Source organism: Pseudophryne corroboree, chromosome 9 (assembly GCF_028390025.1).
Source record: "Pseudophryne corroboree isolate aPseCor3 chromosome 9, aPseCor3.hap2, whole genome shotgun sequence".
Taxonomy (NCBI): Eukaryota; Metazoa; Chordata; class Amphibia; order Anura; family Myobatrachidae; genus Pseudophryne; species Pseudophryne corroboree.
In genome coordinates, this window is record NC_086452.1 from 91054607 (window position 1) to 91198785 (window position 144179).

General features: G+C 46.0%; 1 protein-coding gene across 1 annotated transcript; it reads right to left on the reverse strand.

The window, feature by feature from the left end:
- Positions 1–244: 244 nt before the first annotated feature.
- On the reverse strand, positions 245–64267 carry LOC134957595 (cytochrome P450 4B1-like). Its single transcript, XM_063939608.1, has 12 exons — positions 63968–64267; positions 63734–63878; positions 52093–52137; positions 47966–48093; positions 45558–45682; positions 44056–44207; positions 40177–40283; positions 36200–36390; positions 26759–26892; positions 25487–25551; positions 2479–2561; positions 245–1637 (listed from the first exon to the last, which is right to left on the reverse strand). The coding sequence occupies exons 1-12, from the start codon at positions 64163–64165 to the stop codon at positions 1466–1468; spliced, it is 1545 nt and encodes a 514-aa protein (XP_063795678.1). The 5' UTR covers positions 64166–64267; the 3' UTR covers positions 245–1465.
- Positions 64268–144179: the final 79912 nt, after the last annotated feature.

Genomic DNA, 144179 nt, shown 5'->3' on the forward strand with positions numbered 1-144179 from the left:
ATTAATCTGATTATTTTCTTAAAGTGCAATCGCAACAGGTATGCCATAATGGATAATATATCTAATTCTCTACACAGCCAACCGTACAGTCTAAAACACGGAAAGTTGCATTTATGGCGGGCTTACAGCAAGACATCTGAGGTAGTGTAAAGTATTTGCTGCCTCCTACTGGTGGAATCCAGTAACACAGTCTTTACATACAGTGTAACGGTTCAGCAAACATTAACACAGAACAACACATCCATAAAGTTACATTGTTTATTACACTAACAGGTAGGTAATAAACATTCAATTATTTAAAAAAATAAACATGATATTTGCTTTATAAAGGCTCAATTTTTCATATTATAATGTATTTTAGAGATCTTTTAATCTCAGTTGAATTGGAGTTATGTGGCCCATTGCACAGACTGTGACATCAAAGAGTGTTGGAGTTGTGGCTTGTACATAGTCAGCGGTTGGGTGATGTTCTCCAAAATGTTTATTGTTAGAAACAACAATAAAATAAAATACTATTCTACAAGAAAAAGGGGACAAAAATATTATCCACTCAAGAAAATGTATTTTATTTTCTCAAGAACTGTAAAAAGTTCAAATGAATTGAGAACTGTTTCCCACCCCTTACACTGGCCCCAACAGGCCTGATTTTGCCGTTCGGAAGCTGAGAAGCATTATCAATGCACAATTTGGGCACACACTTAAGTGGACAATTTGGACGAGCACTTACTTATGGCCAAATAACTTCCAGCATTTCTAGTGGTATGGGTCGTTGGGTCGGCACAACTTAGGTTGACAGTCATTAGATCGACCACTAGTGGTTGACATGCATTAGGTCGACAGGATCACTAGGTCGACATGTACTAAGTCGACAGGTCAAAAGGACGACATTTTTTTTTTTTTACTTTTTTTGGTATCGTTTTCTTCGTAAAGTGACGGGGAACCCCAATTAGTGCACCGTGTTCGCTCGCCATGCTTCGGGCAAGGTGCCTCGCTCTGCTACCGTTGCGCTCGGCACAGGTTACCGTTCCCAACTGTAGTCCACGTGGATCGTAAAGTATGAAAAAGTCCAAAAATTGTATTTAAAAAAAATTTCATGTCGACCTTTTGACCTGTCGACCTAGTACATGTTGATCTAATGACCATGTTGACCTAATGAATGTCGACCTACGTGGTGTCGACCTAATGACCGAATCCCCATTTCGAGGGTGATTAGTGTGATTGGAAGCCGGGTTTGTTCATTATTGCTTGAATCGAGACATGGGTATAAAATGTCTACTAGGTCCATAAAAAGCATTCGGGACACTAGGACTCTAGAAAGTAGGGTGAATCAGAGAACTGCTAGATTTCCATTCTTTATCCTTGTTTCATTCATCCCATACCGTCGTTCGGCAAATGTATCAGGATTGTTATCTCTACAATGTCCCATGCACTCTCAGCTGTACATTCCGTATTCACACTTCCACTCCTAGTCCCCGCGCTTCTTCAGGTTCACATAAATCCCATTCAGGGAGCTGAGAACTACTTGGGAAACGATCTCTGGTTCATGGTCAGGGGCTGGAAGTATCTGAAACCTCTGTAATGTCAGAGCCAGAGCGGTTTTCAGCTCATTCATAGCAAAGTTCTGCCCAATGCAATTTCTGCAAAGCAAAATATTATTTAGCAGACAAGGAGTGACGGCAGGTCAGATTCAGTTCCTATGTTTTCTGTAAACTTGTTTATTTCAAACAGTTTTGCAATAATAATAATAATAATAATAATAATAATAATAGTAATAATAACAATAACAATTTTATAGGTTATGCATTTTAACTCTTAATGGATGTCGACTATTACTAGTAGACCTATTGACTGTCAACCTTTTTACTGTCGACCTAAAGACCAGATACCATTTATATATATACACACATCCCTCTTTGTGAAATAAAGTCTGTACACCAGAACTATACAGCGGTCACTCATAGACCATAATGAGATTGCTGTCCTCTTATAGACCTTCACTGGCTGCCTGTAAAATGGCGAATCATCTTCAAGATTGGCTTACTGAATTTCAAAGCACTACATGACCAGGGCCCAAGGTACCTGCAGCAACTTCTGACCCCACACTGCCCCACTCGATTACTGTGATCTGTAGATGAAGGACTTTTAGCAGTACCTAGAATCTCCCATAATTCATCTGGGGGTCCAGCTTTTAGTCATGCGGCTCTGACTCTATGGAACTCACTTCCCCGCACAGTGCGAGAGGCCCCAACTATAGAATCCTTCAAAAGTAGACTCAAGACTTTCCTGTTTACTCAAGCATTCCCATAATGTCCCTTTAGTATATCTACATGTTTCTGTATTTTATGAAAAGCTTTTCTGTACTTCATTATTTTCTGTACTATTTTATGCTATGTATCTGTTAAGCGCCTTGAGTCCTATTGGAGAAAGAGCGCTATATAAATACAATTATTATTATTATTATTATTATTATAGACCTACCTGGGCCCGGCTGAGAAGGGAATAAAGGCGTGAGGGTGTCTGTTCGCTGAACTGTCTGCTGAAAACCGTGATGGGTCAAACACCTAATATAATATATAAAGAAAGTCTACAGATTACGTTCTTGTAATAAATAGCAGTTTTGTAAAAATAAGTATATATATTAGAGATGAGCGCCTGAAATTTTTCGGGTTTTGTGTTTTGGTTTTGGGTTCGGTTCCGCGGCCGTGTTTTGGGTTCGACCGCGTTTTGGCAAAACCTCACCGAATTTTTTTTGTCGGATTCGGGTGTGTTTTGGATTCGGGTGTTTTTTTTAAAAAACACTAAAAAACAGCTTAAATCATAGAATTTGGGGGTAATTTTGATCCCATATTATTATTAACCTCAAAAACCATAATTTCCACTCATTTTCAGTCTATTCTGAATACCTCACACCTCACAATATTATTTTTAGTCCTAAAATTTGCACCAAGGTCGCTGGATGACTAAGCTAAGCGACACTAGTGGCCGACACAAACACCTGGCCCATCTAGGAGTGGCACTGCAGTGTCACGCAGGATGTCCCTTCCAAAAAACCCTCCCCAATCAGCACATGACGCAAAGAAAAAAAGAGGCGCAATGAGGTAGCTGACTGTGTGAGTAAGATAAGCGACCCTAGTGGCCGACACAAACACCGGGCCCATTTAGGAGTGGCACTGCAGTGTCACGCAGGATGTCCCTTCCAAAAAACCCTCCCCAATCAGCACATGACGCAAAGAAAAAAAGAGGCGCAATGAGGTAGCTGACTGTGTGAGTAAGATTAGCGACCCTAGTGGCCGACACAAACACCGGGCCCATTTAGGAGTGGCACTGCAGTGTCACGCAGGATGTCACTTCCAAAAAACCCTCCCCAATCAGCACATGACGCAAAGAAAAAAAGAGGCGCAATGAGGTAGCTGACTGTGTGAGTAAGATTAGCGACCCTAGTGGCCGACACAAACACCGGGCCCATTTAGGAGTGGCACTGCAGTGTCACGCAGGATGTCCCTTCCAAAAAACCCTCCCCAATCAGCACATGACGCAAAGAAAAAAAGAGGCGCAATGAGGTAGCTGACTGTGTGAGTAAGATAAGCGACCCTAGTGGCCGACACAAACACCGGGCCCATTTAGGAGTGGCACTGCAGTGTCACGCAGGATGTCCCTTCCAAAAAACCCTCCCCAATCAGCACATGACGCAAAGAAAAAAAGAGGCGCAATGAGGTAGCTGACTGTGTGAGTAAGATTAGCGACCCTAGTGGCCGACACAAACACCGGGCCCATTTAGGAGTGGCACTGCAGTGTCACGCAGGATGTCACTTCCAAAAAACCCTCCCCAATCAGCACATGACGCAAAGAAAAAAAGAGGCGCAATGAGGTAGCTGACTGTGTGAGTAAGATTAGCGACCCTAGTGGCCGACACAAACACCGGGCCCATTTAGGAGTGGCACTGCAGTGTCACGCAGGATGTCCCTTCCAAAAAACCCTCCCCAATCAGCACATGACGCAAAGAAAAAAAGAGGCGCAATGAGGTAGCTGACTGTGTGAGTAAGATTAGCGACCCTAGTGGCCGACACAAACACCGGGCCCATTTATGAGTGGCACTGCAGTGTCACGCAGGATGTCCCTTCCAAAAAACCCTCCCCAATCAGCACATGACGCAAAGAAAAAAAGAGGCGCAATGAGGTAGCTGACTGTGTGAGTAAGATTAGCGACCCTAGTGGCCGACACAAACACCGGGCCCATTTAGGAGTGGCACTGCAGTGTCACGCAGGATGTCCCTTCCAAAAAACCCTCCCCAATCAGCACATGACGCAAAGAAAAAAAGAGGCGCAATGAGGTAGCTGACTGTGTGAGTAAGATTAGCGACCCTAGTGGCCGACACAAACACCGGGCCCATTTAGGAGTGGCACTGCAGTGTCACGCAGGATGTCCCTTCCAAAAAACCCTCCCCAAACAGCACATGACGCAAAGAAAAATAAAAGAAAAAAGAGGTGCAAGATGGAATTGTCCTTGGGCCCTCCCACCCACCCTTATGTTGTATAAACAAAACAGGACATGCACACTTTAACCAACCCATCATTTCAGTGACAGGGTCTGCCACACGACTGTGACTGATATGACGGGTTGGTTTGGACCCCCCCCCAAAAAGAAGCAATTAATCTTTCCTTGCACAAACTGGCTCTACAGAGGCAAGATGTCCACCTCATCATCACCCTCCGATATATCACCGTGTACATCCCCCTCCTCACAGATTATCAATTCGTCCCCACTGGAATCCACCATCTCAGCTCCCTGTGTACTTTGTGGAGGCAATTGCTGCTGGTCAATGTCTCCGCGGAGGAATTGATTATAATTCATTTTAATGAACATCATCTTCTCCACATTTTCTGGATGTAACCTCGTACGCCGATTGCTGACAAGGTGAGCGGCGGCACTAAACACTCTTTCGGAGTACACACTTGTGGGAGGGCAACTTAGGTAGAATAAAGCCAGTTTGTGCAATGGCCTCCAAATTGCCTCTTTTTCCTGCCAGTATAAGTATGGACTGTGTGACGTGCCTACTTGGATGCGGTCACTCATATAATCCTCCACCATTCTTTCAATGGTGAGAGAATCATATGCAGTGACAGTAGACGACATGTCCGTAATCGTTGTCAGGTCCTTCAGTCCGGACCAGATGTCAGCATCAGCAGTCGCTCCAGACTGCCCTGCATCACCGCCAGCGGGTGGGCTCGGAATTCTGAGCCTTTTCCTCGCACCCCCAGTTGCGGGAGAATGTGAAGGAGGAGATGTTGACAGGTCGCGTTCCGCTTGACTTGACAATTTTCTCACCAGCAGGTCTTTCAACCCCAGCAGACTTGTGTCTGCCGGAAAGAGAGATCCAAGGTAGGCTTTAAATCTAGGATCGAGCACGGTGGCCAAAATGTAGTGCTCTGATTTCAACAGATTGACCACCCGTGAATCCTTGTTAAGCGAATTAAGGGCTCCATCCACAAGTCCCACATGCCTAGCGGAATCGCTCCGTGTTAGCTCCTCCTTCAATGTCTCCAGCTTCTTCTGCAAAAGCCTGATGAGGGGAATGACCTGACTCAGGCTGGCAGTGTCTGAACTGACTTCACGTGTGGCAAGTTCAAAGGGCATCAGAACCTTGCACAACGTTGAAATCATTCTCCACTGCGCTTGAGACAGGTGCATTCCACCTCCTATATCGTGCTCAATTGTATAGGCTTGAATGGCCTTTTGCTGCTCCTCCAACCTCTGAAGCATATAGAGGGTTGAATTCCACCTCGTTACCACTTCTTGCTTCATATGATGGCAGGGCAGGTTCAGTAGTTTTTGGTGGTGCTCCAGTCTTCTGTACGTGGTGCCTGTACGCCGAAAGTGTCCCGCAATTTTTCTGGCCACCGACAGCATCTCTTGCACGCCCCTGTAGTTTTTTAAATAATTCTGCACCACCAAATTCAAGGTATGTGCAAAACATGGGACGTGCTGGAATTTGCCCATATTTAATGCACACACAATATTGCTGGCGTTGTCCGATGCCACAAATCCACAGGAGAGTCCAATTGGGGTAAGCCATTCCGCGATGATCTTCCTCAGTTGCCGTAAGAGGTTTTCAGCTGTGTGCGTATTCTGGAAACCGGTGATACAAAGCGTAGCCTGCCTAGGAAAGAGTTGGCGTTTGCGAGATGCTGCTACTGGTGCCGCCGCTGCTGTTCTTGCGGCGGGAGTCCATACATCTACCCAGTGGGCTGTCACAGTCATATAGTCCTGACCCTGCCCTGCTCCACTTGTCCACTTGTCCACATGTCCGTGGTTAAGTGGACATTGGGTACAACTGCATTTTTTAGGACACTGGTGAGTCTTTTTCTGAGGTCCGTGTACATTCTCGGTATCGCCTGCCTAGAGAAGTGGAACCTAGATGGTATTTGGTAACGGGGGCACACTGCCTCAATAAATTGTCTAGTTCCCTGTGAACTAACGGCGGATACCGGACGCACGTCTAACACCAACATAGTTGTCAAGGCCTCAGTTATCCGCTTTGCAGCAGGATGACTGCAGTGATATTTCATCTTCCTCGCAAAGGACTGTTGAACAGTCAATTGCTTACTGGAAGTAGTACAAGTGGGCTTACGACTTCCCCTCTGGGATGACCATCGACTCCCAGCAGCAACAACAGCAGCGCCAGCAGCAGTAGGCGTTACACGCAAGGATGCATCGGAGGAATCCCAGGCAGGAGAGGACTCATCAGAATTGCCAGTGACATTGCCTGCAGGACTATTGGCATTCCTGGGGAAGGAGGAAATTGACACTGAGGGAGTTGGTGGGGTGGTTTGCGTGAGCTTGGTTACAAGAGGAAGGGATTTACTGGTCAGTGGACTGCTTCCGCTGTCACCCAAAGTTTTTGAACTTGTCACTGACTTATTATGAATGCGCTGCAGGTGACGTATAAGGGAGGATGTTCCGAGGTGGTTAACGTCCTTACCCCTACTTATTACAGCTTGACAAAGGGAACACACGGCTTGACACCTGTTGTCCGCATTTCTGTTGAAATAGTTCCACACCGAAGAGCTGATTTTTTTGGTATTTTCACCAGGCATGTCAACGGCCATATTCCTCCCACGGACAACAGGTGTCTCCCCGGGTGCCTGACTTAAACAAACCACCTCACCATCAGAATCCTCCTGGTCAATTTCCTCCCCAGCACCAGCAACACCCATATCCTCCTCATCCTGGTGTACTTCAACACTGACATCTTCAATCTGACTATCAGGAACTGGACTGCGGGTGCTCCTTCCAGCACTTGCAGGGGGCGTGCAAATGGTGGAAGGCGCATGCTCTTCACGTCCAGTGTTGGGAAGGTCAGGCATCGCAACCGACACAATTGGACTCTCCTTGTGGATTTGGGATTTCGAAGAACGCACAGTTCTTTGCGGTGCTACTGCTTTTGCCAGCTTGAGTCTTTTCATTTTTCTAGCGAGAGGCTGAGTGCCTCCATCCTCATGTGAAGCTGAACCACTAGCCATGAACATAGGCCAGGGCCTCAGCCGTTCCTTGCCACTCCGTGTGGTAAATGGCATATTGGCAAGTTTACGCTTCTCCTCCGACAATTTTATTTTAGGTTTTGGAGTCCTTTTTTTACTGATATTTGGTGTTTTGGATTTGACATGCTCTGTACTATGACATTGGGCATCGGCCTTGGCAGACGACGTTGCTGGCATTTCATCGTCTCGGCCATGACTAGTGGCAGCAGCTTCAGCACGAGGTGGAAGTGGATCTTGATCTTTCCCTAATTTTGGAACCTCAACATTTTTGTTCTCCATATTTTAATAGGCACAACTAAAAGGCACCTCAGGTAAACAATGGAGATGGATGGATACTAGTATACAATTATGGACGGACTGCCGAGTGCCGACACAGAGGTAGCTACAGCCGTGAACTACCGTACTGTGTCTGCTGCTAATATAGACTGGTTGATAAAGAGATGTTGTAGTATGTATGTATGAAGAAGAAAGAAAAAAAAACCACGGTTAGGTGGTATACAATTATGGACGGACTGCCGAGTGCCGACACAGAGGTAGCCACAGCCGTGAACTACCGTACTGTACTGTGTCTGCTGCTAATATAGACTGGTTGATAAAGAGATGTCGTAGTATGTATGTATGAAGAAGAAAGAAAAAAAAACCACGGGTAGGTGGTATACAATTATGGACGGACTGCCGAGTGCCGACACAGAGGTAGCCACAGCCGTGAACTACCGTACTGTACTGTGTCTGCTGCTAATATAGACTGGTTGATAAAGAGATGTAGTAGTATGTATGTATGAAGAAGAAAGAAAAAAAAACCACGGGTAGGTGGTATACAATTATGGACGGACTGCCGAGTGCCGACACAGAGGTAGCCACAGCCGTGAACTACCGTACTGTACTGTGTCTGCTGCTAATATAGACTGGTTGATAAAGAGATGTCGTAGTATGTATGTATGAAGAAGAAAGAAAAAAAAACCACGGTTAGGTGGTATACAATTATGGACGGACTGCCGAGTGCCGACACAGAGGTAGCCACAGCCGTGAACTACCGTACTGTACTGTGTCTGCTGCTAATATAGACTGGTTGATAAAGAGATGTCGTAGTTTGTATGTATAAAGAAGAAAGAAAAAAAAACCACGGTTAGGTGGTATACAATAATGGACGGACTGCCGAGTGCCGACACAGAGGTAGCCACAGCCGTGAACTACCGTACTGTATTGTGTCTGCTGCTAATATAGACTGGTTGATAAAGAGATGTAGTAGTATGTATGTATAAAGAAGAAAGAAAAAAAAACCACGGGTAGGTGGTATACAATTATGGATGGACTGCCGAGTGCCGACACAGAGGTAGCTACAGCCGTGAACTACCGTACTGTGTCTGCTGCGACTGGATGATAAATAATGATATAAAAAATATATATATATCACTACTGCAGCCGGACAGGTATATATATTATATAATGACGGACCTGCTGGACACTGTCTGTCAGCAGAATGAGTTTTTTATAGAATAAAAAAAAAAACACCACACAAGTGAAGTCACACGACGAGTGTTTAACTTTTTCAGGCAATCACAATATAGTATACTACTAACTATACTGGTGGTCAGTGTGGTCAGGTCACTGGTCAGTCACACTGGCAGTGGCACTCCTGCAGCAAAAGTGTGCACTGTTTAATTTTAATATAATATGTACTCCTGGCTCCTGCTATAACCTATAACTGGCACTGCAGTGCTCCCCAGTCTCCCCCACAATTATAAGCTGTGTGAGCTGAGCACAGTCAGATATATAATATATACATAGATGATGCAGGCATGCAGCACACTGGGCTGAGCAGTGCACACAGATATGGTATGTGACTGAGTCACTGTGTGTACCGTTTTTTTCAGGCAGAGAACGGATATATTAAATAAAACAACTGCACTGCTGGTGGTCACTGTGGTCAGTCACTAAACTCTGCACTCTCTTCTACAGTATCAGCCTCAGGTCAATCTCTCTCTCTCTCTCTCTCTCCTAATCTAAATGGAGAGGACGCCAGCCACGTCCTCTCCCTATCAATCTCAATGCACGTGTGAAAATGGCGGCGACGCGCGGCTCCTTATATAGAATCCGAGTCTCGCGAGAATCCGACAGCGTCATGATGACGTTCGGGCGCGCTCGGGTTAACCGAGCAAGGCGGGAAGATCCGAGTCGCTCGGACCCGTGAAAAAAAACATGAAGTTCGTGCGGGTTCGGATTCAGAGAAACCGAACCCGCTCATCTCTAATATATATCAGACACAAGCACATAAGTAAATAAAATGGCTACATTACTCCTATAGTCAAACAACACTGTAATACTGTGGATTTTTATAAATAAGGTTTATTTCAATTTTATATAAAATGTTCGGTAAAACACATGGACATCCGCATCCCATCCTGCATAACAACCCAATGTATCTGCGTAGTTGCATTAATGTGTAAGCTCATTTGGGCAGGGCTAGGTTTACTTTAAGTTTCATGTTGGTGTATGTACAGTAATCTGTGTCATGCTCCCAGGTGCGCAGAGAGACGGAAGGAGGCTCCAAGTAACACATATCTGGGCCTCTGTAGGTGCGCAAGAGTGCACTGGTGATGTAGCCATGATTACACCAACCCAGCAACAGCATAAGGATGTACACCTGGACTAGCATGTAGCCACGCCCCCTCTAGTGGCCACGCCTACCCAGAACCTGGCGCTACCAGATGTCTCAGCAGCCTTAATGATTTCCCCGAACCACAGCACTAATAAAGAGGATTAGGGGTCTATTAATGTAATAATGTAATGTTTAGATTTTACTTATCACCAAACATCGCATTTTTATCGTTTTTCGGGGGGGGGGTCTTCATTTTTTATCGCACTTCATTATTACTTACCTTTTCCATGATGCAATCTGATAACCAGTGCTTTGACGATGCGGCTCCGTCCTTATCGCGGCTGTCTTCATTTCTTCTCTACTGCGCATGCACTGGAGAAAGCACCGCAGCAGCAGCAGTGGCGGCAGAGTACAGGTGACGGGGGGAGGTGAGGCAATGGGCAGTCAGCAAAGGTGATCTGGCATATGCATGTTGGGTCACCTTGCTATAGTACTGGGGAGGGGGGGGGGGGGGGGGGGGGTTAGGAGCAGAACAAGAGGTCACTGGGGCAGTAAGGAAGAGGTAACCTGGCATATGCCTATATCGGGTCACCTTACTATAGCAGCTGCGGGGTTAGGGGCAAAAGAAGGGGGAGAAGAAGCTGGAGCAGCCAGGAGGAGGTGACCCAGCATATGAATATGTTGGGTCACCTTATAGCAGCAGTGAGTGTAGGTGCACAGTGAGGGGGCACTGGGGCAGCAGGGAGGGCAGTCAGGGGGAGGAGCCCCGACATATACATAATTGGCCGGCAGCAGATAAGGGGGTGGGAAGAGCAGGGAGGAGGTGGGGAGACTGTTGTCTCCGCTGCTCTTCTCCCCTCAGCAGGCTGCCTATGCCATTCTGAGATGGCGAATGGATTTTGAGACACGATACGGAAAGCTGGGCTTCTATGAATCACTCTCCCTATACTACTGTATGGGGAAGTGGTCCTGACACAGAGCTGGGGCACCGCTGGAGAAATCTCAGATTTCCCCACGGTCACACCTTCTGTGACTAGGAGGTAGCAGTGAAAAGGGGATCAATATGAAATGCCTACAAAGTCCAGACGTTGAAAATACCGACAGCAAATAGCCGATGGTCAAAATACCGACAAGGTCAAAATACCGACATTTAAAATGTCGAAGGGTCAAAAAGTCGACACAAGTTTTCATTGGGTTTTTGAGTGTATGTCGACATAGGTCGACATGGGCACCGTATCAGTGTACAGCGTCCCCTCACACTCTGCACACTATTATATTCCCCCACCCCCCCTCCAGGTCCACTGGGATGGTAAAGTATGAACAAGTCGGTTTCAATGAAAAAATCATGTCGACTTTTTGACATGTCGCCATTTTAAATGTCTGTATTTTGAACTTGTCCGTATTTTAAATGTCGGTATTTTGACCATGTCGTTATTTTGACCTTGTCAGTATTTTGACCATCGGTCAATGGTTGTCGATATTTGACGTTTGGGATTTTGATTGTAGGTAAATTGACTGCATCCCGTGAAAAGCCCTGTTATCACTGATAAAAGACTTTCCACTGCTACATGAATAGACTCCTTAAGACAATTAAGTAAATGTTTCTGTTTGCCCAGTCAAGGTAAAAGTATGTGCACCGGAAATTTTTCGGGTTTTGTGTTTTGGTTTTGGGTTCGGTTCCGTGGCCGTGTTTTGGGTTCGAACGCGTTTTGGCAAAACCTCACCGAATTTTTTTTGTCGGATTCGGGTGTGTTTTGGATTCGGGTGTTTTTTTTTCAAAAAACTCTAAAAAACAGCTTAAATCATAGAATTTGGGGGTCATTTTGATCCCAAAGTATTATTAACCTCAATAACCATAATTTCCACTCATTTTCAGTCTATTCTGAACACCTCACACCTCACAATATTATTTTTAGTCCTAAAATTTGCACCGAGGTCGCTGGATGACTAAGCTCAGCGACCCAAGTGGCCGACACAAACACCTGGCCCATCTAGGAGTGGCACTGCAGTGTCACGCAGGATGGCCCTTCCAAAAAACACTCCCCAAACAGCACATGACGCAAAGAAAAATGAAAGAAAAAAGAGGTGCAAGATGGAATTGTCCTTGGGCCCTCCCACCCACCCTTATGTTGTATAAACAGGACATGCACACTTTAACCAACCCATCATTTCAGTGACAGGGTCTGCCACACGACTGTGACTGAAATGACGGGTTGGTTTGGACCCCCACCAAAAAAGAAGCAATTAATCTCTCCTTGCACAAACTGGCTCTACAGAGGCAAGATGTCCACCTCATCATCATCCTCCGATTCATCACCGTGTACATCCCCCTCCTCACAGATTATCAATTCGTCCCCACTGGAATCCACCATCACAGCTCCCTGTGTACTTTGTGGAGGCAATTGCTGCTGGTGAATGTCTCCATGGAGGAATTGATTATAATTAATTTTAATGAACATCATCTTCTCCACATTTTCTGGAAGTAACCTCGTACGCCGATTGCTGACAAGGTGAGCGGCGGCACTAAACACTCTTTCGGAGTACACACTTGTGGGAGGGCAACTTAGGTAGAATAAAGCCAGTTTGTGCAAGGTCCTCCAAATTGCCTCTTTTTCCTGCCAGTATACGTACGGACTGTCTGACGTGCCTACTTGGATGCGGTCACTCATATAATCCTCCACCATTCTTTCAATGGAGAGAGAATCATATGCAGTGCCAGTAGACGAAATGTCCGTAATCGTTGGCAGGTCCTTCAGTCCGGACCAGATGTCAGCATCAGCAGTCGCTCCAGACTGCCCTGCATCACCGCCAGCGGGTGGGCTCGGAATTCTGAGCCTTTTCCTCGCACCCCCAGTTGCGGGAGAATGTGAAGGAGGAGATGTTGACAGGTCGCGTTCCGCTTGACTTGACAATTTTCTCACCAGCAGTTCTTTGAACCCCTGCAGACTTGTGTCTGCCGGAAAGAGAGATCCAAGGTAGGTTTTAAATCTAGGATCGAGCACGGTGGCCAAAATGTAGTGCTCTGATTTCAACTGATTGACCACCCGTGAATCCTTGTTAAGCGAATTAAGGGCTCCATCCACAAGTCCCACATGCCAAAAGGTTGCAGAACCTTGCACAACGTTGAAATCATTCTCCACTGCGCTTGAGACAGGTGCATTCCACCTCCTATATCGTGGTCAGTTGTATAGGCTTGAATGGCCTTTTGCTGCTCCTCCAACCTCTGAAGCATATAGAGGGTTGAATTCCACCTCGTTACCACTTCTTGCTTCAGATGATGGCAGGGCAGGTTCAGGCGTTTTTGGTGTTGCTCCAGTCTTCTGTACGTGGTGCCTGTACGCCGAAAGTGTCCCGCAATTCTTCTGGCCACCGACAGCATCTCTTGCACGCCCCTGTCGTTTTTTAAATAATTCTGCACCACCAAATTCAAGGTATGTGCAAAACATGGGACGTGCTGGAATTTGCCCAGATTTAATGCACACACAATATTGCTGGCGTTGTCCGATGCCACAAATCCACAGGAGAGTCCAATTGGGGTAAGCCATTCTGCGATGATCTTCCTCAGTTGCCGTAAGAGGTTTTCAGCTGTGTGCGTATTCTGGAAAGCGGTGATACAAAGCGTAGCCTGCCTAGGAAAGAGTTGGCGTTTGCGAGATGCTGCTCCTGGTGCCGCCGCTGCTGTTCTTGCGGCGGGAGTCAATACATCTACCCAGTGGGCTGTCACAGTCATATAGTCCTGAGTCTGCCCTGCTCCACTTGTCCACATGTCCGTGGTTAAGTGGACATTGGGTACAACTGCATTTTTTAGGACACTGGTGAGTCTTTTTCTGAGGTCTGTGTACATTTTCGGTATCGCCTGCCTAGAGAAATGGAACCTAGATGGTATTTGGTACCGGGGACACAGTACCTCAAACAAGTCTATTGTTGGCTCTGCAGTAATGATGGATACCGGAACCACGTTTCTCACCGCCCAGGATGCCAAGGCCTCAGTTATCCGCTTTGCAGCAGGATGACTGCTGTGATATTTCATCTTCCTCGCAAAGGACTGTTGGACAGTCAATTGCTTGGTGGAAGTAGTAAAAGTCGTCTTACGACTTCCCCTCTGGGATGACCATCGACTCCCAGCAGCAACAACAGCAGCGCCAGCAGCAGTAGGCGTTACACGCAAGGATGCATCGGAGGAATCCCAGGCAGGAGAGGACTCGTCAGAATTGCCAGTGACATGGCCTGCAGGACTATTGGCATTCCTGGGGAAGGAGGAAATTGACACTGAGGGAGTTGGTGGGGTGGTTTGCGTGAGCTTGGTTACAAGAGGAAGGGATTTACTGGTCAGTGGACTGCTTCCGCTGTCGCCCAAAGTTTTTGAACTTGTCACTGACTTATGATGAATGCGCTGCAGGTGACGTATAAGGGAGGATGTTCCGAGGTGGTTAACGTCCTTACCCCTACTTATTACAGCTTGACAAAGGCAACACACGGCTTGACACCTGTTGTCCGCATTTCTGTTGAAATACTTCCACACCGAAGAGCTGATTTTTTTGGTATTTTCACCAGGCATGTCAACGGCCATATTCCTCCCACGGACAACAGGTGTCTCCCCGGGTGCCTGACTTAAACAAACCACCTCACCATCAGAATCCTCCTTGTCAATTTCCTCCCCAGCGCCAGCAACACCCATATCCTCCTCATCCTGGTGTACTTCAACACTGACATCTTCAATCTGACTATCAGGAACTGGACTGCGGGTGCTCCTTCCAGCACTTGCAGGGGGCGCGCAAATGGTGGAAGGCGCATGCTCTTCACGTCCAGTGTTGGGAAGGTCAGGCATCGCAACCGACACAATTGGACTCTCCTTGTGGATTTGTGATTTCGAAGAACGCACAGTTCTTTGCTGTGCTTTTGCCAGCTTAAGTCTTTTCATTTATCTAGCGAGAGGCTGAGTGCTTCCATCCTCATGTGAAGCTGAACCACTAGCCATGAACATAGGCCAGGGCCTCAGCCGTTCCTTGCCACTCCGTGTGGTAAATGGCATATTGGCAAGTTTACGCTTCTCCTCCGACAATTTTATTTTAGATTTTTGAGTCCTTTTTTTACTGATATTTTGTGTTTTGGATTTTACATGCTCTGTACTATTACATTGGGCATCGGCCTTGGCAGACGACGTTGATGGAATTTCATCGTCTCGGCCATGACTAGTGGCAGCAGCTTCAGCACGAGGTGGAAGTGGATCTTGATCTTTCCCTATTTTTGGAACCTCAACATTTTTGTTCTCCATTTTTAATAGGCACAACTAAAAGGCACCTCAGGTAAACAATGGAGATGGATGGATACTAGTATACTTATGGATGACGAGTGACTGACGACACAGAGGTAGCTACAGCCGTGGACTACCGTACTGCGTCTGCTAGTATAGAGATGATAATGATATAAAAAATATATATATATCACTACTGCAGGTATATATAATATAATGACGGACCTGCTGGACACTGTCAGCAGATTTCTAAACTACTAGTATGAAGAAGATAGAAAAAAAAAACCCACCACAGGTAGGTATACAATTATGGACGAGCACTGACGACACAGAGGTAGCTACAGCCATGGACTACCGTACTGCGTCTGCTAGTATAGAGATGATAATGATATAAAAAATATATATATATATATCACTACTGCAGGTATATATAATATAATGACGGACCTGCTGGACACTGTCAGCAGACTCCTAAACTACTAGTATGAAGAAGATAAAAAAAAAACCCCACCACAGGTAGGTATACAATTATGGACGAGCACTGACGACACAGAGGTAGCTACAGCCGTGGACTACCGTACTGCGTCTGCTAATATAGAGATGATAAAGATGATAGAGATGAACAAAAAAAATATAACACTATGTTAGGGTCTCCTGCCCTGTGCTGCCACGTCGTCATGGCAACCGGGAGACAAGTGCTAGTGGAGTAACCTGAGCGCAGCTGATACTCCGGTTCGGGTCTTTTGCTGTGCAGTGGTTATAGGCTCTGTGCACGGCAGGGGATCCGGTGCTGGTTTTTGTGCTCACAGTCTGTGAGGTCTGAGTGGGGCGTGGACAGCACCTGCTTTATAAGGCCTCTTTTCAGGGTAAGCAGATGCTGCTGAATCTTTGTTGGTTAGTCAGTTCATGAAAGTTAGCCAGTACTGTGTAGCTTTGTATTTGTTTGTTGCTTACTGCAAATAGGCCTGGGGATTTGGTATTACACTCTGCCAATCCAGACCTAGCAGTAAGACTGGAGTCAGTCGTTTAGCTTGCTGGGGTTCTGTTACCACTCTGTGAACTTAGCAAGTTTGCGGCTGTATTCTAAGACTTGCCTGTCTAATCCTGTCTCACTGTGCTAGGTGTCAGGGGTCAGTTTAGTGGCAGTAAGCTAAAACCTGTGCACTGCAAGTGAGAAATAGGATTGTGGAGACTCTCCTTGTGTCTATCATTCCATCTCTGACCAAGGAGTTTACTGCCACACCCGTTGGTAACCCTTTAGGGTTTTGCTGTTGCCCTTAGCAACAGCATTTCGGGTTTTCTATGTATTAAAACACAACATCTTGCTTTTTCCATCTGTGCAGTTCTAATACAAAGGAGATACCCAGTTCCTTAGCCTCTGGGCTTCTCTGTTCACTTTGTGTGTATTTTGTTACCCTATTACCTTCTGTGTACGTTATGTCATATTCCCCAGTTTGTCTGTGAGTCCATTTGTTTTGCATAACAGTTCAAACACCAGTACATTCCTGCAGACACTGGAGTGCATAACAGTTCTGACACCAGTACTTTCCTGCAGGCACTGGTGTGCATAACATATTCAGCAGCCTAATACTCCTGTTGAAATTTTGTGGGAATATGGAGCATACCCCTCAAAATACGTTGCAACAGGTGGTCGATCAGGTGCAGGTCCTGACTCGACAATTTAATGATTTGTCCATTAAAATGCACACCTCCCAGGCTGCTGGTGGAGCTCCCGCAGCAGCAGCACCTGCAGGGGTTAAGGAGCCGAAAGTAAATCTCCCGGATCGTTTTTCTGGAGATCGCTCGCAGTTCTTTTGTTTCAAGGAGAGCTGCAAGCTATACTTCCGGCTTAGGCCTCAGTCTTCTGGGTCGGAGATTCAGCGGGTGGGCATAGTGATTTCCTTGCTACAAGGAGACCCACAGGTCTGGGCATATGGGTTGCAGCCTGACTGTCCGTCGCTTAAAAGTGTTGATGCTTTTTTTACGGCACTGGGCATGTTGTATGATGACCCTGACAAGACGGCCTCAGCCGAGGCTCAGATTTCGATCCTTAAGCAAGGGCGAAGGCCAGTTGAGGTTTACTGTACGGAGTTTCGGAGGTTGGCCCATGATACCCAGTGGAATGACCCAGCCCTGAGACACCAGTACCGAAGAGGTCTTTCTAACCAGATAAAGGACCAACTGGTACAATATCCCTTGCCTGATAGCTTGGATCAGCTCATGCAGTTATCCATCCGGGTGGATAGACGGCTGAGAGAGCGTAGGCTTGAAAGGGAGACTGAGATTTCCTTCCTTCCCAAGGGAACCTCAGACTCTGAGGAATTTTCTGAGGAGCCTATGCAGATTGGGGCTACCCGCCTCTCCTCGCGTGAGAAGACGCGGAGGAGACAGCAGGGGTTGTGTTTGTACTGTGGGAATAAAGGTCATGTGGTAGTATCATGCCCAGAAAAGCCGGAAAACTTCAGGGCCTGAGGGTGATGGGAAATATCCTGTCAGGCCAGAAGTCAGAATTTCCCAAGAAGACTTTTATCATTCCGGTGACCTTGAAGATCCTCGGTCAAACTGTCAAGACTGAGGCCTTTGTGGACAGTGGGGCCGACGGGGTTTTTATGGACCGCCAATTCGCCCTGAAACACTCTGTTCCCTTAGTACCCTTGGCATCGGAAATTGAGATTTGTGGGTTAAACGGGGAACCATTATCCCAAGGTAAAATTACCTCTTGCACTAGCCAGATTTCTTTGTTTATTGGAGCCACACACTCTGAAAAATTGTCCTTTTATGTGACTGTCTGTACTTTTGCCCCATTGGTGTTGGGGTTACCCTGGTTAAGGGCCCACAATCCTCAATTTGACTGGGTCTCTAGGGAGATTCTTAGTTGGGGTACTGATTGTTTCAGGAGATGCTTGAGCCTTCCAGTCAGGCTCTCGCAGCTAAGTTTGCCAGGATTGCCAGGGTGTTATGCAGATTTTGCGGACGTGTTCTCCAAAAAAGTTGCAGAGGTACTACCTCCCCATCGCCCCTATGACTGTGCCATTGATTTGTTGCCAAATGCTAAGCTTCCCAAGAGTAGGTTGTACTCCCTGTCACGTCCTGAGACTCAGGCTATGGCAGAGTACATTCAGGAGAACTTGGCTAAGGGATTTATCAGACCTTCACAGTCTCCAGTTGGGTCGGGGTTCTTCTTCGTGGGTAAAAAGGACGGTTCGTTGCGACCCTGCATCGACTTCAGGGAATTGAACCGTATCACGATTAAAAACTCATACCCACTGCCTCTCATTTCGGTCTTGTTTGACCAGCTTCGTACTGCCACCATTTTTTCTAAGATTGACCTACGCGGTGCGTACAATCTAATCCGAATAAGAGAGGGGGATGAATGGAAGACTGCCTTTAATACCCACTCAGGGCATTATGAATATTTGGTGATGCCTTTTGGGCTCTGTAATGCCCCGGCAGTCTTCCAGGATTTCATGAATGATGTGCTCAGGGAATATTTGGATAGATTCTTAGTTGTATACTTAGATGACATCCTAATCTTCTCCCATTCCCTGGAGGAACATCGGAAGCATGTACGCTTAGTCCTCCAGAAACTCAGAGACCACCGGCTTGGGGCGAAGCTGGAGAAGTGCGAATTTGAAGTTCAGCAAATCGCATTTCTAGGATATATTATCTCCCCAGAAGGTTTCCAAATGGAGGGTTCCAAGGTACAGGCAGTCCTGGATTGGGTGCAGCCCACTAGTTTGAAGGCGCTTCGGCGTTTCCTGGGCTTTGCAAATTTTTATAGACGATTTATCGCTGGGTTTTCGTCTATAGTGGCGCCCTTGGTGGCACTCACTAAGAAAGGGGCGGATGTTGCTCACTGGTCTTGTGAGGCTAAAGCGGCTTTTGCCCGTCTCAAAAGGGCATTTGTTTCGGCCAAGGTGCTGCGACACCCAGATCCAGAGCGTCCTTTTGTGGTGGAGGTGGATGCCTCTGAGATGGGTATTGGGGCAGTGCTTTCTCAGATGGGAGTGTCTGATAATCGCCTTCATCCCTGTGCTTACTTTTCCCGTAAATTTTCGCCTGCCGAGATGAATTATGACGTGGGTAACCGGGAATTGTTGGCTATTAAGGATGCACTCGAGGAGTGGAGACACTGGCTTGAGGGGGCTAAGTTTGTGGTCTCAATTCTCACTGACCATAAGAATCTGGCATATTTAGAGTCAGCGAAGCGTCTCAATGCCAGGCAGGCACGATGGGCTTTGTTTTTTGCTCGCTTTAATTTTTTGATAACATATCGCCCTGGGTCAAAAAACATCAAGGCTGATGCGCTCTCGCGGAGTTTTGCTCCAATCAAGGAGACCACCGAGGAGCCGTTGCCCATTGTTTCCCCATCATGTATTAAAGTGGGCATTACCCAGGACCTCTTATCATTAGTCCTTAGAGCACAGGAGCAGGCTCCTCCAGACCTTCCGGTAGGTCTTTTGTTTGTGCCTCCTAGGTTAAGACAGCGAGTGTTCCTGGAATTCCATGCCAAGAAGTCGGCAGGTCACCCGGGTATTGCCAGAACTCGGGAGTTGCTATCTAGGGCGGTGTGGTGGCCCTCGGTGGCTAAGGATGTGGATCAGTGGGTTCGGGCATGTGACATCTGTGCCCGAAATAAGACTCCTAGAGGGGTTCCTGTTGGCCCATTACATCCACTCTCTATCCCATCTAAGCCATGGACCCACATTTCAATGGATTTTGTGGTGGACTTGCCCAAATCCTCGGGGATGACAGCCATCTGGGTTGTCGTTGACAGGTTTTCGAAGATGGCGCACTTCGTTCCACTGGTTGGGCTGTCATCAGCCAGACGCCTGTCTGAATTATTTATGCTGCATGTTGTGCGTCTCCACGGGTTGCCACTTGATGTGGTCTCTGACCGCGGATCCCAGTTTGTGGCCAAATTCTGGAGGGCATTTTGTTCCGATCTCCAGATTTCTGTCAGCTTGTCGTCAGGCTACCATCCGCAGTCTAATGGGCAGACTGAAAGGGTGAACCAGTCCTTGGAGCAGTTCCTCAGGTGTTATGTCTCCAAGTGTCAGACTGACTGGGTTGCTCATCTGTCCATGGCGGAGTTTGCCTATAACAACGCGGCTCACTCTGCTACAGGGATCTCTCCCTTCCTTTGTGTGTATGGGCATCATCCTAAGGCCAATTCTTTTGACCCCCTGGACTCCACGCCTGGTGGTTCCTCTGTGGTTTCGGTCCTTAGAGGTATTTGGCGGAAAGTGAAGAAAGCCCTTGTGTCTGTGTCATTAGTGACCAAAAGGGTTTTTGATAAGCGGAAAAGACCCTGCAGCTTCAAATTAGGAGACTTCGTCTGGTTGTCTACCAAGAATTTGAAGTTGAGACAGCCATCTCATAAGTTAGGGCCCCGGTTCATCGGCCCTTATAAGATCACCAGGGTTATCAATCCGGTGGCATTTCAGTTAGATCTGCCCCGTTCTTTGGGTATCAATAAAACATTTCATTGTTCCCTTTTAAAACGGGCGATTAGTAATCCTTCTTCCAGTGGAAGACCTTCCCCTCTTCTGATACGTGGCCAGAGGGAGTTTGTTGTTGAAAGGATTCTTGACTCCAAGGTGGTTCGGGGTCGGCTGTCATTTTTGGTGCACTGGAAGGGGTATGGCCAGGAGGAGCGGTCGTGGGTGCGCAGTTGTGATCTTCATGCCCCCAGACTGATACGCTCTTTCTTCTCGCAGTTCCCCGATAAACCCGGTGGTAGGGGTTCTTTGACCCCTCGTCAGAGGGGGGGTACTGTTAGGGTCTCCTGCCCTGTGCTGCCACGTCGTCATGGCAACCGGGAGACAAGTGCTAGTGGAGTAACCTGAGCGCAGCTGATACTCCGGTTCGGGTCTTTTGCTGTGCAGTGGTTATAGGCTCTGTGCACGGCAGGGGATCCGGTGCTGGTTTTTGTGCTCACAGTCTGTGAGGTCTGAGTGGGGCGTGGACAGCACCTGCTTTATATGGCCTCTTTTCAGGGTAAGCAGATGCTGCTGAATCTTTGTTGGTTAGTCAGTTCATGAAAGTTAGCCAGTACTGTGTAGCTTTGTATTTGTTTGTTGCTTACTGCAAATAGGCCTGGGGATTTGGTATTACACTCTGCCAATCCAGACCTAGCAGTAAGACTGGAGTCAGTCGTTTAGCTTGCTGGGGTTCTGTTACCACTCTGTGAACTTAGCAAGTTTGCGGCTGTATTCTAAGACTTGCCTGTCTAATCCTGTCTCACTGTGCTAGGTGTCAGGGGTCAGTTTAGTGGCAGTAAGCTAAAACCTGTGCACTGCAAGTGAGAAATAGGATTGTGGAGACTCTCCTTGTGTCTATCATTCCATCTCTGACCAAGGAGTTTACTGCCACACCCGTTGGTAACCCTTTAGGGTTTTGCTGTTGCCCTTAGCAACAGCATTTCGGGTTCTCTATGTATTAAAACACAACATCTTGCTTTTTCCATCTGTGCAGTTCTAATACAAAGGAGATACCCAGTTCCTTAGCCTCTGGGCTTCTCTGTTCACTTTGTGTGTATTTTGTTACCCTATTACCTTCTGTGTACGTTATGTCATATTCCCCAGTTTGTCTGTGAGTCCATTTGTTTTGCATAACAGTTCAAACACCAGTACATTCCTGCAGACACTGGAGTGCATAACAGTTCTGACACCAGTACTTTCCTGCAGGCACTGGTGTGCATAACACACTACTGCAGGTAAATATTTATATAATATAATGAATGACGGACCTGCTGGACACTGTCAGCAGAATGCGTTTATAGAATAAAAAAAAAAAACACCACAGGAGTGTTTAACTTTTTCAGGCAGACAATATACTGGTGGTCACTGGTCAGTCACACTGGCAGCAAAAGTGTGCACTGTACTCCTGCTATAACTGCACCCCAGTCTCCCCCACAATTCAGCTGTGTGAGCAGTGAGCACTCAGCACAGTCAGATATACATAGATGATATTATCATGCAGCACACTGAGGCTGAGCACAGATATGGTATGTGACTGTGTATCGTTTTTTTTCAGGCAGAGAACGGATTATATTAAATAATAAATAAAACTGGTGGTGGTCACTAGTAACTATCAGCAAAACTCTGCACTCTGAGTACTCCTAATGCTCCCCAAAATTACTAAGTTAGTAGTAAATCAACTCAAGTGTCTCTATCTATTCTAACGGAGAGGACGCCAGCCACGTCCTCTCCCTATCAATCTCAATGCACGTGTGAAAATGGCGGCGACGCGCGCCTCCTTATATAGAATCCGAGTCTCGCGATAGAATACGAGCCTCGCGAGAATCCGACAGCGGGATGATGACGTTCGGGCGCGCTCGGGTTAACCGAGCAAGGCGGGAAGATCCGAGTCTGCCTCGGACCCGTGTAAAAAGGCTGAAGTTCGGGGGGGTTCGGATTCCGAGGAACCGAACCCACTCATCTCTAGGTAAAACTATTTACTGTTCTCTTTTCAAGTATATATCAAGGTGTGTACACAAGGTGAGATCCTTGCTATGCCCAATTTTGACTATGCGATTTCCCTTGAACTCCCCCAGAGCCCAGATAGTACAGATTTTGACTATCTGTACTTTCCATTTTGTCTATGTACGATTTTGACTATACTTTGTACTAGATAGTACACTAGATAGTCAAGACTGACTTGCCTGCACAGTCTCTCTAGTCCTGCGATACCGACCCTGCGGGAGCGCACATCAGGATCGAAACGGTATCGCAAGCTGCCTAACACCTTGAATCAGTAGCTGATCTTGCCACGGGCAAGCAGGACTTTTGGCCGGGGCGCCGTCTTCCGGAGGGCGCCGGCGCCATCCGGGGGGCGCCGCACCATGGTAAGATCCGCCGCAGCTGTGCCCCCCGCTGCCGCTGCCTGCTGTGAAGGTTTCCCTTCGTGGAGAGGACCTTTACGGTAATGATGTGCGGTGCGCGTTGACGTCATCGCGCACCGCACACCAAAGGTCCTCTCCACGAAGGGAACTAGACGCTTAGAGTCTAGTTTTCCTTCGTGGAGAGGACCTTTGCTGTGCGGTGCGCAAATTAACGTCATCGCTCACCGCACATCCTTTCAGCGGCGCTACTACAGTACAGGAGGCGTGACTGACCACGCCCCCTGTATGAAGCCACAACCCCTATTGCCGCCCGGGGTGCAAAAAGCCCCTAAACCGGCCCTGCCTTGAATGTGCACTAACTTTCCGTAAGATATTGACTATGTAGTCAAAATCTTACAGATTTATCTCACCGTGTATGCACACCTTTAGGCAGCTTGTGATACCGATTTGATCTCGATGCGCGTTCCCGTGGGGTCGGTATCGTAAGGCTAGATAGACTGCACAGGCAAGTCAATCTTGACTATCTAGTGTACTATGTAGTACAAAGTATAGGCAAATTTGGCACTTAGTCAAAATCTGTACTATGTGGGCTCTGGGGGCGTTCAAGGGAAATCGCATAGTCAAAATCGGGCAAAGCAAGGATCTCACCGTGTGTACGCATCTTAACACCTTGAGATATGCACTAACTTTCCTTAAGATTTTGGCTATATAGTCAAAATCTTACCAATTTATCTCACCGTGTGTACACACCATATACCCTATGTAATTTATTATGATAAACTAGAATAAATTAACAAACAAACAAACAAAAAACAAACAAAGAACAGCCATAGATTCCAATGCAAAATTTCCCCAGTACTCTATTTTTAAGGAACATTGTAGGGTACTTACTGTATTTAGTGATTCTATCCTTTTAAACCCACAAATTCTCAGGCATACTGTAACTAACCCTTAGGCCTCATTTAGAGTTGGGCAAACGTCAGTCCCTCCATGTACGATGCACTTCTTCTTACTGTGCGTGTGCACCATAAGTGACAATGGGGGTGATTCAGACCTGATCGCTGCTCCGCGTTTTCACACAGCTGGGATCAGCCATTAACTGCGCACGCGTATGCATCGCAATGCGCACGCACGTCGGCAAACAACAGGCATCGCCGAACAGCGACAGGTTGGTGTGAGAATTAGAATCGCACAGCCATTGGACGCTGACTGACAGGAAGAGGCCATTTGTGGGTGGCAACTGACCCTTTTCTGGGAGTGTCAGGAAAAAATGCAGGTGTTCCCAAGCGGTTTCAGGGAGCGTATGCAGTGGCGCCGAGAGGGGGGGGGGGGTACAAATTACCTGGGCCCAGGTCTGATGGAGGGGCCCAGGCCCATGCCTCCTTTGATTTGGCCATGCCCCCTGAAAAGTACCTGGGCCCAGCCAGGCTCTCTACTGCCCTAGCTGGGAGGCATGCCATATTCCTGGGAGTGGGTGCTGCTCATGTGCTAGAGACGCCACATAAGAAGTGTGGCCATGCCTCCTGCATGCTGTGATCACACCCCCTCCAGGGGGGTGGGGGGACCAGAAAGTTGTTGTACTGGGGCCCAGGATTTCTCTTGGAAGCCCTGAGCGTATGTGGTTCTCATCGCACTGGAGGAGTAAGTCCTGGTCTGCGCACAGACTGGGCACACTGATAAAAACCATTCACTGGTGAGTGAGGATTTGCAGCTGTCCGCTGACTGAAGGATTTTTTAGCAGCTCGGCGTACACATTCGCATACCGTCCAACATGACCCATTCCATTAGGTACAAAATGCTCTGTTCCTGGACTTCCCTGTTCATTTCTTATTTGCCATCACCTGTGAAGAAACAGCTTTCTTCTTATTTAGCTAGTTCAACACAGGTGATGGAAATCATAAATTAATAGGGAAGTCCAGGAACAGAGCATTGTGTACCTAGTGGGGCGGGTCATGTTGGAGGGTCTGCATGCGATTGGACACTTGCACAATGAAAATACACTCCCCTTGGGCGGCAACTATCTGATCACAGTACAACAATTTTATTAGCCCAGCAATCAGGTCTGAATTAGGCTCTATGTGTACATCTGTGTTACAGATTTGCTTATCCCTGACCTGTATCTCCTCACACTGGGAGAGCCTTGCTCTACCCCCTGCCTCTGCAGTTCCATGATCACTTGGGACTAGGTCCCCACATATATGGTCAGGATGGGTGCTCTACACAGTGATTACTATTGCACATTACATCACCTCTGGATCCTTCCAGGTACTGGGGCATCTATTTACACAGTAAAGGCTCAGGATAACCATGGAACCTGCCGGAAATAAGGAGACAATGCAAGTTTTCTTCATGTCCATCAAAGATAAGGAAACGATAAAACAGTGGATACACTTTTAACATCTTATTGTTATCTTATATATCTTATATATCCTTTACCACTTTCTATATGATGTGTCGGGTATCTAATCTCGGATCCGGTCTGAAGATCGACAGTGTCTAGGTCGACAATGTTTAGGTCGACCACTATAGGTCGACAGTCACTAGGTCGACATGGATGGAAGGTCGACAGGGTTTCTAGTAGTGATGAGGAACCCGCTCATCACTAGTTTCTAGGTCGACATGTGCTAGGTCGACAGGTCTAAAGGTCGACATGAGTTTTTAAAAAAAAAAAAAAATCTTTTTTTTAATTTTTTCATACTTAACGATCCACGTGGACTACGATTGGAACGGTAAAGTGTGCCGAGCGAAGCGGTAGCGGAGCGAAGGCACCATGCCCGAAGCATGGCGAGCGAAGCGAGCCATGCGAGGGGACGCGTGCACTAATTTGGGATCCCGGTCACTCTACGAAGAAAACGACAAAAATAAAATCAAATCCTCATGTCGACCTTTAGACCTGTCGACCTAGCACATGTCGACCTAGAAACCCATTCGACCTTCCATCCATGTCGACCTAGTGACTGTCGACCTATAGTGGTCGACCTAAACATTGTCGACCTAGACACTGTCGATTTGATGAACCACACCCATCTAATCTTTAGATAATAAAAATTCCACTAATATAACACTCTCTCAAACTATAGCGGCTATGGCATATTTCATCTAATAGTACAAGACACATAACTGATATTCAGTATATGTACTGTATATGCCCCAGGAGAATTACATAAGCAGGGACCGGACCTATACCCATTGTTTATGGGCAATGGGTGAGGAAAGTCTGACAGTGAATTCATGAAAATAGATGTTTAAGTTCCACAATCAAAATGCTTTAAGTTTATTATTTAGGATATTTTTATGATTAGCAAAGTATGGATTTGAAGAGCATGATAAAAGTAAGGCCCATACGGTTATTATTCATTTTGGCATCATCATGTAATTATGAACCAACTTTAAAACCCAGAGGTGCGATCAAATGCAGTGTCTCTTATTGTTTTCTAATTAGATTTACAACATTGATCATTTACGAGCTTGCTTGTACTAAGTGTTGCTACTATCATGGCTTGGAAGAAATGTGCGCTAACCTTCAGGAAGACTCCGCCCATCGCAGAAAGTGATTGGTTTGCTGAGCTTTCTGGCGACTCCAGGAACCGGAGGATAAAGCCGCAAGGTCTCCTTTATAAACGTTGCGGTGTACGTCATTTTTCCAAGGTCTTCCCTAGTAACATATATAGAGCAACAACACTTATGAGGGCTGTTACCGTCAATGCAAAACAGAACTGCTAAACGTTTCACAATGTAATATTATTAGAGATGAGCGCCTGAAATTTTTCGGGTTTTGTGTTTTGGTTTTGGGTTCGGTTCCGCGGCCGTGTTTTGGGTTCGAACGCGTTTTGGCAAAACCTCACCGAATTTTTTTTGTCGGATTCGGGTGTGTTTTGGATTCGGGTGTTTTTTTTCAAAAAACACTAAAAAACAGCTTAAATCATAGAATTTGGGGGTCATTTTGATCCCAAAGTATTATTAACCTCAAAAACCATAATTTCCACTCATTTTCAGTCTATTCTGAATACCTCACACCTCACAATATTATTTTTAGTCCTAAAATTTGCACCAAGGTCGCTGTGTGAGTAAGATAAGCGACCCTAGTGGCCGACACAAACACCGGGCCCATCTAGGAGTGGCACTGCAGTGTCACGCAGGATGTCCCTTCCAAAAAACCCTCCCCAAACAGCACATGACGCAAAGAAAAAAAGAGGCGCAATGAGGTAGCTGTGTGAGTAAGATTAGCGACCCTAGTGGCCGACACAAACACCGGGCCCATCTAGGAGTGGCACTGCAGTGTCACGCAGGATGGCCCTTCCAAAAAACCCTCCCCAAACAGCACATGACGCAAAGAAAAAAAGAGGCGCAATGAGGTAGCTGTGTGAGTAAGATTAGCGACCCTAGTGGCCGACACAAACACCGGGCCCATCTAGGAGTGGCACTGCAGTGTCACGCAGGATGTCCCTTCCAAAAAACCCTCCCCAAACAGCACATGACGCAAAGAAAAAAAGAGGCGCAATGAGGTAGCTGACTGTGTGAGTAAGATTAGCGACCCTAGTGGCCGACACAAACACCGGGCCCATCTAGGAGTGGCACTGCAGTGTCACGCAGGATGTCCCTTCCAAAAAACCCTCCCCAATCAGCACATGATGCAAAGAAAAAGAAAAGAAAAAAGAGGTGCAAGATGGAATTGTCCTTGGGCCCTCCCACCCACCCTTATGTTGTATAAACAAAACAGGACATGCACACTTTAACCAACCCATCATTTCAGTGACAGGGTCTGCCACACGACTGTGACTGATATGACGGGTTGGTTTGGACCCCCACCAAAAAAGAAGCAATTAATCTCTCCTTGCACAAACTGGCTCTACAGAGGCAAGATGTCCACCTCATCTTCACCCTCCGATATATCACCGTGTACATCCCCCTCCTCACAGATTATCAATTCGTCCCCACTGGAATCCACCATCTCAGCTCCCTGTGTACTTTGTGGAGGCAATTGCTGCTGGTCAATGTCTCCGCGGAGGAATTGATTATAATTCATTTTAATGAACATCATCTTCTCCACATTTTCTGGATGTAACCTCGTACGCCGATTGCTGACAAGGTGAGCGGCGGCACTAAACACTCTTTCGGAGTACACACTTGTGGGAGGGCAACTTAGGTAGAATAAAGCCAGTTTGTGCAAGGGCCTCCAAATTGCCTCTTTTTCCTGCCAGTATAAGTACGGACTGTGTGACGTGCCTACTTGGATGCGGTCACTCATATAATCCTCCACCATTCTATCAATGTTGAGAGAATCATATGCAGTGACAGTAGACGACATGTCCGTAATCGTTGTCAGGTCCTTCAGTCCGGACCAGATGTCAGCATCAGCAGTCGCTCCAGACTGCCCTGCATCACCGCCAGCGGGTGGGCTCGGAATTCTGAGCCTTTTCCTCGCACCCCCAGTTGCGGGAGAATGTGAAGGAGGAGATGTTGACAGGTCGCGTTCCGCTTGACTTGACAATTTTGTCACCAGCAGGTCTTTCAACCCCAGCAGACTTGTGTCTGCCGGAAAGAGAGATCCAAGGTAGGCTTTAAATCTAGGATCGAGCACAGTGGCCAAAATGTAGTGCTCTGATTTCAACAGATTGACCACCCGTGAATCCTTGTTAAGCGAATTAAGGGCTGCATCCACAAGTCCCACATGCCTAGCGGAATCGCTCCCTTTTAGCTCCTTCTTCAATGCCTCCAGCTTCTTCTGCAAAAGCCTGATGAGGGGAATGACCTGACTCAGGCTGGCAGTGTCTGAACTGACTTCACGTGTGGCAAGTTCAAAGGGCATCAGAACCTTGCACAACGTTGAAATCATTCTCCACTGCACTTGAGACAGGTGCATTCCACCTCCTATATCGTGCTCAATTGTATAGGCTTGAATGGCCTTTTGCTGCTCCTCCAACCTCTGAAGCATATAGAGGGTTGAATTCCACCTCGTTACCACTTCTTGCTTCAGATGATGGCAGGGCAGGTTCAGTAGTTTTTGGTGGTGCTCCAGTCTTCTGTACGTGGTGCCTGTACGCCGAAAGTGTCCCGCAATTTTTCTGGCCACCGACAGCATCTCTTGCACGCCCCTGTCGTTTTTTAAAAAATTCTGCACCACCAAATTCAAGGTATGTGCAAAACATGGGACGTGCTGGAATTTGCCCATATTTAATGCACACACAATATTGCTGGCGTTGTCCGATGCCACAAATCCACCGGAGAGTCCAATTGGGGTAAGCCATTCCGCGATGATCTTCCTCAGTTGCCGTAAGAGGTTTTCAGCTGTGTGCGTATTCTGGAAACCGGTGATACAAAGCGTAGCCTGCCTAGGAAAGAGTTGGCGTTTGCGAGATGCTGCTACTGGTGCCGCCGCTGCTGTTCTTGCGGCGGGAGTCCATACATCTACCCAGTGGGCTGTCACAGTCATATAGTCCTGACCCTGCCCTGCTCCACTTGTCCACATGTCCGTGGTTAAGTGGACATTGGGTACAGCTGCATTTTTTAGGACACTGGTGACTCTTTTTCTGAGGTCTGTGTACATTTTCGGTATCGCCTGCCTAGAGAAATGGAACCTAGATGGTATTTGGTACCGGGGACACAGTACCTCCAACAAGTCTCTAGTTGGCTCTGCAGTAATGATGGATACCGGAACCACGTTTCTCACCACCCAGGATGCCAAGGCCTCAGTTATCCGCTTTGCAGTAGGATGACTGCTGTGATATTTCATCTTCCTCGCAAAGGACTGTTGAACAGTCAATTGCTTACTGGAAGTAGTACAAGTGGGCTTACGACTTCCCCTCTGGGATGACCATCGACTCCCAGCGGCAACAACAGCAGCGCCAGCAGCAGTAGGCGTTACACGCAAGGATGCATCGGAGGAATCCCAGGCAGGAGAGGACTCGTCAGAATTGCCAGTGACATGGCCTGCAGGACTATTGGCATTCCTGGGGAAGGAGGAAATTGACACTGAGGGAGTTGGTGGGGTGGTTTGCGTGAGCTTGGTTACAAGAGGAAGGGATTTACTGGTCAGTGGACTGCTTCCGCTGTCACCCAAAGTTTTTGAACTTGTCACTGACTTATTATGAATGCGCTGCAGGTGACGTATAAGGGAGGATGTTCCGAGGTGGTTAACGTCCTTACCCCTACTTATTACAGCTTGACAAAGGGAACACACGGCTTGACACCTGTTGTCCGCATTTCTGGTGAAATACCTCCACACCGAAGAGCTGATTTTTTTGGTATTTTCACCTGGCATGTCAACGGCCATATTCCTCCCACGGACAACAGGTGTCTCCCCGGGTGCCTGACTTAAACAAACCACCTCACCATCAGAATCCTCCTGGTCAATTTCCTCCCCAGCGCCAGCAACACCCATATCCTCCTCATCCTGGTGTACTTCAACACTGACATCTTCAATCTGACTATCAGGAACTGGACTGCGGGTGCTCCTTCCAGCACTTGCAGGGGGCGTGCAAATGGTGGAAGGCGCATGCTCTTCACGTCCAGTGTTGGGAAGGTCAGGCATCGCAACCGACACAATTGGACTCTCCTTGTGGATTTGGGATTTCGAAGAATGCACAGTTCTTTGCTGTGCTGCTTTTGCCAGCTTGAGTCTTTTCATTTTTCTAGCGAGAGGCTGAGTGCTTCCATCCTCATGTGAAGCTGAACCACTAGCCATGAACATAGGCCAGGGCCTCAGCCGTTCCTTGCCACTCCGTGTGGTAAATGGCATATTGGCAAGTTTACGCTTCTCCTCCGACAATTTTATTTTAGGTTTTGGAGTCCTTTTTTTTCTGATATTTGGTGTTTTGGATTTGACATGCTCTGTACTATGACATTGGGCATCGGCCTTGGCAGACGACGTTGCTGGCATTTCATCGTCTCGGCCATGACTAGTGGCAGCAGCTTCAGCACGAGGTGGAAGTGGATCTTGATCTTTCCCTAATTTTGGAACCTCAACATTTTTGTTCTCCATATTTTAATAGGCACAACTAAAAGGCACCTCAGGTAAACAATGGAGATGGATACTAGTATACAATTATGGACTAACTGCCGACTGCAGACACAGAGGTAGCCACAGCCGTGAACTACCGTACTGTACTGTGTCTGCAGCTAATATAGACTGGTTGATAAAGAGAAGATGTCTATGTAACTATGTATGTATAAAGAAGACTGAAAAAAATCCACGGTTAGGTGGTATACAATTATGGACGGACTGCCTGCCGAGTGCAGACACAGAGGTAGCCACAGCCGTGAACTACCGTACTGTACTGTGTCTGCAGCTAATATAGACTGGTTGATAAAGAGAAGATGTCTATGTAACTATGTATGTATAAAGAAGAATGAAAAAAAACCACGGTTAGGTGGTATACAATTATGGACGGACTGCCTGCCGAGTGCAGACACAGAGGTAGCCACAGCCGTGAACTACCGTACTGTACTGTGTCTGCAGCTAATATAGACTGGTTGATAAAGAGAAGATGTCTATGTAACTATGTATGTATAAAGAAGAATGAAAAAAATCCACGGTTAGGTGGTATTACAATTATGGACGGACTGCCTGCCGAGTGCAGAGACACAGAGGTAGCCACAGCCGTGAACTACCGTACTGTGTCTGCTGCGACTGGATGATAAATGATATAAAAAATATATATATATCACTACTGCAGCCGGACAGGTATATATTATATATTATATAATGACGGACCTGCTGGACACTGTCTGTCAGCAGAATGAGTTTTATTTTTATAGAATAAAAAAAAAAAAAAACACACAAGTGAAGTCACACGACGAGTGTTTATCTTTTTCAGGCAATCACAATATAAGTATACTACTAACTATACTGGTGGTCAGTGTGGTCAGGTCACTGGTCAGTCACACTGGCAGTGGCACTCCTGCAGCAAAAGTGTGCACTGTTTAATTTTAATATAATATGTACTCCTGGCTCCTGCTATAACCTATAACTGGCACTGCAGTAGTGCTCCCCAGTCTCCCCCACAATTATAAGCTGTGTGAGCTGAGCAGTCAGACAGATATATAATATATATAGATGATGCAGCACACTGGCCTGAGCCTGAGCAGTGCACACAGATATGGTATGTGACTGACTGAGTCACTGTGTGTATCGCTTTTTTCAGGCAGAGAACGGATATATTAAATAAACTGCACTGTGTGTCTGGTGGTCACTCACTATATAATATATTATGTACTCCTGGCTCCTGCTATAACCTATAACTGGCACTGCAGTAGTGCTCCCCAGTCTCCCCCACAATTATAAGCTGTGTGAGCTGAGCAGTCAGACAGATATATAATATATATAGATGATGCAGCACACTGGCCTGAGCCTGAGCAGTGCACACAGATATGGTATGTGACTGACTGAGTCACTGTGTGTATCGCTTTTTTCAGGCAGAGAACGGATATATTAAATAAACTGCACTGTGTGTCTGGTGGTCACTCACTATATAATATATTATGTACTCCTGGCTCCTGCTATAACCTATAACTGGCACTGCAGTAGTGCTCCCCAGTCTCCCCCACAATTATAAGCTGTGTGAGCTGAGCAGTCAGACAGATATATATAATATTATATATAGATAATAGATGATGCAGCACACTGGCCTGAGCCTGAGCAGTGCACACAGATATGGTATGTGACTGAGTCACTGTGTGCTGTGTATCGCTTTTTTCAGGCAGAGAACGGATTATAAAGTAAACTGCACTGTCCTCACTAGTAAACTCTCTCCACTCAGTCTCTACACTTCTACAGTAACAGTACTCCTCCTAGTCAGCTCCAGTAAATCTCTCTCAGTCTCTTATAATCTAAATGGAGAGGACGCCAGCCACGTCCTCTCCCTATCAATCTCAATGCACGTGTGAAAATGGCGGCGACGCGCGGCTCCTTATATAGAATCCGAGTCTCGCGATAGAATCCGAGCCTCGCGAGAATCCGACAGCGTCATGATGACGTTCGGGCGCGCTCGGGTTAACCGAGCAAGGCGGGAAGATCCGAGTCGCTCGGACCCGTGAAAAAAAACATGAAGTTCTGGCGGGTTCGGATTCAGAGAAACCGAACCCGCTCATCTCTAAATATTATACTGTATTACTATATCAGTGAGGGGCATTTATGGAAACTTATGCATGGAAAAATATCATGTAACCCATAGTACTCCATAGTAATTATTACAGCTTTCCAGTTTAGGAAATGAAGGCAGTAGTGTTGTGGGCATGTTTGCAGCCATATTTGCTATGTACCATTTTTTATAAATACCTCACTTACTCTACACATTTAAATTATTAAAATTTAATAATCTGACAAAATTTTATAATCAGTCAGATTATTAAAATGTAATAATCTGACTGACAGGCAGCATCGTTGAGGGGGCTGGGAGGGAGCGGGGGGAGGCACACGTTTCTAGAAACGGGGGCGTGTCGCCCTGTTTTCTGGGAGGGAAGAGCCACACAGACTTCCTGGCCTTGCAGCCCCAGGCTTACTCAGCTGGCTGTCTGGTCGTGATGTTGGAACCCAGCTTGTGACGCCGGTTGCAGTGCAGGGATAGCAGTTACATGCAGGAGGCGTCTCTTCTACTGAGACGTCTGCTGCATGCCCCTCCTAGAAACCCGACGGAAATTCAATGCTGCTTAAATGTAACTGAATACATAAACCCAACGCTCAAATACATCTCTGATGTTTTTGGATCTACGCATGCGCAGAAGCCGGCTTGCACACACGTAGATCATGTGCAGTGCCCCAAACACCAGCATAATTTACATGGTGCTGGCGTTTGGGGGCACCCACAGGCAGCGTTACAGAAAAAATGGCGTGCATACCCTGTTTTCTGGGTGTTCTAAAGCCAGTGGCTGTGCCCTCGGATGCAATATCTAGACTTTAGTAAGGCATTTGACACTGTCCCACATCGCAGACTGCTAAATAAACTTGAAAGTGTGGGGGTGGATTATAGAATAGTTAAATGGATAAGAACCTGGTTGCAGGATAGTAAACAGACAGTTGTAGTAAAGGGAGTGCAATCTATGGAGGGAAATGTTACCAGTGGAGTACCCCAGGGATCTGTACTCGGACCAGTTCTCTTTAATATCTTTGTGGGTGACATTGCAAATGGTATTGAGGGGAAGGTATGCCTTTTTGCAGATGATACAAAGATATGCAACAGGGTAGACACACCAGGAGGGGTAAAACAAATGATTGATGACCTAGCTAGGCTTGAAAAATGGTCAAGAACGTGGCAACTACAGTTTAATGCTAAATAATGCAAAATCATGCACTTGGGTCTCAAAAACCCAAAGACTAAATATAGTATCAAGGGTACTATAATGGAAACTACTGAGGAGGAAAGGGATTTAGGAGTCACTATTTCAAGTGACTTAAAGGCAGGAAAGCAATGCAACAAAGCAATGAGAAAGGCAAGTCAGATGCTTGGTTGCATAGGGAGAGGAATCAGTAGCAGGAAAAGAGAAGTAATAATAATGCCACTGTATAGGTCATTGGTGCGGCCCCATCTGGAATACTGTGTCCAGTTCTGGAGACCATATCTCCAGAAGGATATAAATACATTAGAGAGTGTACAAAGAAGGGCAACTAAAATGGTGCATGGCCTACATCACAAAACTTACCCGGAAAGGCTAAAAGATCTTAACATGTATAGTATGGAGGAGAGAAGGGAAAGGGGAGACATGATAGAAACTTTCAAATATACCAAAGGTTTTAACAAAGTTCAGGAGGGAAACATTTTTCAAAGGAAGAGAAGTATTAGAACTCGAGGACATACACTGAGACTGGAGGGAGGCAGGTTCAGGGGAAATTTAAGGAAAAATTATTTCACAGAAAGGGTAGTGGATAAGTGGAATAGCCTCCCATCAGAGGTGGTAGAGGCTAAGACTGTAGAGCAATTTAAACATGCTTGGGATAGGCATATGAATATCCTTACAAAGAATTAAGGTTCAAAAAGGGTTGCGATTACCTAAAGGATAAAAAAAAATGGGCAGACTAGATGGGCCAAGTGGTTCTTATCTGCCGTCAAATTCTATGTTTCTATGTAATATCTCTGGCTTCAGGAGCGTGATTCCATGGTCATCTTGAGTTACTCAGATGATCAATGCTCAAGCTGATAATGCTGCGTATTCGGATGCAGCAGCAGATCACAGAAGCCGGCAGTGGGCGTCTTTCTACTACAGACTCCTCCAGCTGCTTTTGCGTATTTTAGCACAGCCGCTGCATACTAAGACTCAGTAACTGTAGCTATAGCGCTTATCTCTGAATCAGGCCCTCAGTGATCTTAAATACAGGTATAAAAGCTTTTCTCTAGAACCAAAAACACTGGAAAACGGACAAAAATGGTTGTTCAGACAAACTGGTTAAGCCCATTTATCTGAATGACAATTTTCCAGTGTTTAGGAGCAAATGGTCAATTGTCATTTGCTCTCATCCATTATCAGATTTTCATTCCAATCAGCCAGATCTGGCAGATGATCTGCCAGATAATTGAAGAGTGTATGCAGAGCTTTCATTTCAGTGTAAAATCAAAGCTGTCCAGTATTTGCCGTATGCAAAAGCAGCTCCAGGATTATCTCTGCATGCAAACATAAATAAATAAACAAATAAACAAATAAAACAAATGTATCTATCTGCACCCCTGGCACGGTTTCTCCTAGAAGTACAAAGTTCTCTTTTGTGCCTTACTTATTTGCTCCTAATGCTGCATATGCTGCACTGTGATGAGCACTGCTACATAACCTAATAAGGACTGAAATGCCCAGGGCAGTGTGGGGTAAGTAAAGTGTTATTTTCAAATGTATTTGGGCATCATTTAGGCAAATTATGGGAAAAAAATCATATACTCAATTATTGTGGGAATAGATGCCATGCCTGTATACACTCTACATATTAATATTTGAATTGTGTAAACTGAATAGAGATATCTGTTACAGCTGATTCCCACCATTCCACTGTGTCCCGATCTCCCAGGACCTCTCTGATCTCCTCGTAACACCTCTCCTGATACTCGGGGTACTTGGACATACAGTATATTATCCAGGAGATTGCAGAGGCTGTCGTATGATGTCCCGCAAACATGAATGCGTCCACCTCTGATCGCATTTCTTTATCACTCAGATGTGTGCCATTTTCATCCTAACAAAACATAATATATGTCAAATAGAGTTATAATCTGAGTCCTGCTTGTGGAACCATGAGCTTCAGAGGACTAGTTATTCCAGCAGAGGGGGTGAACCATGTGGCTCCTACTGCAGGCATAGGACTGCCCCAGTTAGCGATTTGGGAGAGATGGATTTATTAAAGATAGTGAAGAATTCTTCCCACTTCTAACACCATCAGAACATAATAGATGACTGCTAAGAAAACTCTGGGGTATAATGTAGTATTCTTCAAGTGGTCCATATAAAGGTATTTTTAACATCATTAATTTTTTTACATTAGTATGTTTTTGTTTCAAATTGCCTTATTTCCAAACAAGTGTAAATTACAATTACAATAAAATACAACATACAAAGTAATACATATAGGGCCTGATTCATAGGCGTGCAGGGGCGCAGAAAGAGGACGTCTCAGGGCTTGCACAATGAGCTGAATGCTAGTGCTTAAGGGGGATGCTGAAACAAGTATTTGCATATTATCGTACCCGCTACTCCGGCAACAGGCGCTAGAGCAGACGCAGTAGTAGTTCTCCATCATGTCACTCTGGAACAGTCATGGGGGCACTCCCTTTAAATGTAGGGGTGGGTGGGAAAATGAGTGGAGATTCCTTACTGCAATAAGTGGTAATGTGAGCGGGCAGACATTGGGCTGGGGAGAAAAGGGCATATTGCGGATAATTAAATTGCCCTCTTTAATAAGTGCAATTAACCCAATGCTTGGGTTTTGATCTTACAAAACAACAACATGAGTCAGGCTCCTCCCCTAGAGCCAAAGCCCCTTTTTCAGATGGGCGCGATGCATGTCTGCCGCTCAATATGATATATAATGTTCTATCTGGTGCCATAATCAGTATCTTGAGTCTTACTCCAGGCTTATGCTCGGTGTATGATGCCCAGTCTTATATCTGGACCTACTGTACATCTGGTGTTCAGTTTAATATGCAAGCACAGTCCAATACTTAGACCCATATCTGTGTCAAGTATAACACATAGGGGCATATGCATCAATGCATGGAGAGTGATAAAGTGGAGAGAGATACAGTACCAACCAATCAGCACCTGTCACTTTACAGGCTGTGTTTAAAATGACCATTGGTAGCTGATTGGTTGGTAGTTTATCTCTCTCCCCATAGAGTCATATCTGGTACAAATTGTAATACAGATCTGTATCTAGTGCAGTGGTTCCCAAACTGTGTGCCGTGGCTCCCTGGGGTGCCTCGGGACACTTGCAGGGGTGCCCTGGGTTGGTGGTCCAGGGCCAATTCAAATGCTGGTGGCTGTCAGTCATAAAATATGGGGACAAACAGAAGCACATCTTGTCCCTCACCACAAAATTGAGCCTAAGGATGACATATAAACACAATCTACTTAAATTAATATTTCTTATTAAATCTCTCATTAAGAAATTATTGGCCTAGGGGTGCCGTAAAAAAAATTCTGATACTCTAGGGCACCATGATTCAAAAAAGTTTGGGAACCACTGATCTAGTGTCAAGTTTGGTATGCTGACCATTATCTGGCACTATCTGAAATAAGATTGATATGCAGATCTATAGTGTCAAATATGATTTGTAAATATATTAGTGCCTACACTAAAGCTATATATACAATTCTCGGGCCAACATGTCAGATATCGGGGCCACTGTCCCAAGAATTGCTTAAATAAAGAATTGAAATTTTATATGCCAACTTTGTAAGCTGGGACTTGGGTCCTAACAAACGGACAATCTTTCCACTATTGACTATTGTTATCACTGCTGCGAAGAAAATTCTCCTACGACAATGGGTTCCTGCATCGCCACCTTTGGTGGGGAAGTGAGAGCTTTTCTACTGCAGCTGTTATATATTTTGACAGACAATGCGTAATTCCTCTTGAATCAGGGGTTCAACAATTTTATAAGAGGTGGGGGCAATTTATTGAGTATTTACCTCCTCAGGAGCAGACCCATATTTTGAAAGTATTCAAACAGACTACCTGTTTCTACACCACCAATTAACTTAATGTTTGACTAAAGGGGGGTACTCACGGAGCGATCGCTGCTTAAAATCTAAGCAATCTAACTAGATTGCTTAGATTTTAAGCACGATCGCTCCGTGTGTACCCCTACAGAGATAGCGATCGCTGCTGCTAGATTGGCACAAATCTCTCTCACATCGGCCAGTGAGTACTGGCATCCTATTTGGCCTAATTTGGCCTAATTAGCTTATGATTCGACCCTTGGACCCTTTATAGTGTCTATTAGGTTTTTTCTTTGCTTTTTATTTGATGCTCCACCGGACTTTTCTTCTCTCTTTTTTTTATTTCTTCTTACTTTCTTTTCCCTTGAATATTTTTTTGACATTTGCTGTTGCTGTTACTATTTATGAACTGTTAGTATTTCTACTTTTATTCTCCTCTGGATGGTGGTGGTGGTGGTGGTGGTGGTGGTGGTGGGGGTGGTGGTGGTGGCGGAGGGAATATATTGGTAATTATCCATAACGGCTGATCTCATAACAGTTCAGTTGGTTTACTATATCTGTTACATTCTCAGCGATTACTGCATTTGTGTGGGTTTATAGAAACTTCTTATTTCATTGGTGTATACGATGTTCCTTGGCAATGGAAGATAAGTATGATTTGTGATAGATGTTTTGTCTGTTTCTTGATTATCTTTATCAATAAAAATAATTTTCAAATACCTGTCAGTTGTGTACCTAGCTTAATTTGTAGAACAAAGGCCCCCATTTATCAAGCCTTGGAGACTGATAAATAGCACAGTCAACGCCTAACTGACAAGTTACATGCTGTGGGGTAGATGTATTAAGCCTGGAGAAGTGATAAAGCAGTGATAAGTGCAAGGTGATAACGCAACAGCCAATCAGCTTCTGTCAATTTACATATTGGAGCTGATTGGCTGGTGCGTTATCACCTTGGGCTTATCACTGCTTTATCACTTCTCCAGGCTTAATACATCTGTGTTTGAAAAATGACAGTTAGGAGCTGATTGGTTGGTACTTTATCAACGTGCTATTTATCACTCTCCAAGGCTTGATAAATCTGGGCCTTTATCTGATACCAGGTATAAAGAATGATACGTGATACCAAAAAAACACTTAATGGCTCTCAGCCGAGTCTCTCACTAATACCCCTTTTCCACTAGCTCCTTAAAACACGGGTAAATGCATGGGCGCGCGCATTTACCCGTGTTTTTCCCTAATGGAAAAGGGTCAACCTGCAAATTCCCGGATCAAGTGATCCGGGAATCTTACCCGGGTAGCTTGCCGGGTTGAACAAGCTGTCTAGTGTGAACGGGAGCCATGTCGAGGCGACAAGGCTCCCGTTCACAGTGTATGGGAGGGCGGCGCTGGGAGATCATGTGATCTCCCAGCTCCGCTGCTGCCGCGTCACTAGCAGCGTCACCAACCCGGCAATTTGCAGGGTTGGTGAGCGCTGTGGGAAAGGGGGGCTGTAGCACGGGTTGCAGCCATGTCAGGTGACACGGCTGCGACCCGTGCTACAGTGGAAAAGGGGTATTAGCTTCCTCTGAATCAGGGCATTGTGTAATGGATGGAAGGGGGCACACTGTAAGGTCTGGGTATGAATTGTAAATCATTTTGAGGATGGTTTCTCCTTTTTTGTTACAGTAGTTAATCTAAAGTAAGTTAGTATGCATGCGGTATGCAGACCAGAAGCTAGCATTGGCGCATGTTGGAATATACTGTACACATTTATAGGAAACAGCAGTATACAATATAGTAGCACAGAACACTGGAGGCCTCTCACCTTTGTGCATAGAAGTATATCAAGAAAATCCAAATGTCTCTTTTGCCTGATTTTGTCCAACTCTCTCTCACTTTTCAGAGCTTCTTTTCTCTGTTTTATTACTCTGTCTAGCTCAGCAAAGAAAACACGAATGTTATGTTCATTATTGGGCTGAACCAGTATTCATCATAATGCAGTAAATGAATCCACACAATAAGGAATTATTTAATATGTAGTATACAGCCTCTCAGTCACTAGAAGCCGATGCTTCATGTATATTTGGCTATAAGCTGCCTCACTTATGGACGCTTATTCAGGCATATATACCCCAACTGTCCTGGTTTCAGTGGAACAACCCCAATTTGCTCACTTTGAAAAGGGTTCCGCCCCAATATCTTGGAGACTGCACTGCCCAATCCTGCCAATCATGGCATCCTGCAGGGGTGTAGTATGATATGCCGGCGGTCAGGCTCCCGGCGACCAGCATACTGGCGCCGGGATCCCGACAGCCGGCATACTGAAGACGACCCTCCTGCAGGGGCAGTAACACATATTGGCAAATGTGGGGGATATTTCTACTTAAGTAGGCAGAAAATCTGTAAAAGTGGGAGTGACTGGGTAGAAAGTGGGTGTATTTGGGTGATTATGGTGCAGAGGTTGGACGGTTGTGGTGGGGTTTACATTTTGCTTCATAATTGTTGCGGGGTATGTATTTGGGATAACACTGTGGGGGGATTTAATTGTTTTGAGCACAGCATTAATAAATGTCACAATTAAATTGTTTTAGGAGTCCATTAATTATCGAGGCTTTTCGCGCAAAAAGCACAGGGTTTAGCCGCGTCTAAAGTCTGGTCAGACCGCCCGTACCACAGACTTTTTGCACATTTTTGCCCACCACCCGAGGAGGCTGCAAGCAAAACTGTGGGCACCTGCAACACTTGCACCCAGTCGGAGCAACAATTGAATTGCTACATCGGAGGCAAAAAACAATTGAATACACACGCTGTAAAAAAATATATAAAAACCAACTTTCCAATCTGAAGTTAATTAGTGACCCGCAAACAGGAATCATAACTGTCATTTATGAGATGTTAATGGCATTGACTGTACTTAACGCTTCCTTCCAATTTCCTCCTCCATGGTGATTGAAGTGGCACAAACAACTTACAGAAGCTGCTACTTTTAAAGGTTAATTTAATATTTTAATAATATCTATAATAAAAGTAATGCATAACTTCCAACTGTTCGATTTGTGCTCAGAATGTTTGTCCCCCTCATGACAGCGGGGAGGTTTTTAGACACCATGGTGAATGGTGCCTGACGCATCTGAGGCAGGTGTCTCTAGGAGCACAGTAAACAGTGAAGGAACTTTGAGCCTATATCAGATTTGTAAGTAAAGCAAAAAAAGCAAGCAACTTTCTGTCAGGAAAAAAGCATGTTACCATGCACGGTGAGCAAATACATTTATATTTTTTCTGTGCAGAGTAAATAATGGCTGCTTTTGCATGTAGCCCACAAATATTAATGCAAGGTTCACACTAGATGACATGCTCCATGAGCAATATCGTTAAAAATTTCCCCTTGAACTTCCCAGAATCCCAGAACAAATTATATTGAGCGCACACACTGAGCGATTTTTACAAACGATTAATGATATACAGGAGTCATCCGATACTAGGATTTTTCAGCAACTGGGTAGGAATTACAGGGGGGTCGATTGTCATTTGTTTGTAGCGCGCACATTGAACGATATGTACCTTATCGTTAACAACATAGGGGGCCATTCCGAGTTGTTCGCTCGTTATATTTTTCTCGCAACGGAGCGATTAGTCGCTAATGCGCATGCGCAATGTCCGCAGTGCGACTGCGCCAAGTAAATTTGCTATGCAGTTAGGTATTTTACTCACGGCATTACAAGGTTTTTTCTTCGTTCTGGTGATCGTAATGTGATTGACAGGAAGTGGGTGTTTCTGGGCGGAAACTGGCCGTTTTATGGGTGTGTGCGAAAAAACGCTACCGTTTCTGGGAAAAACGCGGGAGTGGCTGGAGAAACGGAGGAGTGTCTGGGCGAACGCTGGGAGTGTTTGTGACGTCAAACCAGGAACGAAACTGACTGAACTGATCGCAGATGCCGAGTAAGTGTGGAGCTACTCAGAAACTGCTAAGAAATGTCTATTCGCAATTTTGCTAATCTTTCGTTCGCAATTTTGCTAAGCTAAGATTCACTCCCAGTAGGCGGCTTAGCGTGTGCAAAGCTGCTAAAAGCAGCTTGCGAGCGAACAACTCGGAATGAGGGCCATAGCCAAAATTGACCTGCATGTACTGACGACAGAAGACCTCGCTAGCGACTAGCAGGAGCGAGCATTGGTGGTCATTCCGAGTTGATCGCTCGTTATTTTTTTTCCGCAACGGAGCGATTAGTCGCTAATGCGCATGCGCAATGTCCGCAGTGCGACTGCGCCAAGTAAATTTGCTATGCAGTTAGGTATTTTACTCACGGCATTACGAGGTTTTTTCTTCGTTCTGGTGATCGTAGTGTGATTGACAGGAAGTGGGTGTTTCTGGGCGGAAACTGGCCGTTTTATGGGTGTGTGCGAAAAAACGCTGCCGTTTCTGGGAAAAACGCGGGAGTGGCTGGAGAAATGGGGGAGTGTCTGGATGAACGCTGGGTGTGTTTGTGACGTCAAACCAGGAACGAAACTGACTGAACTGATCGCAGTGGCAGAGTAAGTCTCGAGCTACTCAGAAACTGCTAAGAAGTGTCTATTCGCAATTTTGAGAATCTTTCGTTCGCAATTCTACTATGCTAAGATTCACTCCCAGTAGGCGGCGGATTAGCGTGTGCAAAGCTGCTAAAAGCAGCTTGCGAGCGAACAACTCGGAATGAGGGCCATTGTTCACTACACAATGCGTACACACTGGACAATAGGGCAAAATGAGCGATATCGTTTAAAACATCACCTAGTGTGTACCAAACTTTAACACAGCTTTGTTTTTCCACTGCAATTTAGATTTCAGTTTGGACACACCACACCCAAATCTAAATCTCTCTGCACATGTTACATCTGCCCCACCTGCAGTGCAACATGATTTTGCTAGAAAACAGGCCCTTTCACAAGCAGTTGCAGGCCAGGGAAGGCCATATCTTTGTGACTGCCTATATACTGCAGCAGACATTAAGTTCATTTGCAATCAATGCATATGTAAGATTTTCTATATTGTCTTTTTAAAAGTAGCCTCACCCTGAATGAAAACACACCTACTATTAAGCAGTTACACTTCTTATTTTGCATAAGCAATCAAACTACTGCTTTGTGTACCACATTATCATTACTTTAGCGACTAGTGTAGTCTTCTTATAATTATACCATTGCATGTAAGGGTGTGCAAGCAGTGCCGCCACTTAGGGCCCTGAGGGCAGTGTCATCGCTGTCTAAAACGGCACCCTACATCCAGTACAGCCGCCAATATTGTCTGACTCTCCAGGCAGTGTTCTATTTCCTAGTGCTGTTGAACCTTCCCCCCTTGGCGTGACGTCATCAAATCACTGGTTCAGGGGGCAGAGTGGCACAGCCCTGCTCTGGCCCGACACCCAAATGTCTTGGTCTCAGTAAGCTGCAATTTGAGGGCTATGTAATGCTTCCATATCGGGACTGTATTGTCTTGATCAGCACGGCAGTTGGGGAGGGGTGAACCATTCACGGCTGCCCTGCATAGCATACTAGTGGTAGGTGCGTGTGACAGTAATATGCGGTTGGAGGTGAGCAGAGGAAAATAAGGTGCAATTTAGTACGGCCTCTGTAGACATGACCACATTTATTATTTATTATGTGGACACACCTTCTGTTCTGCTAACCGGATCTGGCATGTTGGGAGCGGTGTTTATGACATATAGATTACCTGTATGGTCATGCGCTATTTTCAGTGCTCTCCGGAAACGTAATCCATGTGGGCTCAGGTAGTAAATAAGGTCATTATGATAGATAAAATTACGGAACCTGTGGTCTACCAAGTAAGAGATGTCATATACAGCTTTAACATAGGGATTTTCACTGGAAAAAAAAAAAAGACAATATGGAAGGTGAAACAGCTAATAGATGCATATTACTCTGCAAATAAACATATTATAATTATATGAACCATAATGCATCTAAATATTGGGTCTGTTTATTCCAAAAATGACAATAATAAGTCTCATATGCCAACATATAGTCAATATACCCCACATGAGACTGTGAGGTCTATTTATTAAAATATGTGATTTGGACAACGTTTTACCACTGGCGGGAAGAGAAAATCACCTATCACTGCAAACTATCATTAAAATCTGGGTAAGAGCTGATTTAATGCTTCACAAGGCCTGTCTAGGAGTATAGGCATATGTGCCAAGTAGCTGGTTCTCCCATGCACAGTGGTACTGAAAGCCCAGACATGATCCACAAAAAAGAGGAATAAAATAAACTGTTAAAAAAAATCAGTACAAATATAAGAAAACATAAAAAAATATTCCCTAATGAAATAATGTTTAATTCAACAATAAATAATTTTTCATTCAGTTCATTCATTGTTTTTATATTAATGCCACACACAGATCTTTGTTAAATAGGCTTCCACATGCTCTCCAAAAAACCTGGTAAAACTTTTCACTGGTGGGAATAACTGCTATCACCGAAATTGGAAAAAAACGATTTATGGTGTGGAAACAACCGTTAAATAGACCTCTTAGAGGTCAAAGTTGCCAGCAGATTGTCAAAGCCGCCAACCATCGGTGAATTGACGGTGATATTTAAAATGACAACAGGAGTAGACGCTATGCAAGTCTGATTTAGCATTTATTCCTATTGCCAATTTAAAGCTATCGTCCAAACCCACCGATAATCAATGGCTTTGACAATCCATTGGTCAGTAACTATACCCCCTAGTCTTAGAAATAAATCCTATTTTTCTTTAAGGGGTCTATTTATCAATAATTTGATACTCAATGCGATCTGTGCGCTTTAATAGCTCATAGAATCGCAGATGACTTTAGCTGCGGGGGCCAATCTTGGGAATGCTTTGCATTCCGGAGTTTGGTAAATCTGGTAGCATTGCATACCCCCCATAGAAACCTATGGGAATTGCGGCTGCTGGCGGAAATGGAGGTGCCGCAGCGGTTATCAGAGATATACCCAAATATTTATACTAAATATTTGCAGTGTCATCCTGGAAACCGGCGTTTTTAGGGAATAAGCCGCACATTTTTAATAATTAATTGGCTCCTAAACGTGTAGCATATGCTAGTTTGCAATACCTAGAATTTACTAATGTGTTAATAGAAATGGCAGCACCCCCCCACCCTCCCCCTACTATGTCAGAAAATCCAGGACACATTGGTAATGCTGACCAAACCTATCACAGTTTACCTGTCCATCTGGCAGTTGCTATGGTAACTGAAGGCGCATCTCATGATGCTGTCCACGGTCATGGAGCTGGCATCATTGGAAATCTCCACTGGCTTCTTATCTACGAGGCGACGTTCCCATTTGTCCTGAAACAGGATATTCATTAAAGGGGTAACCCACTTCTGGACAACACTCCTAGCTAGGGAGTTTATCTCCTCCCCAAATATGGGGTCCCTTAAGCCGACACACCCACATTACATACTTGCCTACCTTCCCGGAATGGGTGGGAGGCTCCCGAAATTCGGGTGACCATCCCGGCCCCTCGGAAGAGCAGGCAAGTCTCCCGATTTCAGGGGTCACCCCCTGCCCGGCCGCCCACTTAGCGAGTAAAGTGGGCGGTCCGGGCAGGCGATGACGCAATTCTTGTTGAATCGCGTCATCACAGCCACGCCCCCTGTATAATGCCACGTCTGGCACACCCCCGTTCCGCCTCTGGCCCGCCCCCCTCAGCACGTCATCACACTGCCCGCCTTCCCTGCTGAGCCGACCGGCTGCTCTCTCCCGAAGAGAGTAGCCCAAAAGTCGGTAAGTATGCCACATTAACCTGTAGAGAGCTGCGTGTTCTACTGTGCTAACGAGGGGCCTAATTCAGATCTGACCGCAGTTCTGCTGCAGCATGCAGAATCCCGATTATCTCCCTCATTTTCCCTCTGCCACTGCCTGATTGACAGGCAGTTGTGATGAGGGGGTAGGAAGGGGGTGGGGAAGGCATACATTCCCAGAAACTACAGCGTGCCATCCCTGTTTTCTGGGAGGGGAAAGCTAGGGGTGTGCGTGTCAGCTTGGCCATCTGTGTGGAAAATCGCGACCACTGACGACCTCTTCTGCTGAGACATCTCCTGCATGCCCCTCCTGGAGATCGGATGGAAATGCAATGCATTGCATGCAGCACTGCATTATGTCTATCTCTGAATCAAGGGCCTTATTCAGACCTGATCACAGCAGCAAAATTGTTCTCTAATGGGCAAAACCATGTGCACTGCAGGGGAGGGGGGGGGGGTTAGATTTGGGTGGGGTGTGTTCAAACTGAAATCTAATTGCAGTGTAAAAATAAAGCAGCCAGTATTTACCCTGCACAGAAACAATATAACCCACTCAAATCTAACTCTCTCTTCACATGTTATATCTGCCCCCCCTTGCAGTGCATGGGGCCTAAATCAGACCTGATCGCAGCAGCAAAATTGTTTTCTAATGGGCAAAACCATATGCACTGCAGGTGGGGCAGATGTAACATGTGCAGAGAGAGTTAGATTTGGGTGGGTTATTTTGTTTTTGTGCAGGGTAAATACTGGCTGCTTTATTTTTACACTGCAATTTAGATTTCAGTTTAAACACACCCCACCCAAATCTAAACTCTCTCTGCACATGTTATATCTGCCCCACCTGCAGTGCACATGGGCCCTCATTCCGAGTTGTTCGCTCGCTAGCTGCTTTTAGCAGCATTGCACACGCTGGGCCGCCGCCCTCTGGGAGTGTATCTTAGCTTAGCAGAATTGCAGACGAAAGATTAGCAGAATTGCTACTAAATAATTATTTGCAGTTTCTGAGTAGCTCCAGACCTACTCACAGATTGCGATCAGCTCGGTCCGTTTAGTTCCTGGTTTGACATCACAAACACGCCCTGCGTTCGGCCAGCCACTCCCCCGTTTCTCCAGACACTCCGGCGTTTTTCCCCGACACGCCTGCGTTTTTTAGCACACTCCCGGAAAACGCTCAGTTACCACCCAGAAACGCCCCTTTCCTGTCAATCATTCACCGATCAGCAATGCGACTGAAAAGCGCCGCAGGACCCACAGCAAATCTACTAAGTTTTGTGTTAAATAACTTAGCGCATGTGCTCTGCGTACCATGCGCATGCGCATTTAGCAACAAATCGCAGCATAGCGAAAATTGTCAACGAGCGAACAACTCGGAATGACCACCAAGGTTTTGCCCATTAGAGAACAATTTTGCTACTGCGATCAGGTCTTGAATATGGGGAACGCTATCAGTGCTAGTGTACTGAACCTATCCTAGCTATTCCTAGCCATTTCGTGCAGCTTTGCATTTGTGTTCCCTCCCTCTTTGAGCAGGAACCACACCCAGTGGCAGGATTGACCATCGATGGCTCACACCACTGATGTATTGAACCAAAGGGTTCAATCTATCAATCTGCTGACGCCTGCATCCATAATGCATCCAACAACGCAGGACCCTTACTGTACATGCACAGTACGGGTCCAATGCATGCACAAAGAACCAAACATCTGTACTTTGCTGCATGAGCCGCAGATCCTTCAGGACATGAATTAGACCCTGTGTGCTGTATGCGCTGAATCTGTGCTTTCCACGGCATCGCGCTGTCTGACAATTGCAGAACAAGTCCTTACCAGCATGGTTTTAGTGGCGTCGCCCATTAGTTTCACATACGGCTTTAGGATTTCATAGTGAAAGGCAGGAGTCAGCAATTTCCGGAGATGAAACCACTTTTCCCCAGAGGTGATCAATAATCCTTCACCTAATGACATTAACATAAATATTACTATCAAGACAAGAAAGTTAGTAAGAAAGTTAAACCAGTGGTCACATTGGTATGTGTGATTAGGAATGTGTTACATTGTGAGTGTGAGCAATACCCCTCCCTCCCCTCCCCACTGACCGCGACACTAAGGCGGCAATTTTGCATTGCTGCCTTAAACCCGCATACACACGTTGCGACTATATAGTTCATATTGGTAGAAAACAAAGTGCATATCGCACCGTGTGCTTGGTTGGCATTGCAAGAAAAAATAGAGTGTGCAGGCTAGCCAATATTGACTATATCAGAGGTTCATGTCTTTGGCTACAATATAGTTAATATCGGCCGTTAGCCTGCATCGCACCATGTCTATGCAGCTTTAGGCCCTCCAAATGCCTACATTTGAGAACCCCCCGCCCCTCTACTGTTATTCTGTCACCATAGTATTATCACCATCTGTCATAATCTGTCAATATTATCACCATCTGTATTACCGACAACTGTCACCATCACTTACACACACCCTATGCTGGGAGCAAAAGATTGGTCTGAAATAGGAAATCCGTTTAGGGATATGCCCATGAGGTTCCCCAAAATGAATCTGTTCCATGCCCACTACCTACACAGATAACCAAGCGGTAGCTGCCCAGTAACACCCGCTTCAGAGACGGAGAGAGGCGACCACACACAGAGGGAACTGTCTGCTCTCGTATCCTACATCAGCTCATGCACGGGGCAGTGCATGCGCAGTCTGCGATTGCTTTCTCAGCCGCATGCGCAGTCTGCCGCTAATCACGTGGTGCGTCTGCTTTTTGACATAGGTTTGGTTCAAAATCGAATTGGGCGCGATGGTGATCCGATGGTAGTCCGAGGCTGTGTCTCCAGGCGCAGCACTCGGATCTCACTAATGCTAACAGGATGCATTTATTTCCTATAGACTCCTTCTGTCGCATTTGAATGTTAATGACATAGAATTGCACAGTCACTTCCGTGCAGCTTTTCAATTCCTTCCAAACATGAATTAGCCCCATTGTGCAAGACATCAAGTTACACTGAAGGAAGACATTGAATAAGTGAAAGTGACAGGACTTGGACAGTGGGTAGATGTGAGGTGAGAATCCTGGAGTGACCCCCAGAACCCAAATTAGGAAGGGGTTAGAATGACTGTTGCTGACAGTGATGGGCAATTTGGGAACATTAGGAGCTTGGAAATATCACCACTTCTTCTGAAGATGGTGGAGGGACATCCAAGCTGAAATTCCAGATAGAGACTTCAGAAATATGAGGTGGTAACAGAGGGAGTTGTGTCGTACAGCAATGCACTTCAGTATCATCATTGCTAGTTCTGAGACTCTTACCATGTCCTCAGACATACTTTTAGTGAAGTAGAGTGTCTACGAGGAGATTCTGGTGCACTTGTATTAAGGCTGGAGACGGCATAAGGAAGTGATAAACCTGTGATAAGTGCAAGGTGATTAACACAGCAACCAAACAGCTTCTAACTGTTCATTTACATATTGGAGGTGATTGGCTAGAACGTTTATCACCTTGCACTTATCACTGGTTTATCACTTCCTTATGCCTTCTCCAGGTTAATATATCTTCCCCTCTGTATCTTGCTTTCCAAGAATCAGTGAGTCTGAGTCTATTCTATTCCTGTCATATTGCACCAGGTCACAAAGCACAGATCCCAGAGTAAGGAAAACTACAACATAACCTATGAGTATGACCCACAGCAAACAAAGGAAACATTATCTCTCCTGCTTGTGTAATTGTATCAACAGATAACACAGCGTACAAAGTCCGACAGTGGGACAAGATACAAGAGTAACTATAGGGCAGGCTGCTTGCTGGAGCCTTGTACTATATGACATGTGGCTGAAAACATAAGTAAACATTACGGCTAACTTTGGGACATCTTCATTTCCCAGAATCTAATGCCAGAATGACACTGGATGTTACCATTTGTGAGAGTGAATCATTATTATTTTTCAGAGCCAAATAATACCCCTTTTACACTCGCAGAAAAATCCCGGGATATTGCACGTGAACGCGCATCATCCCAGGATTTTTCTCAGTGTGAATGGGTACAGGGACAATTTCCCGGGACGAGCATCCCGGGATTTCATCCCAGGTCTTGACCAGGGTTGAACCCGGGACCGTCCCGGGAAGCTGGCAGTGTAAACGGGTATACCGGGTCAAGGCGACCCGGCACCCGTTCTCTTCATAGGAGGAGGCGTGCTTGGAGAAGATTATCTCCAAGCACCGCCTCTGGGAGACTCAGCGGTGACGTCACTGACCCGGCAATATGCCGGGTCAGCCCGCTAATGTGAAAGGGTCATTCCCGGGAATGTGTCCCGGCAAATATACCGGGACACATTCCCGGGAATGAACTTTCCTGCGAGTGTAAAAGGGGTATAAGTGAGAGGAGACTACACTGACATCTTATCATGTCATGTTTCACCTTTTGATTTTTGAATAAAAATGCAGCGTAAAACCAGATGCTTATACAGAGAATATTTAATCATTCACATCATTCCCTGACCCACTGGATCTTACACTGCAATACTCTCTCGCATTCTGCCTACGTCCTAGTGCTGTGGGCAGGATGGGGAGTGAAATTAAAGGAACTAAGGATCTGTGGGCACGGAGCGGGGCAAATTTGCTGGGATTCAGTGCCCTGTCCTGTTATACCTGCATTTCATGGGATTATGATGCAATGAGGGTGGGGCTTAATGACACAAAGCACCTGGCCACAACCCCTCAGTGATCAACTGCAACTCCTCTCCCAGAGAGGAGGATAAAAAACTTATCAAGTATGACATGTTGCAGGATGAAGCTCATGATTGGCCACTAGAGGGCAGTGCTATACTACAATATATAGGGCCAGAATCAATTGAACATGAGCTGCCGTCAGCTCATGATTTTTCTGCCCATCACGGTAGGCTGATTCTGCTTGCACCTCCATAGGCTACGAGGAGAGTAAGTCTTCCGAAGTAAATACTCAGGAGCCGCCGGAACAGGTCACGGCAGCTTCCGTGCTTGTTAACTGAATCTGAGCCATAGTAGAGGGTGAAAAAGTAATATGTAACTCTCAGCAGGAAAGCAGCATCCTCTATATAACTGGCAATTTAAGTTTGCAATCATCAAGTGAATTGTAAAACATCATGTAACAAAGGCACACTTGTCTGATGATGATGATGATGATGATAATGATGATGATGATGATGATGATGATGATGATGATGATGATGATGATGATGAAGACAAATGATGTCGCAAAATGTACTGCTAAAACATTAAGTGCCTGATTCTAAGGTGGGAGTAAAGCTATATAAGAGCATGTAACCAACCATGCTGCAATGCCAGGCGCACAAATACATTTATTATTTTTGCATGCAGGGTTAATACTGGCTTCTTATGCATGTAGCCCACAAATGTGTACAAAAATGTAACTTTTTACACAGCAGTTTACATCTGAGTTTGGACACGTGCCTCTCACATCTAAATCTCCCTGAGGCTCTTAATCGGCCCGGGCAGTGTATAGTGAGGGGGGTGGTCACATTTTAAGGGGGCATGCTATACATCAAGTGAGCCTTGATCGCGGCATGCCCCCGTGTCTCTGTATGCGGCCAGCCGAGCAGAGCGCCGGGAGGCTGCACTGCTCAGCCAGCCCAGGTTTATCTGTGTAGCCAGACCGCACCATCAGGCCATTGTTAGAAGTGCCAGATTGGCAGTCCAGCCCCTGTAAAGTTTAAGTAGTGTTTTAAAAAAATTCCCTTTAAACAAACAAAGATACAAATAGGGGCAAGATATTGGAGGAAGAACATTAAAAGGAAGACATCTAAGGCATTTGATTTGTACAGTACAGGTATATCCCCACACACACAGCAAGCTATTCAGTCAAACAGGGCTCATACAATATAATTTTATATATATATATATATATATATATATATATATAAATTGATTGTCCTAAAATGTAAATTAAATACATACCAATCCAAGGGATTACAAATCTGTAGGTCACATCATCCTTGGGATCTGTAAAATTGCAAGAGAAAATAAACTGAGCCTGGGAAACATTATAAAAGAAGGCACGGTTAAATTTTAACAAATACAATTCATGTTGGGCAATGCAACCTGCAGGACAAGAACGGATGAACAAACAAAAAGGCAATTACATATTTAGCAACCTGTCGGTAATCAATTCAAACCTTCCTGCTGTCCCGATCTCTGGGTGAGAGTTCCAATGAAGGCGCTCTGTCTTGCCATACTGATTGGCAAGTAGCCTTATCTGATGTGAAGTGGGGGCATTTTAGTGTGCAGGATGGGGGCATGTTGTTGTTGTTGTTGTGCAGGACTGGGCACGGGCAAAGTCTGAGAAAAAGCTGGTACCACTCAGGGTCACTACTATGAGTGTGGATCATAGGGTCGACCACACTTAGGTGGACAGTTATCAGGTCGACCACTATTGGTCAACAGTGACTAGGTCGACACCTGTAATAGGTCGACATGGTCATTAGGTCGACATGAACAAGGTCGACGTGGAAAAAGGTCGACATGAGTTAAAAAAAATTGGTGTCGTTTTCTTCGTAAAGTTACCGGGAACCCCAATTAGGGCTTCACTCGCCATGCTACAGGCAGATTACTATTCCCAATCGTAGTCCACGTGGATCGTAAAGTATGAAAAAGTTAAATGTTTTTAAAAAACTCATGTCGACACTTTCCATGTCGACCTAGTGACCATGTCGACCAATAGTAGTCGACCTAATGACTGTCGAGCTAGAGACCGAATACCACTACTATCATCCACTCTAAAATGGAGGGGGAGGAGAGGGTTTGAACTTCGTAGCACACACTTGCTCCGGGCGCTATGGCTCCATGCTACACAGCTGAGCTTGGGTCCTCTAATTATCCCAACCAGCACCTGTCCATTTCAAAATGAAAATATAATAAATAAACAAAATGTATTGCCTTTACCATGGATACCACCGAGCCCTATGAAAGACATAGAGCCATAAATTCTCATGGTGCCAGTTGTGAATTGGTGAAATGAAACATTAAACTATAGAGACAACTACGAGTGAAGCCCTGGTCAAGCTAGAGCAGAGACAATGGTCCTCATTCCGAGTTGTTCGCCCGCTAGCAGATTTTAGCAGCATTGCACACGCTAGGCCGCCGCCCTCTGGGAGTGTATCTTAGCTTAGCAGAATTGCGAACGAAAGATTAGCAGAGTTGTGAATAGAAAATTCTTAGCAGTTTCTGAGTAGCTCGAGACTTACTCCTACACTGCGATCAACTCAGCCCATTTCGTTCCTGGTTTGACGTCACAAACACGACCTGCGTTCGGCCAGCCACTCCCCCGTTTCTCCAGACACTACCGCGTTTTATCCTGGCACGCCTGCGTTTTTCCGCACACTCCCAGGAAACGGTCAGTTTCCGCCAGTGGTGCAAGTAAAAATATTTTCTTAGTGGTACTGAGTGCTGAAAAATGGGCGTGGTCATTTGTTGTGAAAGGGTGTGGCTACACGCCACAAGTGGGAGTGGCTACATGATACTAGTGGCATGGCGACACTACAAAGCCCCTTTTGTTTGCACTCTGGAGGCAAGGCTAGAAATATATAGTAAAGCCTCCAGTATAATAGAAATATATATAGTAACGCTGCCCCCAGTATAAGAAATATATATAGTAATGCCCCAATGTAATAACAATATATAATAATGTCTCCATTATAAAAGGAATATATAATGTAGTAGTGCCCCTGGTACTGTATAATAGAAATATATAGTAGTGTCCACATTACAATAGAAATATGTAGTAATATCCCCATAACAATAGACATATATAGTAGTGTCTACATTATATTAGAAATGAATGCTCCCAGCAAGAAACCCTGCGAGAAAGTGCAATCAGGCTCCTCTCTTCACGCCAGCCATAGCCGCCAGAGGAGGAAGTGTGATGTGGCGTCATGACATCATCGTTGCACTTCCAGTAACCCTGACAAACTGGGAGGCGCTGTCATGCTGCCAAGCACCATGGTCTTGTTACTCTGTGGCGCATTATAACTGTGGTAATGGTGGTCACGGTTGCAAAGTGTGTGGCAGGTGGTATTGAGTACCCGCTGCCATATTCTTAAGGGTACTCCGTACCCGAGCGTATCCGCATACTTGCACCACTGGTTTCCGCCCAGAAACACCCACTTCCTGTCAGTCACACTCCGATCACTTCAACGATGAAAATTCTTCGTTCGGACGTGAGTAAATCTACTAAGTTTTGTGTTAAAATACTTAGCGCATGCGCACTGCGTACCATGCGCATGCGCATTTTTGCTTTAATCGCTCCGTTGCGAAAACCGTCAACGAGCGAACAACTCGGAATGACCCCCAATGAGTGAGATCCAAACCACACTGGCTGCACACGTATGCCCAAGTTTAATCACCTGCGAGTTGTGAGCAGCATCAGCAAGACTTCGGCTATGTGACTTCTAGATTTAAAGCAGTCATACTTTTTTTCAGGAAAAGAACAGGTTGGCTTTGCCTTAAAATAAATTGCTGCTTTAAATCTAGCAGCCAATTTGCTACAATCTCCAATTTCCATGAACTGATGAGGACAGATGCTCCCCAGCTCCTAATACGGAAGGGAAATTACTGCTCTTGTGCTCTTGTGCTACTGCTTATTTCCCTTCACATATCAGGGACAGGATCCTTTTGGAGCCCCTTTTCCTGTATGTGAATTTTAGTACACTTGGGAGTAAGATCATTTGTTATTGCCAGGAATAGTGGTGATAAGAAATTCTGTCAGGCCTGAAACCCGATAATTAGTAAATAGTGGTTGGGTATAAAATCCCAGGTTACTGGAATCCCAACGGTTTCCTGGAAAGTATTTTAATCCCACCCCTAACTCACCCCTCCCGCAGGCCCATCCTTCCGCTGCCTAACTGTAACCTTCCCCTAGTGGCTAACCTTAACCCAAACCATACCTCCCAACATGACCCTCTCCAGGAGGGACACAATGCTCTGCTTCTGGATTTTTTTCTTAATTTATGATTGCCAGCACCTGTGTTGAACAGGTAATGGATAAGAAAGGTGTTTCATATGATGGCATATCATACCAGGTGATGGCAATCATACAGTAAGAGGGAAGTCCAGGAGCAGAGCATTCTGTCCCTCCTGGAAAGGGTCATATTGGGAGGTATGCCCAAAACTCTCATACTCACCTTGGGGATACATCAGCATTTTCAGCGTCCGGATTCCGGTGTTGGGACTTTGACCAGGACCGCCATCAAGGGGACTGCCGGGATTGTAGTTCTGAGCCTGGACAGTCGGATAGAGAAGGGAGGCCCACCTGCTGCCCGCTCCTACTTCCACTGGCTAAAGTCCTACCTGCCAACGGTGCTGACTCCTGCCGTTACTGTAATTGCGTCCCGGGGGTGTGTGATGTCATGATGGCATGCCAGAGCCGGCCCTAACCAATATGATGCCCTAGGCAAGATTTTGGCTGGTGCCCCCTAGCACCACCGCTAGTTCCGCCTCTGACCCTGCTGCACCCCTTTCCCAGCACCATCACACACCCCCCCCTTCCCACTCCGAACCGATAGCAGTAATTTTTTTTTTTCCTACTCCATGTAATTTAAATAAGAACAGTGTCCACATTCGGCGCACAGCCCAGAAAGGTATGTGTTTTTTTCTGGCAAGGGGCATGGCCACACAAAGGTACCCCGAATTCAACTTATGCCTCACAGTAGTGCAACTTTATTCACAAGTTATCATACAATAGAGTCCCTAATTCACATTACATCACACAGTAGTACCAATTTACCTTATATACGTTACTTCTCACAGTAGTGCCCCTCATTCACATAACATCATACTGAATTGCTCCTTAATCACATTAAACACCATATTGCTCTTGATTCTCATTACATCACACCATATTGCTCCTTATTCACATTACACCACACCATATTGCTCTTTATTCACAGTAGTGCCCTATCTATACGTTACGCCACATAGTATAGCACCTTATACACACAATGTCACACACTGGTAATGCATTTATACACATAATACCACACAGTAATGCCCCTTACACATATGCCATACATTGTTAATGCCCTTATATACATAATGACACACATAATGTCCCTTACACATATGCCGCACATTATTAGTGCCCTTATACTCATAATGACACTTATAGTGCCCCTTACACATATGTTACACATTATTAATGCCCTTATACAAATAATGACACATATAGTTCCTGGCATGAGTCTACTGGCAGCTCTGCTAACGTTGGGTGCCTATTTTTTTATGAAAATGCATCTTATTTGCATTGCTATGTGGCTAGGATGCACAAGCAGCTTCTGCTGATTAAAATGATATGCAGCATGCCTATATATTATGTGCGACTGTGGCTGTATCTGCATACGAAATGCTGCACACAGAATATAGGCATGCCGCATATCATTTTAATCAGCAGAAGCTGTTTGTGCCCCTAGACATACCAGATGCCCTAGGCAATTGCCTAGTTTGCCTATGCCTAAGGCCGGCTCTGTGGCATGCTGCAGAAACAGAGAGGAGCCGCGGTGCAGCCAGGAGGATGGAGTAGCTAGAAGAAGGTATGCGGTGTGTCATGCAAGGCCTGCCTGGGGTTGATGAGGAAAAGGCAAAGTAGGGCTGGAGAGACAGAAGAGGAGGCTGGCAGGTGAGACAAAAGGGGGGTGAGCTGATAAGACAGAAAGGGGAGCTGGCTGGAGAAACAGAAGGGGGGGATAGAAGCGGGGCTTGCTGGAGATAAAAAAGTTGGGGCTGGCTGGAGAGACAGAAGGGGTGCTGGCTGGAGTAGGAGAGACACGGGGGATTACTGGCATGTTTTGTTCCTTTGCCCCCCAGCTGTGCTACTGCGCATGCGCCATCAGGGGGAGGAGGGGGGTGGTCACCACAGTCTATTTTGACTCTGGGAACTGGAGAGAGCTGCGTATTTAGTCAGTACCGGGCCCCACAATTTCTGATGGCAGCCCTGATTTTGACCGTCAAACTCCCGAGCGCTGGGATCCTGACCGCATCCCTAAGAGAGAATGTCACAAATACTTTCATACTGGCTTTATAGCTCTCCTCCTCATTCTCTTTAACATAACAATGAAGATCAAAAAAGTTCACTGTTAAAATTTTAACCAAACATCTGGACAGAGTCATCGTTTTATAATAATGGGCACACAATAAGGGTGCATGGTGACACGAAATAGGCATGGCTCTGACACGCAGGGATGTGCCCAGTGCCCCAGCGCACTTCCCCTCCCATAAACCCAAGCAGCAGGAGCGTGAATCATTGAAGGGGCACCCATCAGCGGGACATAACTCCTGACTGTCCAGGAATTGGGACAAACGCCCTGAACCATGAGATTCAAATAGGTTCTGTTCTTCCCATATAGGAACAGCTGGGAGGCATGCATAAACCACTGAATTATGGGAGCAGAAATGGCCACCATCACTGAATTTACTGCAGGTATAATATTGTGCCATGGGACGTTTGCCAAAAATATACTGTAACTCTCTACTAGAAAGTACAAGTTTATGGGCTGGGAACCTGCAGTCAAATACTTTTATATGTCCATAAAGCTCCTAAGGTGACGTTATAATAACTTACATTTTAAGATAATGAAAGATCTGTCAATATTTGACTGAAGAGTTTGCAAATCATAAGGATCATATGAATGAGGAATTGATATAAAATTCTTTTTAAAAGGGGTTTAAAAATTTGGACATCTCAACCCAATACTGGGTCTATTTCAGTGGCGGATCTCCCATTAGTCTTGTGTTGGTACTGTCAGCTCAAAAAGTACCAGTACCTGCAAAATATATCCACTGTACTGTACCATATGCCATACTGAATGCAGTGTAAATGGGTAGGCCACGCACATTCTGCCCCTGTAAGCTGTCCCACTTACAGTAGTAAATATGTATACATAATTAAAAATGTAAAAAAATGTCATAGTTAGTGGCTTTTTAATTATTCTATTCAGTTGGCTGTCATCAAATATAATAAATCAATAAAAATAATGAAATTAGGCAGGTAGGGGGACATCCGTTATTGTTTTGCCTAGGCGCATCCTCACCCGTAAAGCCAGTGCCACCCCATGTTTATTTACTAACGGGAAAAAGCTCATTTCTCCAGCAAAAGCAAAGACAGGGCTTCTTGCTATCTACTAATGCCCCATGGCCGGTAATACCTATTACTGGTGACAGCTCTTGCTGTGTCTCTATGGCATGGGAAGCCAATGTAACAGGGACTGGTGAGTGGAGTACCATAGTCCTCCTATCGCTAATGCCATATACAGTATAAACATATATTGATTTATTATTTAAGTAAAGATTTTTTTTTCCTATTTGAAATATATAGAAATAATATTTTTTTTACTACCGGCCAGTATCTCTGTGCAGCTGAGTGTCCCTCATGGGCTTCTGCAATATTTTAATGGTAAATAGAGGCGATAAGAATTTTTTAGACCTTATCACACTTGTTAGTAAATTCTATAGACACATATGTATTACTTCAGCAATCTAAATACAACTACTTTATTATTATGCATGATGCGCCAGCATCTCCTACAGCTCGGTACATAGGTGGTCATTCCGAGTTGATCGCTAGCTGCATTCGTTCGCTGTGCAGCGTTGAGGCAAAAAAAATGGCACTTCTGCGCATGCGTATGCGGCGCAATGAGCACGCGCGTCGTACTATTACAACGACCGATGTAGTTTCACACAAGGTCTAGCGACGCTTTTCGGTCGCACTGCTGACCGCAGAGTGATTGACATGAAGTGGGCGTTTCTGGGTGTCAACTGACCGTTTTCAGGGAGTGTTTGGAAAAACGCAGGCGTGCCAGGAAAAATGCAGACGTGGCTGGCCGAACGCAGGGCGTGTTTGTGACGTTAAAACAAGAACTGAACAGTCTGCAGTCATTGCAAGCGCTGAGTAGGTTTTGAGCTACTCTAAAACTGCACAAAAAAACTTTGCCACCGCTCTGCGATCCTTTCGTTCGCACTTCTGCTAAGCTAAAATACACTCCCAGTGGGCATCGGCATAGCATTTGCACGGCTGCTAAAAACTGCTAGCGAGCGAACAACTCGGAATGACCACCATAGTAAATAATACATAGAGGACATTAGAACAATTGTATGATCCTTAACACTGAGCAATAGGAATAAAGTCCTGATCAAACAGTTTACAATCTAGAAGCGATATAGATAATAGTGGTAAAGGAAAGCCATGTACAGTATACAGTTCAAGGCTACAAACAGACATTTTTTTTAAATAAATAGACTTTTAGTCCTCATACTATTGCTATGGTATGTATGTAGTCATGTAGACGAATTATTCTGAATGTGCCTAGGTGCCTACTTTTGAAGCCTCCTCTCCGGGAGAAGCCTGGAGAGGAGACACTAATTGCCTCATCAGTGTGGGGCTTTTAGTCACTAGGTCCCACCCCCAAAGTACACTTATTTGCAGGTCCATCGGACACAATTTCCCGACATTTAGTCTCCCCCCCCCCCACCCCCACCCCCCCAATATGGTGCCGCAATTCCCTGCATAATCTGCTCATCTTGTCCGCTTCACTAGGAAGCGTGTAGGATTCGGGAGGCTCAGCCACTCTTCTGTGGGTGCGGGTGACTGCCCCAATAATCAGGAGTCTCCCGCATCTTGTGGGAGAGAAGACAAGTATGTAATGTGTAAACACAAATAATGCCATTGATAGACATTTTTTAAGTAAAAATCAAATGAGTATAGACAGTGCTTAAAGTGGTCCTGGAGAGGTGGTGGAACTCATTTACCCCGCTAACTATAAACCCCCCCCCATCCCTCACATTAAGCAGAGCCAGGGCTAGTGTGTTTGCCCCCCCCCCCCCCTTGCAAACTACAAATCAGTGCCCAACTTCCCACACTTTACAAAGAAGCAGCGTGGTCTCACAATTCAAATTACACCACACAGTAGCACATTCTTATTGACATTACACAGCACGCAGTGCCCCTGATTCATAGTACGCCACATAGTAATGCCCCTTATTATGTTTACATCACTCAGTAGTGGCCCTTACACATAATGCCCACAGTTGTAGAGTCCTTTACACATAATGCCCACAATAGTGCCTTTTATACACATCTTTGCCTCTGTCCCTCCAGCAGCTCACCACCTCTCTTGTCCCTCCAGCCCCATCTCATCTTGTCTTCGGGATGCATAGAGCCTGCTCCTCTTCATGGCTTCTCCTCACTTCAGCAATGGTGACAGCATGAAATCACATACGCCGTACCGTAAAAGTAAGCCACTGGGACCTCAGGAGGGGATGAATGCTGTGTAACAGACACAGCGTGGAGGAGTGGGCTGTAAATGGAGGAAGACCATGGTACCACCAGGACCTGAGGAAGAAGGTGGTGGCTGCCACTCATCACTAACACTAGCGCCGCCTACATAATCAATTGACGTAGGTGATGGGGCAGGTTATTCTGTTGGCATTACTGTGCAGGGCAATGGAGGTGGTGGAACTAGTTCCCCCTACCATTACAAGTGGTGGAACTCAGTTCCACCTCGTTCCCCCCCCCACTTTAACCTCTGAGTATAGAAGGTCCCAGTAAACTCATGTTGACATACTGTACATAAATGCCTACATTCTATGTCTATATTTTGATTGTATACATTTTGACTATCTAGTATCTACATATTGATTGTCGACATGTAGTCCATGTTGACATTTTGGTTATCTACATAATCAGGGGCATTTTTACAGAGGAAGGAGCCCGTGTGCACCTCCGGGTAGGCCCCCTGCTCTGCACAGCGCTGTATGCGCAGATCTCCTGAAACATGGCGACCACCATGATCTGGAGACCAATTTGGCTACCGCGCATGCGCAACGGCCATTTTGGCTGCGATTTCTGGCACAATCACAGCTCCCGGCTCTGGACTCCGGAAAGGTAAGTATTAAAATGGGTGCGGTGTGGGCCGCCCCTAGACCCAGGGGCCCGTGTGCACAGCACCCATTGCACCCATTATAGAAACGCCAATGTACATAATGTACATGTCCATATTATAATTGTCTAGATTTTCAATGTCAATGTTGACCTAATATACCACGCCTGTCGCATCGGACGCAGACCCTGGACCTAGGTGTTCGGATTCTACAGCTAGCCTGAGTAAACTTCAGTTTATGCAGGATGTTCGTGCCTGCAACCATCGCGAATTGTGACCAATGGACACGATGGTGATCCGAGGCTGCGGCATCAGACGCTGCACTCGGAACCCCACTAACAGGAGGCGCCTACCTCCTACAGACGCCTCCTGCTGCACTAGACTTTTAATTAGACAGAATTGCACAGCAGCTTCCTTGCAGCTGTACAACTCCATACAAACATGAATCGGGCCCAATGAGCGTATAGGCATATTGGGCTGATGCAGATTTTTAACGCAAATCGGACGTAATTGCTCCAGCATTTAATGCATGTAAATGCATGTGTATATTCACCCACATGCCGAGTGGCACATATCTATGCTGCCGCACCATTCGTAGCCATACATTTGCTTCATACCTTTCATTCCTGCGTAGTAGCAGAAGCTGTATACTTTGTGCAAAAGATTCATTTTAACAAGTACGCACAATGCTGCAAAGACCCCCATTCTATCAGCATGCCACTAATGCCGAAAGTGAAGATACTTGTATGCTCAGATCCAGGGAGGGCAAGTGGAAAAATATGCAAGATACGTTTGCCAAAGCAGGGCCGGCCCGAGCCCATTTTCTATAGTAAGCAAATACATTTTTTTGGCACCCTTTGAGGGGATAAACTTCTTAAAGGGCGCATGCCACAAAAAGGGGTGTGGTCTCACAAGAAAGGGAGGGGGCTGGCAGACAAATTTACCCCAATCTGCAGTGCCAGATATACATGGGGGTGGCCAGACGATCTGCAGTTCCAGATACGCATACTCCCCCAGCAGTGCCAGATACGCATATGCCCCCAGCAGTGCCAGATACGCATATGCCCCCAGTGCCAGATACACATACTCCCCCAGTGTCAGATACACATATGCCCCCAGTTCCAGATATGCATACGTCCCCAGCGCCCGATACACATACACCCCCAGCGCCAGGTACACATATGCCCCCAGCACCAGATACACATATGCCCCCAGTGCCAGATACACATATGCCCCCAGTTCCAGATATGCATACGTCCCCAGCGCCCGATACACATATACCCCCAGCACCAGGTACACATATGCCCCCAGCACCAGATACACATATGCCCCCAGTGCCAGATACACATATGCCCCCAGCACCAGATACACATATGCCCCCAGTGCCAGATACACATATGCCCCCAGCACCAGATACACATATGCCCCCAGTGCCAGATACACATATGCCCCCAGCACCAGATACACATATGCCCCCAGTGCCAGATACACATATGCCCCCAGTTCCAGATATGCATACGTCCCCAGCGCCCGATACACATATACCACCAGCACCAGGTACACATATGCCCCCAGCACCAGATACACATATGCCCCCAGTGCCAGATACACATATGCCCCCAGCACCAGATACACATATGCCCCCAGCACCAGATACACATATGCCCCCAGCACCAGATACACATATGCCCCCAGCGCCAGATACACATATGCCCCCAGTGCCAGATACACATATGCCCCCAGTTCCAGATATGCATACGTCCCCAGCGCCCGATACACATATACCCCCAGCACCAGGTACACATATGCCTCCAGCACCAGATACACATATGCCCCCAGTGCCAGATACACATATGCCCCCAGCACCAGATGCACATATGCCCCCAGCACCAGATACACATATGCCCCCAGTGCCAGATACACATATGCCCCCAGTTCCAGATATGCATACGTCCCCAGCGCCAGATACACATATACCCCCAGCACCAGGTACACATATGCCCCCAGCACCAGATACACATATGCCCCCAGTGCCAGATACACATATGCCCCCAGCACCAGATACACATATGCCCCCAGCACCAGATACACATATGCCCCCAGCGCCAGATACACATATGCCCCCAGCACCAGATACACATATGCCCCCAGTGCCAGATACACATATGCCCCCAGTTCCAGATATGCATACGTCCCCAGCGCCCGATACACATATACCCCCAGCACCAGGTACACATATGCCCCCAGCACCAGATACACATATGCCCCCAGTGCCAGATACACATATGCCCCCAGCACCAGATACACATATGCCCCCAGCACCAGATACACATATGCCCCCAGCGCCAGATACACATATGCCTACAGCGCCAGATACACATATGCTCCCAGCGCAGCCGCTGACAGGGTTTGCTCTTTTGTGTCAGTGAAGGCGCTGGTTCCAATCAGGAACAGTCGCAATGTCTGACTCCTGCTACCCGGCACCCTCCTCAGTGTGGCGCATTACTCAGCCGCGTACCCCACGTATTTGTGGGGCCAGCTCTGTGCCACAGTGACTTGCATTCAACTCATTTAAGCCTCATTTTGAGCGTAACTGAAACATCGAAACAATTCAAACTCTAAATAAGTAAACATAAGTCTGCTCATAGTCTATACAGTTCCTTAGAATCTCTTACCCTGCCTGGAGAGAATAGCCTTTGCATAATCAGGATGTGTGATTATAAGTGCTGCAAATAGCTTTCCCAGCCACAAGGGAAATCCATAAGTATACGTCTGAGCCCATCGTATGGTGAGTTCCAAGTTCCCTGTAGTCTTCAGAAACTACAACCAAAGGAAAAATATAGGGTTAGTGTGAGGTAAATGATGTAATACTATAGGATAGTAATGTAATAGACTGAAGTGACCCTTACCTCACGGGCATTGCCATATAGCCAGTGACAATCAGGACCTGGGAAATGTTGGAATGCAGTCACCAGCTTTCTCCAATTCAAATACAACTTAAAGGCTTTAAACAGCAAATAAAAGAGACCGAGGCAGACAGCCCAGCGACAGAGCTTACTGACACTGAGAGGGAAGACGGGGACAGGCAGCAGGACTGACAAATCCATAGTGATGATAATATCCACTGGATGTGACCGGACTAACAGATAGGACTGGTGCAAGAGGACTGGTAGGAGAGCACTGGGAAGGAAAGAGGGACGGGACCTGCCAGTGCTATGTGTACTTATGGAGGAGGAACTGTGGGAGGGAGCGAAGGGGTATGGGAGGGAAAAGGGGACAGTTTATCATAAGAAAAATTAGACTTTAAGTTTGTTAAACTGATTTTTACCCAGTCTTATCGCTGGGCTTCTATTTTCTTATTCATTGCAGAAGTTTGGTAGTGTGTTTATTAATTATTATACACATAAAAACACTTAATAGACAATATACATTAGGTATACCCAGAGTAGTATTAAGGGTGCCTCAGGACTAAGGGTCCTCAGGGTACACTCAGACCCAGGGGCGCACCAAGGGGGTAATTCAGACCTGATCGCTAGGGTGCGTTTTTTGCTTCCCTGCGATCAGGTAGTCGCCGCCTACAGGGGGAGGGTATTAGCTGTGTGCAGGTGTGCAATCACATGTGTTGCAGAACTGCACAAACATAAATTTGTGCAGTCTCTGCTCAGCCCAGGACTTAGGGGTACATTTACTAAGCAGTGATAAGGACGGAGAAGTGAGCCAGTGGAGAAATTTCCCCATCAACCAATCAGCAGCTCTGTATAATTTTATAGTATGCAAATTATAGATGTTACTACAGTGCTGATTGGTTGCCATGGGCAACTTCTCCACAGGCTCACTTCTCTGTTCTTATCACTGTTTAGTAAATGTCCCCCTTTCTTAGCCACTGCGATGATGGGATACGGTTGTTAGGTCGACACAGCTTAGGTCGACAGTCATTAGGTCGACCACTGAATGTCGACATGGTCAATAGGTCGACATGGTCATTCAGTCAACATGTACTACGTCAACCGGTCAAAAGGTCGACATGAGCTTTCCAATTTTTTATTTATTTTTTGGATTTTTTTCATACTTAACGATCCACGTGAACTATGATTGGAACGTTAACCATGCGAGGGGACACGGTGCACTAATTGGGGTTCCCCGTCACTTTACAAAGAAAATTTGAAGTCTTGTTGTCCATTTAACTGGCAACAATAGTACGGAATACGGTCATTAGGTCGACACCACTTTGGTCGACAGTCATTAGGTCGACCACTATTGGTCAACATGCATTAGGTCAACATGGTCATTAGGTCGACAGATCAAAAGGTCGACATGAGTTATTCACTTTTTTTATTTTTGGACTTTTTCATGCTGGACATCCACGTGGACTACAATTGGTAACGACGCCAAAAAAAGTTAAAAAAACCATGTCGACCTTTTGACCTGTCGACCTAGTACATGTCGACCTAATGATAATGTCGACCTATTGTCCCTGTCGACCTAATGCATGTCGACCTTCCATGGTCGACCTAATGACTGTCAACCTAAGTGGTGTCTACCCAACGATCCATACCCGTGATGATCGGGGCCGGAGCTGACGTCAGAATCCCTCCCTCCAAACGCCTGGTCCCTCCTGCGTTTTTCCAGACACTCCTTCAAAATGGTCAGTTGCCATCCACAAATACCCTCTTCCTGTCAATCTCCTTGCGATCGCCGGTGCGCTCATATATTTCGCACCATCCCGTCGCTGACCGGCGCTCCCCGTTGCTGCGGTCCGTTGCGCCTGTGCATTGCGCCTGTGCATTGCGGTGCATACTCATGCACAGTTCAGACCTGATCACAGCCTGTAAGAAAACACACAGCAGCGTTCAGGTCTAAATTACCCCCCAAGTACCACCAACAGTTAGTTGCGGTTGACCCATCCCTACTCAGAATAATGTGGATAGATGACATTGAGCATGACACTCCTGTATTTTTCCAGCCACTCCCCACAAAGGTCATGTTAACACCCACAACGGTCACTTCCTTTCAATCACTCTGCAATTGCATTGCACTGAGGCTGCGATCGCGCTGTGATCCCCTTGGCGGCTTCTGTGCATGCACAGTGCGTTTGCAGCTCGTGCCTAATTTGCATTTTTGAAATATAGCGATGCCAGCTTAATGAGGGCCCAAGATTGGTAGATGTACAGTAATCTAATACAGGGGCCCATCTAGGGAGGAGGAGGCCCATGTGCAGACTAGTGGACCCTACTGCTAGTAAGCATGCGCAGATCTCCAGGAAAATGTAATTTTACCAGTGATTTCTGTAGTGCGCATGCGTGAAACACCGGAAAAATAGCCGCCACGCCATTTCCCTGGTGATTTTTGCAGCACTACTGCTGCCGACGCAGAACTCCGGAGGGTAATTATAGAAAAAAATGAGTCCAGGGTGTGCATTGTGGGCCCCCTGGACCCCGGGGGCACCACACACACTGCACCCATTATAAAAACACCAGTGGGCTAATGCATGTTAAATAATGATTCTGCTACATTTTAAACTCAAGCACAGATTTTTTTTTTATTTTGAAATAAAGGGCAGAATCCAATTAGCCAGATAGACACACCTATAGGGCATTATGCTTTGCATGCCTCAACATAATCCCCGCTAAGCAGCCCTCAGAGCCGTGATAACACATGGGTCCAGACACTTATCCCAGAACCCAGGTGTTATCGGCCAATAGAAGGTTCTTTTTCAGGCCGTAAAAATGGGCTATAATTGGATTCCCCCCAAAGTGTGTTATATTTATTTTTTCGAACAAATAATAATGCAACGGGTGACTAAAAACGCCTGGTTTACTTAAAGCATAATGTAATCAATCAAAATATTCCAATCTTTATATATCAGACTACAAAATTGTTTTATGCTTTTGTAAAGCTCCTCAACATCTGAGCCTCGTGCTATTCCTCTCCTCTGTCCCCTTTCATCTACTTTCCAAACCTATCAAAGTTTAACATGCACAAACAAGGCTCAAGTCAAACTCACACAACTTCTAACTCCCAACGCATACAGTGGTTTCTGTGACAAAACGACCTACAGTATGTTTAGCTAATGGCATCTGATGGAAAACATGGACGAATTTGTACATTCTTATCTGCCGCTTATTACATCCTGCGGCTTTTCATCAAAAGTCGCAGGAATCTTGCCGGAAAGTGACGGAAATGCGCAATGTATTACCCCCCCCCCCCCCCCGGGCAATGGCTCGCACACCCCTAGTTACAGCCCTGTTCCCCCCATAATGTCTTAAAATGCTATTTCATGATGGCCTTTAACCCCTTTTCTTTTGCTATGAGTGTATGTTTTTGTTAAAGAGGGCGGGATGTACTAACAGTGATTGCGGGCCTATGCAACGATGCTAATCACATATGTACTAACATATGCGATTAGTATTGCAGTGCGGTGCCAGGGGCCCCTTGCGATCCCTGGTGGTCTGGAGAAGAGGGTATGCGGTGGGCCTCTGGGGTCTAAGTCACCTCCCAGCATCGGAATCATGGAGCCGAACAAGCAGGCTGCCAGGACACAGATGAGGGGGGGGGGGGGTCGGCATGAGTGGTGGGTGTGGCCTGGGCATCAGGTGCGACGGGTTGCGGAAAGAAGCCCATAGTCTTCGATAGTGTATCGCCATAAAAAGATGGCGATACCCTCCTCAATGATACGTGGGCGGCCGGGTCTTAGTACATTTGAAAATGTGGTAAAACCCCAGAAAACGGGGGTTTTAGCGCATTTTTCCCTTAGTACTTCCCACCCAGAGTCCCTCTTTGATTCCTATGGGTGTATGACTGTATGTACATACATTTTCTTTTCATTAAATATGCTGTTTATTTATAGCCTTCTTTTCTTTATTTGCATATGTTTGGTCTTTTTTATTTTTTTCAACATTCCCTTTTCAGAGCTGCAGACAGGGTTTTTTCTGAGTACCTAGAAACCCTGATTGATGGATCAATTTTTTTTTCTCAGATGGAGATAGGTTTGTCCATGTCTCTACAGTGGCCGCGTCATTTTGGCTCTAGATCCTCCTCCTAGACCAGTGAATTGTGGGGTCTAGTGATGTAAACCATCAGTCCGACCCAATTAACACCATTGTATAACCGCACTCACCTCAAGAAATGAAGAATCAGCACTCATTGTGTAATTAAAACAAGTGAAAGTGTTTACTGAGGTGACACTGTAGGTCCAGCCTGCTATGCCTAATGACCATATCAACCACTACTCTATGGTTTTCTTCAGGGGCACAACTACTCTATGGTTTTCTTCAGTGGTTAAAATGGTTATTGGGCATGGTGGACCTATGTCACTTTGGTCTTCAATCAACACACTTCACTTAGTTGTTACACAGTGAGTGCCAATTCCTAATTTCTTTGATCCAGAATGGTAAGTGCTGCACCTGAGATATATATAGATATATTTATATAAATGCACCACCCCACTAATCCTACATTTGCTCCTACTTGCTACCTCACACTGATGTTCTCAACCCCCCCCCCCCCCCCCCAAAAAAAAAAAAGTATGCTGGGATCAACTTATTGATCAGAAGATATTGGCCATCATTAAGCCAATTGCGGTGTTAAAGGTATGATAAATTGAGTTTATGCAACCCACTAAGGTGAGCTACAAATGAACCTCTATGTGCACTATCCAGTTGGTGGGGGTTGTTTGTGTTGGCAAAAGATGCAATTTTGTTCAAACTCCATTGTTTGTATATCAATGTATTATAATTCTTTTTGCGTGTATGTATTGTTGAAATTTTTCCAATAACAACTCATAACCTTAATAATTCCTGAGTACATGTTCATGTAACTTATGTATCAAACTCCAGCTTCAATTACATGATCACAGATTGAAATTATTTTAATTGGAAATGTATTGTGATCCCTTCTGTTATTATTGTTTGCGAACAAACGGTTTTATTAATCTTTAGACTGACCAGTGTCTGATTAGTCTTTTGTCACACGAGTGTCACAACAGTCTCATTGGAGACCCTGATCATGACAGACTCACTCTCACCTTCCCACCTTCTGGATGCTGCACCTTTCCTCATCAGTTCTAGAATGTTAGTGATTCTAGGAAGAAAGAGACACCTAAGGATGTTTTATTTTCAGCCAGTCACAGCGGAGGGACCTTAGACCATACCAGGGACCACCCTACTTCCTTAATCAGGGTGATTGTTATATCATCACTGGCGTTAGCTCCTCTGGCACCCATTTGTCATCTATGGAGTCAGTGTCGGACTGGGGAATGAAGGGCCAACCAGTCCATGCTTAGGGATGTGGTCATTCTCTAGAGGTGACTGTTCAAGCAACAGAAGCTTGGACAGCCATTAGAGAGTGCATGGACTGGGCCCCTTGGTAAATGTTTATAATAAATACTACTAATGCATGCATGATAATGTAAAAGATTAATAAAAGAAATACACTGTAGAGTAGACAATACACCACAGACCTGTGCAGTATAATGTACCATATGTATAATGTGCAATTCAAGTGCACAGTCTGGAACCTGATCCCTAGAGGAGGAGGTGGGCCCCCAGGCAGGGTTCCGGTATGAATGGTCGACCATGTTATGGTCGACAGTCATTAGGTCGACCACTATTGGTCGACATTGACATGGTCGACATGGACACATGGTCGACACGTGGAAATGGTCGACACATGAAAAGGTCGACATGAATTTTTTAACTTTTTTTGGTGTCGTTTTTTGCGTAAAGTGACTGGGAACCTCAATTAGTGCACCGCGTCCCCTCGCATGGCTCGCTTTGCTCGCCATGCTTCGGGCATGGTGCCTTTGCTTCGCTCGGCACAGATTACCGTTCCAATCGTAGTCCACGTGGATCGTAAAGTATGGAAAAGTTCCCCAAAAGAAAAAAAAAGTTAAAAAACTCATGTCGACCTTTTGATCTGTCGACCTTCATGTGTCGACCATTTTCATGTGTTGACCATGTGTCCATGTCGACCATGGCAATGTCGACCAATAGTGGTCGACCTAATGACTGTCGACCATAACATGGTCGACCATCTGAAAGGATACCCCAGGCAGTTGGGCCCACGGGAGGTTTCCCTTGTACCCCTGTGGTCTAGTCTAACCCAGAATGGAGTGCTCATGGGCTCAGATGCTCTATTTAGTAAAGAGAGTGCACTCTTAAGAAAATACTCCATGCGAATTAAACGGATCACTGGCTGTAATGTTTGACCATATCAGCAAATTTACTTTGGCCTACTTGTCCATTGAAGCTTATACAAATACATGTTGTTTTTAAAAAGGAAGGATATATTTGAGAATCAGCTTGTAACTATCTTTTTCAGGGCAAATCAAGCCAATATAGGCATAGCTCAATTTATATATGTCAGATGATTTTGACATGCATGGTATATTTTGCATATTGTATTTTATTTTTTTCTCCTTTCTTTGCCTATTTAAAAGGTGTATTTAATAAAAATAAGCATTTAGGCAATTTTAAGGTCATATCTGCCATTAGAAAGAAGCTGAATGCGCTTAATGACTTTAGATGGCACTGCAAACAAATACTGTAAGATAAATACTAATAACAGTAATGGGCTCTACACACTGGCCGATGTGTGCCGCTGATATGAACAATCTCGTTCAGTAATGAAAGAGAAATTGTTCATATCTTTCAGTGTGTAGGAACCAATTATGAACGATGCGCAGCACCGCGGTCGTTCATCGTTGGTGCCGGCTCGTTTAGACCTGCAAGCCAATATGGACAATACCGTCCATATTAGCATGCAGGGCTATGAGGCCGGATGGCGGGGGAGTGAAGAAACTTCACTACCCCCCCTCCCGCCGCTGGGTCGCCCGTCACCCGTATCGGCCGTCGGGCACCTGGCGGCAAATCTGTCAGTGTGTAGGGCCCTTAAATGTTGCAGGACCCTGTGGTTACTTCCCTAAAACAAGTTACATTGCCTGCTACTTTGCTGTGTGCCTAGAAAACACTGAGATATTGCTGAATTTAAGCCACAAGCATGTGTGTGTCATCTAAATAGTCTAGAGAGAGGCCGGGTGCAGCCCAGCAGATTCAGGGCGTCATTCAGATCGGATCACTGCTGCAGGCGATCAGGTCATAACAGCGCATGTGTATGCACCGCAAAGCGCACGCGCGTTGGACAACAACAACAACAGGTATCGCTGGTCAGCGTCGGGATAGTGCCAAAAATCCGATCGCACTGACGGTTTGCTGGGAGTGTCCAGGATATTGCAGGAGTGCCCAAGCGTATTCAGGGAGGGCATCTGACGTCAGCTCCGGCCCCGATTAGCCTGATTCTAGCGAACTGGAAGAGTAAGTCCTGGGCTGCGCAGAGACTGCACACACAGAATTTTAGCAGCTCGGCGTACACATAGCATCACACACTTGCATGGCAAAAATACACTCCCACTGTAGGCGGCGACTATCTGAACGCAGGACAGCAAAAAACGCAGCCCAGGGATCAGATCTGAATGACCTCCTTAGACATGCTTGGCACATGAGTAATAGGAGTTTGATGCAAGGCCACGCCCCCGCCCCTCCCCCCTGGAATGTTGGGAGTACCATGGTAAAAGTCCCATTCTTGCCCAAAATCCCTGATGTGGGCTTTAAAATTGTGGTACTCCCAGATAACGCTACAGGCCAGGCTCGCCTTGAACCTTTAATAAGGTGACATGGATCAAATATAAATATTACAGCCTGAAGAACGTGAAAAAGTGAGCACTAAACACAAACTCGCTCTCTTTATAAAGAGATGAGGTGCAGCCTATATTGTTGGAAGTCTTCGAAATAACTTTTAGCTTAGTGGACGTGACTTCAGTGAGGACTATATCACAGAGAAGCCACTGTTGTCTCCAGAGATCTGTAAAGAGAAAGAAGACAAGAAATACAGGTGGTTGGAAAACTTATACAATTATTGGTTATTGATTCCCATGCTTTCAATATAATTCTGTAATACTATGACCTTTTCTATATTGTCAATAAATTATATGCAACATCTTTGTGTATTTCTCTTTTCAAAACAGGATATAATTGTGTCCCGTCCACTAGCAACTCATCTCAACTGGAGTATGGGATAGATTTCAAACTGGTGCTGAAATACTGCCCTGACAATTAGCAGATAATACGGTGGCAACAGGCCCAGCAACAGTGGGGACAATGGGGACACCCCGTACAGGGCCCCAAGGTTTAGAGGGGCCCCAAGAAACGCGTTGAGTGTTTATTCGTATGGACGACTATTGACAGATAAGCTGTTTTTTATCTTTATATTGTACGGGCAACTATTTTATTATTAGAACCAGTTTTGAATAAATGTATGTTTTTTATAAAACGTATTGCACTATCGGTCCTTTCTGCTTATATCCTTTCTGTGTGAGGTAAAAACCGGGGAGAAGCACCACCAGGATAATATTGATGAGAACTAATCCTATCATACATTGAAGTCGTTACACTGTGCCATTCAAATAGGTGGTTGGAATTCCAACATTCACGGTACACCTTGAATTCACTGGGGTGATACCGAAGGTGGAGGTCATAATATATACGAAATATTGCACTAGGAGGCGCCTATTCTCACTTTTGTTTTCCATATATATTAGATCAGTGGTTCTCAAACTCGGTCCTCAGGACCCCACACAGTGCATGTTTTGCAGGTAACCCAGCAAGTGCACAGGTGTATTAATTACTCACTGACACATTTTAAAAGGTCCACAGGTGGAGCTAATTATTTCACTTGTGATTCTGTGAGGAGACCTGCAAAACATGCACTGTGTGGGGTCCTGAGGACCGAGTTTGAGAACCTGTGTATTAGATAAATAAAGCTGCGCATTCCAACCAACAGTCTCACAGGGGCAGATGTATTAACCTGGAGAAGGCATAAGGAAATGATAAACCAGTGATATGTGCGAGGTGATAAAGGCACCAGCCAATCAGATCCTAACTGTTAATTTACATATTGGAGCTGATTGGCTGGTGTGTTTACCACCTTGCACATATCACTGGTTTATCACTTCCTTATGCCTTCTCCAAGTTAATACATCAGCCCCACAGTTCTTTAGTAAGGTTAGTAATTCAGGTATGTCCAATCAATGTATCATGCAGCTTGCTCCTTAAAGAGCCAGAACGTTGCTCCTCAATGAATATGTAAAGATAAAAAAGATGGAGTGCGCAAAGGTGAGTATAGACTTTTCAATACTTTACTGCAAATATCAACTCACATACATTTCAGTATACGGTAAACATCTCGATGTTACACTGAGTGCAGCCTCCGGAAAGCTGACCACCGGCAATCGCAGCAGCTGTGGATCACCAAATGCCGCTGAATTCTCTTACAGGGCCTTGAACCAGGAACAAACCACGGATTTTGGACAAATTCAGTCGATACGTCACAAGTCCCACTGGCCACGCCCAATGCATTTCGTCATAAGACTTCATCAGGGGGTGTGGCTAACTCCCGTGTGCATGCAATTTATACTACAGCGGCATAATTACACCAATAAAGTATGCATAGAATAAAACAACACAATAATAATACAATCACATAAAATCCATAAACAAGTTACTTATACAATAAAAAAATACATTCTTTCAAACAAGAAATAAACAAAATATCCGTTTCAATTAAAAAAATTATACCCGTATCACACATTAGAAATCACTGCTTAAACGGCACTAGCATTAATATCCATATTTCTCTGACGTCCTAGTGGATGCTGGGAACTCCGTAAGGACCATGGGGAATAGACGGGCTCCGCAGGAGACTGGGCACTCTAAAAGAAAGATTAGGTACTATCTGGTGTGCACTGGCTCCTCCCTCTATGCCCCTCCTCCAGACCCCAGTTAGAATCTGTGCCCGGCCAGAGCTGGGTGCTCCTAGTGGGCTCTCCTGAGCTTGCTAGAAAGATAAAATCGGCGGCAGAAGACTCCGGTCTTCATTAAGGTAGCGCACAGCACTGCAGCTGTGCGCCATTGCTCCCACTGCACACCACACACTCCGGTCACTGTAGGGTGCAGGGCGCTGGGGGGGGGGGGGGAAAGCCCTGGGCAGCAATAAGATTACCTTTTGGCACATTATGCACATAATACAGTCTGGAAAACTGTATATGTGCAAAAACCCCCGCCATTAAGATATACAAAATGCGGGAGAAGCCCGCCGCTGAGGGGGCGGGGCCTTTTTCCTCAGCACACCAGCGCCATTTTCTCTTCACAGCTCCGCTGGAAGGACGCTCCCCAGGCTCTCCCCTGCAGTACAAGTAGGGTAAAAAGGAGAGGGGGGGGCACATAAATTTAGGCGCAAATAAGATATAAGCAGCTATTGGGAAAAATCACTCAGTATAGTGTAAATCCCTGTGTTATATAGCGCTGTGGTGTGTGCTGGCATACTCTCTCTCTGTCTCCCCAAAGGACTTTGTGGGGTCCTGTCCTCAGTCAGAGCATTCCCTGTGTGTGTGCGGTGTGTCGGTACGGCTGTGTCGACATGTTTGATGAGGAGGGTTACGTGGAGGCGGGGCAAGGGCAGATAAGTGTGGTGTCGCCCCCGACGGGGCCGACACCGGATTGGATGGATATGTGGAAGGTCTTAACAGACAGTGTTAACTCCTAACATAAAAGGTTCGATGACGCAGCAGCCTTGGGACAGCCGGGATCTCAGCCCGTGCCTGCCCAGGCGTCTCAGAGGCCATCAGGGGCTCATAAACGCCCGCTAGCTCAGATGGTAGACACAGATGTCGACACGGAGTCTGACTCCAGTGTAGATGAGGATGAGACAAATGCACAGTCTACAAAAACCATCCGATGCATGATTACTGCAATGAAAAATGTATTGCACATTTCTGATATTAACCCGGTTACCACCAAGAAGGTTATTATGTTTGGGGAGAAAAAGCAGCCAGTGACTTTTCCCCCATCTGATGAATTAAATGAATTGTGTGAGGAAGCGTGGAGTTCCCCCGATAAGAAACTAGTGATTTCTAAGAGGTTACTGATGGCGTACCCTTTCCCGCCAACGGACAGGTTACGTTGGGAAACATCCCCTAGGGTGGACAAGGCGCTCACACGCTTATCAAAAAAGGTGGCACTGCCGTCTCAGGATACGGCCGCCTTAAAGGAGCCTGCGGATAGAAAGCAGGAAGCTATCCTGAAGTCTGTATATACACACTCAGGTACTATACTGAGACCTGCTATTGCTTCAGCATGGATGTATAGTGCTGCAGCCGCATGGTCTGATTCCCTGTCAGACAACATTGATTCCCTCGACAGGGATACTATTTTGCTAACCATAGAACATATAAAAGACGTCGTCTTATATATGCGGGATGCACAGAGGGACATTTGCCTGCTGGCATCTAGAATTAATGCAATGTCCATTTCTGCCAGGAGAGTATTATGGACTCAGCAGTGGACAGGTGATGCTGATTCTAAAAGACACATGGAGGTTTTGCCTTATAAGGGTGAGGAATTGTTTGGGGACGGTCTCTCGGACCTCGTATCCACGACAACAGCCGGGAAGTCAACTTTTTTACCTCAGGTTCCCTCACAGCCTAAGAAAGCACCGTATTATCATGTACAGTCCTTTCGGCCTCAGAAAGGCAAGCGGATCAGAGGCGCATCCTTTCTGCCCAGAGGCAGGGGTAGAGGAAAGAAGCTGCACCAGGCAGCCAGTTCCCAGGAACAAAAATCCTCCCCGCTTCCTCTAAGTCCACCGCATGACGCTGGGGCTTCACAGGCGGAGCCGAGTGCGGTGGGGGCGCGTCTCCGAAACTTCAGCAACCAGTGGGTTCGCTCACAAGTGGATCTCTGGGCTGTACAAATTGTATCTCAGGGATACAAGCTGGAGTTCGAGGCGACTCCCCCTCGCTGTTACCTCAAATCAGCCTTGCCAGCTGCTCCCAGGGAAAGGGAGGTGGTACTGGCGGCAATTCACAAGCTGTACCTCCAGCAGGTGATAATCAAGGTTCCCCTCCTTCAACAGGGACGGGGTTACTATTCCACAATGTTTGTGGTACCGAAACCAGACGGTTCGGTGAGACCCATTCTGAATTTAAAATCCTTGAACACTTATATAAGGAAGTTCAAGTTCAAAATGGAATCGCTCAGGGCGGTTATTGCAAGCCTGGAAGAGGGGGATTTTATGGTGTCGCTGGACATCAAGGATGCTTACTTGCATATCCCCGTTTACCCACCTCACCAGGAGTACCTCAGGTTTGTGGTACAGGATTGTCATTACCAATTCCAGACGTTGCCGTTTGGTCTGTCCACGGCACCGAGAGTATTTACCAAGGTAATGGCCGAAATGATGATACTCCTTCGGAAAAAGGGAGTTATAATTATCCCGTACTTGGACGATCTCCTTATAAAGGCGAGGTTCAGAGAGCAGTTGTTAGTCAGCGTAGCACTCTCTCAGGAAGTGTTGCAACAGCACGGCTGGATTCTGAATATCCCAAAGTCGCAGCTGATTCCTGCGACGTGTCTGCTCTTCCTGGGCATGATTCTGGACACAGAACAGAAGAAGGTGTTTCTCCCGGTGGAGAAGGCCCAGGAATTGTCATCTCTGGTCAGGGACCTCCTGAAACCAAAACAGGTGTCGGTGCATCACTGCACGCGAGTCCTGGGAAAGATGGTGGCTTCTTATGAAGCAATTCCCTTCGGCAGGTTCCATGCAAGGATCTTTCAGTGGGATCTGTTAGACAAATGGTCCGGATCGCATCTTCAGATGCATCGGTTGATCACCCTGTCTCCAAGGGCCAGGGTGTCTCTGCTGTGGTGGCTGCAGAGTGCTCATCTTCTCGAGGGCCGCAGATTCGGCATACAGGACTGGGTCCTGGTGACCACGGACGCAAGCCTCCGAGGATGGGGGGCAGTCACTCAGGGAAGGAACTTCCAAGGACTGTGGTCAAGTCAAGAGACTTCACTACACATAAATATACTGGAACTAAGGGCCATTTACAACGCCCTGAGTCAAGCAGAGCCCCTGCTTCAAAACCAACCAGTGCTGATTCAATCAGACAACATCACGGCGGTCGCCCATGTAAACCGCCAGGGCGGCACAAGAAGCAGGATGGCGATGGCAGAAGCCACAAGGATTCTCCGATGGGTGGAAAATCACGTGCTAGCACTGTCAGCAGTGTTCATTCCGGGAGTGGACAACTGGGAAGCAGACTTCCTCAGCAGGCACGACCTCCACCCGGGAGAGTGGGGACTTCATCCAGCAGTCTTCACGCAGATTGTAAACCGTTGGGAACGGCCACAGGTGGACATGATGGCGTCCCGCCTCAACAAAAAGCTAAAAAAATATTGCGCCAGGTCAAGGGACCCTCAGGCGATAGCTGTGGACGCACTAGTGACACCGTGGGTGTACCAGTCGGTTTATGTGTTCCCTCCTCTTCCTCTCATACCCAAGGTACTGAGGATAGTAAGAAAGAGAGGAGTAAGAACTATACTCATCGTTCCGATTGGCCAAGAAGAACTTGGTACCCAGAACACCATGAAATGATCTCAGAGGACCCATGGCCTCTGCCTCTCAAACAGGACCTGTTACAGCAGGGGCCGTGTCTGTTCCAAGACTTACCGCGGCTGCGTTTGACGGCATGGCGGTTGAACGCCGGATCCTAACGGAAAAGGGCAGATCCGGCCATAGGTATAGGCAAACTAGGCAATTGCCTAGGGCATTTGATATGCCTAGGGGCATCAGCAGCTTCTGCTGATTAAAATGATATGCAGCATGCCTATATTCTGTGTGTAGCATTTCATATGCAGATACAGCCACAGTCTCACACAGTATATAGGCATGCTGCATATCATTTTAATCAGTAGAAGCTGCTTGTGCATCCTAGCCACATAGCAATGCAAATAAGATGAATTTTGATTCAAAAAAGGTGCCAGGCGGTAGCATTGAGGCAAGATTTATGAGGACACATCTGTATCTAAGCAGAGGCAGAGGTCACAGTGTTAGTGGCAGTGCGATTGCTGTGTTCATGTGAGTGGGTTGGTTGTGCAGTAGTGTTTGGAATATGTGTAAGGGGCACTATGCGTGTCATTATGTGTATAAGGGCATTAATAATGTGCGGCATATGTGTAAAAGGGTACTACTGTATGTGTATCGTTATGTGTATAGTGGCACTAATAATTTGCAGCAAATGTGTAGGGGGCACTATGTGTGTCATTATGTGTATCAAAGCCGGCCCTAACCAATATGATGCCCTAGGCAAGATTTTGGCTGGTGCCCCCTAGCACCACCGCTGGTACCGCCTCTGACCTTGCATCTCTTTCCCAACACCATCACCCCTCACCCATAGCAGTCCTTATTTTGGTGTTTGTACCCCCTATATTTTAAATAGGAACAGTTCGCACATTTGGCGCACAGCCCAAAAAGGGGTGTGTTTTTGCTGGCAAGGGGCATGGCCACATAATAGTAATCCCAATTCCAATTACGCCACACAATACTGCACCTTTATTCACATTTGATCATGCGATAGCGTCCATAATTCATATTACATCCCACAGTAGTATAACTTTACCTTATAAACGTTACTCCTCACAGTAGAGCCCCTTATTCACATTACATCACACTGAATTGCTCCTTATTCACATTGCCCCACACCCTATTGCTCTTTATTCACATTAGACAACACAGTAGTGCCCTTTCTATACGCAACGCCACATAGTAGAGGACCTTATACACATAATGCCAGAGTAATGCCCCTTACACATATGAGACACATTATTAATGTCCTTATAAACATAATGCGCCTTACGCATTAGGACAACCTTTATTAATGCCCTTTTACGCATAATGTCCCTTACACATATGCCGCACATTATTAATGCCCTTATACACATAATGACACACATAGTGCCCCCTATACATTTGCTGCACATTATTAGTGCCCCTATACACATACTGACACACATACAGTAGTACCCTGTTACACATATGCCGCACATTATTAATGCCCTTATACACATAATGACACACATAGTGCCCTGTTACACATATGTTGCACATTATTAATGCATTTTTACATGACACACATAATGCTCCTTACACATATTCCAAACACTACTGCACAACCAACCCACCGCACACAGCACTCACACTGCCACCAACACTGTGACCTCTGCCTCTGCTTGGATACAGATGTGTCCTCATAAATCTTGCCTCAAAGCTAATGTCTGGCACCTTTTTTTTATGAAAATGCATCGTATTTGCATTGCTATGTGGTTAGGATGCACAAGCAGCTCCTGCTGATTAAACCGATATGCAGCATGCCTATATACTGTGTGAGACTGTGGCTGTATCTGCATATGAAATGCTACACACAGAATATACTGTAGGGTTGCCGCATATCATTTTAATCAGCAGAAGCTGCTGATGCCCCCAGGCATATCAAATGCCCTAGGCAATTGCCTAGTTTGCCTATGCCTATGGCCGGCTCTGATGTGTATAAGGGCATTAATAATGTGCAGCATATGTGTAAGGGACATTATGTGTAAAAGGGCATTAATAAAGGTTGTCATAATGTGTAAGACGCATTATGTTTATAAGGACATTAATAATGTGTCTCATATGTGTAAGGGGCATTACTGTGTGGAATTATGTGTATAAATGCTTTACTAATGTGTGGCATTATGTGTATAACGTGCTCTACTATGTGGCGTTGCATATAGAAAAGGCACTACTGTGTCGTCTAATGTGAAAAAAGAGCAATAGAATGTGGTGTAATGGGAATAAGGAGCAATTCAGTGTGATGTATTGTGAATAAGGGGCTCTACTGTGAGGAGTAACGTTTATAAGGTAAAGTGATACTACTGTGGGATGTAATATGAACTATGGACACTATCGCATGATCAAATGTGAATAAAGTTGCAGTACTGTGTGGCGTAATTGGAATTGGGGTTACTATTGTGTGGCCATGCCCGTTGCCAGCAAAAACACACTCCTTTTTGGGCTGTGCGCCAAATGTACAAACTGTTCCTATTTAAAATATAGGGGGTACAAACACCAAAATAAGGACTGCTACGGGTGAGGGGTGATGGTGCTGGGAAAGAGGTGCAAGGTCAGAGGTGGAATCAGCGGTGGTGCTAGGGGGCACCAGCCAAAATCTTGCCTAGGGCATCATATTGGTTAGGGCCGGCTCTGAGTGTACTATAGAAAGAGGGGGAAGCGAGAGGTAATGATAGAGAGAGAGAGAAGAGGCAGCGCACCAAAAGAGACCTCTATGTGCTTCAGATGCTCCACCTGCAGCTCACCACCCTTCTAACACACGTCCCGGCCGTGGCTGTTCAGTATCCTATTTCTTCACTGGTGCTGTGTTACCCAGCCTTCTTCTGTCCGAGTCTCGCCAATGCGACAGCCTGATGTTACAGAGGTCTCTGCTGGGAGCGGCAGTCGGGCACCTCAGTGTAATAGACCTTGCCCCCAAATCTCTGCATTATATATGTGAGGAAGTTGGGGCTTTGGAGCCGGCTAGGGAGAGAGGGAAGTGGCCTGGTGCGGGGCAATGTTTGACACAGTGTGGGAGCCCCTATACGGCCACCTCGTCCACCCCGCCTGTAATTCGGCCCTGCGGGTTTTTCCCAGATGGACCTTTTTCTCACTGAGTCTATGTTTGCACCTGTGTCTTGCATAGGATTGCGGATGATAGGTTCAAAGTGCACCGCAATTCAGATTGTACTTATCACAACCTTTTGCAAGTACAAAGTACATGGTGTCAATGACTGGAAGAGCAATGAACCAGCATGAGTTATGTATCTATAGCATTGTAAGAGGAAATCATTTCTTCACATGTGCAACTATTTACTCTTGTTGCTCCGCCCCCGAGCTATGATGTAGCGGTCTAGGACCACTGACATCACATGCCCATTTTGCATTCTGGCAGCAGTGCACCAAATACTGAAGTTCCCCTCTGAGGACTATTCTGCTGAGCTCCCTCCAAATGTAGAGATCAAGAGGGGGTCTGATGATCTATTGTCCCTGGAGGGTGGTGGGGAGATCTGTTGCCATTTTGTGGCGTAACGCTACAATGGGGACATATACTGGGGGTTGTACATTATGGGTCTGTTATGATATACTGGCAGACGGGATGCCGGCTGTCAGTGTACCGATTATCAGCAGCGAATCTCGCCACACTGCAGGCCCGATGGTGAGCTTCACCCTCCACAGGTTCAATTCCCACTCTGTTGGTGGCATGGACCCCCCAAATGAGTGTGAATTAGGGGCGGGTGTTGGGATGCCAGCCGTCTGCAAAAAGCCAGCTGTCAGGATTCCGGCATCAGTCTACTAAACACCGGGATCCTGACCACCGCCATTTTGACTGCATCCCGTGCATAATGCCACTGGGGGATCTATGACCACTGGGGAGGTGAGGGTAATGGCCAGTGTCAGACTAGAGCATGTAGGGAAATATAATGGCAGAGGCCCACTGTGTGAGCGTGATCATCTACAAAAGTGGGTGTAGCCGGTGAATAGAGGGGTGTGGCCAATCATTTGAGAAGGCGTGCACAGCACACAGAGTGAATGGAGCATGACAGCAGTTGGTCACATATAGGGTAGTGATGAGCGGGTTCGGTTTCTCGGAAACCGAACCCCCCCGAACTTCACGCTTTTTACACGGGTCCGAGGCAGACTCGGATCTTCCCGCCTTGCTCGGCTAACCCGAGCGCGCCCGAACGTCATCATCCCGCTGTCGGATTCTCGCGAGGCTCGTATTCTATCGCGAGACTCGGATTCTATATAAGGAGCCGCGCGTCGCCGCCATTTTCACAAGTGCATTGAGATTGATAGGGAGAGAACGTGGCTGGCGTCCTCTCCGTTTAGATAGAGAGTGAGACACTTGATTTACTGGAGCATTAGTACTCAGAGAGTGCAGAGTTTTGCTGATAGTTATACTAGTGACCACCAGTTTTATTTATTATTTAATATAATCCGTTCTCTGCCTGAAAAAAAAACGATACACAGTCACATACCATATCTGTGCTCAGCCTCAGTGTGCTGCATGATAATATCATCTATGTATATCTGACTGTGCTGAGTAGTGCTCACTGCTCACACAGCTTAATTGTGGGGGAGACTGGGGAGCAGTTATAGCAGGAGTACATATTTAACAGTGCACACTTTTGCTGCCAGAGTGCCAGTGTGACTGACCAGCAGTGACCACCAGTATATTGTCTGCCTGAAAAAGTTAAACACTCGTGTGGTGTTTTTTTTTTTTATTCTATAAACGCATTCTGCTGACAGTGTCCAGCAGGTCCGTCATTCATTATATTTCTATCTTCTTCATACTAGTAGTTTAGGAGTCTGCAGTGCTGACAGTGTCCAGCAGGTCCGTCATTATATAATATATACCTGTCCTGCAGTAGTGATATATATATATATATATTTTATATCATTATCATCCAGTCTATACTAGCAGACGCAGTACGGTAGTCCACGGCTGTAGCTACCTCTGTGTCGGCAGTCGCTCGTCCATAATTGTATACCTACCTGTGGTGGTTTTTTTTTCTATCTTCTTCATACTAGTAGTTTAGGAGTCTGCAGTGCTGACAGTGTCCAGCAGGTCCGTCATTATATAATATATACCTGTCCTGCAGTAGTGATATATATATATTTTTTATATCATTATCATCCAGTCTATACTAGCAGACGCAGTACGGTAGTCCACGGCTGTAGCTACCTCTGTGTCGGCAGTCGCTCGTCCATAATTGTATACCTACCTGTGGTGGGGTTTTTTTTTCTATCTTCTTCATACTAGTAGTTTAGGAGTCTGCAGTGCTGACAGTGTCCAGCAGGTCCGTCATTATACAATATATACCTGTCCTGCAGTAGTGATATATATATATTTTTTACATCATTACCATCCAGTCTATACTAGCAGACGCAGTACGGTAGTCCACGGCTGTAGCTACCTCTGTGTCGGCACTGGCAGTCGCTCGTCCATAATTGTATACCTACCTGTGGTGGGGTTTTTTTTTTCTATCTTCTTCATACTAGTAGTTTAGGAGTCTGCAGTGCTGACAGTGTCCAGCAGGTCCGTCATTATACAATATATACCTGTCCTGCAGTAGTGATATATATATATTTTTTATATCATTATCATCCAGTCTATATTAGCAGACGCAGTACGGTAGTCCACGGCTGTAGCTACCTCTGTGTCGGCAGTCGCTCGTCATCCATAAGTATACTAGTATCCATCCATCTCCATTGTTTACCTGAGGTGCCTTTTAGTTGTGCCTATTAAAATATGGAGAACAAAAATGTTGAAGTTCCAAAAATAGGGAAAGATCAAGATCCACTTCCACCTCGTGCTGAAGCTGCTGCCACTAGTCATGGCCGAGACGATGAAATGCCATCAACGTCGTCTGCCAAGGCCGATGCCCAATGTCATAGTACAGAGCATGTAAAATCCAAAACACCAAATATCAGTAAAAAAAGGACTCAAATATCTAAAATAAAATCGTCGGAGGAGAAGCGTAAACTTGCCAATATGCCATTTACCACACGGAGTGGCAAGGAACGGCTGAGGCCCTAGCCTATGTTAATGGCTAGTGGTTCAGCTTCACATGAGGATGGGGCACTCAGCCTCTCGCTAGAAAAATTAAAAGACTTAAGCTGGCAAAAGCACAGCAAAGAACTGTGCGTTCTTCGAAATCACAAATCCACAAGGAGAGTCCAATTGTGTCGGTTGCGATGCCTGACCTTCCCAACACTGGACGTGAAGAGCATGCGCCTTCCACCATTTGCACGCCCCCTGCAAGTGCTGGAAGGAGCACCCGCAGTCCAGTTCCTGATAGTCAGATTGAAGATGTCAGTGTTGAAGTACACCAGGATGAGGAGGATATGGGTGATGCTGGCGCTGGGGAGGAAATTGACCAGGAGGATTCTGATGGTGAGGTGGTTTGTTTAAGTCAGGCACCCGGGGAGACACCTGTTGTCCGTGGGAGGAATATGGCCATTGACATGCCTGGTGAAAATACCAAAAAAAGCAGCTCTTCAGTGTGGAAGTATTTCAACAGAAATGCAGACAACATTTGTCAAGCCGTGTGTTGCCTTTGTCAAGCTGTAATATGTAGGGGTAAGGACGTTAACCACCTCGGAACATCCTCCCTTATACGTCACCTGCAGCGCATTCATCATAAGTCAGTGACAAGTTCAAAAACTTTGGGCGACAGCGGAAGCAGTCCACTGACCAGTAAATCCCTTCCTCTTGTAACCAAGCTCACGCAAACCACCCCACCAACTCCCTCAGTGTCAATTTCCTCCTTCCCCAGGAATGCCAATAGTCCTGCAGGCCATGTCACTGGCAATTCTGACGAGTCCTCTCCTGCCTGGGATTCCTCCGATGCATCCTTGCGTGTAACGCCTACTGCTGCTGGCGCTGCTGTTGTTGCTGCTGGGAGTCGATGGTCATCCCAGAGGGGAAGTCGTAAGACCACTTTTACTACTTCCACCAAGCAATTGACTGTCCAACAGTCCTTTGCGAGGAAGATGAAATATCACAGCAGTCATCCTGCTGCAAAGCGGATAACTGAGGCCTTGGCATCCTGGGCGGTGAGAAACGTGGTTCCGGTATCCATCATTACTGCAGAGCCAACTAGAGACTTGTTGGAGGTACTGTGTCCCCGGTACCAAATACCATCTAGGTTCCATTTCTCTAGGCAGGCGATACCGAAAATGTACACAGACCTCAGAAAAAGACTCACCAGTGTCCTAAAAAATGCAGTTGTACCCAATGTCCACTTAACCACGGACATGTGGACAAGTGGAGCAGGGCAGACTCAGGACTATATGACTGTGACAGCCCACTGGGTAGATGTATTGACTCCCGCCGCAAGAACAGCAGCGGCGGCACCAGTAGCAGCATCTCGCAAACGCCAACTCTTTCCTAGGCAGGCTACGCTTTGTATCACCGCTTTCCAGAATACGCACACAGCTGAAAACCTCTTACGGCAACTGAGGAAGATCATCGCAGAATGGCTTACCCCAATTGGACTCTCCTGTGGATTTGTGGCATCGGACAACGCCAGCAATATTGTATGTGCATTAAATCTGGGCAAATTCCAGCACGTCCCATGTTTTGCACATACCTTGAATTTGGTGGTGCAGAATTATTTAAAAAACGAGAGGGGCGTGCAAGAGATGATGTCGGTGGCCAGAAGAATTGCGGCACACTTTCGGCGTACAGGCACCACGTACAGAAAACTGGAGCACCACCAAAAACGCCTGAACCTGCCCTGCCATCATCTGAAGCAAGAAGTGGTAACGAGGTGGAATTCAACCCTCTATATGCTTCAGAGGTTGGAGGAGCAGCAAAAGGCCATTCAAGCCTATACAACTGAGCACGATATAGGAGGTGGAATGCACCTGTCTCAAGCGCAGTGGAGAATGATTTCAACGTTGTGCAAGGTTCTGCAACCTTTTGAACTTGCCACACGTGAAGTCAGTTCAGACACTGCCAGCCTGAGTCAGGTCATTCCCCTCATCAGGCTTTTGCAGAAGAAGCTGGAGACATTGAAGTAGGAGCTAACACAGAGCGATTCCGCTAGGCATGTGGGACTTGTGGATGGAGCCCTTAATTCGCTTAACAAGGATTCACGGGTGGTCAATCTGTTGAAATCAGAGCACTACATTTTGGCCACCGTGCTCGATCCTAGATTTAAAACCTACCTTGGATCTCTCTTTCTGGCAGACACAAGTCTGCTGGGGTTCAAAGAACTGCTGGTGACAAAATTGTCAAGTCAAGCGGAACGCGAACTGTCAACATCTCCTCCTTCACATTCTCCCGCAACTGGGGGTGCGAGGAAAAGGCTCAGAATTCCGAGCCCACCCGCTGGCGGTGATGCAGGGCAGTCTGGAGCGACTGCTGATGCTGACATCTGGTCCGGACTGAAGGACCTGACAACGATTACGGACATGTCGTCTACTGTCACTGCATATGATTCTCTCCCCATTGAAAGAATGGTGGAGGATTATATGAGTGACCGCATCCAAGTAGGCACGTCAGACAGTCCGTACTTATACTGGCAGGAAAAAGAGGCAATTTGGAGGCCCTTGCACAAACTGGCTTTATTCTACCTAAGTTGCCCTCCCACAAGTGTGTACTCCGAAAGAGTGTTTAGTGCCGCCGCTCACCTTGTCAGCAATCGGCGTACGAGGTTACATCCAGAAAATGTGGAGAAGATGATGTTCATTAAAATGAATTATAATCAATTCCTCCGTGGAGACATTGACCAGCAGCAATTGCCTCCACAAAGTACACAGGGAGCTGAGATGGTGGATTCCAGTGGGGACGAATTGATAATCTGTGAGGAGGGGGATGTACACGGTGATATATCGGAGGATGATGATGAGTTGGACATCTTGCCTCTGTAGAGCCAGTTTGTGCAAGGAGAGATTAATTGCTTCTTTTTTGGTGGGGGTCCAAACCAACCTGTCATTTCAGTCACAGTCGTGTGGCAGACCCTGTCACTGAAATGATGGGTTGGTTAAAGTGTGCATGTCCTGTTTATACAACATAAGGGTGGGTGGGAGGGCCCAAGGACAATTCCATCTTGCACCTCTTTTTTCTTTCATTTTTCTTTGCGTCATGTGCTGTTTGGGGAGTAGTTTTTGGAAGGGCCATCCTGCGCGACACTGCAGTGCCACTCCTAGATGGGCCTGGTGTTTGTGTCGGCCACTTGGGTCGCTTATCTTAGTCACACAGCTACCTCATTGCGCCTCTTTTTTTCTTTGCGTCATGTGCTGTTTGGGGGGTTTTTTTTGGAAGGGCCATCCTGCGTGACACTGCAGTGCCACTCCTAGATGGCCCAGGTGTTTGTGTCGGCCACTTGGGTCGCTGAGCTTAGTCATCCAGCGACCTCGGTGCAAATTTTAGGACTAAAAATAATATTGTGAGGTGTTCAGAATAGACTGAAAATGAGTGGAAATTATGGTTATTGAGGTTAATAATACTTTCGGATCAAAATGACCCCCAAATTCTATGATTTAAGCTGTTTTTTTAGGGTTTTTTTGAAAAAAACACCCGAATCCAAAACACACCCGAATCCGCCCAAAAAAATTCGGTGAGGTTTTGCGATCAACTTGGAATTACCCCCTATATTAGTGATGAGCACCGGAAATTTTTCGGGTTTTGTGTTTTGGTTTTGGGTTCGGGCCCATGTGCACTGCAGGGGGGCAGTTATAACATGTGCAGCGAGAGTTAGATTTGGGTGTGGTGTGTTCAATCTGCAATCTAAATTGCAGTGTAAAAATAAAGCAGCCAGTATTTACCCTGCACAGAAACAAAATAACCCACCCAAATCTAATAGGCCCTACACACTGGCCGATTTGTTTGAAAGATATGAACGATCTCGTTCATAAATGAACGAGAACTCGTTCATATCTTTCAGTGTGGAGGCTCCAGCGATGAACGATGCGCGGCCCCGCGCTCGTTCATCGCTGGTCCCCGTCGGCTGTGCATGCAGGCCAATATGGACGTTCTCGTCCATATTTGCCTGCACTTCAATGGAGCCACGTGACAGGAGGAGTGAAGAAACTTCACTCCCCCCGTCACTGCCCCCCCGCCGCCGGGTCGCTCGTCGGCCGTATCCGCCGTCGGGCAGCTCGGCGGCGGATCGGCCAGTGTGTAGGGCCCTTGACTCTCTCTGCACATGTTATATCTGCCTCCCCTGCAGTGCACATGGTTTTGCCCAACTGCTAACAAAAATCCTGCTGCTGCGATCAACTCTGAATTACCCCCAATATGCACAAATAGCCTAAGTTGACATTAAGTAGTGGTGGAAATAAATAAAGTCAGAAATAAAAGGGTTGTCACTACTTAATAAACATAATTAAGTTAATAAAAATAATGTGCTTATAGACGTGCCAGTCCTGCTTAATGAAGATTGAACAGATGAGCAGAACATTTAATTACTGATACTATAGTATTAATCCTGTTTTGAAATTTGAATACATGTTATTTTAGGATCATTACTGAATGATTAGTGAAATGTAGGGACCAGGAGTTCAGGAGGGCTATATTGATTAAGACTTTTTTTTCCAAGCAATTACGTAATTTAAGTACAACAGAGATTTAAGAGAGTCGGTGATGGGGATTAATAGAGTAACACACCACAAGTCAGCAGTGAATGGAGACATAGGCCCACATCAACCATCATTTGCAAATGTGGACCATCGTGGAATGGGGGTCATTCCGAGTTGATCGCTCGATGGCTAGTTTTAGCAGCCGTGCAAACGCTATGCCGCCGCCCATTGGGAGTGTATGTTAGCTTAGCAGAAGTGCGAACGCCTGTGCAGCTGAGCTCTGCAAAAACAGTTTGTGCAGTTTCTGAGTAGCTCTGAACCTACTCAGCGTTTGCGATCACTTCAGCCTATTCGTGTCCGGATTTGACGTCATACACCCGCCCAGCGAACGCCCAGCCACGCCTGCGTTTTTACAAACACTCCCTGAAAACGGTCAGTTGACACCCAGTAATGCCCTCTTCCTGTCAATCTTCTTGCAGCCGCCAGTGCAAAGGAAAACTTCGCTAGAACCTGAGCACAACCACAAAGAGCTTAGTACCTGTACGTCGCGCATGCACATTGCGGGACATACTCATGCGCAGAAATGCCGTTTTTTCACCTGATCGCTGCGCTGTGAAAATAGGCAGCGAGCGATCAACCTGGAATGACCCCTGATGGTGTAGGAGCTTCCGCAGTATAGCAAATATATATTGATTCACGCTTTTTCGCATTTATTAAGATATTTACTGTTAATCACAAAATGTGTTCATGTATCCTTAAAAATATTGCACAGATATTCAGAAAACTATATTTGCTGAATATCTTGTTTAAAGCATGACTTGTACAAGGACAAGGCAACATCAGATGTATCCAAAGGCGGACAAAGCAACACCAGATATATCCAAGGCTAATTGGGAAGAATGTTAAAGAATGTTTTGAGTTTATGTCTGAAAGACTGGTAATTAACAAAACAATAACCATTTTCAAGGCTGTTCTAGTTGTCAATTGGAACATTGTATGACAATTGACGTATTTCAGGTTCTGAGACATACATAATGTATTCTGATTTCTGATTGGCTAAAATGTATTGGCAAGCATGATTTTGTTTAAGCTATAAATAATAAACCTATGACGGCCCCTAGCAGGTCATTTATGATTTGCTTAGGTTACACATGATCCTGTGTCATCTTTTCATTCACTGACCTCCAACCGGTTGAACAGAATTCTGACTGATGACTGCAGAGAGTTTATAGACCAGACTAGAAAAGGTTAAATTACCCTAACACCCCCAATGAGCGATGTTTGGGAAACTGTGCTCGCACTGCGTTCGCAATGCACATGCGCAAAAGTGAGGCTGCTATCGCACTGTGGATGTGATCGCAAAGTGATTGACAGGACGTGACCATTTGGGTGTGGTAACATGGCATTAGTGGGGAGTGGTTGGGAAACGCAGACTTGTCATGTCCGTTATCGGGGCGTGTATCTGAAGTCAGCTGCGAATTCTTGTGTAGAAAAATATAGCGCCTGCGTGTCTACTGCAGCGTCCAGTCTGCGTAGCCATAAGTCATCCCTGAAAGTCGATGTTTCTCGGCATTGTGTATACAGTCTGCGTATGCTTACACAAAGTTGCGCTCGCTCTGGTGGGCGTCTTCTTACATTTCTGGGCGGCGGCTTCACTTGCGAATATTACCAGACGCATTGCAGAGAATCTCTATTTCAGTTTAATTTGAAACTGATGCTGAATGAGGGCAATAGTTCAACATAGAGCAAATAAACAGGGCAAAAGGAAATCCCCCAGGGTGTAGGTGCAGACACTGGGATAAATGGAACGACAAGAGGAGCACACTGAGCCCCTGCAAGGACAGCTCACAGACTTCTCTAATTGCCTCTTTTATGCAGGGCCTGATTAAACAAGAGGCTGATAAGGCTGCAGCCTGGAGCGCTGGGTTCTGGGGGGGCGCAGCGCTGGCACAATAGATTGCACTGGGATGGGAGCATTTCCTTGTGCCGCTAGGGTTGGGGCCAAGCAACGGTCTCGTGAGTTCTCCCCTGGGAACTGTGGGAGCAGTGGTGCCTGTTGGGATTGCTGTCATCACTGAGGCAGGGACGCCGGGAAGAGGAGAACCTATGAGAGCTGTGGCTGGCTCTGCTTCCGAGGCTGTGATACTGAGGGAGCAACGGTGCCTGCTGGGATTCCCCGCATCACCGAGGCAGGGACGCCGGGAAGAGGAGATCCTGTGAGAGCCACGGCTGGCTCCGCTGCCGAGGCTGTGATTGATGCTACTGCTGCTGTTGCCAGCACTGCTAGGGTGGTAAGTGGCAATATGAATGGAGCTGAGACCCGAGCCTGTCACAGATTTTTGGCTAAATGTAAGCGAAACAAATTGGTGGTGGGGAAGGGGGAGGGTCACTTCTGTATTAGCCTAGGGTGGCTGGAACCCTTAATCAGACCCTGCTTTTATGCCATCAGACCCTTCCACGTGTCTCTTAAGGCCCATACACACCGGGCGATTTTGAGCTGAAAGCGGCTCACTTTTGGTGTTCTGAGCTGCTTTCAGCTCAAAGACGCCCAGTGTGTATGCCCAAACGATGAGCGGTAAGCACTGATGCGCGCTCCCGCTTCATCGCTGGCGGCCGCCGTTCATCTGCTGGTATTACCAGTAGATGAGCAGCTTTCCATAGCGTCCTGCTATGGAAAGCCTTTCACCCCCGCTGACATCGCTGGGCAGGGGGGAAAAGCGCTCAGTGTGTATGCACTTTTATATGACATTAGTGGTTGGATATGGGATCCTGACAGTCGGTATGTCGGTGGTCATAATGCCGACACCAGCATCCCGACTGTTTTAAATGCTGGCCGGGGTACAGGAGGCTTGGTGATGTAAGGCTTGCATGCAGCTGCTCGGCCATGGAAGCACATTCCATTAAGCTCCCGCTGCACAGTATTTGTGCTGACATTAATGCCAGTGGAAGTTCGGAACACTTCAGCTATGGAATCAGCAGAGCGTTGGTGACTTTTACGCACCATGCAGCTTAGTAGTCATTGACCCCGATCCAGAGCCGGCGCAACCCGCTCAGCAAAGGGATGCAAAGCAGGGAGGCGCCGGAGTGGAGAGGCGCTTTCTCTGCTTTGCATCTCTGCAGTTCACTGTGTGCTGCTGCCGGCTGCCGCTGCACTTGTCACACTAACAGGCAGCGGCGCTGGCAGTGGGAAGCGTGTCTTCCTCAGACTCTCTCTCCCCGCCCTGCAGCTGTGAAAATCCTACTCACCACCAGCCCATATCTGCCTCCTCCGTGTGGCGCCTCCTCCTTCTCTCCATGCTCTCTCTGCTCCTCCTCACTGTTGTGTGTGCAGACTCCGTCCTCAGACAGCGGGACTGCCCCCATTCAATTCAATGCCCACCAACTTTACATTGTGCCTGGAGGCACGTGCACGCCCCCTGAATGACCCTACTCCTCCTTCATTAAGCAGCACTGTGCAGCGTCAGTGTCTGTGTCTCTGTAACACAGACGCTGTTTGGATGGGGTCATAACCTCTGTCACTGTCCAGTCTGTTTCACGCTGTCTGACATGCCTAGCCCTTCACATTCCATTCTTCTGAAGGAGAAGGATTATTAAGACCTGCCAGAAATGATTTACAGCCCAACCCACCAGAGATCCTCAGAGTGCAGTAATCAGTGGCCACTGATTCCAGGTACTAATATATCCTGTACATATAAGACAGTTGGCAGAAGAAGTCATAAGAATAGGAGTACTCTCTCTTCCTCCTGAGATGTAATTCATTTAAACTACGTAAATGCTCCACATTTCTATTAAATGTGTAAGTCTGGTTAAATAAATGTGGTGTATTGAGCCCATGCAATATGTAACCTGGAATTAAAATGGGTTGGGACTGATTAGCCAGTGTTTGGGGTGCCGGCGGTCAGAAAACCGACCACAGCATCCTGATGATCTAAATACCGACAGGGGCCCCTAACTTCCCTCCCTGCAGTCTAAACCTAACCCCCCGCAGCCTATCCCTCACCCTCATTGGTTGTGCCTAAACTTAACCCAACTACTGCTTACCTGCCCTGCATCCCTTTGGAACGTCGTTTGGCATCTTGGCTCCTCCTCTACACAGAACAAACAATTGCACAGTTGAGAGGTGGCAGAGAAACAACACCAGTGAGCGCCAAATGTGCCTTTATTTTCACCACCCCCTCCCCAAAAAAGGGGGAGGGACCGATACTCTTTCTGGCATAGGGCACCAAAATGTTTAAGTACGGCTCTGCCACCCTCTCCCCTCCCCTCTATCTCTGAAGGCACTTCAGTCTTCAGCCCCTGAAAGGGTTAAAGCTCGTCTCTGCTTCAATGTCATAGAATTGCTTGTGTTATAGAACTTAATGTTCCAGCACATTTTTGCTACTGTCCTTGTCTGTTATCTTTTTTATACCATGTGAATAACCTTCCTATTTGAGTACCAACTTGCCCATATATGCATATCCTTCCACTGCGGCAGTTCCTAGCCAATCATGTTATGTTAGCCCCTTTGTGTTCTGTCCAATTAGTTATTGACTTTGGATATACACGCCCTAAATCCTTTCTTTTATATACTTTTGTTAAACCAACAATAAACAGTGTGAATCTTTACTGCTTGTGTTGTGCATGTTACTCGTAGCAAAAAAGGTTTACACTCACGGACGTCTAAGAGGCTATCACATCGAGGGTTAAAGGAAAGAGGAGGAATCCTTTCAAGTGGGGGCTCCGTCCGTGATTCAGTTGGTCGTCCCCGGATGGTAAGATAGAGAATTTATTGTCTGTCTTTGCCGTACGGGATTGCGGTCATACACTGAAGCTGAATCCGTGTCAGTGTTCTGGGAACACGTGACCAAACATCTTTAATGTCTGGGACTTAAAGATACGTCTGAGAAGGGACCGGGGGTCCAAGCGCAATTCTCCAAAGACGTTAGTATCTGGGATACTTAAAATAGACCTGGGAGTCTATACATAACGTAGATTATACCTCGATTTGATTGTCTACTTATTATGTTATGGCCATAACAGATATTAGAGTATAAGTTTCATGTATTCAGCTTGACGGGTGGTAAGTGCACGTCTGTTGAATACCCTTATAACTTTCTTGCTTCCTATCACAATACGCTGCATTTCCAAGTCCCTGTACGAGTGGTGAGTAAACGTACAGATTATTACTATCAATTGTTTTGTTAAAGTACTATGCAGATGATATTGTGATATTGTCAATAACTAATTAACTGGTTAGCTGATGCATGCATAGAAAGTTGTTGGAAATTGTGTTTTTACTATGGGCTCTGGTCAGCGTAAGAAAACTGTATACCCCCCTCCGAGACATGTAAAGAATACGTGGCCCGTAGTTCTACCTCTGATTATTATTTGATTGATCCCTGGGTGGATAATTTAGCAGGGTAGACAGAGAAAGCAGGACAGGACCCATTCCTACGGGAAGGCAGTAATTACCCTTTCTATATGGAGGATTACAAATATCAGTTCCCAACAGCACAGAAGGGAGGAAGTGAGAAACTGTAAATCTTTGAAAACCCTCTCGCCTCCCCCTTACATTCCAATATATCCTGCGCTTAAAGACACAGATCTCTTAGCAGCAGTAACCCTTTCACACCAGATGGGATCGCCTCCAACTCCACTGCTAGAAAATGCGTCCACTAGTTCTATCCCTAACGCACCAGTAACCCAGAGTTTAGATAATAGTAAAACACTGTCCCAAGCCCACCATTACCCCCGATGGCTGTATATCTTATTTGCGCAAAGCTTGCAAAGGACGCAGCTATACACATATGAAGGAAGTCTTTAAAACCCGTGCTTCTTTGCCTGTGCTTCTTTGCCTGTCGCTGTAGCTTGTAAACAGAAACCTTCATAGTCTGTTACTGAGTTTTGGAAAAGGTTTAAGGACTGCTGGACAGATGACGCTGGCTTACCTTTGCTTAACTCAGAAAGCTTACTCATTTCCACCTTCATTAACAACCTTCTACCTTCTGTCATAGTTTCTGTTAAGCAAAGCGTCTCTTCCTGGACTTCTGATAGTACGATAGATTTTAAAAAAACATCTGTATGAGAAAGAGGCTGCAGGGTGTTTTGATGTAAAGAAACCTGCACTCACTCATAACTATCAGAACTCCAGACGCTTTGACAGACAGAACCAACCCCGCAGTCAGGGAAAGATTCACCTCTGCTGCCACTTATTATAAATGGAAGTAAAGTTCCCTTTTTTGTGGACAGCGGTGCAACAACCAGTGTTTTGTGTTCTGACCTATATGATGGTGATTTGGAAAAGACTGCTCCTTCAATGGGAGTCAATGGGATACCCACCAATGCCTGACTTAGCTCAAGTAAACCCCGCTCTTTGGTCGGAAGGTCCATATGACACTGGCCTAATCTCATGCACACCATATAAGGCCAATCTCAAACCCGACTCACAACCTGTTTATAGAAGGTCTCCGCCCCATGATACAGCAATTCTTACAACAGGGTATTCTCAGACATATTGTATCACCATACTGTACTCCTGTGAACCCTGTTGCCAAAGCTGATGGCAGTATAAGATTTGTACAGGATCTCAGAGCGATCAATCAGTTAATTGTCCCAATTGCACCAATTGTTCCAGATGTAAACTCACTCATTTCTGCAATCCCTGCAGATGCTGCGTTCTTCTCTGTAATTGATTTGAAGAATGCCTTTTTCAGCATACCTGTAGATTCACAGACACAATTTCTTTTTGCCTTTTCTTTTGAGGGTAAACAACTTACCTGGTGCAGATTATTGACGCACCTGTTGTCTCCAGGCCACATTGGGGCCCTGGCAACCTCACCATGGTTCAGTCCTGCTACAGTATGCAGATGATCTGCTGCTCTGTAGTCAAACTGAGGAGGCCTGCCGAGAGGATGGTGTTTCATTACTAAACTGGCTTTGTGAATGTGGACACAAGGTGTCCAAAACAAAAATGCAATGGTGTAAAAAGCATGTTGATTACTTAGGTTTTGTGCTCACTCAGGGAGAGAGGAAAATCAGTCCACAACGCATACAGTCTGTATTGGGCCTGGTCACCCCAACTACCCAGAAGGAACTACTGTCCTTCCTGGGTATGGTAAATTACTGCAGACAGTGGATTTCTGATTGCTCTTATTATGATAACATTTTGAGACAAGCCACACTGAAGGACAAACCTAAAACTGTACAATGGTCACAAGAAATGTTAACTGCATATGAAAGTTTAAAATGTATGTTGATGAAAAGTCCGGCACTTGGCCTCCCCAATTATGTACTACCTTTCCATCTATATGCAAGGGACAATTGTAAAACCATGGCGGGGGTGCTCACACAGTTTCATGGAGGGAAGTTGCGCCCCGTGGCATTTTTTTTCCAAAGTCATGCCAGTGTCTGTGCAAGGTATGCCTGCCTGCCTCAGGGCTTTGGCAGCCTGTGCAATGGTTGCAGAAATGGCCACTACCCTCACTTTAGGCCACATCACAGTACTCCACACCACACATGATGTCCTGGCAATACTTAAAGGCTTACACACACAGCACATGTCAGCACAACGCCTTAGTGGATATGAAGTACTCCTTTTGAGTAACCCTACCCTTACCATCAAGTACACTGCTAGTTCTTCTGGCCCTGCACCCATTCTCAATGCCCTTTTAGGCTTGAAAGGTCCCGAGGATGAACCACCCGACCTACATGACTGTGCTGCTTCCATTGAAGCTGAAACTTCTCCCAGACTTGACATGTCTCCCGTTCCCATACCAGGCGCAGACATAGTTTTTGTTGACGGCTCCTGTAGTAGGCCCAATGACAATACATACCAGGCTGGCTATGCCATTGTCACCCTCCCTGACACTGTGTTGGAAACCCTACCAATACCTTATCAGTCCGCGCAAGCTGCAGAACTCATTGCACTCACTAGAGCATGTCCCTCCCTTGACAACGTCCATCTGCTCACTCAACTTCAAGCTGCTGCGACTAATACTGATCTCTCCGACTGGACTTACCCAATTCTGCAGAAAAATCCTAAATCAGGATTAATCTGCAAAGAGGGGAAACCCTGTATACCCCAGTCCAGTGCCCCTTTGCTCATTGCCCATTACCATGGTGTTGGTCACCATAGTAAAGCCACAACACTCCTCCTACTAACCAATGATTTTTATGTTACTAATGCCAAATCACTTGTGGACCAGTATGTTAGCAGATGCATCACTTGCCTCAGGAACAACCCTAATAAAGCTAAACACCAGCATCTTGAATACCCCACCACCCCTTTTACACACTTACAAATTGATTTTACCCATATCCCTGGTACAGGTAAACAAGAATATGCCCTGGTCATTGTAGATATGTTCTCTCGCTGGCCAGAGGTATTCCCAACTAAGTCAGAGGATGCTAAGACAGTAGCTAGAATCCTAACACAGAAAATCATCCCTAGATGGGGGTGCCCCCTGCAAATAAATAGTGATAAAGGCTCAGCCTTTACAGCCAAAATCACACAGGCCTTAGTAAAAGCTCTGCAGGTGGAGTGGAAGTTTCACATCCCGTACCACCTGCAGAGTTCAGGGGTCGTAGGAAGAATGAATAGGACCCTCAAAGACAAACTAAGGAAGGCCACAGGAGGTACCTTCCACAAATGGAAGCAGGTCCTTCCCATTATCCTAGCAGAAATCAGAATGACCCCACAGAAAACTCTAGGATACTCACCCTTTGAAATACTAATGGGTAGACCCTTCCCCACACCCTGGGCTAAGAAACCGTTGATGATACAGGAAGGAGATCTAGAACTTATAAGGGAAGAGTATGTCAGGGCCCTCATAACCAAACTTGATGAGATTGAACATGATGTCGCTTGTAAAAAAACCCTCTGAATCCACAGGAACCAACACACCCTTTTAAGGTCGGAGACAGAGTAGTGGTGAAGATCCTCCCCCGCAGCAAGAGCCCAGGAGACTTCACCTATGGCCCAGAGGCGGAAGTCGTTGCTGTAACCCGAACCGCAGTCCTGACAGAAGAGAGTCCCACCTGGATCCATGCTTCCCGAGTAAAGAAAATTCCTAGACCAGACCTAGAGGAGGAAACAGGTGATTCCAGTGAGGTACGAACAGGGGCGGACAGCCCTGACCTCCCACCTAGCGAAGACAGAAGACCAGAGGAGGATGAAGAAAATGCCCCCTATCATTACCCTGGGGACTATCTTGATAGCCCTGCTGGCCCATTTTCCCCTCTCAATGACTGAGGTTGATATAACTCAGAATAAGGGAAACTGACACTATGGTATAACTCTTCCACCACATACACCGCAACCTACATACTAGATTATTTCCAATTCCCCCAACTAGCTGCTGTCCAAAAGTCTGTTGACTACCAGATCCGCGCTGACACCACAGACAACCTAAGCCCCGAGGTACCTTATATTTGCGTTACAGGCCATAACTGGGGAAATGATTGCAGCTCATGGTCCGCGGCTGCCTGGAACACAGGTACCCCATGGGGCTAGAAGCCCGCTGAAGCCTTAGATGAGAAGGATAAACACGGAACATCATTAACTCAACGATTAACCCTTCTTAAAATGCCCAACAATTACTGCAACTCCCGCTCAGGCTAAAAATTGCGCCATTGGTGTGCAGAAAGACGTAAGCTTTGCAAGAATCATATAGTATAACAATAATGATTCTAAGAGGGGATTGAAAGGGTTAAAGCTCGTCTCTGCTTCAATGTCATAGAATTGCTTGTGTTATAGAACTTAATGTTCCAGCACATTTTTGCTACTGTCCTTGTCTGTTATCTTTTTTATACCGTGTGAATAACCTTCCTATTTGAGTACCAACTTGCCCATATATGCATATCCTTCCACTGCGGCAGTTCCTAGCCAATCATGTTATGTTAGCCCCTTTGTGTTCTGTCCAATTAGTTATTGACTTTGGATATACACGCCCTAAATCCTTTCTTTTATATACTTTTGTTAAACCAACAATAAACAGTGTGAATCTTTACTGCTTGTGTTGTGCATGTTACTCGTAGCAAAAAAGGTTTACACTCACGGACGTCTAAGAGGCTATCACATCGAGGGTTAAAGGAAAGAGGAGGAATCCTTTCAGCCCCCCCCCCCCCCCTCCCCTCCCACCTCTTCCTTGAGAGACCACATCCCTTTTTGAGGCACACACATTCAGCGCACACTCTCTCTTTATAAAGTGTGGGAGGGAGCAAATTTATAGTTTGCAGGGGGGCGCCGGACACCCTAGCACCGGCCCTGCCCCGATCTGTGATTTTACGTGATCTTCCTCTTCGTGGCTGAGTTGCTGTTGTTCCTAAACGCTTCCATTTTCTAATATCACTTATTGTTGACGATGAAATATCCAGCAGGGATGAAATTTCACAATCGTCTTATTGCAAAGGTGGCATCCCTTCACAGAACCACGCCTGAAGTCACTGAGCTGTTCAGAACGACACATTTGTATCATAAATGTTTGCATATGGAGACTGCACGGCTAGGCGCTTGATTTTATACACCTGTAGCAACGGGTCTGATTGAAACACCTGAATTCAATAACAAACAGGTGTGGCTAAATCATAGTTGCCTACCCTCCCGCATCCTGCGGGAGCCTCCCGTTTCTGCCATAAATCTCCTGGTCCCCTGCTTTATAGGTCAATTCTCCCGGATTCTTCAGATTCTGTCAGGGGTGACACTATGGAGTTTCTTTGCAAGAACAGTGATTTGCTGTAGCTGCTCAGGAATCACGGCTGACGGCTCTCATTACCCCCCTTGTGTATCCCCTGAGAGAGAGAGATAGCAGTACCTGATCACACACTCCTCTTATCTGTGCTGGTGTGCACTGACCCATAGCATGCTGCTGCTGCTGCTGGTGGTGGTAGTGGTGGTAGTGGTGGTCGTGTAAGAATTGTTGTTAGTAATCTTTTTGTAGTTAAACACATTTGTTTAATTAGAGTAGCTGGTATCTGTAATGATTTGGTTAATGCTGTAATGGAATGGAAAATAGCACATCCAATAAATATAGGTAGTGCCTACAAGATGCAGACAATCTAGTGTTACCAATAAAAATAACATCTACAACAGCAAAATAATCATTTACTTATATGTTTAGGGATGAATTCACACATGGTCACATTTAACATGCATATTGTGCTGAGTGAGAAGAAAAGAAATATCACGGCGAAAATATATTGCAAATAAGAAACCCTGTATTTCAGGCAGTAATGTTAGTATGAATACTTGCAAAACTTCCCAAAATATATTGTTACCAGTGACGTGCGGTGAGGTCAGGGCCTGGGGAGGCACTGCAGCTAAACAACCCCCCCCCCCCCCCCGCAAAAAAAAAAAAAAAAGTGCAATCCCCCCACACCACTAAAACCAGCACCAAGCAGAACCAGCCAGGGGGGATAATGCCATAGCAGGGGAGACACTCAGTGTGGGGTCCCCCTGCCATGCCATTAAACACCCCCCAAACCAGTCAGCCCAGGGCTGGAATTCCTCGGAAAGTGGGGCCCCCAAAAAATCTAAATGGGGTCCCCCTTCCCGAGCAACAACCAGCACTGGGCTGATAGCCCAGTGCTATGCCCCGCACCCCTGGTGGCGGTGGGTGCGGGGTTCATTGTATGTTGTTCTTTACAGGTGGCCTACAGATCCCAGCAAGCCTGCCCCAGCATGCTGGCACTTGGAGAACCACAAGTGCCAGCATGCCCGGACATAAAGGGCCCGCTGGCACCTGTAGTCCACCTGCAAAGAATAGTAATATTGTTCTTTACAGGTGGCCTACAGGTCCCAGCAAGCCTGCCCCAGCATGCTGGCACTTGGAGAACCACAAGTGCCAGCATGCCCGGACATAAAGGGCCCGCTGGCACCTGTAGTCCACCTGTAAAGAAAATATAAAAAAAAAAACACAACACATTCTTTAAAAAATCCTTTATTAAACTTCACCTGGGGGCGGCGGCCTTTAAGCTCTTTTGCATGGCCGCCGCCTTCCCAGGGCTTCCGGCGTCTTCACCTGGGAGGGCGCCACCTCCCCAGGGCTTCTGGGGTCTTCCTCCGGCGTCTTCACCTGGTGGGCGGCGGCGGCTAAGCTCTTTTGCATAGCCGCCGCCCATCCAGGACTTCCACGACGTCTTCACCTGGGAGGCGGCGGCCTTTAAGCTCTTTTGCATGGCCGCCGCCTTCCCAGGACTTCCAGCATCTTCACCTGGTGGGCGGCGGCTGCTAAGCTCTTTTGCATAGCCGCCGCCCATCCAGGACTTCCATGGCGTCTTCAGTCTTCAGGAGCTCTTCTCCGCTCCTCCTCCGCCGTCGGACTGACAGCCGCTGCCTCGCGCTGACTTATATAAGTCAGTGGGAGGGGGCGGGGTGATGACGCGGCGAGCCATGATTGGCTCGCGGCGGCCATCTTGAATTTCAAAAATGACGCTGAGGCGCCATTTTTGAAATGGGTACCGCTTCCGCTGCCAAACTCTGCACATGGAGCCTGAAAGCGCGTCTCGCCGCCGCTACCGCCGCCCGCCTCTCCGCCGCCAGCACCTCCGCCGCCCGGCCCGCCGCATCCCGCCGCATCCCGCCGCATCCCGCACCTCCGCAGGTACCGATGCCGCCCCATACAGTGATTGACAGCGGATCCAGTGACGGATCCGCTGGCCAATCACTGTGGCCTCACTCACAGGGACGTGCTTTCATAGGTTGAAAGCACGTCCCTGTAGGAAAGCGGCACCACTAATGGTGCCGCTTTCCCATGTTATTTCAATGGGCTTTTCCATCCCATTGCTAGGGCCCGCCTGCGCCCGCCCCCCGCTCCCCATACTTTTCCTAATCACTACGGGAGGCACCACGATCGGTGCCTCCCAAAGTGATTTTAACACACATTAATGATAGGTAAAATAATAAAGAAGATAATTATGTGTCATAAGTATCTTCTTTGTATTATTTTACTCATTAATGACAGGGGAGGCACTGCCTCCCCTGCCTCCCCTGACTGCACGTCCCTGATTGTTACTAATGTTATATAGAAATATCTTGCAACAAGCAGCATTTAAGCATAGGCACGCCTATTTGTGGAACTAGACACGCCCTTTGGGTAGAGTTTGACACGCCCCCATGGCGGCACGCCGCGCTTTTGCACGGCACATGCTACTGCAATCTCCCTGATTTTAGTTTTTAAAAGTAGGCAAGTATGGGCTAAATACTTTTATCCAAATAGTGCATCAGTGTACTGGGAACCGATATTTCAGTTGCAGACCCTGACCCTAACACAGACCCCGAAACTAACACTAATGCCATAACCCTAAAGGACAGGCTGGGTGGGCCATGTGGTTCTTATCTGCTGTAAAATTCTATGTATATGGTGTATTGCAAGAAAATATCTTTGAATCCAACGGTACCGTAAGTGCGGTATTTACTTGCACTTACTCGCGGTGCGAGAACTTCTCCTATAATTGAATTCAGCCCTATGAATAGAGTTTGTGTGATCCCTGTGCAGCAGTCACAGAAAGGGTTAATCTCTGCAGCCTGTCACTCAAATTACATTGTTGCTCTTTTATTTTTGCAGAGCTGGGAGCTGCCTGTAACTCGCAGACCAGCTGCAATAATTACTCTCATACATAACACAGCCAACATCCTGTATGGGTGGTATTCATGTGACCGGCGGTCGGGAGACCGACATTCACATGACCTCCTCCAGCATCCCGACTCCTCACTATACCGATGGTCGGCATGCCGACCAACAGGGACTATTTCCACTCGTGGGTGTCCACAACACCCATAGAGTGGGAATAGGACCCGTGGCGACCGCAGGTCGCCACCGAGCCCGCAAGGGCCTTGCTGCACTTGCCCGTCCCCACCGGGATCCCGGTGTCAGTATGCTGCCGGGATCCCGGCGTCAGTATGCTGACCGGTGGTCTCCTGACCGCCTGTCAGCCATACTACACCCTTCCTGTATAGTGGATGTAGTTCTCAGTATATGTCACTGACCGCTGCGCCACACCAATTATGTATTACTGTATACTGGATGTAATTCTCAGTATATGTCACTGACAGCTGCACAGTAGCACTCTTGTAATTCTTTTTCAACTAAGTAATTCTCATTATGGGCGGGATGTACTAAGCGGAAAATGCGGTAAACCCCCTGTTTACCGCATTTTCCTGATGTACTAACCCACGTCCGGCAGGTCAGCGCCGCGGCGGGGTTCGCCAGCTTTAGCTGGCGATAGTCCATAGAAGCCTAAGGGCTTCTCTCCGCGGCGCTGTGTGAAGGATCCGATCGGATCCCTCCCAGCATGCCCTGCGCCCACCCCCGTCACCCCGCGCATGCGCAGACTGACTCCTGGGGCCGAATCCCGGAAGTCAGGCTGCCGCTGTGCATCGCGGAGGACAGCTCTTATCGGAAGAGCTGTCCTCCGCAATGCTGATCGCATATGTTAGTACATATGCGATCAGCATCGTGGCGATGGGCGGCGATGTACATTAGTACATCCCGCCCTATATGTCACTGACATTTATATAGAATTGATATATATATATATATATATATATATATAATTACCAGGCCATACATTGCATATATACAGCGTACAGTATATAGAGGTTTTGCAGATTCTGACACTTTACAAAGGCTTTGTGGAACATGTCCTGGCGTTTTTCCTTTATGTTGAGAGTCACTATGAAATATATTGATTGACTATGATATTGAATAGGTATCGCTACCTTACAAATTGGGTTAGCAATCAAAATTTTTGTGTAGATTTACTTCCGTTTCTAAAATTGAACAATGTTGTTGCTCATAGCAACCAACCAGGTTTTTACCTGTTGTTTGCTATACAGTATGCAACAACTTTAATAGAACAAAGTATTAAACCTGCTGGAAACAGCTGATAGTAAACTATCTACTATACAACAGCAACAATAGGGTTATATCAGAGCAGTTACTCTCTGGGGATCGGTATGAAATACCTACAATCAAAATCCCGACGGTCGAAATCCCGACAGCAATTGACTGACGGTCAAAATCCCGACATGGACAAAATACCGACATTTAAAAAACTGACAAGGTCAAAATACCGACATGTAAAATGTCAAAAAGGTAAAAATGCCAACATGAGTTTTTCATTGTTTTTTTGTGTGTATGTCGACATAGGTCACCATGGACACCATATAAGTGCACTGTGTCCCCTCGCATGGCTCGCTGCGATGGTAAAGTATGAACAAGTCGGTTTCAATGAAAAAACCATGAAAAACTCATGTCGGCATTTTGACCTGTCTACATTTTTAAATGTTGGTATTTTGCCCTTGTCGGTATTTTAAATGTCGGTATTTTGACCTTGTTGGGATTTTGACCGTCGGTCAATTGCTGTCAGTATTTGGACTGTCGGTAAATTGACTCTCTGTGGGCGGGACATACTAAGTATCGCATCCGCGATGTGGTACATCCCGCCACATATCGCCTACATACTTTCCATGTATGTATTTACAAAGGACAGCACTCCTGATAACAGCTGTCCTTTGTGATAAAAGGACTGCTGGGCTTAGGACCCAGTAGTCATTCTGTGCATGCAACGAGTGATGCACGAACCACAGAGTGTGCTAGCAGGGATTGGATCCCTCTCAGCGGAAAACCACATAAGAAGCCCACCGCATCCAAGCATTAGAATGCATTGCGGGCATATTCCAAAAGTGGCAGGTTTTTGGACACATTTTCCCTTTAATACAGCCTACCCTGTATAGTTAATGAGAGTGTTAAACCTATTGAATTTGTTACTTTAATATCAAGAAGACATTGATTACACATTAGAGAACGATATTCAATTGATATAACAAGCCCGATCTCCTGTCTAAGGTGATGGGAGATTGTGGGGCAATATTCAATTGATCTCTTTTATCGCTCTGATCGCGCCCATAGAGGTCAAGTTTAGCCGCACCCCACCAAACTAATGGGCGCAACACGAAAAGTCCCGCTTGTGCGCTCAATCGGGTAACTTTTTGGCATTTCGGCTTGCCACCGGCATCAGCTCACGCCTGCATGAAGCAATTGAATTCCTCCGTTGGACGCCACCTAGTGGCTGCCGGCGTGAAAATCATTGAATATCGCCCATAAAATCTTTTATTTTACGTGGCTAAAAACCAGGTTTTATAGAAAATATTATACAGAAGTGACATTAATAAAGGCAATTCCTACGTCTACTACAACTACCTACAGTATGAATTGTCTGAATGCTACAAAAGAAACACCTTCCATGCATTCATTGAGAAATGACCTCTGGTACCAGCAGAGGGTCAGCATTTTATCTTACAGCTAAGCTATGAGATAGTGCTGGGAATAGATACTGACATGTAGTAATATAATAAATATAATCTGTATATCTGTGCTCCACCAATGAGTAACTCACTGTAGCTGGACTGCAATTAGTGCTACACAATCCCCCACATTATCAGAGAAAGAAGATATACATGAAGGCTCATTTACTGTATACCTTGTTTTTGAATACTAGGTGATACCAGCTGTTAACATAAGGTACCTCAGGTTGGGGCTGAAATGCCAGCAGGTGGGATGCAGGCAGTCAGAAAACCGACAGCGGCATCCCACTGTTTAGAATCCCAACAGGGGCCGGAAAGCAAAGTACCCCTCACCCCCTTACCCTAACCCTTACTTCCTGCAGCCTAAACCTAACCCCCCCCCCCTCCCTGCAGACTAACCCTAACCCTCCCCAGGGGGTGCCTAACCCCAACCTCCCCCCCCCCCCCCCCCCGCAGCCCAAACCTAACTCTCCCCCCATAGCCTAACCCAAACCCCCCGATGGTGCCTAACCAACCCTGCCCGCAGCCTAAACCTAACCCTCCCTGGGGATGCCAAACCCTGGCTAGGGATGGCCATCAGTGGACTGTCCATCGATGTTTGCCATCAGCGATAATCATTGATGGCACATAAACCATCAGAAATCCAGAAGTATTATCCAGCACAGAACAGATTGGCATGTAAAGTGATAATTTAAACCAGCATATTTGAACATAAATTATAACATCAATGTAATAATAAGATTAGCTGGAGGCTCTCTCAGGAATTGAAAACCAAGTACTCAAAAAGAATGGATTGAAAGATCAATCACAGAAGGTGATTTCTACATGGTGATTCACTATTTTTTTTTTTTTAAAGTGTCAAAATAATAAAATAAAGTTAAAACATAACTTTTATTTTCCTTCCTAAATAGAGTGAATTTGAATGCAACAAATAATAGAAAGAGTCAAATGTAAAATCGTAAAAGGTAATTGGAGGGTACAAAATATTCGGAGGAGATGTTGGCAAAAAAATGAGATGAGATTAGAATCATCTTTCAGTTGAGGATGCGAGCCCCTAACAGACTTAATAGCTATTTCAGGACAAAGTGATTCATTTAATTACATTGTCATTTAACAACATTGGCCCTCATTCCGAGTTGTTCGCTCGCAAGCGGATTTTAGCAGATTTGCTCATGCTAAGCCGCCGCCTACTGGGAGTGAATCTTAGCATCTTAAAATTGCGAACGATGTATTCGCAATATTGCGATTACACACCTCGTAGCAGTTTCTGAGTAGCTTCAGACTTACTCGGCATCTGCGATCAGTTCAGTGCTTGTCGTTCCTGGTTTGACGTCACAAACACACCCAGCGTTCGCCCAGACACTCCCCCGTTTCTCCAGCCACTCCTGCGTTTTTTCCGGAAACGGTAGCGTTTTATCCCACACGCCCATAAAACGGCCTGTTTCCGCCCAGTAACACCCATTTCCTGTCAATCACATTACGATTGCCAGAACGATGAAAAAGCCGTGAGTAAAATTCCTAACTGCATAGCAAATTTACTTGGCGCAGTCGCAGCGTGGACATTGCGCATGCGCATTAAGCGGAAAATCGCTGCAATGCGAAGATTTTTACCGAGCGAACAACTCGGAATGACCCCCATTGTCTGTGATCTACATGGTTGTTACCCATATATTAATATTGTTCTTGTCTCTTTTATTCTCTCTTTTGATGGATGCATGAAATATGAGAGTATACAAATATGTTATGTTTGTTAGTGATATTTATTATCAGACACTATCACTTATACCTGGTAATAGATCGGCATGTGTTCACTTTAATGATTAGATGGTTGTAACTTTTTAGTTCCCTTCTTTTATATATCTTTTTTTAAATATATTTTTATATTTTGTACTGATATATGGTTTAAATGCTTATATATGTATACGTTTTATCATATTATATATATATATATATTTATTTGTCCTTCATAGATAGGTGGATTACATTGTATGTACTTATTAGAGATGAGTGGGTTCGGTTCCCTGAGAACCGAACCTTACCGAACTTCAACACCCGAGCCCGGATCAGAGTCAGGCTTGGATTTTACCGCCCGACTCGAAAACCAGAACGAGGCAAAACGTCATCATCCCACTGTCGGATTCTCGCGGGGTTTGGTTTCTATATAAGTAGCCGCGCGTCGCCACCATTTTCACTCCGACATTGGAGAGTGTAGAGAGAGGACGTGTCTCCATCCGCAGTGTCCTGCATCAGTTCAGTGGTAGTGTCTTGTGCTGCATCAGTCCAGTCACAGTGGTGGTGTCCTCTGCTGCCATATGTACAGTGCTGCTGTTTAAGTCCAGTCCAGTGGTGCTGTGTTGTGCTGCTTCAGTCCAATGGTAGTGTCTTGTGCTGCATCAGTCCAGTCACAGTGGTGGTGTCCTCTGCTGCCATATGTCCAGTGCTGCTGTATAAGTCCAGTCCATTGCAGTGGTGCTGTGCTGTCCTGCATCAGTACAGTGGTAGTGTCTTGTGCTGCATCAGTCCAGTCACAGTGGTGGTGTCCTCTGCTGCCATATGTCCAGTGCTGCTGTATAAGTCCAGTCCAGTGGTGCTGTGTTGTGCTGCATCAGTCCAGTGGTGGTGTCTTGTGCTGCATCAGTCCAGTCACAGTGGTTGTGTCCTCTGGTGCCATATGCCCAGTGCTGCTGTATAAGTCCAGTCCATTGCAGTGGTGCTGTGCTGTCCTGCATCAGTCCACTTGTGGTGTCCCTGTGCTGCTATATATGTCCAGTGGTACTTCCGTATATATGTCCAGTAGTACTGCCGTATATGTTCATTGATACTGCCGTATAATTCCAGTGGTACTGGCGTATAAGTCCAGTGATCCTGCCTTACAATTCCACTGGTACTGGCATATAAGTTCTGTTCCGTGATCCGTGATAAATTCTGGAGGATGTCACAGCCGCTACTCACAGCAGCGTCCACCCGGCTCCAGCAAGCGGGACTTCGCTTGCTGGAGCCAGGTGGATGCTGCAGTGAGCGGCGGCTGTGACATCCTCTGGCCACGCTACCCGCTGCTGTAGCGCTGCGCTCCCCCGTCTGCCCGTGGCTCTCCCCGTCTCCCCCCCATCCCCCCGTCTCCTCCTCGTCTCCGCCAGCGCTGCTCTCCCCTTCTGCCCGTGGCTCTCCCCCATCTCAGCTCCTGCATCTCAATTCGACTTTTTTAAAGTCGAATTGAGATTGCTTTGAATAGCCCAGGTGGGATCCATTCCGACAAATGAATGTCGGAATGGATCTGACTTCAATTGAGTATACCCCTATATGACTGTGACAGCCCACTGGGTAGATGTATTGCCTCCCACAGCAGCAACATCAGCGGCACCAGTAGCAGCATCTCACAAACGCCAACTCGTTCCTAGGCAGGCTACGCTATGTATCACCGCTTTACGGAAGAGGCACACCACTGAAAACCTATTACGGAAACTGAGTAACATCATCGCACAATGGCTTACTCCAATTAGACTCTCCTGCGGATTTGTGACATCGGACAACGCCAGCAAATTTGTGCGTGCATTACATCTGGGCAAATTCCAGCACGTCCCATGTTTTGCACATACAATTAATTTGGTGGTGCAGAATTTTTTTGAAAAATGACAGGGGTGCGCAGGAGATGATGTCGGTGGCCCAAAAAAATTGCGGGCAACTTTCGGCATTTAGCCACCGCGTGCCGAAGACTGGAGTGCCATCAAACACTCCTGAACCTGCCCTGCCATCACCTGAAGCAAGAGGTGGTAACGAGGTGGAATTCAACACTCTATATGCTTCAGAGGATGGAGGAGCAGCAAAAGGCCATTCAAGCCTATACATCCACCTAGGATATAAGCAAAGGAGGGGCAATGCACCTGACTCAAGCGCAATGGAGAATGATTTCCGTCTTGTGCAAGGTTCTCCAACCCTTCGAACTTGCCACACGTGAAGTCAGTTCAGACACTGCCAGCTTGAGTCAGGTCATTCCCCTCATCAAACTTTTGCTGAAGCAGCTGGAGAAATTGAAGGAGGAGCTAAGACGGGGCAATTCCACAAAATATGTGGGACTTGTGGATGGAGCCCTTTATTCACTTTACCAGGATTCAAGGGTGGTCAATCTGTTGAAATCAGAGCACTACATTTTGGCCACCGTGCTCGATCCTAGGTTTAAAGCCTATGTTGTATATCTCACTTGTGTCTTTGCGACAGACACAAGTCTGCAGAGATTCAAAGACCTGCTGGTGAGAAAATTGGCAAGTCAAGCGGAACGTGACCCGTCGATAGCTCCTCCTTCATTTTCTCCCGCAACTGGGGCAGCAAGGAAAAGGATAAGATTTCCTAGCCCACCTGCTGGCGGTGATGCAGGGCAGTCAGGAGCGAGTGTGGACATCTGGTCCGGACTGAAGGACCTGCCGATTACTGACATGTCTACTGTCACTGCATATGATTCTGTCACCATTAAAAGAATGGTGGAGGATTATGAGTGACAGCATCCAAGTAGTCATGTCCAGAGCCGTAACTAGGTGTGTGCCGATGGTGCATTGCCCACAGCGTGCGCACAGTATCTTTTCTCCGCTGCTTTGCTCAGAGCAGCGAGTGACAGGGGGAGATCTCCCAACTGCCCCCCACCCGCGGGACACTGCTACCCGCGGGTGGGACAGCGGGTCAGACCGTAAAAAACGGGACTGTCCCACCAAAATCGGGACAGTTGGAAGGTATGGCTTATATACATTATACATTGTTACCCAAATAATTTTTACAGGGTTTGTCCTGTGTGGTGTAGGGGTACGCTCACCTGTGCTGCATATTATTATAATAGCTTCAAATAAAAGGGTTATTATTATCCAAATTAATTTTACAGGCTTTACCATGTGTGTGTGTGTGTGTGTGTGTGTGTGTGTGTGTGTAAGTGCCATCCTGTCTGCATCTGCAGTGCCACTCCTAGATGGGCCAGGTGTTTGTGCTGCACACTTGTGTCACTTAGCTTAGTCATACCTTATTGCACCTCTTTTGCTTCTTTGCATGATGTGCTGTTTGGGGCCTAGTTTTTAAATCTGCCATCTGTCTGCCACTGCAGTGCCACTCCTAGATGGGCCAGGTGTTTGTACCGCACACTTGTGTCGCTTAGCTTAGTCACACAGCTACCTCGGTGCAACTTTTAGGCCTTAAAACAAAAGTGTGAGGTTTTCAGAATAGGCTGGAAATGAGTGGAAATTAATGTTATTGAGGTTAATAATACTGTCCCGATCAAAATTACCCCAAAATTCTGTGATTTTAGCTGTTTTTATATTTTTTTTAAAAATGGTCCAAAACCAAAACTCGAAAGGGTGGTTTTGGCAAAACCAATTCAGATGCAAAACACGAGGATGGAACCAGAACCTAAACCAAAAAACACAAACACGAAAAGTACCTGCTGCACATCTCTAATAGCTATGCAGGTCAGGTTAGGAAGCGTTAACATTGTATGTATTTATACCTATGCAGGTCAGGTCAGAAATAGTTAACTAACACCTTTTGTGAGACTGGATGTATAAGGAGCTAGGGGTATCTGATTAATTATACCTCTGGTGTGGTGAGAATGCTATGAATGGACAGATTGATCACATGGTCGGAGGACTTGGCGTTTTAAGATGGGACATCCAGGAACACACGGCACTCTTTGACAAAGGGGACAGTGTTCTTCGAAATGCGTTAGAGCTTGCCGTGATCTGGGGACAGCGCCAGCACACCAACACATAGGGAATCAAGTACCGCCGCTGCACATCATCTACCATCAGCTTGTGACTGCAGCCGGACTACGCCGCCAGTGAAGTTCCTCATATGTGCTGTTTTTTGTTGGACTGTGTACCCGTGACTTTTTAATTTGTACACTATTTTTTTATTAAATATCGATCCTGCTCAGAAACAGAAACATTCAGGTGTTTGGATAGCTGTTTCCAGGGGCAACGGAAAGATACCTTTATGGGAATGCAAGTGTGAAATACCATGTAAGTGATAACTCTCTAATACCCCTTTCACAAAGCCAATGCCGGATCCCACCTGGGAACTGGAAACGGGTCCTTCCTGGGTGGGATCCGGCATTGGCCGCTGCTGCAGGCTTCCCCGACCCGGCAATATGCAGGGCGGGTCGCCATAGCAGTGGGGGGCGGAGCCGGTGGTGGGGGTGGAGGCGGCACTGGGAGAAGAGATCATCTCCGCGCCGCCTCTCCCTGCTGTAGTAAACGGGTCCCGGGACGCATCGACCCGGGAGCCCGTTTACGCAGCCACTGACCCGGTATTCAACCCGGGTATAACACTGCTTTATTCCCGGGTTGAATTGCCGGGTCAGGCGACCCGCTATTTCGGCTATGCCCCTTTCACACCGCACGCCGACCTGTGTCGACCCGCCAATATGCCGGGTCGATACCGGGTTGTTTGTGCCGTGTGAAAGGGGTACTAGTGATTGATTGTCTTATATTTTGGCTAATACTGAAGAATTGCTCTCCGGGGTTGAAAAGATACCTTTTTGTGCCTACAGGTGAGAACCCTAATGTAAGTGTGGATCCAAATGGGACCTTCATCTGATGCAGTACATGTATTGCTGAAGATAGAAGATTTTATATTTATAGTGAACAGTGCCACTGCCAATACACAGTTTTTTCTTTATTGTATATAAGTCTGTTGGGGATATTGAGGTGTTCCCCTTTAGACTGTAGGCTGCAGTTTGCTGGTCAGCGCAGGAACCACCATTTTCCTTTTGTCTGTGTAGTCAAATGTATATAATTTCTCATGTATAGAACATATATGCATAAATAAAGTAGAGATGAGTGGGTTTGGTGCTCAGAGAACCGAACCCTACCGAACTTCACTCCCCGAGCCCGGATCCGAGTCAGGCTCTGGTTTTCCCGCCTGACTCGGAAACCGGAACAAGGCAAAACGTCATCATCCTGCTGTCGGATTCTCATGGGGTTTAGATTCCATATAAGGAGCTGTGCGTCCCCGCCATTTTCACTCCGGCATTGGAGAGTGTAGAGAGAGGACGTGTCTCCGTCCTCAATGTCCTCAGTGTCCGTGTCTTGTGCTGCATCAGTCCAGTCACAGTGGTTGTGTCCCCTGCTGCCATATGTCCAGTGCTGCTGTTTATGTCCATTGCAGTGGTGCTGTGTTATGCTGCATCAGTCCAGTGGTGGTGTGTTGTGCTGCATCAGTCCAGTCACAGTGGTAGTGTCCTCTGGTGCCATACAGTATGTCCAGTGCAGTATGTCCAGTGTATAAGTCCAGTCCATTGCAGTGGTGCTGTTTTGTACTGCATCAGTCCAGTGGTGGTGTCCCTGTGCTGCTGTATATGTCCAGTGATACTGCCGTATATGTCCAGTGATCCTGCTGTATAATTCCAGTGGTACTGGCGTATAAGTCCAGTGATACTGACGTATAATTCCAGTGGTACTGGCATATAAGTCCAGTCCAATGATACTGCCGTATATGTCCAGTGATACTGCTGTATATGTCCAGCGGTACTGCCGTATAAATCCAGTAATCCTGCCGTATAATTCCAGTGATCCAGCCGTATAATTCCAGTGATCCTCCTGTATAATTCCTGTGGTCTGGCGAATATAATTCCTGTGGTATTGGCGTATACGTCCAGTGGTACTGGCGCATATGTCCAGTAGTACTGGGGTATATGTCCAGTGGTACTGGCGTATATGTCCAGTGGTACTGGCGTATATGTCCAGCGGTACTGGCGTATATATGTCCAGCGATACTGGCGTATATGTCCAGCGGTACTGCCGTATAATTCCAGCGATCCTGCCGTATAATTCCAGCTGCACTGGCGTATAAGTCCAGTGGTACTGGCGTATATGTCCAGTGGTACTGGCATATAAGTGCAGTGAACCTACCGTATAATTCCAGTGGTACTCGCGTATAAGTCCAGTCTAGTGATTCTGCCGTATATGTCCAGTGATTCTGCCATATATGTCCAGTGGTACTACCGTATATGTCCAGTGGTACTGCCGTATAAGTCCAGTCCAGTGGTGCTGTCTTGTGCTGTATATTATGTACGCCAAAAAAAAGGCTTATATACATTACTTATATTATTATCCAAATAATTTTTACAGGGTTTGCCCTGTGTGGTGTAGGGGTACGCTCGCCTGTGCTGCATATTATCATAAATGCTCCAAATAAAAGGGTTATTATTATCCAAATTAATTTTACAGGCTTTGCTGTGTGTGTGGTTTAGGGGTACGCTCTTCTGTGCCACCAATATTGTGCATGTATTACATCTGGGCAAATTCCAGCACGTCCCATGTTGTTTGTGCCGCACACTTGTGTTGCTTAGCTTAGTCATACAGCTACCTCATTGCACCTCTTTTTCTTCTTTGCATGATGTGCTGTTTGGGGCCTAGTTTTTCAAACTGCCATCCTGTCTGCCACTGCAGTGTCACTCCTAGATAGGCCAGGTGTTTGTGCCGCACACTTGTGTCGCTTAGCTTAGTCTTCCAGCCACCTTGGTGCAACCTTTTGGCCTAAAAACAATATTGTGAGGTGTTCAGAATAGACTACAAATGAGTGGAAATGAATGTTATTGAGGTTAATAATACTGTAGGATCAAAATTATCCCCAAATTCTGTGATTTTAGCTGTTTTTATGTTTTCCCCCCCAAAAATCATCCAGATCCAAAACCAAAACCAAAACATGAAAGGGTGGTTTTGGCACAACCAATCCAAAACTAAAACACGAGCGGAGAATTAGAACTAAAACCAAAACACAGAACATGAAAAGTGCCCGCCGCACATCTCTAAAATAAAGACCTAAAAATTTGTCTTGTGGTGATCATTTTTTTATTTATTCTCTCTAATGAAAGATTAAACTGTACAGGCAGTAAAAATACAAATATCAGTATAATCCAATATTAGATTCCAAAATAACTATATAATGTAAGGGTATACATTTAATTTGCCGGCTGTCGGGATCTCGACGGTCAGGATACTGACGCTGAGATCCCAACAGCAGGCAATGCCGGCAACTGGAATACTGGTGCAACAGGACCATTCCCACTCCCATACGACACCCATAGAATGGGAATAGAACCTGTGGTGATCGCAGCGAGCCACAGAACCTGCAAAGTGTTGAGTGCAGCGACCCTGCAAGGGGACTCTTTGCGCTTACCTAGCTGCCGGCATACTGGCTGCCGGGATGCTGCTGTCGGTTTATTACTGGCCACCCGTAAATCATACTGAACCCAATGTAAGTATCAGTCCCTCATATCCTCTTAATGTTAACTTCAAGCAGACTTCCTTGTAATTACAGATGTGTATTTATGGTCAAAAGTCAAAAAATATCCTGTGACCCTTTCCATACAGCGCTCAGCTTGATTGTTAGGTGTATCTGTTCATCATAACTGTGTTATCGTTATTAACATAACAATCAAGCCAGGCGCTGTATGGAAAGGGTTGCAGGATATTTTTTTACTTTTGCCCATAATTCACGCTAATTAAAGAAGGAAAATAAAAGTTATGTTTTAACTGTATTTCATTAATATGACACTATAAAAAAGAGTTGCCTACGTAGGAATCACCATCTGTGATTGATCCATACTTTTTGGGCATACTGTATAAACCATCTTTGGTGAATAATCGATGGTTTGTACCACTCGATGGCCACCACTGGGAGGGCAACGGCCAGTCATAAATGGGGGCAGGGCACAGGGGGAGGGGCTAAACTCTGCAAGGGGAATAAACTATTTGGTTCTACTCAGCCATTGATAAAAGAGAACAATTGGCTGCTGCAGGGGATGTAACCACTACCATTGCCATGGGGGTGTGACTAGTTATGTGTGTATGTGGTCTGCACAGGGGGCATAGCCACATTAAGGGGGGGATGCAGGGCATACTGTACCCTGGGCCCCCTTTGTCAGGGGGCCCCCCTGGTCAGAGCACACTGACATCACTAGCTTTCCCTCTTAAACAGCGCAGAAACAGCAGCCAGAATGTGAGCAGGACAGTATGCAGTGCAGGCAGAGACACAGGCATATCATGTTTCATGAGCTACTGACAGAGGTTTCTGACCAGAGGAATGATAGGAGGGTGGAGAGAGCTGTAAGTGACACATGGATCCCAGCTTCTCCTCCTCCCCATCTGGGTGTATGAGTCCTGTGTAAACTGTTATGCAACTAAACCATTTGGAACTAGAGATAGAGATAAACACAGAGAGTCCTCCTGAGTCCTATCCCAGTGTGTAAGTAGTACAGAGGCTGCTGCTATTCTTGCATGTGACAAAATAAGTTATTTTATTTTTGTATGTGTATTTTAAAGTTAAGTTGTCTTTGTTAAGCCACAAGAGAAGTTTATAAAATAGTTGTTTTTCATTTAGGTGGAGCTATAAACAGTACCCGGCCATTTTTAAACTATTAGTTAAAACAATATACACCATTGGTTTAAATTTAATATACACAATCTGTACCTCCCACCATGACCCATTCCAGGAGCGACAACATGCTCTCTACCTGGACCTTCTTTATTTATGTTTGCAATCACCTGTGTTGAAATACCTTTCTTAACAATTAAATAGTTCAACACGGGTGACACCAATCATATATTAAGTGGGAAGTCCAGGTAGAGAGCATTTTGTCCCTTCTGGAATGGGACATGTTGGGAGGTATGCACAATTGAATATATATCCCCCACCTTCCATCGGGGCCCTCCTGTTTTAAGTAGAGATGAGCGGGTTCGGTTCTCCGAGATCCGAACCCCACGAACTTCACCTATTTTACACGGTTCCGAGGCAGACTCGGATCTTCCCGCCTTGCTCGGTTAACCCGAACTTGCCCGAATGTCATCATCCCGCTGTCGGATTCTCGCGAGATTCGTATTCTATATAAAGAGCCGCGCGTCTCCGCCATTTTCACTCGTGCATTGGAGATTGAACGGAGAGGACGTGGCTGCGTTCTCTCCCTGAAAAGCTCCGTAATCAGTGCTCAGTGTGCTGCAAATATCTGTGCTCAGAGTGCTGAAAATATCTATGTTCTCTGCCTGAAAACGCTCCATATCTGTGCTCAGTGTGCTGAAAATATCTGTGCTCAGTGTGCTGCAGTGTGGGGACTGGGGACCACCAGTATATAATTATAGTAGTACAGTACAGTAGGCCTTTGCTGTATCTTGCAGCTCTGTGTCAAGTATACTATCTCTGTGCTGCATTATTGTGAGCAGTATATAGTAGGACAGTGCAGCATTTTGGTGAGCAGCAGTATACATATAGTACAGTACAGTAGGCCATTGCTGTATCTTGCAGCTCTGTGTCAAGTATACTATCTCTGTGCAGCATTATTGTGAGCAGTATATAGTAGGACAGTGCAGCATTTTGGTGACCAGCAGTATACATATAGTACAGTACAGTAGGCCTTTGCTGTATCTTGCAGCTCTGTGTCAAGAATACTATCTCTGTGCTGCATTATTGTGAGCAGTATATAGTAGGACAGTGCAGCATTTTGGTGACCAGCAGTATACATATAGTACAGTACAGTAGGCCATTGCTGTATCTTGCAGCTCTGTGTCAAGTATACTATCTCTGTGCTGCATTATTGTGAGTAGTATATAGTAGGACAGTGCAGCATTTTGGTGACCAGCAGGATACATATAGTACAGTACAGTAGGCCATTGCTGTATCTTGCAGCTCTGTGTCAAGTATACTATCTCTGTGCTGCATTATTGTGAGCAGTATATAGTAGGACAGTGCATCATTTTGGTGACCAGCAGTATACATATAGTACAGTACAGTAGGCCATTGCTGTATCTTGCAGCTCTGTGTCAAGTATACTATCTCTGTGCTGCATTATTGTGAGCAGTATATAGTAGGACATTGCATCATTTTGGTGACCAGCAGTATACATATAGTACAGTACAGTAGGCCATTGCTGTATCTTGCAGCTCTGTGTCAAGTATACTATCTCTGTGCTGCATTATTGTGAGCAGTATATAGTAGGACAGTGCATCATTTTGGTGACCAGCAGTATACATATAGTACAGTACAGTAGGCCATTGCTGTATCTTGCAGCTCTGTGTCACTTCTAGTATCCTGATCAGTGCTCAATATCTGCTGCATTGTTGTGACCAGTATGTATACTGTACTGTGCGACGTGTGTTATACACCTGGTGATTTTATACATCCTGTAATCTGTACTGAGCGATGTGTGAGATACACCTGGGGATTATACACCCTGTATACTGTACTGTGCAACGTTTGTGATACGCCTGGTGATTATACACCCTGTATACTGTACTGAGCGATGTGTGAGATACACATTGGGGTTATAAACCCTATATACTGTACTGTGTGATGTGTGAGATACACCTGGGGATTATACACCCTATATACTGTACTGTGCGATGTGTGTGATACACCTAGTAATTAATTATACACCCTGTATAATGTACTGTGTGATGTGTGTTATACACCAGGTGATTATACATCCTGTAATCTGTACTGAGCGATGTGTGAGATACACCTGGGGATTATACAGCCTATATACTGTACTGAGCGATGTGTGAGATACACCTGGGGATTATACACCCTATATTGTTATTATTATTATTATTATTATTATTATTATTATTATCATCCTTTATTTATATGGCGCCACAAGGGTTCCGCAGCGCCCAATTACAGAGTACATACATAATCAAACAGGAAAACAGCAACTTACAGTTGATGACAGTATAGGACAAGTACAGGGTAAATACACATAGTTACATCAGCAGATGACACTGGAATAAGTATCAGGTGGCAGAAGACTGCTGGATGTGGTACAGTTGAAGATTATTAAAGTAAGACAAAGGATAAGCACATGAAGGAAGAGGGCCCTGCTCGTGAGAGTTTACAATCTAAAGGGGAGGGGTAGACAGACAGGGGTGACACAGATGGGGTACATAGAGAACGTGGAACAGAGGGTTAGGATGAGATTTGGCTGGGTTTGGTGAAGAAGTGGACCGCCAGAAGGCACAAGTCAATACTTAACATTGCAACATTTTACTGGGCTATGCAGGAGAAAATTAAAAATGGGAAGAAAAAAAAAAAAAAAAGAATCGATAACTTCTACCGCTTTCAAAAAGGTCAATGGAAGCTGAAATAATGGACAACTACCTCATGGAAGCCAGATACAGTATACCAAACAGTACTTAGCAGAGTTAGGAATGAGTGCTTATGAAATACAGTAACATTTTGTCATAATATTTCAGAAACTGCATGGCTGGTCACTTGCACTCATTTGCTCTAATACACCACCTGCTTTAGGATTTATATTCAAAAACATTATGTCTCCATAATCCCAAAAAGTCAGTCTTCTTGGAAAGTGGTTTGTTCCTTTGTAAGGGAAAGAGAACAAACGTTCTCAAACAACGGTTTCTCAATTTCTTTTTCCTCTGGGAAGGGATTGTGGATTCGCAGGAATATTTGAGCATTTCTGTAATCAGAAAGCAGCAACTTTCTACAAATGTTTACATTAGATTACGTTTGGGAAAAAAAAGGACAGAATCCCATTTAGGATGTCTTCACCAAATCGTAGACATAAATATGGAAATCGTCATCAAACTTAATAAAGTACACAGATGGTTTAGCTTCAACTTGATGAATAACCATGCCAGTCCTTTTTGAGCCATCTTCTTTGGCATATTCCACTTGCTTGCCCACCAGGCTGTCCACAACCTCCCCTGGTTCTCTTTCAGCTGGAGGGGAATCATTTGAGTCTGGCATGATCCGAAGATCTCCTTCTTTATAGTCATCTAAAAGTTGATACATACACAAGACTGGGTCCTTTTCATAGGTTATATAAAACCATGTGTTCATAATAGGTGCTCGTGCTAATACCATCCCTCGCCACTCATCCTTGGAACCGTCCTCTGTTTCAAACATATGCTCCACTGCTTTACCAATCATTGTGTCAGCCAAATGGGCATCGCTGATTCGGGATGAGGCAACTCTTTCTGGTAGAACTTCAAGAGCAGACACCCTTTCATCCTTGTGAAGCTCAAGTCCATAGACACAATCAAATCCATCATACTTTATAAGATATAGGGAGGGATTCACTGGTACTTGATCCAGAACTGTTCCTTTCCACTGGGTTATTGGCCCACTGCCCTCTTTCCACCCATGCTGTATTCTACAGCCTACAATATTTCGCCTTGACTGGGAGATTGGTTTACTTGGAGCTGTCTACTACTATACGGCTGCATGCACTCTGCTGCCAGGACCAGGCCTCGCCTTCCTGCCAAATACTGATCCCTCCAGAGCTGTATACTGTATACTGTACACTGTACTGTACAACGTGTGTTATACACCTGTGATTATACATCCTGTAATCTGTAGTGAGTGATGTGTGAGATACACCTGGTAATATCTGTGTTCAGTGTGCTGCATTGTGGGGACCACAAGTATATAATTATAATAGTACAGTACAGTAGGCCATTGCTGTATCTTGCAGCTCTGTGTCACTGCAAGTATCCATTCCATATCTGTGCTGCATTGTTGTGAGCAGTATATAGTAGGACAGTGCAGCATTTTGGTGACCAGCAATATACATATAGTACAGTACAGTACAGTAGGCCATTGCTGTATATTGCAGCTCTGTGTCACTGCAAGTATCCATTCCATATCTGTGCTGCATTGTTGTGAGCAGTATATAGTAGGACACTGCAGCATTTTGGTGACCAGCAGTATACATATAGTACAGTACAGTAGGCCATTGCTGTATCTTGCAGCTCCGTGTCAGACTCAATTCTAGTATCCTGATCAGCGCTCAATATCTGCTGCATTGTTGTGACCAGTATATAGTAGTACAGTGCAGCATTGTGGTGACCACCAGTATATAGTAGTACAGTAGAGTAGGCCATTGCTGTATCTTGCAGCTCTGTGTCACTTCTAGTATCCTGATCAGTGCTTAATATCTGTGCTCAGTGTCAGTGCTGCATTGTGGTGACCAGTATACTACAGTACAATAGTCCAGTGCTGTTCTCGCTGCTCAGTGTCAGGTCTCTGTAGTATCATCAGTGATCAGTATAATCAGTTCTCAGTATAATCAGTGCGCTGTTAGACGTGTGCACTTTTTCTGCCATTAGTGCAGTGGGATTTAGACAATTGATGAAGTTATTGTGTCCCCGATACAAAATCCCATCTAGATTCCACTTCACTAGGCAGGCGATAGCGAGATTTTACCAATTTATATCAGTGTTTTATAATTATTAATTACAGTGATCTTGCCAAATAATTCCAGTGATTTTGTCATTTTCTTCCAGTGATTTGGACCAATAATACCATTGATTAGAACGAATAATTCCAGTGATTTTGTCATTTTCTTCCAGTGATTTGGACCAATAATACCATTGATTAGAACGAATAATCCCAGTGATTTTGTCATTTTCTTCCAGCGATTTGGACCAATAATACCATTGATTAGAACGAATAATTCCTGTGATATTGAGGTGTTTGTGTCGCTTAACTTAGCCGTCCAGCGACCACAGTTAACCTCTTTTTCTCTTTTCTTTGCATCATGTGCTGTTTGGGGACAATTTTTTTTTAAGTGCCATCCTGTCTGACATTGCAGTGCCACTCCTAGCTGGGCCAGGTGTTTGTGCCGCCCTCTTGGGTCGCTTAGCTTAGTCATCCAGCGACTTTGGTGCAAATTTTAGGACTAAAAATAGTATTGTGAGGTGTGAGGTGTTCAGAATAGACTGGAAATGAGTGGAAATTGTGGTTATTGAGGTTAATAATACTATAGGATCAAAATTACCCCCAAATTCTATAATTTAAGCTGTTTTTGAGGGTTTTTGGGGGAAAAAAACACCCAAATCCAAAACACACCCAAATCCGACAAAAAATTTTCAGGGAGGTTTTGCCAAAACGCGTCTGAGTCCAAAACACGGCCGTGGAACCGAATCCAAAACCAAAAAACACAAAACCCGAAAAATTTCCGGTGCACATCTCTAGTTTTAAGTGCCCCGGGCACCCCCAAGGCTTAATCCGGCCCTGACAGGGGGTGTGACCTTTGCCATGAAGTGTGAATAGCGCCTACCTTGAAAAACCTCATTCTCATTCCTCAGGCTGCAGGACACAGAACAACAGCAGCTAGCAGGTTGTCCCTGATTATTTATTATTAGAGATGAGCGGGTTCGGTTCTTAGAGAACCGAACCGTACCGAACGTCACCATTCGAGACCGGTTCCAAGCCCGGCTCAGGTTTTCACGCCTGACTCGGAAACCAGAACGACATCATCCCGCTGTCGGATTCTCATGGGATTTGGATTCCATATAAGTAGCCGCGCGTCGCGGCCATTTTCACTCTAGTCTCGGATAGTGTAGTGAGAGGACGTGTCTCCGTCCTCAGTGTCTGTGTGGGGAAAGTGGGGTGGCGAGTCTTGTGCTGTGTTGTGCTGCTCAGTCCAATCCAATGTAGTCAGTGTATCGTGCTGCATCAGTCCAGCCTGACACAGTGTTGGTGTCCTCTGCTGCTATATGTCCCCAGTGCTGCTGGCTGTTGTATAAGTCCCTTGCATTTTTGCTGTGTTGTCTTGTATCAGACCAGGGGTAGTGTCTTGTGCAGCATCAATCCAGTGACCAGTCACAGTGGTGGTGTCCTCTGCTGCCATATATCCAGTGTAGCTGTATAAGTCCCTTTCAGTGGTGCTGTGTTGTCCTGCATTAGACCATGGGAAGCGTCTTGTGCAGCATTAGTCCAGTGACCAGGGCCGTCTTAACAACAGTGTAGGCCCCTGGGCACAGCAATGCACTGGGCCCCCTACCCATCCTCCAGCGGTAGGAGTGGGGGGTGCTATCAGTGGCTGGTTTGATGCCCCGCCGGCGGTAGGGGGTGTTCTATCTTCCACTCAGCATGTAGGACCTGGAACAGTCATTTCTGCTAATTACTCCTTTACTGCACAGATGGGGCTAAACTGTAGAAGGGGGCATTGGGCTGAATGAAGAGCTCTGGTACATGACTTCCAGGGTGGTAGGGGGTGTTTAATACGTAGGGGAGGAGTGGATAGTGGAGTGGGCTTAATATTTATAATTTTCCGGTGAGAGGGCAGATTGCTTGACTGCAGATATCTCAAGTTTCTGAAAATATATTTCTTAGCTTTGAATGGTACAAAAACCTAGTGAGTCCCACCTTTCAGAAGGTTCTGGGGACTTGGGGATCAAAGTTCAGGAGCCAGAGCAATTCATCAACGAAAATCTAAAACCGCATATTAGGCATGTGGAGCTGGAGCAGGGACCAGCTGCTTGAAGGCTGATATCTCTGGTCCTGGGCATAGTAGAGACAAGCTGCCAGTGTCCACCAAAAGGGGAGAGTCACAGCTTTTGGATTATAGCTTAAAAAAAAACTCTAAGTCAGACAGAACCCAAGATATCTGGCTGGGAAGAGCAATTAACTGGCTTGGATGGGGACCACTTCTTTCAAGTTGGATATCTCTGGTTCCCCAGGGCCGATTTTCAAAAATCTGGTACCCCTGGAAAGAGGGGACCTTCAGCTATCAGCTTAGGGCCCTTATACTCCTGGGGACCTTGGGCAAGAGCCCATTGAGCGCATATGAAAAGACGGCCCTGCCAGTGACCAGTCACATTGTTGGTGTCCTCTGCTGCCATATATCCAGTGCAGCTGTATAAGTCCCTTTCAGTGGTGCTGTGTTGTCCTGCATCAAACCAGTGGTAGTGTCCTGGCCATCAGTCATTCCAGTGACCAGGCAGTCACAGTGGTATACGCTGCTGCTATATGTCCACTGCTACAGTATAATTATAATAATAATAATAATAATAATAATAATAATAATGATAATAATAACAACAACAACAACAACAACAACAACAACCACAAGTCCCTCACAGTATTGCTGTTTTGTGCTGCATCAGACCAGTGGCAGTGTCCTGGCCATCAGTCATTCCAGTGACCGTTTAGTCACAGTGGTATACGCTGCTGCTATATGTCCACTGCTACAGTATTATAATATTAATAATAACAACTACAAGTCCCTCACAGTGTTGCTGTGACCAGTGGTAGTGTCCTGGCCATCAGTCATTCCAGTGACGAGGCAGTCACAGTGGTATACGCTGCTGCTATATGTCCACTGCTGCCATATAATAATAATAATAATAATAATAACAACAACAACAACAACAACAAGTCCCTCACAGTGTTGCGGTGTTGTCCTGCATCAGACCAGTGGTAGTGTCCTGGCCATCAGTCATTCCAGTGACCAGGCAGTCACAGTGGTATACGCTGCTGCTGTATGTCCACTGCTACAGTATTATAATGATAATTTATAATAACAACCACAAGTCCCTCACAGTGTTGCTGTGTTGTGCTGCATCAGACCAGTGGTAGTGTCCTGGCCATCAGCCATTAGTCATTCCTGTGCCGCATGTTGTGTTATATAACTCCAGAAATATAATGGAGAACAAAAATTTGGAGGATAAAATAGAGAAAGATCAAGAACCCCTTCCTCCTACTGCTGAAGCTGCTGCCACTAGCCATGACATAGATGATGAAATGCCATCAACGTCGTCTGCGAAGGCCGATGCCCAATGTGATAGAAGAAGGCATGTAAAATCCAAAAAGCCAAAGTTCAGTAAAAAGACCCCAAAAAAAAGAAATTTAAATGGTCTGAGGAGAAACGTAAACTTGCCAATATGCCATTTACGACACGGAGTGGCAAGAAACGGCTGAGGCCCTGGCCTATGTTCATGGCTAGTGGTTCAGCTTCACATGACGATGGAAGCCCTCATCCTCCCACTAGAAAAATTAAAAAGTTACGCTGGAAAAAGCACAGAAAAGAACTGTGCGCTCTGAGATGGTATCACAAATCCCCAAGGAGAGTCCAAGTGTGTCGGCGGTTGAGATGCCTGACCTTCCCAACACTGGACGGGAAGAGGTGGCTACTTCTACCATTTGCACGCCCCCTGCAAGTGCTGGAAGGAGCACCCACAGTTCAGTTCCTGATATTGAAATTGAAGATGTCACTGTTGAAGTACACCAGGATGACGATATGGGTGTTGCTGGCGCTGAGGAGGAAGTTGACGATGAGGATTCTGATAGTGATGTGGTTTGTTTAAGTCAGGCACCGGGGGAGACACCTGTTGTCCGTGGGATGAAGAAGACCATTGTGATGCCTGTGCAAACTACCAAAAAAGCCACCTCTTCGGTGTGGAATTATTTCTCCACAAATCCAGACAACAGGTGTTAAGCCATCTGTTGCCTCTGTCAATCTGTAATAAGTACGGGTAAGGATGTTAACCACCTAGGAACATCCTCCCTTATACGTCACCTGCTGCGCATTCATCAGAAGTCAGTGTCAAGTTGTGAAACTTTGGGTAAGAGCGTAAGCAGTCCACTGACACCTAAATCCCTTCTTCCTCTTGTACCCAAGCTCCTGCAAGCCACACCACCAACTCCCTCAACAACAACTTCCTCCTCAGTCAGGAACGTCAGTAGTCCTGCAGGCCATGTCACTGTTAAGACTGAGGAGTCCTCTCCTAACCGGGATTCCTCCGGAGGATCCTTGAGTGGTACACCTGCTGTTGCTGCCGCTGCTGCTGCTGTTGTTGCTGCTGGGAGTCGATCGTCATCCCAGAGGGGAAGTCGGAAGACCACTTGTACTACTTCCAGTAAGCAATTGACTGTCCAACAGTCCTTTGTGAAGAAGATGAAATATCACAGCAGTCATCCTTTTGCAAAGCGGATAACAGAGGCCTTGACAGCTATGTTGGTTTTAGAAGTGCGTCCGGTATCCGCCATTAGTTCAGTGGGACTTAGAGAATTGTTTGAGGTACTGTGGGGGTCATTCCGAGTTGATCGCTCGCTATCAGTTTTTAGCAGCCGTGCAAACGCTATGCCGCCGCCCACTGGGAGTGTACTTTAGCTTAGCAGAAGTGCGAACGAATGTATCGCAGAGCAAATGCAAAAAAAAATTGTGTAGTTTCAGAGTAGCTCAAAACCTACTCAGCGCATGCGATCACTTCAGCCTATTCAGTTCCGGATTTGACGTCACACACCCGCCCAGCTACTCCTGCGTTTTTTCTGACACGCCTGGGTTTTCCCAAACACTCCCTTAAAACGGTCAGTTGCCACCCAGAAACGCCCACTTCATGTCACTCACTCAGCGGCAACTAGTGCGACTGAAATGCCTCGCTAGACCCTGTGCAAAACGACATCATTTGTTGTGCCCGTACGTCGCGCGTGCGTATTGCGCCACATACGCAGAACTGCCGTTTTTTATCCTGATCGCTGTGCTGCGAATAAATGCAGCTAGTGATCAACTCGGAATGACCCCCTGTGTCCCCGGTATCAGATCCCATCTAGGTTCTACTTCTCTAGGCAGGCGATACCGAGAATGTACACAGACGTCAGAAAAAGTCACAAGTGTCCTACAAAATGCGGTTGTATTCAGTGTCCACTTAACCACGGACATGTGGACAAGTGGAGCAGGGCAGACTAAGGACTATATGACTGTAACAGCCCACTGGGTTGATGTATGGCCTCCCGCAGCAACAACAGCAGCCGCATCAGTAGCAGCATCTCACAAATGCCAACTTGTTCCTAGGCAGGCTACGCTATGTATCACCGCTTTCCATAAGAGGCACACAGCTGACAACCTCTTACGGAAACTGAGGAACATCATTGCAGAATGGCTTACCCCAATTGGACTCTCCTGGGGATTTGTGACATCGGACAACGCCACCAATATTGTACGTGCATTATGTCGAAGTCAGAAAATATTACAGTACACACATCAAGTGCAAACCCCACACAGATGGCCTCTGTGCGCGTACTTGTTCTGCCGTGCGTGCGCATATTCGCAGGTTGCGTATGACCGCTCATGAGTAATTATGAGTATGAGTAATTACGGTAGCATTTGTATTCGCATGGAAAAGCCACAAAGACATATCTCATATTTAATCCACATAGTGCACAATGTACACATAGCCCACACGCACCACACCAGCAAGTTATACTTGTTTAAAAGGTACAACAACAAAGGGATTCACCTTTACAGGATATGAGGGGACAGCATTAGGTTATGAGGTGGTGTTTGGTATCCAACCGTAGGGTATTTTAAGGGCAACATTGCGGTAGCAGTTTGCAGAAGATAGCACACTCCTGCGCATAATTATGCGCAGGAACAGGATATTAATATTATACTGTATTTACTGTACTCTGATATTCGGCAGGAACCCAGTGGAGACCAACTGCAAGCACACCTGGACCAGACATCGCCCACCTATTCAAACCAACCTATGACCCCTCCAGTACTGTAAATGACCAGCCCTTTGACCTATAGATGAAGAGGTTACAGTTTCTATTGTATTGTGTTTTGACCAACTGTATAAAAGCCAAGCTGCTTAGCCGGTCATCTCTCTCTCTCTGAAGGTCATCTTACTTGATTGACTGAGCACCGGGACCGTGTGGCACTGGCGAAACAAAACGTATGTACCATTGATTGTATATCTGTTGTAACCCCCTTTCAGCAATTATATGTTGGTGGGTTGGATCCCAACATTTTAAATACAATTGGTGTCGTGTCTCTTTCCTGCTAAAGTTTTAAGTGTATCTCAGCCACACGTGTAGCTGCATAGTGCTATCAGCGTGTCGGTATGTGTGTATGCACAGCGTGTACTTTGTACGTCCGTCGCAGCGTGTGTACGCAAAGTGCATACATGGTACGGGCCTTTGTACGCTAACTGAGTAAAAAGTACGTAGGTTAAGGATTACATACAGCGGCCGCAGTGGCTCGAATTTAAGTGTATTGAGTGTATTAAGGTATTGCTTTTTAGTCCTGTAAGTAAATCAGCATTTACAATTGGGGCCCGATCCGGTTTTTCACACGCTCGTAGGCTAGCAGATCATAGCAGACTTTAATCTATCAGCAAAGGGTGGAGATACATCTTTAAGTAAAACCTTTTCCTGGTTGCTTGGATGTTTGAAACCCTATTGTGTGCTGTTAGATTGTGTCTGCTCTGTCTGGTCTGCAGAGGTGCTGATAGGACCCGGAGGTAACAGGAAAAAAGCTATTTAAAAATCGGTGTAAATTTTTTTTACGCCAAAAGCGTACACAAAGCGTACCAATATTTTGCATACTCTCCCACATAATGGGGGTCATTCCGAGTTGTTCGCTCGCTAGCAGATTTTATCAGCATTGCACACGCTAGGCTGCCGCTCTCTGGGAGTGTATCTTAGCTTAGCAGAATTGCGCACAAAAGTTTAGCAGAATTGCGAATAGAAAATTCTTAGTAGTTTCTGAGTAGCTCGAGACTTACTCCTACACTGCGATCAGCTAAACCCGTTTCGTTCCTGGTTTGACGTCACAAACACGCCCTGCGTTCGGCCAGCCACTCCCCCGTTTCTCCAGACACTCCAGCGTTTTATCCTGGAACGCCTGCGTTTTTCCGCATACTCCTAGAAAACGGTCAGTTTCTGCCCAGAAACACCCACTTCCTGTCAATCACACTCCGATCACTTCAACGATGGAAATTCTTCGTTCGGACGTGAATAAATCTACTAAGTTTTGAGCTAAAATACTTAGCGCATGCGCACTGCGTATCATGCGCATGCTCGCCTTAATCGCTCCGTTGTGAAAATTGGCAATGAGCGAACAACTCGGAATGACCCCCAAAGTACAGGAGCTCGCATGTGGCGCAGGGTCGCACACTTGGCGTAAAAGGCACGCACGGTCGCGTGTTTACGCAAGGTTGCGTAGGATTGCGGACGCTAAGTACAAATCACACGATAGTTGTTCAATTAAAGGCGAGATAGTATACATTTAATACAATAGCACATAACTATCCAATTTCAAAAGCAGGTTACCTTAAATATTTTGTTTAAAACTGTAAGTATCTCTGGGGTAAAGTAACCAACCTAAGGGAGTGGTATTTTCTGTACAGAAAAGAAAAAACAAGGTGTATCTGAGTGAGTGAAAGCAGGAGTGAGTGGAGTTGAACCCCGGAAATTCGACTCCCGTGGTGACACCAAGTGGAGGCTTGGTGGCGTGAGGCGGATAACTTACGTTAATACAAATAGAGAAATACGCAAATCATGAGGAGATTTGCAGAGGAGCGTGATATAGAATTGTGCATTGAGAAGTATAGAAATTGTGCATTGAAGTTTAAAGGTTTTGTGTTACGCTTCGGCTGAGGAGCGCAGCTTGTATATTCGACTCCAGTGATCGTAGGGCGGATAGGTAACAAGTACCTATATGCTGTGCGATTGGACCGCATGTTTGTGGGTGCAATACGTGGGGCAACTTGATACCCCTTTGCAAGCTTTTGCGTAAAACCACGGTATCATTAGCGCCGTGTAGAGTATACGCAAGCGTGATTTGTGTATTGCACAAAGGGAGGTTTTCGCTGGTCTCTCTCAGGAAAATCTTCAATGGTAGATATTCACTGAAAAAAGTAAGTAACTCCTAAAAACTTCCAGTGAATAGAAGCCAGTTAGGGCCTCACTGGGTACGCGGTGGTCACTATTGGAGTGAGTCGTGGTACGTCAGCGGAGAAGGAGCGAGTGAAAGCGTTAGGTGTCTTTCACCGTCTATTGTGTTGTGCATTTGGGGATTGCGTTAACAAGCAAAAAGTCCGCGATGGGATCCAATTGCACAAGCAGTGGGCGTTTGGTAGCCAGGGTTCAGACTGGAGAATTGCGGCCCAGGGGGTCAGCAAGGTTTATTATGTGTGAGAAATATGGTCCACACATGGAGGCTTTTTGCAATGATTGCTGAAGATAGGGCATTATTCCCCAGGATGGGCAGCTTTGAATCAGAGGTGTTACAGAACATAAGGATTAGAATATGTCTGATAAAATCTAGAAAACAAAGGATCAGACATACCGATTGTTTAAATCTGTGGCAAAAAGAGGGGGAGGTGCAAAAGGAACTGGCTCGCACAGCAGATTCCAAACCTAGCGAGAAAGCGATTGCGAGCGCACCACCCCCACCATATGTTGATGGGGAGAAATTGGCTACAAGCAATGGTGCATTGGTAAAGGATAGGAAAGTGATTGATCAATGTGTTAACCCTAACCCTTGCCAGTTGTATCCCATTTTAAATTTTCCCCAGGATTGTGAGCAGGAAGATGAGCCCAGCAAGATATCGGCACTCTCTCTAGCAGCCACCATACAGGACACCCAGGTGGGCACGACCCAACCACCAAGAGTAGTAGCGATACCCCCCAGCGGAGGGGTGAGTGAGGTTGTGTCCACCGGTAAGTACGGTACCATACACTATGAAGACGATAGCTCCCCGCATTATAGAATCAAGTCAAAATGATATAGTTAAACTAAATCCTGTCAGGGTGATTGCAGTCCCCAATGGGAAAACTGACAGTCAGGGAGTAACTCCCATCAGGAACATTGCCATGTATTGTCCTTGATCCTGAGCAGAGTTAAGGTCAATTATGTCAGAATTCCCCGATCCCAGAAAAGATCTAGTCGTATGCCAGAAATTCATTAAAGATTAGGTAATGCCCATGAACCCACAAATAAAGATTGGCGAACAGTGCTACAGGTGTGTTTACCCTCAAATATTGACATCACGAAATTCATAACGGATTGTAAGTTAGATGCAGAGGTACCTCTCACTGATGAGTACAATCAGGAGAATGTACGGCAAATCAACCTGCAATTATGAGTGTATTTCCCTACTGTTGTTAAATGGAATAAAATCTTCTCCATAAGACAAAAGGAAGGTGAAATGGCATCCGAGTATTTCCATCGAGCACTGCAGGAAATAGCTAGATACACTGGGATCGAGGATATTAAGGATAATGCACACCACAGGGAGGTAGCTGTCTCTGTGTTAATGGACGGTTTAAAGGAGGCACTGAAGACAAGGGTGCAAACCTCTCTACCTAATTGGAGAGGTATCTCGGTGGCTGCGTTGAGAGAGTCCACTATTGAGCACGATCGTAACATCAGTAAACACAGGGAGTCGCAAGGGGATAAGCTGATGACGGTGAGTATACAGGCACTTACAGGAAAGTCCTACCAGATCCCTGATGGTAAGTCACGGTCAATGGTATGTTTCTATTGTAAGAAGGAAGGACATTTTGCAAGGGTTTGTAGGAGCAAAGAGACACAACATATACAGACCCCCTAGACCTGAATACGACCACACTACAATTCACATAATTGGGATCAGGGACCACATAGAAGAGATTACGAGCCACATAGAGGGGAAACAAGGAGGTACCTACCCAGGAGAGACTGGCAGACCTCCGAAAACTCACAGCTAACCCCCTCACATATTGTAGCTGCCAATGCGCTGCGGGAGGGTCCCACTACACAATAGGGGTTGAGCCACACCTGTAGGCTGCAGCCAGTGAAGTTGATTGCTAGCCTTGGTAGTGAACCTGAGGTCATGGTTGATGTAGCTGGTGTACCATTACCTTTTCTTGTAGATATAGGGGCGGCCAGGTCAGTGTTGAATTCCACATCAGGTGTAAAAACCACAGGTAAAACGATTTCGGCAATGGGAGTAACAGGAACGGTGCAACAATACCCTTTGAGTAGACCTGCAGAGATTACGATATGGCTCTTGCAGACAAAACATTCCTTTCTGCTGGCTGCATCGGCTCCGACTAATCTACTCGGCAGAGATTTGTTGTGTAAAATGAGGTATGTCATATACTGTACCCCTGAGGGCGTATTCTTAGATATACCTGAGAACCACGCACAGGAGGTGCAAGATATATTAGACACCCCTCAGAGGCTAATGTTGCACTCTACTGTTAAAGACACGTGTCCATCGCAGGTAGAGGAAATGATCTCACAAATACCGGGTTCCCTATGGACCAAAGATGGACAGGACACTGGATTGATGGCGAATGTAGCTCCAGTAGCAGTGCAAGTAAAAGATGGCAGGATAGCTCCAAAAATCCCTCAGTATCCTCTGAAGCCAGAGGTGGAATTAGGAGTGTACCCTGTCATAGAGCGGCTGCTACAGCAGGGCATCCTAGTCAGGACGTCCAGCACTGCCAATAGTCCCATCTTCCCTGTGAAAAAGAGTGGGGGGAGGGGTTACAGGCTAGTGCAGGATCTAAGGGGGATAAACAATATTTGAGAGCCAATTCCCCGTAGTGACCAATCCAGCTGTCATCCTCATGCAGATTCCCTCTACAGCAAAATCCTTCACTGTCATTGATCTCTGTTCTGCTTTCTTTTCTGTCCCTCTTCACCCTGACAGCCAACACCTCTTTGCCTTCACGTACAGGGGAGTACAGTACACCTGTACAGTACACCTGGACTCGACTTCCCCAAGGTTTCATTGACAGCCTGAGTATTTTCTCCCAGGCATTGCATGACTGTTTGCAATCCTTTCAACCTGAGAGTGGATCAGTGCTAATACAGTATGTTGATGACTTGTTCTTGTGTTCTGACTCACTCCAGTCGTCCTTGGCAGATACTAAACAGCTTCTGTTTCATCTTTCCCAGACAGGACACAAGGTTTCAAAGGATAAGTTGCAGTTGTGCTGGACCAGGGTTAAATACTTGGGACACTGCTTGACACAAGGACTTAGGCACCTGACCGCTGATAGGATATAGGCGATTCGCGACATGACTCTGCCGCAATACTCAGCAACAGATCCGCACTTTCTTCAGAATGTGTGGGTACTGTTGGAACTGGATTCCAGGGTTCTCCATATTGGCACTACCTTTACAAGAAATGGTCTCTTCGAACAAACCGGAATGTGTCTCTCACACAGATGAGTCCGAACTGGCGTTTGAGAGACTAAAACAGTGTTTATCACAAGCACCTGCGTTGGGTATGCCAGATTATGAGAAGCCCTTTGAATTGTACGGTACTGAAAGTGCTGGGTGCGCGGCAGGAGTCTTAACTCAGAGACATGGTGATGCCAGCAGACCGGTAGCTTACTACAGTGCACAGTTGGACACCGTAGCGCGGTCTCTCCCCACTTGTTTGCGAAGTGTTGCAGCGATAGCTTTGCTGGTAAATAAAAGGGAAGGGGGCCCTAATTTGCATACCTTAATTAGGTAATGAGGTGCTACTCTGCTTGAGACTTAATACAGTGTACAGAGGGAAAAAGTAGCAGGTGCACTATCTCACACTAGCTCAACCTATAATAACCAGAGGCGTTTAGCATATTCCTGGCCAGGGCTATGAGCTTACCCACCGCATCAAGGTAGCCTCTCATTGGGTAAGTCCCTAACACTAACTATAGGGGTTCAGGTCCGGGGGGCGGGACACCCCAGAGCCACCCAGCCAGACAACCCCAGGGCATCGCAAGAGTGATACAAATAAAGGGTTAAAGAGGTAGGAGCAGCTGCTGCTACATGCATGAGTAATGTGAGGAGTAAAAGAAAATGATATGAAAGTGTTACATATATATATATAAAACAAACTATATGTGCCATAGTGTAATTAAAATAAGAATTTACTTACCGATAATTCTATTTCTCATAGTCCGTAGTGGATGCTGGGGACTCCGTAAGGACCATGGGAATAGCGGCTCCGCAGGAGACTGGGCACATCTAAAGAAAGCTTTAGGACTATCTGGTGTGCACTGGCTCCTCCCCCTATGACCCTCCTCCAAGCCTCAGTTAGGATACTGTGCCCGGACGAGCGTACACAATAAGGAAGGATTTTGAATCCCGGGTAAGACTCATACCAGCCACACCAATCACACCGTATAACCTGTGATCTGAACCCAGTTATCTGAAAGATGGCTCACAACAATAATAACCCGATTTTTGTAACAATAACTATGTACAAGTATTGCAGACAATCCGCACTTGGGATGGGCGCCCAGCATCCACTACGGACTATGAGAAATAGAATTATCGGTAAGTAAATTCTTATTTTCTCTAACGTCCTAAGTGGATGCTGGGGACTCCGTAAGGACCATGGGGATTATACCAAAGCTCCCAAACGGGCGGGAGAGTGCGGATGACTCTGCAGCACCAAATGAGAGAACTCCAGGTCCTCCTCAGCCAGGATATCAATTTTGTAGAATTTTACAAACGTATTTGCTCCTGACCAAGTAGCTGCTCGGCAAAGTTGTAAAGCCGAGACCCCTCGGGCAGCCGCCCAAGATGAGCCCACCTTCCTTGTGGAGTGGGCATTTACAGATTTTTGGCTGTGGCAGGCCTGCCACAGAATGTGCAAGCTGAATTGTACTACAAATCCAACGAGCAATAGTCTGCTTAGAAGCAGGAGCACCCAGCTTGTTGGGTGCATACAGGATAAACAGCGAGTCAGATTTCCTGACTCCAGCCCTCCTGGAACATATATTTTCAGGGCCCTGACAACGTCTAGCAACTTGGAGTCCTCCAAGTCCCTAGTAGCCGCAGGCACCACAAATAGGTTGGTTCAGGTGAAACGCTGAAACCACCTTAGGGAGAACCTGAGGACGAGTCCTCAATTCCGCCCTGTCCGAATGGAACATCAGATAAGGGCTTTTTCAGGATAAAGCCGCCAATTCTGACCCGCGCCTGGCCCAGGCCAGGGCCAACAGCATGACCACTTTCCATGTGAGATATTTTAACTCCACAGATTTAAGTGGTTCAAACCAATGTGACTTTTGGAACCCAAAACTACATTGAGATCCCAAAGTGCCACTGGAGGCACAAAAGGAGGCTGTATATGCAGTACCCCTTTTACAAACGTCTGAACTTCAGGGACTGAAGCTAGTTCTTTTTGGAAGAAAATTGACAGGGCCGAAATTTGAACCTTAATGGACCCCAATTTCAGGCCCATAGACACTCCTGTTTGCAGGAAATGTAGGAATCGACCCAGTTGAATTTCCACCGTCGGGCCTTACTGGCCTCGCACCACGCAACATATTTTCGCCAATTGCGGTGATAATGTTTTTGCGGTTACATCCTTCCTGGCTTTGATCAGGATAGGGATGACTTCATCCGGAATGCCTTTTTTCCTTCAGGATCCGGCGTTCAACCGCCATGCCATCAAACGCAGCCGCGGTAAGTCTTGGAACAGACAGGGTCCTTGCTGGAGCAGGTCCCTTCTTAGAGGTAGAGGCCACGGATCCTCCGTGAGCATCTCTTGAAGTTCCGGTTACCAAGTCCTTCTTGGCCAATCCGGAGCCACGAATATGGTGCTTACTCCTCACCATCTTATCAATCTCAGTACCTTGGGTATGAGAGGCAGAGGAGGGAACACATACCCTGACTGGTACACCCACGGTGTTACCAGAGCGTCTACAGCTATTGCCTGAGGGTCCCTGGACCTGGCGCAATACCTGTCGAGTTTTTCCCAACGGTTTATAATCATGTGGAAGACTTCTGGGTGAAGTCCCCACTCTCCCGGGTGGAGGTCGTGCTGAGGAAGTCTGCTTCCCAGTTGTCCACTCCCGGAATGAATACTGCTGACAGTGCTATCACATGATTTTCCACCCAGCGAAGAATCCTTGCAGCTTCTGCCATTGCCCTCCTGCTTCTTGTGCCACCCTGTCTGTTTACGTGGGTGACTGCCGTGATGTTGTCCGACTGGATCAACACCGGCTGACCTTGAAGCAGAGGTCTTGCTAAGCTTAGAGCATTGTAAATGTCCCTTAGCTTCAGGATATTTATGTGAAGTGATGTCTCCAGGCTTGACCATAAGTCCTGGATATTCCTTCCCTGTGTGACTGCTCCCCAGCCTCGCAGGCTGGCATCCGTGGTTACCAGGACCCAGTCCTGAATGCCGAATCTGCGGCCCTCTATAAGATGAGCACTCTGCAACCACCACAGGAGGGACACCCTTGTCCTTGGTGACAGGGTTATCCGCTGATGCATCTGAAGATGCGACCCGGACCATTTGTCCAGCAGGTCCCACTGGAAAGTTCTTGCGTGGAATCTGCCGAATGGGATTGCTTCGTAGGAAGCCACCATTTTACCCAGAACCCTTGTGCATTGATGCACTGAGACTTGGCTCGGTTTTAGGAGGTTCCTGACTAGCTCGGATAACTCCCTGGCTTTCTCCTCCGGGAGAAACACCTTTTTCTGGACTGTGTCCAGGATCATCCCTAGGAACAGAAGACAAGTCGTCGGAACCAGCTGCGATTTTGGAATATTGAGAATCCAACCGTGCTGCAGCAACACTACCTGAGATAGTGCTACACCGACCTCCAACTGTTCCCTGGATCTTACCCTTATCAGGGAATTGTCCAAGTAAGGGATAACTAAAATTCCCTTCCTTTGAAGGAATATCATCATTTCGGCCATTACCTTGGTAAAGACCCGGGGTGCCGTGGACCATCCATACGGCAGCGTCTGAACTGATAGTGACAGTTCTGTACCATAAACCTGAGGTACCCTTGGTGAGAAGGGTAAATTTTGACATGAAGGTAAGCATCCTTGATGTCCCGAGACATCATGTAGTCCCCTTCTTCCAGGTTCGCAATCACTGCTCTGAGTGACTCAATCTTGAATTTGAACCACTGTATGTAAGTGTTCAAAGATTTTAGATTTAGAATCGGTCTCACCGAGCCGTCCGGCTTCGGTACCACAACAGTGTGGAATAATACCCCGTTCCCTGTTGCAGGAGGGGTATCTTGATTATCACCTGCTGGGAATACAGCTTGTAAATGGCTTCCAAAACTGTCTCCCTGTCAGAAGGAGATATCGGTAAAGCCGACTTTAGGAAACGGCGAGGGGGAGACGTCTCGAATTCTAATTTGTACCCCTGAGATATCACCTGAAGGATCCAGGGGTCTACTTGCGAGTGAGCCCACTGCGCGCTGAAATTCATTGAGACGGGCCCCCCACCGTGCCTGATTCTGCTTGTAAAGCCCCAGCGTATACTGAGGGCTTGGCAGAGGCGGGAGAGGGTTTCTGTTCCTGGGAACTGGCTGATTTCTGCAGCCTTTTTCCTCTCCCTCTGTCACGGGGCAGAAATGAGGAACCTTTTGCCCGCTTATCCACGAAAAGACTGCGCCTGATAATACGGCGTCTTCTCATGTTGAGAGGCGACCTGGGGTACAAACGTGGATTTCCCAGCTGTTGCCGTGGCCACCAGGTCTGAAAGACCGACCCCAAATAACTCCTCCCCTTAATAAGGCAATACTTCCAAATGCCGTTTGGAATACGCATCACCTGACCACTGACGTGTCCATAACCCTCTACTGGTAGAAATGGGCAACGCACTTAGACTTGATGCCAGTCGGCAAATATTCCGCTGTGCATCACGCATATATAGAAATGCATCTTTCAAATGCTCTATAGGCAAAAATATACTGTCCCTATCTAGGGTATCAATATTTTAGGATACCATCCTGCTTTCTATCAGCAGGATCCTTAAGGGCGGCCATCTCAGGAGAGGATAGAGCCCTTACAAGCGTGTGAGCGCTTTATCCACCCTAGGGGGTGTTTCCCAATGCACCCTAACCTCTGGCGGGAAAGGATATAATGCCAATAACATTTTAGAAATTATCAGTTGTTATCGGGGGAAACCCACGCATCATCACACACCTCATTTAATTTCTCAGATTCAGGAAAACTACAGGTAGTTTTTCCTCACCGAACATAATACCCCTTTTTTGGTGGTACTCGTATTATCAGAAATGTGTAAAACATTATTCATTGCCTCAATCATGTAACGTGTGGCCCTACTGGAAGTCACATTTGTCTCTTCACCGTCGACACTGGAGTCAGTATCCGTGTCGGCGTCTATATCTGCCATCTGAGGTAACGGGCGCTTTAGAGCCCCTGACGGCCTATGAGACGTCTGGACAGGCACAAGCTGAGTAGCCGGCTGTCTCATGTCAACCACTGTCTTTTATACAGAGCTGACACTGTCACGTAATTTCTTCCAACAGTTCATCCACTCAGGTGTCGACCTCCTAGGGGGTGACATCACTATTACAGGCAATCTGCTCCGTCTCCACATCATTTTTCTCCTCATACATGTCGACACAAAAGTACCGACATACAGCACACACACAGGGAATGCTCTGATAGAGGACAGGACCCCACTAGCCCTTTGGGGAGACAGAGGGAGAGTTTGCCAGCACACACCAGAGCGCTATATATATACAGGGATAACCTTATATAAGTGTTTTTCCCCTTATAGCTGCTGTATAGTTAATACTGCGCCTAATTTGTGCCCCCCTCTCTTTTTTAACCCTTTCTGTAGTGTAGTGACTGCAGGGGAGAGCCAGGGAGCTTCCCTCCAACGGAGCTGTGAGGGAAAATGGCGCCAGTGTGCTGAGGAGATAGGCTCCGCCCCCTTATCGGCGGCCTTATCTCCCGTTTTTTTATGTATTTTGGCAGGGGTTAAATGCATCCATATAGCCCAGGAGCTATATGTGATGCATTTTTTGCCATCCAAGGTGTTTATTATTGCGTCTCAGGGTGCCCCCCCCAGCGCCCTGCACCCTCAGTGACCGGAGTGTGAAGTGTGCTGAGAGCAATGGCGCACAGCTGCAGTGCTGTGCGCTACCTTGTTGAAGACAGGACGTCTTCTGCCGCCGATTTTCCGGACCTCTTCTGCCTTCTGGCTCTGTAAGGGGGCCGGCGGCGCGGCTCTGGGACCCATCCAAGCTGGGCCTGTGATCGTCCCTCTGGAGCTAATGTCCAGTAGCCTAAGAAGCCCAATCCACTCTGCACGCAGGTGAGTTCGCTTCTTCTCCCCTTAGTCCCTCGATGCAGTGAGCCTGTTGCCAGCAGGTCTCACTGAAAATAAAAAACCTAAACTAAAACTTTCACTAAGAAGCTCAGGAGAGCCCCTAGTGTGCACCCTTCTCGTTCGGGCACAGAGATCTAACTGAGGCTTGGAAGAGGGTCATAGGGGGAGGAGCCAGTGCACACCAGATAGTCCTAAAGCTTTCTTTAGATGTGCCCAGTCTCCTGCGGAGCCGCTATTCCCATGGTCCTTACGGAGTCCCCAGCATCCACTTAGGACGTTAGAGAAATAGTGTTAGGTTGCGATGCCTCAGGGACGTCCTGCCACGGCAGGTACAGGGAGCCCCGCACCCCAGAGAATCCCCCCCCCCCCAATATTGACTGCCATAGTAAACAAAATGTAGGAGTCTTACCTCAGTGTGCTCATTCCACATATGCAGGCCAAAGTGCTAGACTATTTAAAATCAGTGAGGGTAGGTGGGGCAGGTTGCTAAATTAGCATGAAGGTGTCTCCTACCTTCAGAAATATGTATGAATACATAGAATCAGTTGCAAAGGGAAGGGGGCCCTAATTTGCACACCTTAATTAGGTAATGAGGTGCTACTCTGCTTGAGACTTAATACAGTGTATTAAGTCTCAAGCAGAGTAGCACCTCATTACCTGCCGTGGCTGGACGTCCCTGGGGCATCGCAACCTAACACTATTTAATTACACTATGGCACTTATAGTTTGTTTTATATATATGTAACACTTTCACATAATTTTCTTTTACTCCTCACATTACTCACGCATGCAGCAGCAGCAGCTGCTCCTACCTCTTTAACCCTTTATTTGTATCACTCTTGCGATGCCCTGGGGTTGTCTGGCTGGGTGACTCTGGGGTGTCCCGCCCCCCGGACCTGAACCCCTATAGTTAGTGTTAGGGACTTACCAATGAGAGGCTACCTTGATGCGGTGGGTAAGCTCATAGCCCTGGCCAGGAATATGCTAAACGCCTCTGGTTATTACAGGTTGAGCTTGTGTGAGATAGTGCACGTGCTACTTTTTCTCTCTGTACACTGGTAAGTAAAAGCAAAGACGTAGTTTTAGGACACTATCAAACACAAAAGATCTGACTTCAGAGAAGTGCGCAATAAACAAGGTGCAGCCTTGATCCAGATCACACAACAGGGGCGTTTCCCTCACCCCCAAAGATACAATAATGGACAAGAAATAGGTGAATAGGATATAAGGCGCCCTTCTAAATAAACTAAAAAAGTCCACAACTGAAAGATTTTCACAGCGTGTCAAAAATTGACGGTATACATTCATTTTCAGCTCCCTGGATCCGGTAGTCACGTCCACCAAATATCGTCGGTGTAATTCCCTGTACTGCACCAACGCGTTTCAGGTCTATTCCAGACCCTTTTTCAAGGTAAGTGTGTCATCACAAAAAAAACCAACCTCAGCTTTGTATCAAGCTGCCCAAAGCAGCTCAGCAGAAAATCCACCTCCTTTGTGCATTAGAAACTGCTGCGGAGAGTTGTCTCTGTAGAAGCATTGGGACAGAGGATCCTTCAAAATGTTTTGAAGGATCCTCTGTCCCAATGATACAAAGCTGAGGTTGGTTTTTTTTGTGATGACACACTTACCTTGAAAAAGGGTCTGGTATAGACCTGAAACGCGTTGGTGCAGTACAGGGAATTACCCAGACGATATTTGGTGGACGTGACTACCGAATCCAGGGAGCTGAAAACCCGGGAGGCTGCCTGGGACTGCTATAACATCCATGCGATTTTGAGAACCTGGTTTGTTCTCCGAAACGTCCGGTAATTACATCACCATTATTTACTGGGATTTGTCCTTGTCACTTGTGTGTCACAACCATAATGTGTATGGTTTTATTGGATCTTGTTTGTCTGTTTATGTAATTAAAAAAACGGTGCTACACTATTCTGTCATCATTTCCTCTGTTTTATGGTCATCTTGAGAGGGAATAAGACAAGAAGAGAGATACTACACGAATCACGGGGAGATTGACCCAGTAGTTTTAGGACACGACTTGACCATCCATACACCTCATGCAGTATCAGCCTTGCTAAACTCCGCCCAAACCAGACATGTCTCATCCGCTCAGTTTACAAAGTGGGAATTATCACTGTTGGCCCCTGTAAACATCACCATTAAGATTTGCAGCTCACTAAATCCTGCAACCTACTTGCCAAGTGTGCCTGGTCATGCACAAAGGGTGGAGTATGAGAACGATGGTGAAGGAGGATTTAGTGCAGACACTGATGATAATGTCGGTATTATCTTAGACCATAAAGCTATACCCCTTTGTACACTATTACCGTTGAGCCGCTATGGCCGCTAGACTACGTGCGTGTGCTACGCACTTTGTACGCTATTTGCGTACAGAGTCCTCCACGTGGTACGCACTTGGCGTATACAGGCCGCTCTGAGTGTACAGAAAACACACAGCAAGCGCACACACAATTAATAACCTTTAAACCTTGTTAACGATATAATGTAATGATATGCTTATACTTTAAACCCTTAACAGCAAAGTACTGTAATGATGTAATACCTTTCAACCTTAAGTAGCACTGGCGATACAAAGTATCCGCAGTGCGTACACCTTAACAATGCTTATACACCTTACACAGGTTAAACTACTTTAAAGCCCAGGCAGGAAAGTGAAAACACAACACTGTTTTGTAGTTGAAACCACAGGGTTCTAAGGCCTCCGTGGATTTGTTCCAAAAAGGTGAAAACAATACAATTTATACACTACAGGCTAACAAGTAAATCTAAACAGAATAATGGCTACAGAGAATGTACGTTCGTGAGAATATTCGCAAGCGCTTCCCGGATCCGGTCCTCCGCTCATCAGGTAGATAGCGTTCAGAGTCTTTGATAGTGACCTGGCCTGCAGCTCGCTCTTTATTCAGTAGATCAAGACATAATACAATAGACACTGTGTGCTCTTCTTCCATTGGTTAGGGGGTGGGACATGTCCTGCACCGGGGACCATTTGTTAGTTCAAGAAGTGGGCAATGGCTAGGACTTGGGATGTGGTTTCTGTTGTTTACATCTGAGTTGCCGCCCCACGATCAGTTAAACCCATCACATTAGACATAAATCTGGTATTATTAATATATTAATGAGGTAAATTTTAACAATGTTCTCATTCCCACCAGATTAATGTTCACGTGACTCTGAACAATATGATCCCACACATGATATTACTATCTATTTCAATCTTCAAGATATTCATATATCCACATATTCATATATATATATATATATATATATATACATACATACACACATACTCCTGCTATTACAATTTGTTAGGAATTATATATTTATTCATTTATATATATATACATATATAATATATATAAATGAATACCTCTATCTCCATGGATTTTGGACTAGGAATGTTAGTATCCTAAATTCCTATCTGTCTGGTTTTGTTGTGGTTAGCTATTGTTTCTGATCTTCCAAACATACTCGGCTCCTGGGCATTGTTCACCCTTGTTTGTCCCTTACTTTCAGGTGAGACAATGACAACTCAGCACTCATTATTCTGAAGAGAAACCTGGCCATCTTAGTAAACAAAGGTGTATGCCCTCTTCATAGAATCTCAAAGCTTAGTGTAAATAAGGCCATTGTATCTCAGTCTGTGGGAGATTTAATTTATGTGTGACTGGGTTCCATTCTCGTTCCCTCCACATTCTTAATATATTTTAAATACAATTTATATCTATATTCTACTTCTGCACATAACTATACGCAGGAACATGCAATTTTTCTCTAACCAACACCAGTATGTTTCCCTTAAAATACCCTACAGCTGGATACTAGACATCACCTTCTAACCTTAGTCTGACCCTTCCTATCATGCAAAGGCGAATCCCTCTGTCCAGGAACTGTTTAAACTAATAATACTCGCTGACATGGTCTAGGGGAACTATATCTAAAATGTACGCTATATGGGTTAAATATGCAATGTTCTAATAACACGCTACGCGCTCACAAACTCGGCCGTAAATACCCATATCATGCGCACGATCGCCGGAGCGATCCTACGCAAATTGCGGATATGTGCACGCAAGGCGGACTGAGTGCACGAGCAGCGGGCATGTGCATGGGGTTAGTACATTAGGCATGTATTACAATATTTTTCGACTTTGACAGTCCACCCTTTGGCAGTCAACAATAACTGCCACTATCTAAACATTAAACGGAAAAATATACAATACAATCTACAAAATAATTGGATGGTAAGAGGAGAGGAGTAGGCGGGAAATGTATGGCCTAGTGGGATAGTAAAAGCATGTATGTATGAAATTCATGTCTGAGGGGCATGTATCATCGTGCCGTACATGTTCTAGATAAGCTTCAAGGTATTGCGAAGTATACATTAAATCCTTCTTATCCCGTTTTAAGGGTCTGTAAGTGGGCCAACAAACACTACCAAGATCTTTTCGGCTTATTGTTCCAACAAATGGGGTGCACATTTAGTTGATGATACATGGAGGGGGAACATATGTGAATGCTACTATGTGGATATCACCTGTCAACTATGTGTGATACTACCTGAAGATTGTAGAGATGAAGATAAGACACGTATCACAAATACATTCACATAACATTTTGTGCAATCGTCCTTGGGTGTTGATTGAAGTCTTATCCGTATGGGTGTATCCTTGCTGTGGGTGTTAATCAAAGTCTTTAGAGTGTCCAGAAAAAGTCTTTAGAGTGTCCATTAAAGTCTTTAGAGTGTCCATTAAAGTCTTTGGAGTGTCCATTAAAGTCTTTTCCGGATGGATGTATCTTTGGTTTACGTGTTCGTCAAAAGTCTTTTCTGGATGGATGTATTTTCGCAGAGGGAAAACAAAGGAGAAACGGGTGAAAGAATCGGACCGTGGAATCACGTCTTATCACAATATTGTCTATATTGAAGGGTCATAAATTAAATCAGTTGTTGTAACAATGCCCCCGCTCCTCAAACTCATCACTTTGGTACTGCGCTTGCATCGCATTAGAACTCGAACACACCTAAATATCAAACCAATCATTATGACAACTCCCAGGATACAAAGGAGAAACTTTCCTACATTCACGATAACATTTTGAGCCCATTCTCCTAAACCTGAGAACCAATTGCGTGGGTTCAACCATGAAACCCAGCCGGTCAGTTCATTACTCACAGCAGTCAGGGTAAGGTTGTGTCTCCTTCGGAACTCCCATTTCAATTGCAAGATATCGTCCATCTTTTGATCTATGACCTCGGTTGGGTCATCAGTGCTGTTTGTAATGTACATGCAACACTTCACACCATACTGAGTTGCTAGGGTGACACAATACCCGCCTGTCACCGCTGTGATGTAATTGAGAACCATCCTGTGCTTGATCAGTTCCGTTTTGTAAGCTTGCAATTCCCTCCCAGTATACCTGAAGGTGTCATCATACATCTCGGTGATATTATCTATCAGGTTCGCTAGCGCATGAATATACCTAAAATTTATAATTACTCTGGCGGTACGGGTGATATCTAACGCGAGTAGGAATTGAATCCCAGTGGATTCGTGGATCAAATCAGAGGCTGCGTGCTCTGTCCTATCTATAAGGTGTCTCTTAACGATGTGTTCATAGTGAGTGTGAGTGTAAGGAGCTTGAGCATTGCGGTGGATGTCTTTCATCTTATTATGGGTTATGGTCATTACTTCTGGCAACACTCTTCCAATGTAACACAATCCCTCTGAGTTTGGGGCAAGCCACTTATACGCCTTCCTCCCGCATATGAAATCTGCATCATCGGGGAGAACATATGGGACAGAATATGACATTACCATATTGCAAACCTTCCAGGTGAAAAATCCTATCCCTAACTCTCTCATCTGTTCAGTACACGTATCAGGCTGTATGATATGCGCACAGTACCCTGGAGATACTTCTCCAACCCGCATGGTCCTACTTCCTAGAGTATACCTGTACCGAAAATACCTCCCACCGTCGGCTATTTGGCGTATAAGTTCTGAGTTTACGGGCATCCTATCGGCTCTGTGTGAAAATGCTATGGTTTGGTTATTCCATGTCACTTCCCAATTTCCCGGCTTTCGGGGATTGGAAATGTTGAAACATGCTAAGGACCTATCCACATGATATTGGTGGAGCTTTAAACTAGGAGGCCTAGAAATATTAAATTTCTTGTCCACCGGTCTCCCACCCCTTAATTCAAGTACCTCATCTATTGTTAAAGGGTACGGTACTAGTCCTGACTTGCTCTGACCTTGAGGTACTTGTGAGCACACCCAGCATTCTTTGGTTTAAAACCTTACCCACTAACGAGTGATAGTCACTCAATGGATGACGGTCCATGTTGATATTAAGGCTGGACTGACATCTCTGGATGCACCCGTCCTCAACTATGTTTTCACAATTTCTACAGATACAATTTTCTTCAGCCAATAACCCTTCACAGTGTCTCCTAGTTTCTTGACTACCAGATCGTTTTCTGATACTCGCCTTTGCTCGGTGAATGTGTTGCTCTTGGAATTCTACAAATCCGTCCTTGCCATCAGAACCCATTCCAGATCCTTTCTCAACCTCTCTGGTACTCTCACCGAAACAGACTGCTCTGGTCAACAACAGGGTCAACAGGAAAACCCGGAATGCAGTCTCTTGGGGTAAGTCCATCTTGTTAAGGGAAGAGGAAAAGAATGAGAAGGGGGGAGGAAAGGAGGGTGATGGGAGGTGGAGAAAATAATAAAAGGGAAAAATAAAAACTGGTGCGACAACCGCCTCTGGTCTTATTGTTCTCAGTGCTCAGGTGCCGTCTCAACCTTCCCGGAACAGACACTCCAGTGATATGATTTCCTCTACTGAGTCAGCGACCTTTCTGTAGGGAACATAAATCTTGCATTACCATGTGTTTAACTGTTGTGTATTATCGGTTGTGTGAAGTAAACCATCCGTGAAAAATGAAAAGGAGAGAGAGAGAGAAAGAATAATAAAAAGAAAAAATTGTCAGATTTCCGTTCACCATCAGGCTGTCACACCAACATGTTTGTGTTTGTTTTGTCTTACATAGTATCTGCGGTTGAAAAAAAACAATTGTCCATCGAGTTCAACCTATTTGTGGTCTCCTATGCATGATGATTTGACTAAAATTTCTGACTGATGCTGCTGTCAGCCGTTGCATTTTATCCCTATTTATAGTAACTATAATGCATGACTATGCACCATACC

What these genes read in the sequence shown, in the direction of transcription:
- LOC134957595 (XM_063939608.1), bottom strand. Translation starts at nt 64,165, where the DNA reads ATGGATTTGTCAGTCCTGCTGCCTGTCCCCGTCTTCCCTCTCAGTGTC. An exon ending in ATTTGTAATCCCTTGGATTG is followed by an intron (nt 48,094 to 52,092) that starts GTATGTATTTAA and finishes TAATGTCATTAG; the next exon opens with GTGAAGGATTATTGATCACC. An exon ending in GTACCTGGAAGGATCCAGAG is followed by an intron (nt 2,562 to 25,486) that starts GTGATGTAATGT and finishes ATATTATATTAG; the next exon opens with GTGTTTGACCCATCACGGTT.